The following is a 127031-nucleotide window of genomic DNA, read 5'->3' on the forward strand; positions in this document are numbered from 1 at the left end:
TGTTGTTGTTGTTTGGGGTTTGTTGTTTATTTGTTTGTTTCTTTCGAGACAGGGTTTCTCTGTGTACCCTTGGTTGCCCTGGGCTCACGTGGAACTCAGTGATCAGCCTGCCTCTGCTTGGGTTTTATTTATTTATTTATTGAAACAGGGTTTCTCAGTAGTCTTGGCCGTCCTAGACTAGGACTACCCTGGACTAGCATTGTAGACCAGGCTGGCCTCGAACTCACAGCGATTCACCTGCCCCTGCCTCCCGATCGCTGGGATTAAAGGCGTGTGCCACCACACCTGGCCTCTATGTCGGTTTTTAAAAAATATTTATTTATTATGTATACAATGCTCTTCCTGCACACCAGAAGAGGACACCAGATCTCATTTCAGATGGTTGTGAGCCACCACGTGGTTGCTGGGAATTGACCTCAGGACCTCTGGAAGCGCAGTCAGTGCTCTTAACCTCTGAGCCATCTCTCCAGCTCCCCCCTCTATGTCAATTTAAGGTTACAGTTCATTGACATTTAGAATATTCACTTGGCACAGCCCTTTCCATTCATTCTCCAACAGAAACAGATTCCCAGTCCCCCCCACCCCCATCCCCGCCACATTTCTTAAAACTTGTGGCTTTTGAATGGCTCAGAGTTCAGACGATGTGAGAGTACATGACACAAAATGCCCACCCGAGCCACCAGTTCTGTTGCTAGAAATGTGGATAGTACCAATTCTGTTAACAGCCTTTTTGCTGACAATGGAAGGGAATTGCTTAGTCTCCATCCTGCTTTTCTACTTACGTGTTTCATGAATAATTTCCAACTCTACACCAAAACAACTTCCTTGTTTGTCTAGACAGTCTGTAATTTATTCAAGCTGTCTCCCTTTGAAGCCATGCACAGTGCTTTCCTTGCATTTTGTATAAGAGTGCTTCTGTATAGAGATTCCTGGAAGTGGATGGCCCAGCCAAGCAGCTATGTGCCTGGGGCAGTGTTGATAGCTGCTGGAACGCTGCCATCTTGAAAGTTGGATCGATGGATCAGCTCTCTCCACCAGAGTGTGAGAGTGTGACTAAGCCTTCAGTGGCACAGTATGGCTGACAGCTAACCAACGAGTCTCACAAATCCTTATTGCATGTAAGACGGACCTTACTTTCAATTTTTTTGTGCAATAACTTTCCTGCTTCACAAAAAGTCCCTAAAATATCTTTTCCAGCTGGGCTGTGGTGGTGCACACCTTAAATCTCAGCACTTGAAAGGCAAAGACAGCAAGATCTCTTTGAGTTCAAGGCCAGCTTGGTCTACAGAGTGAGTCCAGGACAGCCAGGCAGGACTACACAGAGAAACCTTGTCTCAAAAAAAAAAAAAAAAAAAAAAAAGGAAGAAGAAGAAGCCAGATGTGGTGATGCACGCCTGTAATCCCAGCACTCAGGAGGTAGAGGCAGGCAGATCTCTGTGAGTTCAGGCCAGCCTGGTCTACAGAGTGAGTCCAGGACAGCCAAGGCTACATAGAGAAACCCTGTCTCGAAAAACCAAAACCAAAAACAACAACAACAACACAACAAACCCAAAGCAAAACCAAAAACCAAATCAAAACAGAAGAAAAGAAAAGAAAAAGAAGGGGTGTGGAGAAACATAAACAGACTTTTCTTTTCCAAAGGCGCTGTCAGGTTGCTCCAGGACAGAAGCCGCAGTGCCTTCACTGAGCGACCTGGAAACAGGGATGGAGAGGTTGCCCTCTCCTCGTCTCAGTAGTCGGCACCTGTCCTGCTTGTGATGAGGAAGTGAAGGGCTTCTACAGAGCTTCTGTGCTAGACACGGAGCTGGTGTAAATGTGGGCTCCTGGGTCCCACACCTCTTCTGCTGTCTATAATCATACATGATGTAAAGCCAGTGGACACAGCCCGGCCATGTGGTAGAAACGGAGAACTGACTCCTGAATGTTGGCTCTGACCTCCACATGTATCCTTTAGCATGTGCATGCCCATACAAATACGCAAATCTAAGGAGGAGGAAGAGAGAGAAAGAAAGGGAGCTGAAGAAATCCATCTGCTGGAACTGGAGTACAGATGTGTGTGAGGCACCTTGTGGGTGCTGGGAGTCAAGGCCAGGTCCTCTGCAAGGATAGCAAGTCCCCTTTAATTACTGAGCTGTCTCCAGCCCACGATGCTCACTTTTAATCCCAGCAGTTAGGAGACAGAAGCAGGTGGAGCTTTGTGACTTCAGGACCAGCTCAGTCTACAATGCAAGGCCAGACGTGGATTTGTAACACAAAAACCTCAGAATAAAAGCAAGAGGCTGTTTTTGTAGGCTAGGCAAGCGCTGTACCAACAGAACTACACCCGCAGCCCTACAGGAGAGTCCCACACCAACCCAAGCTCTTGTGATGACGGCAAACAAACAGCAGACTCAGGAAAAGTGGCAGGCATGGGACACAGATGAAGCCATTTCTGCAGCTCCTGTCTTTGCGTTCTGAGACAAAATCAACTGTCAACTATAACCCAAGCTGACCTTGAACTCACTATATAGCCTGCACCACCATCCCCCGAGAGGAAAGAATTCCTCTGTAGAGCTGGCTCATCAGTTAAGAGCATGCCCTGGCCTTGCAAAAGACCCAAGTTCAGTTCCCAGCACACACATGGGGTGGCTCAAAGTGCCTGTAACTCCAGTAGTCCCAGTACCAGGGAGGCTGAGGCAGGGGCAATCTCTGAATTCAAGGCTAGCCTGTTTACAGATCGAGTTCCAGGACAGCCAGGGCTACACACAGAGAAACCTTGTCTCTACATAAATAAATAAACCCAAAAAAAGAAGATCGTGTCAGGAGTGGTGGCGCACGCCTTTAATCCCAGCACTGGGGAGGCAGAGGCAGGCGGATCGCTGTGAGTTCGAGGCCAGCCTGGTCTACAAAGTGAGCCCAGGACAGCGAAGGCTACACAGAGAAACCCTGTCTCAAAAAAATCAAAATAAATAAATAAACAAATAAAAACAGAGACATTAAGTTAGAGAAGAGAATGAGTAGGCCTGGAAGGGACAGCTGCCCCCACGGGAGCCCTTGTATGTTGTTATCCGGTACAGAGGCCGAGGTCGCCTCACAGGCTGAAGGACCCTAGTGCCGGCGTCTTCCTGAAACCCCGTGTGCCCTGCAGCTAGGCGTCGGTGGGAGGTCACCTCTCTGTTCATCAAACAGTGTCTGTCACATGTGTGAGGTTCATTGTCAGGGCACAGATGGCCATGTATGAGATACAGGAGGGAAGGTCCTCTGGGGAAAAATGAAATGAGAGTCTGCCCAGGGCTGGGCATCCACCTGCTTTGTACCTTGGAGCTTGGCGTGAACAGGCCAGCAGAGGGGACCAGAGTGCAGCTGTGCTTCCCCTGCGAGCCTTTCTGCAGCCCAGGCACTGGGACAGAAAACCTCTGGAAGGGACCTAGAAGGGGAAGATGCCATTTGCGGATTTCTGTGTCCCTTGTCCCTTTGAACTTGGTTCCCTAGGGAGTCCTCAGAGTCAGCATCTTTCCAGAGCAGCTGGCCTGGGCAACTGAAGAGACTCACCCAGCACCTTGCAGGGCCAGCACAGGCAGCCAGTCAAGCAGTGGCTGGAGGCTGGCAGGCATGTTTAGGAGGGGCTAAGAAAGGTGGGGTTCAAGGGAAAGAGGGAAGGAGAAACCACTGGGGCCACCCCAGGCTGGAATTTCCTTATCCCCTCGTGAGAAGCAAATTTCTTTCTCAGTTCAGGCCAAGAGAGTAGTCACCAGTGCCTCCTATGCTCCGTTTTGTGCCTGGGACCAGCCCAAGGGACTCACTGCCCCTGCTTCCCCATTCCCCCTGGCTTGTTCTTTCCTGACAAATCAGGCCCCTGCACTGGTCCACTGCCCAATGTGGCCTTTGGGACAGGTATGAGCTGCACTTTCTGTAAGGGGCCAGTGAGCCAACAGGCTCTATTCAGCTATTGGCTTGTGTTGGATGGGGGTGAGGTGTCACAGAAAATGCCAGCAGCCTCAGAGAAGAAGCAAATAAACAACAAAAGTGGCTTGTTCCCATACACCTGCCTAGATGCATTGGAGTGGGTCACACTTTCCAGGTGTCACCAACAATTCTTTCAATTTGGGTGCTTTTAAAAATCGTGGCCAAATATGTGTACCAGAGTAGGTTAGCAGAGGGCTAGCTGTAGCCCCTAGCATTGCATAAACCAGGTGTGGTGGCACACATCTGTAACCTCAGTACTTAGGAGGTGGAGACAGGTGGATTAAGAATTCAAGTTCATAAGGGTCCCTTTCATCCCGCCCTACTCTTCAGGAGTGACCCTTCCTCCCTAATGTGTGCCAAGAGGGGCCCTCTCCTGTCCTGCTGCTCGGACCCTGTGAGGGCCTTCTGCTGCATCATATGTCCCAGAAGCACCTTGATCCCTTGGGAGGAGAGGGCTGGACTGTGGCTGCGTGGCATGGGTCCTGAGAATGGGTTGTAGAGACCCAGAGTACCCTGCTAGTAGCTGGGAAACTGCTGGTGGCTGGTGGGCAATAAAGACCTTTCAGTATCTCCCAGCAGGGGAAAAGAGAATTCAAGTTCATGGGGGCTGAAGAGATGGCTCAGTGGTTAAGAGCACCACCTGCTCTTCAAGAAGTCCTGAGTTCAATTCCCAGCAACCACATGGTGGCTCACAACCATGTATAATGTGATCTGATGCCCTCTTCTGTAAAGCACTCATATATAATAAATAAAATAAATAAATCTTAAAAAGAATTCAAGGTCATGTGTTTAATCCCAGCACTTGGGAAGCAGAAGCAGATGGATTGCTGTGAGTTTGAGGCCAGCCTGGTCTACACAGAGAAACCCTGTCTCAAAAAAAAAAAGTTCAAGGTTATCCTCAGCCATATAGCAAAATTGGAGGCCAACCTGGGATACTCACAAGTATAATTATAAACCATCAAATTAGCTGTCAGAGCTCTTTCATGTACATACCAAAATGAGGCCAGACATGCTCACACCGTGTGTAAGCATCTCTGGCCTCCTTCTGCGCAGTCCTTCGGTTGTAAAGAACTGTCTTCTGGGGGCTGGAGAGATGGCTCAGAGGTAAAGAGCACTGGCTGCTCTTCCAAAGATCCTGAGTTCAATTCCCAGCAACCGCATGGTGGCTCACAATCATCTATAATGAGATCTGGTGCCCTCTTCTGGCCTGCAAGTGTACATGCAGGCAGAACTCTATGCATAATAAATAAATCTTTAAAAAAACAAAAAGCAAACAAACAAGAAAACTGTCTTCTGAGCCAATCTTCCGTCATCTTCAGGAGTTGGAGTTGGGCTGGACCTCCTCTCTAAGGATCATGGGACCTTCACCTGAACGCCAACCGCTCCTTCCACCAGCTGCATGCCATTCTGCCAAAACTGTATGTAGCTCCACACCTTGGAGAGGTGGGGCTCCATCTACATAGCCACAGCAGGGGCTGGTGTGGGCATCACCTTCTCTGCGGGTGCAGACCTGGCATCACCCATATCCACTGCTCTGTCAGTAAGCCAGATAAACTCCTTAGTTCCCCAGAGTGAACGTTGATGGACTTGTACCTTAGTTTATGAAAGGGACCCTTCAGGAGATGGCAAGGAGTTGTAGCCACACAGCAGGGTCAGCTGGCAGGACACAAGAAAAGCAAGGGTGAATTCGGGAAGAGCAGCGGCAGCCTTGTTGTGTGAGGGTACAGCATCTGCAGAGGGGATTTTGACATAGCTTTCCATCCCCATTGTGGCCAGTGGTCATGTGCCTTTTGAGGATAGTGCAGAGGGTAATGAGGCATGTCAGGTGTAACCACCTAAGTGGCGGGAGGGGAGGCGTGTCCGTGAGGAAAGTCTGGTGATGATGGTTTTTATGTAGGTGGTACCAGTGGCATGGGTGGGGTCTGCCCAGAGATTGTGGAGATACCTTGAGAATGGCTGAAGATCCAGAGACCACAACCTCACAAACCCTGGAGTGATGCATCAGGGGCCGGATGTCAGCCAGCAGGTGCAGAATCAGCCCGGCCACTGCTGGGGCGGGGGGGGGGGGGGGGGGGAAGCCATCTGAGGGCTGGCGAGATGGCTCTGTGGTTAAGAGCACTGCTCTTCCAGAGGTCCTGAGTTCAATTCCCAGCAACCATATGGTGGCTCACAATCATCTGTTATGAGATCTGGTGCCCTCTTCTGGTGTGCAGGCGCACGTGCAGACAGAGCACGGTATGTAATAAATAAATATATTTTAAAAAGCCATCTGAGGCTGTGGTGCAGCCCAGAGAGAGGAAGACTACAGGGTAAAGGGAAGAAGGCACAGGTGGCTGACATGCTCTGTGTTCACCTCTAATCTAGAGAGTAAACTGGATAAAAGAGAGGGGAGATGACAGTGTTAGCCTGCCTCTTCTCAGAGCCTGGAGGCTGAAGAAGGGTAAAGAAAACTTGAATCAGAGCCGGGTGTGGTGGCGCACGCCGTTAATCCCAGCACTCGGGAGGCAGAGGCAGGCGGATCGCTATGAGTTCCAGGCCAGCTTGGTCTACAAAGTGAGTCCAGGACAGCCAAGGCTACACAGAGAAACCCTGTCTCAGCTCAGAAAACAAACAAGCAAACAAAAACCCCTTCTGGGACCTCAAAACCATGGGAGGTGTCTGGTAGTGAAGATGAAGAGTGTGAAATAGAGACAGAACACACACACCAAGCGCTACCTTTGAGAGAGAAGTGGAAATCTCAGATCCAGTTCACAGATGGGGCGGGGGCGGGAGGAGGGCTTATACCAGCCTGGTGTGGGAGATCAGGGCAATCCAAGAGTGCTCAGCATTGGAGTCACTGCATCAGGGAAGAACTTTAACCAGGCAATGGAAGAGTCCCACGGCCTGGCTTGTGAGGCTGTGGGCTACGGGGGCACATGGCATCAGCCTGAGTGATGAAGAGGCAGGGCAGTGGGACCAGCATCCATCCTTGGAACTCACGCTGCACACCTCAGGTGGCCCGTGAGGAATCCGTGCCGATGGGCTGGCTCGTTTGAGGCATTAGAGATACTTTTATGTCAACCTAACACGAGCTGGAGCCGCCTGAAAGGAGGGAACGCCACCTGAGAAAATCCCTCCACAAGCATCAGGCTGAAGGCAAGCCACAGGGCATTTTCTTAACTAGCAATTGATGGAGCGAGGCACCCAAGACCACCGGGTTCTATAAGTAAGCAGGCTGGGATTGGAGAGATGGCCCAGAGGTTAAGAGCACTGTCTGCTCTTCCAAAGGTCCTGAGTTCAATTCCTGACAACCATCTGGTCGTTCACAACCATCTGTAATGCGATTTAATGCCCTCTTCTGGCATGCAGGTGTACATGCAGGCAAACACTGTATACGGGAAGATAAATACATTTTAAAAATAAAAGAAAACAGACTTAGGGGCTGGAGAGATGGCCCAGAGGTTAAGAGCACTGGGTGTTCTTCCGAAGGTCCTGATTCAATTCCTGGCAACCACAGGGTGACTCACAACCATCTATAATGAGATCTGGTGTCCTGTTGGCTCACGTCAGGTCAAATACTGTATAAATAATAAATACATTTTTAAAAAGGAAAGAAAGAAGGCGGGCATGGTGGTGCACACCTTTAATCCCAGCACTTGGGAGACAAGAGGCAGGTGGATTGCTGTGAGTTCGAGGCCAGCCTGGTCTACAAAGCAAGTCCAGGATAGCCAAAGCTACACAGAGAAACCCTGTCTTGGAAAACCCAAAAAACAAAGAAAAGAAAAAGAAGGAAAGGAAGGAATAAAGAAAGAAAGCAGGCTGAGCAAGCTGGTAAGCAGCACTCCTCCATGCATCTGCATTGTCTCCTGCCTCCAAGTTCCTGCCTGCTTTGAGTTCCTGCATTGCCTTCTCAAGCCAAATAAACCCTTTCCTCCCCAGGTTGCTTTTGGTAATAGTGTTTCATCACAGTGATGGAAACACTACCTAAGTCATCAGCGTGGCTATCAGCATGGAGGTCCTCTTGGATCTCAGGAGCTGGAGGCCAGAGAGCAGAGGCCAGAGCTAGGTGCTGCTCGGGGAACAGAGTATGAGGGAAGTGATGTTTGGTAAGAATTTGGGGGAAGGAACTCCATCTACAAATCCACAGTGGGGACATCACGGGGGACGCACTTTAGTTATTGGCATTACAGGCGAAGTGAGGTAAATGATGCTTTTGTCTCCCTAAGGAAAGGAATTGTGGCAACAGAAGATAAGGAAGAAGGTGTGTGTGGGGGCTCTGTAAGATGGGAGGGTGTGGGGGGCTCTGTGAGATGGGAGGGTGTGGGGGGCTCTGTGAGATGGGAGGGTGTGGGGGGCTCTGTGAGATGGGAGGGTGTGGGGGGCTCTGTGAGATGGGAGGGTGTGGGGGCTCTGTGAGATGGGAGGGCTCTGTGAGATGGGAGGGTGGGGGCTCTGTGAGATGGGAGGGTGGGGGCTCTGTGAGATGGGAGGGTGGGGGGCTCTGTGAGGTGGGAGGGTGTGGGGGGGCTCTGTGAGATGGGAGGGTGGGGGGCTGTGTGAGATGGGAGGGTGGGGGGGGCTCTGTGAGATGGGAGGGTGTGGGGGGCTCTGTGAGATGGGAGGGTGGGGGGCTCTGTGAGATGGGAGGGTGTGGGGGGCTCTGTGAGATGGGAGGGTGGGGGGGGCTCTGTGAGATGGGAGGGTGTGGGGGCTCTGTGAGATGGGAGGGTGTGGGGGCTCTGTGAGGTGGGAGGGTGTGGGGCTCTGTGAGAGGGGAGGGTGTGGGGGCTCTGTGAGGTGGGAGGGTGTGGGGGGCTCTGTGAGATGGGAGGGTGTGGGGGGCTGTGTGAGATGGGAGGGTGTGGGGGCTGTGTGAGATGGGAGGGTGTGGGGGCTCTGTGAGATGGGAGGGTGTGGGGGGCTCTGTGAGATGGAAGGGTGTGGGGGGCTGTGTGAGATGGGAGGGTGTGGGGGCTCTGTGAGATGGGAGGGTGTGGGGGCTCTGTGAGATGGGAGGGTGGGGGCTCTGTGAGATGGGAGGGTATGGGGGCTCTGTGAGGTGGGAGGGTGTTGGGGCTCTGTGAGATGGGAGGGTGTGGGGGCTCTGTGAGATGGGAGGGAGTGAGGCCAGAGAGATGGACCATGAGTGAATCACCAGCAATGTCATTGGCAATCCCCAATACAAAAGAAGGGCTGGGGTTTTATAAGTTTTGGGGAATTGGTGGGGTGCTTCTCTTCACATGATTTAGTTCAACATAACATACAAGAGAAAAAATATATAGTAGGCAGGTGTCTTGAATTAAGAGCTGTCACAATCGCCCAGTGCTGTTAAGCGCATGTTTTTAATTCCAGTACTCGGGAGGCAGAGGCAGGAGGATCTCTGTGAGTTCGAGGCCAGCCTGGTCTACAAAGTGAGTCCAGGACAGTCAAGGCTACACAGAGAAACCCTGTCTCAAAAAAAAAAAAAACAAAAAACAAAAAACAAAACAACAACAACAAAAAAAACCTCACAATGGGAGGAAAGATGGACACTTGTTGTAGGCTAGAAAGATGGCTCAGAGGTTAAGAGTTCTGGCTGCTCTTCCAAGGGTCCTGAGTTCAATTCACAGCAACAACATAGTGGCTCACAACCATCTATAGTGATCATAATTATCTGTAACTCCAGTTCCAGGGGATCTGATGCCCTCTTCTGACCTCCACAGGAACCCTGCACACATGTGCAGCACAGACATCTATGCAGGCAAAACATTCATTAACAATAATAATAATAATAATAATAATAATAATAATAAGAAGAAGAAGAAGAAGAAGAAGAAGAAGAAGAAGAAGAAGAAGAAGGAAGAGGAAGAGGGAGAAGAGGAGGAGGAGGAAAGGGAAGGGGAAAAAGAAAGAACAACAGTCAAAACAGACTTTTTTTTCGAGACAGGGTTTCTCTGTGTAGCCTTGGCTGTCTTGGACTCGCTGTGTAGACCAGGCTGGGCTTGAGCTCACAGCAATCTACCTGCCTCTGCCTCTCGAGTGCTGGGATTAAAGGTGTGTGCCACCTTGCTCAGCAAACATTTGTTTGTTTGTTTTTAAGATTTATTTATTATGTATACAGTGCTCTGCCTGCATGTACACCTGCAGGCCAGAAGAGGGCATCATATCACATCCTAGATGGTTGTGAGCCACCATGTGGTTGTTGGGAAAGAACTTATGACCTCTGTAAGAACAGTCAGTGCTCTTAACCTCTGAGGCATCTCTCCAGCCCCAGACTTCTTAACTCTATCCAGACATCTGGAGGGAAGTGTGGCCTGATTTATTCAGGGTACGGGGTCTGTCTGGCCTTCTAAAGTGACCGCTCTATTTACGGGGGCAGGGCTGCGTGCTAAGGTCTAAGGTACAGTCATAGTGTGTCTTAAACGCCTTAAGGATCCATTTGTCCTCTCTCCCTTCCTTCCCTTTCTTTTTTTTTCCGGGGTGTTCAGCCATGTTAGGCCTGTCTTCTACCACTAAACTATATCCCCAGCTCAGAGATCTACAGAGAAAGATATAGAATTCAGAGCCAAGGATAGAACCCAGGTCTTACATGTTATCTTTAATTCTGTTATTGGATCTTGTGTGGTTTTAAGAATTTTTTTTTTAAATGTATTTGTCTCTATGCGCCACATGTGTGTGGGTGTCCAGGGAGGCCAGGAGGGGGGACGGCTGGATCCCTGAGGCTAGAGTTCTGGGTACTTGTGAGTTGCCTGACACGACTGTCTTATCCTCTGAGCCGCCAGTCCCAGCAGTATGATTAACTCAGCTGATGCTAGATGTTCCGGGCTGGGCTGGAGGGGTGTGGCCGCTTGCCTTAGCTGCCATGTACTCTCCCTGGATAGGCCGCTCCGCAGTTGCAGAAGCCTGGAAACTTATGTTCCGTCAAGCTCCACTGTGAACTATACTTAGCCATGTGGGCGCGGTCAGAAGTGGATGCTCTGAATATAGATAGTAACAAGTGGGCTATTTCGAGCATCTGGAGAACCCCCTGGAATATTCCAGGCCAAAATGCTATTCATAGAATCCACTGGGCTTCTGGAAGCAGAAGCCATAACCTTCGTGTCTCTTTGGCTTTCAACAGGCTGTGGGACGAGGGACTGGGTCACCCAAAGGCCTGCTGTCCCTGGAAACACCTGTTTCCAGAAAGCCAGAGATGTTCTTTGCTTTCAACCCTGACTGAAAGAGCAGCGGAGGCCCTCAGCCCCCAGAAGTTCTCTCTGCAGGTACCTGTCCAGTAACCACCCTCCCAGAAGAGCAGCCAGCACTGAGAGACCACAGCTTCCACGTGTGATGGGTTACATATTTATCTCGTCCGGAGTATCACTGAGCCTGTAGGCCTCTGCTTTCTATAGACACGTCTGGGCTGTGACTAAACCACCTGCTTCCCTACTCTACTGGGCCCCTTGTCCCTCCCTCTTCACTCCCTGCTCCATTTTGGGTTTTTTGTTTTTGTTTGTTTGTTTTTCTTTTCTTTTTTTTTGGTTTTTCAATACAGGGTTTCTCTGTGTAGCCTTGGCTGTCCTGGACTCACTTTGTAGACCAGGCTGGCCTCGAACTCACAGCGATCCACCTGCCTCTGCCTCCCGAGTGCTGGGATTAAAAGTGTGTGCTACCATGCCCAGCTCCCCTGCTCCCCATTTAAAAGAGAGGTTCTAACAAAATGCCTAGAGGTTTTCTAGATCTTCCTTACAGGCAAAGTGGGACTTCTGAGAATACTTTCTCTAGACGGGCACCAGCAGGGAAGGCAAACAGCCGCAGAGAACAGGCCCGCCAAGCACACTGGGGCGCACCACCCCCACACCCCACTCCACTTCCTGACCTTCGCACCACCCTCACACCCCACTCCACTTCCTGACCTTCCTTCTGCATGTCAGGGTCAAGTGAGAAGCAAACCCCCCTCCTCACCCCACCCTGCCCACCCAGCTCCTTTGCTGTGCTGCGAGAAATGAGGGACAGCGAATGAGGGAGCCATGGAGTGCCAGGCTGGCAGGGCAGGTGCAGGTGTCTGCACATGGGGCTGCTCAGCTAGGGCAGTCTGATCTCGGCCTGGCCTGCTGAGTGGAAAGTGTCCTCCATTCATTCGGTATCAGTTGCCTGGCAGGTACCTTCCTCCTGCTTCTCGGCCAATCCCCACCCTCCGCTACCTCAGCCCTCTACCAGCCCAGATATAAATATAAGAGCATTTTCCATGGGCTGGAACCAAAGGAGGGAAAACATTCCACTTTATTTTGGGCTGTGAGATTCCCTGTTTCATACCCAACAGGTGCGGCAGCCCCATTTAGACACGAGGTACCAGGAATAGAACACAATCTACAATGTAGCTTCCTTTGGGCATCTGGATGCCATTTTAAAAGAACATTCCTGCAAGAAACCCAGGCTCATGGCAGTTGAGGTTCTAAGGGCCCCTCTGCCTGGGGAATCTCGACCTGCTTGCAGAAGGACCAGACATTTAGAGACAAGACTCCTTCCTTTCCTTTGACAGAGAAATGAGGAGGAGGTGGGGGAGGGGAGGGGCTTCTTACCCACGCAGCCTTTGACGCTATTTCAGATACTAGACTATCCATCTGTGTGGATCCCAAGACAGGATTATGGGCCCCCTGGCCTTGCTCTCAGAGTGAGGACCAGGGATGGTGACTTGCATGTTTGGATTGAACAGGCGTGCCTTACCCCAAACACATTGTAAAATCCTAAACTGTAGAAGAACCTCAGAGCACAACCTCAGAAGTGGGTCTTTGCAGCTGCTAAGACGCGGTCACTCTGGAAAGACCACAGGACAGTGTGGTGGCTGAGGCAGAAACAGAGGAACACCTGCAAAGCAAGGGCAACATCCACCTCTTGCCTTGAGGGTCACCTTGAGCTGGGACTTTTGGCCTCCAGCACTTTTTTGTGGGTGCCATTTCCATTCAGAGGGTACCCTCAAGCCCACTTCCTACCTCCCGTGCAAGGGGGCAGTGGTCTTGTTCTGGGAACATGTGTGTATCTTTCTCAAAAGTGTGTCCCTCCACCAGCTGGCATAGGTCTGGTTTGGTCTGTCTGCAGCCGTGCCTCTCGTAGGAGTCGGGGTGCAGTGTTTATGCCTTCGCAGCCACTCCTGCTCTAGAAGCCCAGCCTCAAGGTTGTTTCTAAGCCAGGTGTTGTGCCCATGCCTGTAACTCAGCCCTGAAGAGGCTGAGGCAGAAGACTGCTGTGAGCTCAAGGTTAGTGGGGGATATATACCTAGACTAGACAGTCTCCAAAGCTTCCTCTAGGAGGTCCCTAAGGCCTCTTAGAGGACTAATGTCATAGCAGCAAACCACAGCCAGATACCTACTACCAAGTCTGTCCCAAAGCAGCTGCAAAACCGGAGGCTAAGGTACCCACACAACCCCATGGGCTTTCCTGGATATCTCCCACATGGAGGTTTAGCCGGCTCCCGCAAGTTCAGGAGAAGCTGGGAGCTTTTGATACTGGGTCTGGACAAAGGTGACTGACTCATGTGGGGTGGCCAATAGGCTCTTACCTCAAAGTGTGTCAAGAATTCTCTCTGGTGGACTCTGTGGGTCTCCTTTCTCTGTCCAAAGGCTAGAGTCAGCTAGAACCAAGTCCTGCTCTCTCCTAGGCTTGGGACGCTACTCAGCTGCCACAGCCACCCTACCAGCTCTCAGCCTCGCTCCTGTCCAAGCATCCTTCACAGGCCCTTATTCCTGGTACTAGCTGTCCCCTCATCATTGCTCCGAGCCAAGCCACCCCATGCAGCTTCTCTCAGGGTTCATGTCTTCCAGCGAAGGCCCCAGGCTCACCTGCTCACAGGGCTCTAAAATGCTCTCAGTCTCCTGCCTGCCCTGTGCCCAGAAGGGTCCGGGTTATCTGGAATCCCAATGCCCTTGGAGAACTCTGCATCCTCCACAGATCCAGCAGCTTGGTAAAGACTCGCGATCTCAAGGCGGGAGGCCTGAGTGTGGAGGCTCTTTATTACCCAGAAGTGCTCTCCTGAGATGTTTACCGGCCACTGAGACCAGCTCCGAGCTGGACCACAGTGCTGAGGATAGACAAGGTGGGACCTGGCTTCAGCCAATCGTCCCTGGCCCTGCTCCATCTAGAGGGAGGAGCCAGGGCACATGTGTGCTCACATGTATGTGTTCATACGGGGCAGGGGAAAATGGGACTCCAACTCTAAGGTAAAGGCAAGAGAGAAGCTGGCTGAGAGGTAGCTGTGCAGTCCAATGTTATACACACGCTGTGCTCTCCTCAAGTGAAAACGGTCATTTTAAGTTGTACACAAAGGGACCCAGGTGACAGGTTCACTGGTGCCATGGTTTGTCCAACATTAGCCACTTCCCAATAGTCTCTCCTTTTCAGAATAGGTCCTGCAGACAGACCAGGCTGAAAATGGAACTGTTGGTTCTTATTTTGGTGAGCCTTGTCGTAATAAGTCTCTGAGTATAGGCCTTAAAGAAAGATGCCCAAAGGCTCCACTAAGCTTGGTTCTGGCAGGACACAGGCAACAGTGGGCTCGGGCCCTGCCTCCTCTGATCGTCCTGGATGACACAGGACCACTGAGAATATTGTCAGGAGTGACCCCTCTACCCTGCCTGTGCCTCTAGGGGCCAGGGCAGCAGCCAGCTTCCTCATGCCGCGCCAAGAGAGACATTCGGGAAAAGGCCTTGAAGCAGACAGTGCACTGGTACTTCTTGGTCCCAGCGTGAGTCTGCAGATGGGCCCTCAGGTTGGAGCGGTCAGCGAAGGCCCTGCTACAGTGAGGACAAGTATAGGGCTTCTCACCTGTAGGAGGAAGAAGGGAGGTCAGGTAAATGACCATAGCCAAGGCAGGCTCCACAGACTGTAGCCAAAGATGAAGTAACCCTGTCTGTCAATAATTGACTTGCCCCTGCCCTCCAACTGCTCACCACAGCCCTAGAAGCCGAGGTCAGAGCCCTCTGGACAGTTGCACTGTCACCCTGGGCAGGGCCAGGGCTTCAGAGGCTCTTGTGAGGCAGTGAGATCCCAGAGTGCTCAGTGTAGACCGTGAGAAGCAACAGGAGGGCCTGGAAGTCCTTCCTGGCCTCCGGGCAGCATGATGTTGAGGTATAGAGATGTCAGAGCTGGCTGGAGCAAGCTACAACACCTGGACACAGGCACCATCTCCAGTCAGGATTGGACATACTCTTTCTGCTAAGACCCTGGCTTCCAGGCTGACCTTCCCAAGTGGCAGGGAAAGAGTCATTGAGAACTGTTTGTCTGGTTCTGCAGCCCACAAGGGGCTCTTGTCTCCTAACTGGTTACAGCTCTCCAAACCCAGTCTGGCATTTCCACAGTGGCCAGGCTTCCTCACTGCCACACACTTCCCTGGCCCTGTAGTGACAAAATCTGGGTAGATAGGCTGCACCTGAGCCCTGACGTCCTCAGTCTCAGCTTTCAAGACACTCCTGCTTCCTGGCTGCTGCCCTCCAACCCTCCTCAGAACAGGGCCTTTGCAAAGATAACCGAGTTAAGCCGAGGCCATCTGAATGAGTCCTCACTTCATGACTGACTTGGCAGAGGTCTCCCTCCCCTCACAGCACAGAGATAGATACACACAAGGGAGATGGCATTAGGAAGGCAGGGGCAGAGACACAGATGTGGCCAATTTGCCAATAAGTAGGGAGCTGCCAGGAGACAAGAGATGCAAGAAGTTATCATTTTCGGGGCTGGAAAGATGGCTCAGTGATTAACAGCACTGTCTGCTCTTCCAAAGGACTCCGGTTCAATTCCCAGCACCCACATGGCAGTTCACATCTGTCTAATTCCAGTTCCAAGGGATCTGACACCCTTGCCCCCACGTCAATGCACATAAAATAAAATTAAATAATTTTTTTTTTTTAAGTTTTCATTTTCACAGACTTCAGGGAGAAGGTGGGCTGGCCATGTCTGGATTTTGCGTTTCTGGCCTTGGGACCTTGAGAGGACATGTCTGTGGTGCTCCTCATCTGTTGGGATGCGTGTCATTGGTTGCAGGAGGTGCAAGGACCCTGCCAGAGACAAGACCAGCCTCTCTTTTCTGCTGTCCAGCCCCTCCCCCAACCCGGATCCTTTTCTGGGGTCACAGCCTCACCCATCCTACCTGTATGGGTGCGGATGTGGCCCTGGAGCAGCCAGGGCCTGGAGAAGGCCTTGCCGCACACTTTGCAGATGCAAGGCAGCGTGTGGGTGCGGATGTGCATCTTGAGGGCACCCAGGCTGGCATACTCCTTGTCACAGTACCTACAGGTGAAGGTGCGCCCAGTCGGCAGGTGGCAGTGCAGCTGCTGGTGCCTGGCCAGGCCAGCTAATGTGTAATAGGGCCTGTGGCAGTGGGTACACTCAAAACTACCTGGGACTCGCGATGGTCCCACAGCCCTCAGATGTTCACCTAGAGCCCCGTCTGGGCCCAGGATTGGCGGCCACCGTGTTGGCAGCACCAACAGTGGAGGCAGATTGAAGCTGTCTTTGAGGGGCACACTGGGGGCCTGGCCAGTCCGAGGGCCCACCCAGCTGGTTTCCTGGGCTTCTGGCCCAGAGGTTCCCAGAGCTTCCCCACGATGCAGCTGAAGAGGTAGAGAGATGCAGGCAATGGCAGAGGTGCTGTCCCCGGGCTGTAGCGGGTCACTGGGCATGGAAAGGGCCTCCTTGGCTGGTAGGTGGCGGGACCCCACCAGCTCTTTGCAGGCAGAGCAGGAGCCATTAGCTTCTAGAAGGGCAGAGAGGAAAGAGAGCACACAGTGAGGAACGGGGCCTGGGCTTTCAAACTTCTCACTTGTTTCACTGCAGTTTGGCCTGTCTTAGAGGTCAGCAGCCACCAGCAGGAAGTGACGCCTACAGATGCCTCCCATGAACCCACCATGCCTACAGCAGCCAGGTTTTCTCACCTTTATTTCCTATTCTGGTGCACAGAGGTGGTGAGGATGGGGGAAAGAGCTGAGGAACGCAGGAACTAGACAAGTCTACACACCAGACAGTCAACTGAACGTCTATGTTTATTTTTTATTTTCTGTGTTTTTTGTTTTTTGGGTTTTTTTTTTTTTTTTGGTTTTTCGAGACAGGGTTTCTCTGTGTAGCCTTGGCCATCCTGGACTCACTTTGTAGACCAGGCTGGCCTCGAACTCACAGCGATCCGCCTGCCTCTGCCTCCCGAGTGCTGGGATTAAAGGCGTGCGCTACCACGCCCAGCTTGAACTTCTTTTTTTAAAACGAAGAAAGGGAAATATCTTTGAGGACCACCGGTGCCCAGGAACATAAACAGTGCACCGCCAAGCATGAGGGTAGACACCTGCAAACCTAGCACTCAGGAGACCAAGTCAAGGAGGATTTCAAATCTAAGCCAGCCTGGGTTACACAAAGAGACCCCAAGAATCAACTCCTCACAGGAGTCCTTGCTCTAAGGCCTGAGCCTGGGCAGCTTGTCTATGGAGCCCCAGTCCCACCTCTGGACAGTAGGCAGCAGCTGGGGTTCATACCCTTGGGCTCCCACACAGAAGTATACGTGTACACTCAGAACAAAAAGAACCTGGTAAAACCAGCCACCCACCCCCACAGCAATCAGCCTCCACTCACCACAGGGTCACCCTTGTGGCGTCTCCTTGAGTGTGTCATGATGTGCTGTGCTCAGGCACATCCCTGGCCACTGGACAGCACATACTTGCTACCCTGTCCACATGCATGGACGCGCCCAGCCAGGCAGGTGGCTGTAGCTGGTGGTTGCTGCCTAACTAGATAGCATCAGATCTAGGCCTGGCTTTGTGTGTCCTTTGGTTGTGGCTCTAGTATCTGTGGCCAGAATTTCATGTGTGTAATCAAATAATGCCAGTATCCCTCCCCCCACACACAAGAGACCAGGCTGCAAATAAGAGGCACATTTTGGATTCCCCAAAGGCAGAGGCACTAGTCGGTCCTCCATGTACTGCCTCTCCCACATGTGCTGAGTCAGACCCCTAGGCTTGATTCTACTCTGCTGCCAAGGCTTTGGGTAGGAATAGCAGCCCACAGGTCGGAGGGAATACTCCCAAATGAAAGGTCTGATTAGAAACTAGCATATGTACAAATAAAGCTAACAGCCCTGCAATGAAAGGTCTAATAGCACAATTTAAAAATAGGCACCATGGGCTGGAGAGATGGCTCAGCAGTTAAGAGCACTTACTGTCCTTCTAGAAGACCTGGGTTCAATTCCCAGCACTTGCATGGCAGCTCACAACTGTCTGTAACTCCAACTGATACCCCGCCACAGACACACATGCAGACAAAACACCAATGCACACAAAATAAAGATAAATAAATTAGAAAAAATAAAATAAAAATAAAAATAGGCACCAAAGGGCGGAAGTGCAGCTCAGCTGGGACACTCCTGGGTGTAACCTTGCACATTTGTAATCCTAATGAGGGAGGTGGAGGCGAGACGCTCAGAAGTTGGAAGTCCTCCTCAGGTACAAAGAGTTCAAGGTTAGCCTGGGATACATGGGACACTGTCCCACCTCAAAAATGGGGGAGGCAGGATATAGGAGAATCTATTTCTTCGAAGACATTTCACAAGCAAGCTTGGCAAGACGGCTGAGCAGGAGACCATGCTTGCTGCCAAGGCTGCCAACCTGAGTTTGCCCCCCAACCCATCTGATGTTATCTTTGACATATCCACATGCATCCCGTGATACATACGAGGGTGTCAGAAAACATCCAACATCATTAGACACCAGGAAAAAAAACGCAAATTAAAGCCACATCTTTACACCACATTAAAGACACCACTTCACAGCCGGGTGTGGTGGCGCACGCTTTTAATCCCAGCACTCGGGAGGCAGAGGCAGGCTGGATCGCTGTGAGTTCGAGGCCAGCCTGGCCTACAAAGTGAGCTCAGGACAGCCAAGGCTAACACAGAGAAACCCTGTCTCGAAAAACAAAACAAACAAACAAAAAGGCACCACTTCATACTACAAGGGTGGCCAGAACTTAAGAAAAAAAAGACACTAACAAGTGTTGGTGAGGATGTGGAGAAGCAGAAAGTTAAATCCCCTTACTCTCCGCCCCAACCTGAGTTCTTGCACACATTTTAGCCAGCATGTCATACTCTGGACTGGGGGAGGAGAGAGCAGAATGGCTCAAAGACTCTGTTAGCAGAGTTCTCGACAATAGAATGCGGCCACCAGGTTGGGAAGTTTCACTGATTCAGGGAAGTCGCTACTGCTGCCAGCTGGGCACTGCCAGCTTCAGATGCTGGCTGTGTTCTGTGCCTATTCCACAGGCAGAGAGAGGGGACCCCGTGCCAGGTGAGAGTGGCTATGGCTTCTGCAAGTGCCTTTTCCGACATTCTCTTTCACTTTGGTGCTTTCTGCGGCTTTGGCCCCTGGGAGACGAGGGTCTCAATGCCCTCTGCCTCAAGGAATCCTCGAGGCCCCTGAAAAAGGCAGGGTGGGGTGGGGGAGATGGGACCCCAGACCTCAGCACCTCTGGTATACTCCAGGGTGACACCCTCATAGGAAGAGAGTCACTGAGGCCATGGGGTCCTGGCAAAGCCAAGAGAGAGTGCAAAAGAGCATCAAGACTGTCCTGGGCAAACCCCTGCCCACGATGGGGCCCTGCAGGGCACCTGATTGGCTCATTAAAGTGGTAAGATGGGGTACGCTGTAGGAGTGTACCCGGTGATTTTCAACTTTCAAAACTATGGCCTGGGGCCAGAGGAACGGCTCAGTGGTAGACTAGGCTATGTGAGGCACTGATTCCATCCTCGGTACAAGAAGAAAAGAAAAAAACAAAAAACAAAAAAACAATCTACATTCACTGTAAATACAACTTTTCCACTCCTCTGTAAGGATACTCATCATCACCCAACTAAAAGAAAAATCTCATTGCCCTGAAGTAGATTCTGTTACAGAATTGCTGGTGGTGAATTCATTAAGTTGCATTCAAAGGCTGGGGCAGGGTGGCTAGGGCCTTTAATCCCAGTGCTTGGGAGGCAGAGGCAGGTGGATCTTCATGAGTTCGAGGCCAGCCTGGTCTACAAAGTGACTCCAGGACAGCCAGAGCTCCATTGAGAAACCCTGTCCTGAAAATCCAAAAATAAATAAATAAATAAATAATTTAATTAAATAAACAAATAAAAACAAATTTGCATTCAAAATGCTCCCTGAAGAGCAGGGCCCTAGATAGCACCCCTGGTGGCAGCGTGGGTGGTGGGGCTTGATCCAAGGAACTCCCACCAACTGGGGCTCTGGGTAGGACTCAACATATGTGAGGGGTGCTGGGCCCTGACATCCGAGGTACCCCAGGCACTGGGTAATTCCCCAGTGGGTCTTTCTCCAAGAAGCTCCCCACCTGAGTGGGGATCGCTCTGAGGATTAAGGGTTCACTTCCCAGGTGCTCTAGACCTAAAGCCCCTGAGCCGAGCAGAAATGGTGGACACCTGTGGAGGGTGGCTCTCCCTTGGACACTGCACCACAAGAGAGCAAGGGGGCTTCTGAGAGGAGGGAAGATCACTAGAGGTTCTGTTTACTCCATCAGTGAGCTTGCCACCCTCAGGCAGGATGCTTTGGGGGAGTTCCGCCTTTGCTCACCCACCACTATGCAGGCAGGCCAAATTTCCTGGCTTTGTGGTCAACGAGGCCTTCTCTGGGTGGGTGTAAACAGCGCCTGGGGCATATTTTAACTTTGGACCTTTCCGGGCCTACAGAGAGAGGATTTCAGGGTCTCCTTAGCTGGAGGGGGCTGGTAGTCCACAGGGAGAGCTCCAGGGAGACCCGCGGCTCAGGAAACTTTTCCAGGTGGGGAGTCCAAGGCTTGCCCGAGTCTTCCTAAGCAGAGAAGTTGCCCAGGGCACATCCCCCTTGGAGCCCCAGTCGTAGGCCAGAAGGGAACCTCGTCCCCTGTTGTGATGGAAAACTCTATCCCCTTCCGGGTCTCACCTGGGACAGGTGTGACCCAGCCCCCAAAGACTTCCCAGCTGCCTCCTGCCCCGAACCCCTGAGTGCTGGGGGCGGAGATCCGGCCAACCCCTACCTCTCTGTGTCTCCAGTTTCCCGTAGTTGGGGACCCTGTGACTGGAGTGCGTTTTCACCAGGAAGGAGCGTGGCATGGTCTCCTCCCGAGAAGCGGCGGGCAGGGTCTAGAGCCTGCAGCGGGATACCGACTGTAGCGTCCGCACCGGGCCCGCGGGCAGCACGGCCGGCAGGTGCGAGAAGGGTCAGGCTCATTAGCATAGCGCACCACCTCGGCCAACCAGCGCCGAGCACAGCGGGGCGGGGCCGCGGCGCCACGCCCAGGACAGGTGCGCGGGCGGGGAACCCGCCGCGTGGTCAGCGGTGTCTGCCCCACGGGACTCGGCTGGCCTGCGCCTGGGTCACGCACCGACCCCGCGGGGGCTGGCCATCGACCTGCGGTGGATGAAAGAGCAAAGTTCAGGGTTGGGTGACAAGGGCCAGCCAACTAGGACAAGCCAAGTCCCTATCCTCTACAACATCCTTTGTAATCCATGCCCCGGAGAACTGGGAACCAGCCCTGTCTGGTTGTCTAGGTTTCCGTGTGGATGTTTACGACTTTGGGGGTCCGGTGGGACAGTCTCTTGGGTAGATGGACACAGCAACACCTGGGTGTGTCTGTGGCTGAGTAGCAGGGCTGTCTGGGCAGAATTGAGCTTTGCCCTATAACACGGCTTCTGTGGGCTGAGGTGGGAAGGGAAGATGAATCTGCCTAGTGGGAGACAAGTCGCGGAGGAGGGGGCTGAGTCATCCTGGAGTTCACAGTCACGGCTGCAGGGCACAGTAACTGGTGCTCCTACTTTGCATAGGAGGAAACCGAGGTTCTGAGAGGTCTGTGGACAACAGAACCCAGACTAGCCCACACTTCTAGCTGGTTAGATGTGGCTGCCCGTCGTCCTTTGTTACTGTGTAAGAGTGTAGGAAAAGGGCATCTGTAGGAAGGCTTTCTGAGGACACATGTCTGCTGGCTGCCCGTTCACCTGTTCCTTGGACTTGTAAAATTTCTATTTGTAGCCTTTTATACTTTTCCCCTCTCAGGCATAGATAAAGCCTATGGCTCGGAACCAGCTCCCACCTGCGGCACCCTTCCTGCCCGCCCACCCATTGTGTGGTTTTTGGCCAATTCTCCAAGCTCATCTCCTAACCCCCTTAATGAGGGATGATCTGGCACACCTGAGGTGACCTGCCAGCCTCAGGAAGGGTTCTGGGCACACCTTTGAGGAGCAGCCAATGGGTTTCGGACATTCACGAGCCATCATGAAGAGGTTTAAACTTCTAAGACCCCCGCCAGTGGGAAGCCTCCCCAGTGGGAGAGAGGCTTCCCTCAGCCTCTTCGGAGCTTTTCCTAAAGATGCTGAGACACACTGTTTGGATACCTGGGCCTTGCCTGCTACTACACGCTGTGCTGGTCACTCATGTCCTTTAGCAGAAATACAGGTTTGGGAACTAACTCACAGGTTTCGGTAGCAGTGTGCAGGCCCCACAGAGCTCTCAGCAACCCCAAGATGCACACAGAGCAGGATACAGGAAAGCCAGCAGCCCTGACAACAGCGAGGCAAACACTCACCCTTTTATCACAGTGACAAGTAACTCCACAGGCTACCTCATTGGGGGGGCGGGGGCTCCCACCAACATGCCCACAGAGAAGTCGCAGGTTGTCCGTGCTTTGGTTGAACTGACATATATTATTAACTGAGCTAAGGGAGGGTGCTATGAGATGGACTGGCTAGTCAAGGGCTACCACTGTGTGATTGAATTCAAATGCTAAGTCTTTGCAGATGTCGCTGGTTCAAGAGGAGGCCATTAGGATGGTCTCTGACCCCGTGAGTAAGGTCCTAACAAAGAGGGCAAAGGGACTTAGGTGTGCACAGGGCAGGCAGGGGGCAGCCTGTGTCAGGACAGGGCTTGTGTAGGGGCGGCTGGACAGCCAGGAATAGCCGTCCAAGGCCTGAGTGGTCGGCAACTAGGGAGCCCTTGTTACCTTCATGCTGGGCTTCTCGCCTCTGAACACGTTTCCGGTGGGCTGGGTCTGCCCTGAAGATTTGTGGAAGAGCACATCACGGCCTTCACCTACAGTGCATTGCTCAGAGCTTGTGGCCAACACAGGGCTCCCGGCTCCCTGCGCTCAGTGTCTCAGCCTCCCAGCGTTTCTCAAATTCAGAACTGTGGATTGATGGCTGCAGACTCAGCCCTACCAATCCAACTTCTCCCTGATCATCTTCAGGTAAAGGGTCAGAATGAGGATGGAAGACTGAGGAAGAATCCGACTTCCTTGGCCTGACACGGAGTGGGAGGCCGTTTCAGAGGATCTGTGGTCTACAGAAAGCGTTGCACTCACTATCAAGAGATCCCAGTTGGAGGCACTCTTTGGCTTTTGTAGAGAGGTCTTGAACTGCACTGGGCTTTGATGCCTCTCATGTGTGGGTGGAGCCTTTTTCTCCAGTGTTTTGAGTGTTCAGAAAGAGGGCAGAGAGGGCTGACATCCGGCAAAGCAGGGCCCAACAGGAGGGTAACTCAGGAACAGACTGTGCTACTGTCACCCAGGCCTGGCCCACCCAGGTATTTCACATCCAGGGAGGCTGGCTGAGTCTCCTCCTGACATCAGACCTTTTGCAGATGCCTTGGTTGCCAGAGGGTTCCACCCTGTCCACCCCCAGAGAAGCTAAGGGCCGGGTCACCAAAAACCCGTCATCCGATGGGCACAAGGCTTCATGAGTTCAAACTGGGGCATTTCCTGCACTAAGTAGGTGAGCACCAAGCACATCCTACAGGTGTGCTTGAAGGGTTATGGGAGGCACGCTGCCTGCACCCGGGCAGGCTGGTGGATGGGTGAAGTGCAGCCGGGCACGGGCTGTTTGGTTCAGAAGTGAGGTTCTGAAGCATAGAGTGTTAAAGCCACTGTCTGTTCTGGTGTTGCAAGGAGCACACGGTCTCCAGAGACCACTGACAGTTCCTCAGAGGCCCCAGCAGAGGAGCCCCATGCTCGCTCTGATTTTTGCATCTAGCTGGCCACCTGACCCTCTCTCTCCTAAGGAGAAAGTCCAGGGACCTGTGACAAGGGTGCTTTCTAGGAAGCAGGGTGCCAGCTTCTGGTGCTGTCGCATAATATGTGAAACTGCAGGCATGTTGCCACCAGCCCAGGCTTCGCACACCCTAGATGCCGCAAGACACGACAGCATGAGCTGGGGGAGGATCGTGGGGAGGGGCTGTGACAGGGGAGGCCCAGGTGGCTTCCTGCTGTTCTTAGAATAGTCCAAAGTGTGTGTGTGTGTGTGGGGGGGGGGGCTTAGCTTGCTGAACTTCCAGCCTCCTAGACTGGGTGAGGCACATGTAAGGACGGGTATGGTGCTGATTTGCTCTCAGCCTAGAGACTGTCCCTCCCCCTGGCAAACTTCACAAGTGAGCACGTGGTAATAGGTTTGTGTACGACAAGTGTCAAGAAGGGCCGTGGTCCCTGTTCCCAGAGGCATTCTATTAGTATTGCAGATTCTAGCTACTTGTCTCCAAAGATTTTTTTTTTTTTTTTTACCCAGACAATACAAGGGACCGGTTGGCTGCTTTCTGACCCAGGAACGCCTCACCTGGATGTGAGTCTGTTGACATCTGCCTTGTTCTGGGGGTTTCCTATCCTCCAGAGACTCCTAGATATGGAGTCACCTGAAGGTATCAAGGCCAATGGGGGAACAAAACTGAGGTAGGAGCTGGGCGTGGTGGCGCACGCCTTTAATCCCAGCACTCGGGAGGCAGAGGCAGGCGGATCTCTGTGAGTTCTAGGCCAGCCTGGTCTACAAAGTGAGTCCAAGACAGCCAAGGCTACACAGAGAAACCCTGTCTCGAAAAACCAAAAATAAAAATAAAAAAAGAAAAGGACAGTGGCTGGCCATGTTGGGCACAGGAAAGGGATCCCTTCCTCTGCTCCCATCAGCAGAGGGGCATTTGAGTGCGACTCTTCCCCTCCTCCTCCCCCCAGGCCTCTTGAAGGATAAGACCAGATACCAGTGTAGGAGGGGCCAAAGAGCCCACACTTCATCCGTAGAGCTCCAAGATCTACTTCTGCCTGCAGAGCCCCCAGGCTGCCCCCTATCTCTTGCCAAGGTGAGCCATATGACCATGGCGGACTAATGGCTTCCCAGCTGCTATTCCTCCTTCTCGCTGCCCACCCCCCACAGGTGTGCAGGCCCTGGTTTTGAGGAGCCTCCTGGGCTGGGCTTACTCTGGCGCTCCCTCAGGCACAGCACAAACTCAGGAAGCCATCTCAAATGGAAGGTTGCTGCCGAGGTCAGGGCCTGCTGTGACTGGCCTTAAGCTGCCTCCAGCGTTTTTTTCTGGGCACCCAGAGATCACGCCCTCTGAGGGTTCGCTTTGTCACTGTGGTCAGTCATAGCACAGGCCTGGGCCTGTGAGAGCATCACTTCAGCTCCTGTGGGACGGTGCACACCTGCCCGAGACGTGGTAGGCTTGGCTGGCAGCCAGGGGATGAACAGAGCAGCCCCGCCGTTAGGGCTCAGACATGGCTGAAAGCTCAGTGAGGACCCTTCTGGAAACCAATGGGAGGACAGCCTTGCTGCAGCACTGCTGATCCCAAAACCCCACCCTGCCTGCAAGAGGCCCAGGCATGGGAAGCACCCAGAAGGAAGTCTGAAGGTCACACTGCTTCTTACGGGGAATATGTTTGTCCAGCAACCAGCCCCTCTCAAGTTACAGCTTGTGGGTGGGGGCTTTGCCGTGCCTGCCATGTCCCACGTGCTACAACAGAGACCTGCCACTGGGTGCCTGCCACCTGAGAACAGAGGGGGACAGTAAAGGTAAGGCAGACAGCATTTCCACCCCAGATGATAAGGCTGGCTGTCAAGTGACTCCTTAGCGTTTTATTACTGTTTTGAGACGGGGGTTTTATTTGTAGTCCTTACTGACCTCCTGAGCTTGCAGGTAGCACAGGCTGGCCTTGAACTTAAAGCAATCCTGCCCCAGGCTCTGGAGTGCTGGGTAGTCTCTGCCCACCATGCCCGGCTCTCCTCAGCTGTTAGAAATCCTTGGAGAGCTGGAGGCCTTCAGCCTACCTCACAAGATCCACGCTATCATCTCAGGGTAGTGAAAAATGAGCCAGACTGTAAGAGAAGCAACGAGTACTCTGTCTCCACCACTCGGCAGCCCACCAGAGGCCAGGGGAAAGGTCACCAAGGGCACATGGTGGGTCAACCACTGGGGAGAGGACCTCTTGAGGTGAGGCAGAGGCAGCTGACACTGACAGTGGAGCAGTAAGAGCCAGGACCAGGGCTCCCGCGGGTGCTTGGGAAACACTTTATTTAAACTCTTGAAATGACAGCAATTTATGCTGTGAACACAAGATGCTGACAAGTGTTTTCTGGCCTGACCTGCCACCAAGCAGGCCTCTGAGGGCTCTACCACCTAAGGGCAGTCCCTGCCTGAGGAGGGATGTGGTTGGCAGGGGACCCATTCTGCCTGGGACATGGACAGTTCCTGGGGCAGAAGGGCCCCATTCTGCCTGGCTGTCCTACATCTGCAGGGAGCAGCCACAGCAAGCGGCCAGGGGTGCTAGGATTTCTTCTGGGTCATCAACTTAAAGAGTGAGTATCTTGGGGACACCACCTCTGTCTCACACACAGATGAAGCCCTGGCTATGCCCACTCTTTTTCCCACTTTGCACTGATCCCATCAGTATTTATTTTTGATTGTTTTTTTAAAAAATATAATTTTGTAAATGCTCCATAAAAATACTGTTCTTCCTAGTCAAACACAGGTATTGCAATAGAAGAGTAACTGCTTTGTCTTTGCTCTATAAAACGTGAAAAGATTATCACACAGGATAAGATAGAAAAACGCAGGGCTCCTAAGTATCACAAAAGCCAGTACCAAATGCTCACGGTGGAAGCGAAGCTAGGGACCGGGTGGGCTGGCAGCCTTGGCTGGGCGCCTCCTCCCCTGGTCCTGCTGGGGGCACAGCTTAGGGCACCTCATCCCTCTCCACATGAGGACATCTTGGCTGGAAAGGCAGCCAACTGCTCTAACCCAATGGGCAGCACCTGCCCCTCAAAGCACCGATGACCCAGTGCCGCTGGCCAGGACCCAGTGGCCCTGTTTGATGTCAAGGGGCCAGCTAGCCAGGATCCCAGCCTTGGGGGTTCTGAGACCAGCTCTCCTTGTGTGGAATTCTGCTCGGCGCAGTGAGACGCGATCCTGTGCAGGTGCCAGGGCAGGAGGGCAACAGCCCTATCCCTTGAGGCGGAGTGTGTCATCCGCCCCAGACTTGAGTTGAGGCAGGTGGCCAGGCTGTGCCTCAGTTTTCAGAGAGGGACAGAGCCAGGGCAGCCTGGAAGGCAGCTTCTTCGTCGATGCTGTAGTCCTGGAAACAAGCAGAGATGCGTCAGGAGGAGCAGGATGGCTCCCACCCGCAGACCACACCCCATGCTGGTCCACCAAACAGACCCGCTGTCAGCTATCATTCTGGGGTCCCAAGCCCTCTTCACAAAATGTGCTCTGCAGGTGGTGACCACGAGGGCTGATTCCATGAATGAGTTGATCCTAAGAATCTTTCTTTTTACGGCTTAGTTTTCTCGTGTGTATATATGTAGACATGTGCGCCACAGTGTGGGTAGGACTTTCTCATCACCAGGGATTGAACTCAAGTTGTCAGCCTTGGTGGCGGCAGCCTTTACCCACTGACCCACTTTCCTGGCTAAGAACTGGGTTTTCTGAGATGAAAGTTCAGTCAGGACAAGATCTTCAGCCTTGGGGACCAGGGAGAAAGAAACCCTAATTGACTAGAGGCTGCAGATGACAGGGTAGCTGGGGGTGCCTGGAAGGAAGAGCCTGGGCGAGGGGCCTGCAAGTGTGTTGTACCCTTCTGACCCAGGCGACGGCAGGCTCCGGAAAGCCCTTCCAGCTTCTCTTCAGAATCACCTGCAAGTAACACCTTATGAGGGGCTCAGCCTCTGAAGCTGCTACTGAATCAGAGTGGGCATCAAGGGACCCAGAGCAGCTAGCCTCATGCAGGCCCAAGCCCTTGACAAATCTGAGTGCCTGCTGCCCTCTAGTGGCCTTTGAATCTTGGCACTGCCGTGGCGGCGCAGAAGGTACCTACCACGAAGGTATCATAGGAGAACTTGTGCCGGTGCAGCAGGTGCTGCAAGAAGTTGGCGCTTTTGTAGCTGGGGTCCCCCCAGGGCATTGCTGAGCAAATGGGGCACACCTAGAACAAAGAGGTTGGAGGTAGCAGGGAGGGGACTTCCCGGCCTGCCTGCCCACCCACTCACCCCCAGTACAACATGAAGAGCGCCCTCCACCTAAAGTGCACAACTGGTGTCCTGTTCCCCAGGCCAGGCCTGTCCCCATGCTCCCTCAGGCAGAAGGCCTGCACGGCTCACCACACGGTTGGGGTCACTTCGGTGACTCTCCACGCAGTGTTTTACCAGCTCCTGCTGATCCAGATTGCGGGCTCCGCAGTAGGGGCAAGCGAAGGTAGACCGGTTAGGGACATTGCTGTAGGTGGAAGGACAGTGAGCAAGCCTGGGGCTGAGAGTACCCACCATGACTTCTCCCCTCTGTGGGCAGCCTAGCCTTGACCCATCCCCAGTAGCCTAAGGAACACCCTGTGTCTTGTAAGGAAATTCCTAGTGCTCTCCTTTACCCTACACACTGGACTAATGGGCTGTGGCATGCCAGAGGGGGGTGACTATATGGTCCTTGGCCTAGGAGATACCCTCGCTCTGCCCATCTTGGGTCCCCATCCTGAAGGATGCCTACCTGGGGATGGGCTGGGATGTGGGCACCACAGGGACGAACTTGGGGCAATTAGCCATCTGTTCCTGGACCTTCAGGCAGGAGGAAATGTGCACTCTCATCTTTGCCAGCGTCACCTATAAGATGAGAGAGAAGCAGAACTGGGCTGGTCATGACCTCGGGCAGGAGGGAGAGAATGGCCAGCAAACCGGTAGACCCGTCTCTTCTGCTCCTAAGGCATGCAAAGGCTCTGAGCAGCAACCTACAACTAGGGCTTCTGGAAGGGCCCCTGTGAGAAGAGGGAACACATAAAGATACCCGGGTCTCCACAAGGCATAGACACTGCCCTTAGGGTAGCTATCCAGAGCAGATGCAGGCCAGGAGCTCCTCAGTTCAGGACTAGCAGGCCCCATGGCTGAATCCCTAGAGAGACCTGCAGATGGGAAGCTGCTCCAATGAGTGCACAGGACCAGTACTTATTAGGGAAAAAGGTTCACACCCCCAGGGGGAACCAATCAAAGATCGCTCTTCCGACAAAGTCCTGTTTGTGGTGAAGATCACAATGTGGTGTGATAACTACCATCCATCTGGTCCCATCTAGTCAGCACAACCATGCCAGAGTAAGCTAGCCAAGGGCAGCAGCCCAGCCTGAGGGATGCACCCCTTGCCTTAGAGGCTCAACCCAGCATGGACACAATGAGTAACACAGGAGAGAGAAAGAAGCAACGGCCAGCCCTCCTGAGGGTGGACACAAGTCCTGACCCCTGGTACACACCAAGGCAGGGGCTAGACACTCCACACACCGAGGGAGGAGGAGATGTTAATATCCCACCCTTGGCAGGTGGGCACATCACATGCCCTCAGCACCCAGAGTTTGTACCCAAGACCAGCAGGGGCCCAAGAAGGTTCTCCTGAAGTCACTTGTCACAGCAGGGACATTTGCTCCAGAAGACAAAATTAGAAAATTGAGGTGTTGAGGTAAGGAGAGGAGCCACTTCACGCTCCCCTGACAGGAGTCTGCCCTCGAGGCTCCCTAGGAAAGTCTAACCAGGGCACCCAAGCACCACAGCAGCTGACTCAGCCACACTATTCCAGGCCCAGGGTCATTCCAGTTATCTGCCTGGTGGCCTTTAGGACATTGTGACAAGTTAACAAAAACACAATTTATTAGAGACACGGGGATGTCTGCAGCATAATTGCAGTGTACTCCGCTAGGAACAAAGGAAGGAGGTGGGAGCAAGGCAGGGTCTGGGGACAGGATGGAAAGAGGCCTGTGAGCCCTGTTACAAGTGGCAGAGCCTTATGTGAGGACTTGGTGAACAGTGCTCAAGCCATTTTGCTCAGGAAGGCACTGACATCAGGTGCAAGGAACTCATATTCAAAAGGCCCTGCACCTCCCACCTCAGAGCCACCAGAACCTTCTTGGCTTCCCCAGATTTGTCTGTCACAGTCTGAGTGCTCTGTCTGCATCTGCAGAACCCGCACCAACTACCATGTGCAGTCAGCTGAGCCGAGGTCAGGCAGCTTTGACAGCACTGCTCCCTTAGAGCTCTGAGGCAGATGGCCTCAGACTGGAGCAGATGTGGTTCCACAGGAAGGGGTTATGAGGTCATGCACCCAGTTCCTCTAAGGGAGAGAGGAACCCACAGGCGGAAGCTGCTCCCCCAGCCCCCCCAGCCTGAGGAAACCCGAGCAGGGTGGGTACCTTCTTGTTGCAACCCCGGCAGGGTGCCTTGTAAGATGAGAGCTGCTTCTCTACATGGGTGGCCTTGTCCACTTTCTTGGGGTCGAAGGGCAGACGGCAGAGCGGGCACAGAGGGGATGGCACCTGCAGACATGGCTGGAGGCACTCCCCGCAGAACCTGCAGGTGACAGGGACCTAGGCTACTTCCTCCATGCAGGCGCACAGAGTGGCTCCCGCTTGCTGTTTAGTTTTAGAGACAATCTTGTGCTCACACACCAACTGCCCCCTCCCTGCCCCAGCTGGACACGGCTAAGAGGTCAGCTATCCACCCCGCAGCAGGACAGCCCTCTTATAGCCAGCATATGCCCTGCAGCCTGTACCCCAGAAAGAACATCTTTGGGGCAGGATGCGGGCTCTTTTCTGAAAGTCTCCTGATCATATGGTGGTTGACAGAAACTTAGGGGTCAGGGTATCCATCCAGGGCCAGGAAGGAAAATCACTAACAACTGTGGGAGAGGCAATGCCAGGCCTGGAGTCCTGATTCATCAGATGGCCAGAGCTGCTCAGGGACAGGGTCCTAGGCCAACAGGGGTTCTTGTATCCTGTGAGTCAAAGCTTGGTCTGGCTGAGGTGCTGGACACACACTTGGAGAACTGATGACTGGCTGGGGCCTAGTCTCTTGCTCGCATACTCCCAGATGCCAGCAGCAAGAGTTCTGTCCTTGCCTGCCCACACGCAAGCATGTCTGTGGTATCTTCCAGTCGAAGACACATACAAACCAGAGGGGGACAGAAAGGAAAGGCGCACAGCTGCACAAATGATGGCTCTTCTTAGTTGTCAACTTGACTACATCTGGAGTTAATGAAAACTCAAGTGGCTGGGCATACCTGTGAGGGCATTTTCCTAGTTGAATCACTTGAAGAGGAAGACCCACTTCTTTTTTTCTAGTTTTTTGAGACGGGGTTTCTCTGTGTAGCCTTGGCTGTCCTGGACTCACTTTGTAGACCAGGCTGGCCTTGAACTCACAGAGATCCACCTGCCTCTGCCTCCCGAGTGCTGGGATTAAAGGTGCGTGCCACCACCACCCGGCTGGAAGACCCACTTTTAATCCAGATGTTTTGAGGTGGAAGATGCGCCTTTTAATCTAGGCCACACCTTCTGCTGGCAGCCTACACAAAGGATACGGAAGAAGGAAGCTTGCTCTCGCCCTCACTGGTGTGACAGTCTACTTTTTTTGGAATCTTGGTGGATAATGAAGACCAGTTGAGACATCAGCCTTGTGGCCTGAACAACTAACTACTGGATCCTTGGGCCTTCCATTGGTGGACAGCCACTGTTGGACTAGCTGGACCACAGCCTGTAGGCCAATCTAATAAATCAATTCTCTCTCTCTCTGTGTGTGTGTGTGTGTGTGTGTGTGTGTGTGTGTGTGTGTGTGTGTAAGTTCTGTTTTTCTAGAGAACACTGACTCATACAGATTTTGGTGTCAGAATTGGCTCTAAAGCAAGAGAAACATAAGGATGAATTTTTAAGTGTCTGGACTGGGTTCCCCACTTTGTTGAGACCTGCAGTTACTGAAGCCTCTCCTGTGCGCCCGGAGAGTCTTGAAAGCCCAGGATTGTATAAACTTAAGGCGATGGATTTGATTATTCACAGTCACTAACTGTGAGAGGCAATGGGGTTGGTGACTCTGTAAGTAAAACTTTTGACAATTTGTGGGAAAATTAGGAAAATGGTGATCCTGGTTGGTTGCTCCTAGCATCCTTAGGTAAACTGAAAAGAAAAAAGAATGAGCTGTGTGATAAAATTACCAACTTCCAGCATCTCAGAACATGCTGAGGGACCACAATGAAGTCAGTGATAAAACTGACCAGCTCAGCCGGCCGTGGTGGCGCACGCCTTTAATCCCAGCACTCTGGGAGGCAGAGGCAGGCAGATCGCTTTGAGTTTGAGGCCAGCCTGGTCTACAAAGCGAGTCCAGGACAGTCAAAGCTACACAGAGAAACCCTGCCTCGAAACCCCCCCTAAAAAAAAACAAAAACAAAAAAAAAAAAAACCTGACCAGCTCCACCAACCGTCTAAAGGTTTCTAAGGGTATCCTGGAAGAGAACCTTCTCTCCAGCACCCACAGAGCTCAAGCTGAAAAAAAATCAAACCTCATTATAAGGCTGGCTGAATTACAACAAAAATTCTAGTCCCAACCTCGGAGGGCGTCTGCATAAATTGGTAAAGAATGGGACCCTGTAATGTGGGGTGCGAGTGCATGGGGGGTGCTGAAGCTGAGAACTTCAAACCCTCAGATTCTCCAGGGTCTATCTCCCTGAGCAAGCCGTCTCACCACCCTCAGCAAAGGTGTACTTATACCCCACCCCCTGAAGTACTACTGCCTTTTCCACCTTTGACTGTGGAAACTGAGTCTTCACTGTTTGATAAACCAGCAGTGACTTTCTCTGGAGGAGGTGCCGGGTAAGACAATGCTGATGTCCCTCGGGCCTTCCAACAGTCGCCTCTAGACCTATAACCAGGCTCCTAGAGGGGAGGAAGAAAGTGTGGTCCATGAGGAGGCGGGCTGCACTACTACAGAACCTGGAGTGTGCTAACTCACCCATGCAGAAGGCTGCGGAGTGTGTGGGGGTGGACCTTAAGGTTGTGGAAGGAACTTGAAACTGGATCAGGCTGAGTTTGCTGATGTGGGACCACTGAGTGCAGACTCTGGGGTTAATATGGAAGCTCACAATTTTGAAAGGTGACCTTTGCACAAAATCACAAGTGCTAATGGCACCAGGTGGGAGGAGGGGAAGTGACTCAGGCCCCAGGAAGATGGCACCTTCAGGCACCACGAAGAGGCTGCGAGCAGCCAGCATGCAGCTTTATTTTTCTTCGCAACTTTTCAGCAGGCCGTGGGGTGGGCTGAGGAGCTGGCCAATGTTAGAATATTCCTGGATTTGCAGATGACTCAGCCAATATCCTTTTTGCAATTATGAGGTCTCAAGAAAAGGTCCTTTTTGCAGTAAGGATGATGGGCCCACAGCTCAGTGTCAAAGGTTCCTGCACCCTTGATGTTGACGGAGCCACCACCTGGCAAGCCATGTTTAACCAAGCTGAGAGACACAAGGTCAGCCCGAGACCTGACACCAGCAGACGTGAAAGAGTTCTCAGAAGTACTTTCCTGCAGTCAAGAGTGGCTCTCTGTCACCTATGTCACCCCACAGAGCAGAGGGAGATGGCACCAGCAGCCCAACACCCAGCCCTTGAAACTGCAGCAAGTAGTTCAGGATGGTGTGTCACTGGCCCTAAGATCTGGTTAGCTGGTCAGCCAGGAGGTCCCTACAGATGCTGGTGAGATGGCACACACGAGGGGGCCCATGAACACCTCCATGCCAGTGTGCACAGCGGAACCCTAGAAGCCATGCAGGAATGTTATTCAGCCATGAAGAGGAGTGGAGCACTGACACTTTTACTGGAGGCAGAGCTTGCAATGGGATCCCGAGGGAGAAAAGCCCAACACAATGGCAGTGTGTACTGTACAATACCATTTATATGAAATGTGCAGCATGGACCAATCTGGGGTTGGGGGCGGGGCGAGGAACAGCGCGGTGAGTAGCTGCCGAGGCTGTTGGGAGTTGGTGAATGTTCTACATGGTGCTGGAGGTTGTGTAACTCCGAGCACAACAGAAACCAATGGGTTCTACAGTTTTTTAATGCTTTGAGACGCGGGGCTGGAGAGATGGCTCAGTGACTCACTGGCTGACAACACTGACTGTTCTTTCAGAGGATGTTGGTTTGACCCCAGCACCTACACGGTGGCTATCAACTGCCTGTAACTACAGTCCCAAGGGCATCCATCACCGTTTCTGGCCTCCAAGGACAGTGCATGCACAATGCAGAGACACACATGTAAGCAGCGTGCCCATAGACAAAAAATTAAAACCCTAAAACCTTTAACATAAAGTTTCCCTCTGTGGCTTATACTGGGCCTTGAACTCATTCCTGTCCTACCTCAGTCTTCCAAATACTAGGAATGCTACCAACATCCAGGCAGGAGCCACCACGCCTGGCTTGGTGTCCACACCACACTACGAATGAGCAAACTGTGAACACTGAATTCCACCTCAAAGAGACCCACAGGGAAAGCAAAGCCACACTGGGGAAAAGGAAAAGTGTCCCAGGAAGAGCTGGGAAGAGCAGGTCTTCAAATAGAAAGGAGATGTAGACAGAGGAAGGGGCCGCTCTCCTCTTAGAGGCAGGCAAGTCTCAACGACACTGCCCCTAAGAGGAAGAAGTAGAAGGAAACATTGGTGCAGCCCGGGCCTAGTTTCCAGGGCACACTTCTCCCACACAGAGTTCCTGTCTGCATCTACAGAGTCTGCGGCTAGACAGCTTCTCCACCAAATTAAGCAACTGAAGCAATGAGTGTGGGAAAGACTAAGCTTTGTCACAGGTGGGAGCAGTCTTGGCGGGCTTTACCCTTGGGGCACCCCATGAATACCTTGTGACAGACCGAGTGGAGTGATCCTGGGCCTGGAATTCAGGAAAACAGACCTGGGAACCCCACCAGGGCTATTGTTTTTTTTAATGGACCCTCAACGGGAGAAGGAGACCGCCCTTCCCACGTGGCTCAGGCAGGTGGGGAGGAGAGAACAACAGGTTCAGCCTGGGCTTGAGTGCGTGTGGAGCAGCGAACAGGCTGGACCAGCACGCAGGCCAGAGAGACACCTAAGGACCCGTGCTGTGGAACGGATACCGGAAGGTTCACTCTTGTCCCTTTAACCTTTTCTCCTTCTTGTGTAAGCTAGTTGGGTTGTATAATAAAGTTTAATTGTTAAGAAACAGAGCCAACAAATGAGTGTGAGGTAAAGCCCCACCACTGTGTCTCCCCTTCCTGTGTTCTTGGACAGGCAAACATTCAGACACCCTCGAGGTAGCCAGTCCCCTCAGGCAAAGTTGCCTTGTGAAGCCTTGAGATTGCTCTCACCCCAGGCACAACTCCTTTGAGGTCTTGAGATAGTTCCTTGAACTACAATGCCCCCACTGGCAGACCTCTAGCCTGTACTTGCAGCCTGAAACGCCCTCCCCACACCCTCTCCCTCTCTTGTCCAGGAACCAGGGCAGCAATGCAGTGGGGTTCTACTCACAAGAAAACCGGCAGGAAGGAAACTAACTAGTCAGGTGGCTCAAAGACAGGAAGAATCAGTCAAGTTTTTCTGTTTGTTTGTTTCTGTTTTTCGAGACAGGGTTTCTCTGTGTAGCCTTGGCTGTCCTGGACTCACTTTGTAGACCAGGCTGGCCTTGAACTCACAGAGATCCGCCTGCCTCTGCCTACTGAGTGCTGGGATTAAAGGCGTGCGCCACCACACCCAGCTCAATCAGTGAATTTTTAAAAGGTGATGCACCTAGGCTACACCCAACCGACACTGCAAATTAAAGGTAGGTGAGGACATCCGGGGGAAATGGAACAAGCAAATAAAGGAGGGTCACCTTTCTAAGGTGAGGGCTGTCTAGACAACAGCTTGTACTGGCAGCAATGGGGACAATTTTACAGGAAAGATGCTTTTCAATCCTGTTCTACCTAGCCAGGAGGAAAACATATTAAGACTAGGGGAGGAGAGATGGGGGGTGGATAATGACTGGCGAATACTAGAAAACTGGAAACACAGTGACCTGAAGGAAAGGGTTTCAAAACGGACTAGTCTTACACAACACACGGTATGGCGCCTACTCATGCATGCATTAAAAAAAAGTGTGTTGGGGGGGGGGTTCCTGATCAAAGGCTTCCTGCTAGAATGTCATTGGACCGAGTAGGAGCTGTGCCTTAACAAGACTCTCCAGTGGAACTGAAGTCTCCTGTTCAGCCTGACACCGGGGGCAGGAAAAGTGATGGCAGCTCTGGATGGAGCCAGGGTCCCTGCCACCTCCCTGTATGACTAGCAGGCCCACGCCCACCCAAGCAGTTCCAGTTCCCTCTCTGCATTAGAGCCTCCAAAGTCAGCTGCCTCTGTTTACAAAATGCCTCCCTCCAATCCGGGTGCACCTTGTCCAGCCCCAAGCGGCAGAGTGCCCCACCTCCTCAGCACCGTGGCCCTCTGCTGAGAAATCCTCCTGCCCTTTCTCCAACTGCTAAGCTCAAGAGCTGCACTGTGAGGAGGTCACGGAGCAGACGCTCTATTTTTTGGCTTCCTCCCAGCCAGGCTGGAGTTGTGTCACATCCTCAAGTTTCTGTTCCTGAAACACGGAGGAGGAGGAGGAGCCAGAATGGGGGTTAGTGTTGGCTCAGCTGGGCACCTGAAGAAGCTTGGTGTCTGGATCCCTTTAAGGCCCTGCTGCCTGGAAGCTTCACGTTCAGAATAGGCCAAGTCCTTCAAAACAAAAACACTGGGCTCCAAACGAACCCCTCTCCTAACTTTAGGGAACTCATTTCCTTGACAGTCAAAGCCAGCAGACATGGGGTGGACAGAGCGGACTGCAAAAGACACAAGCCATTTATTTGCAACGGCCCGCGCCCGATCTCTACAAGCCCGAACCCCCGCGCTTGGCGCAGCGACCGCATCCGCCGCCCTCGAAGCAGCCGGCGGCCGTAGACGACCGGGGCTGGGGCGCGTGCCGGGCGGCCCTCGGCCCGGATGTGGGGCGCGCGCCAGGCCGGCGGATAGGGGCAGGGCACGCTTGTCTATGTCCCCGTTCGGCCGCCGGCCACGACCCCTGCCCGGATCCCCCTCCCCGCGAGCTCTAGGCGTGCGCGCGCTCACGTGTGGCCGCAGCTGCCGATGGCCACCGGCCGGTGGTACACCTCTAGGCAGATAGGACAGCTGAACTGTGCCTCCAGGCCGCTGTCACCGCCCGCAGGCCCAGCCGGCGGCTGCCGCTGCTGCGCCGAGGCCACCAGGCTGCGGAACATCGCCATCCCCGGCCAGGCCACCGCCGCCGCCCCCTATTCCAAGCCGGGAGGCCGGCGTCACCGCCGCGACGGCGCCGCGCTGGCGTCACCGCTCGGCCCCCCCGTGTCATGACAGCGGGCGCGGTGCGGATGACGTCATCTCGGCGCGCTGACTCTCCGCCACTGCGGTCCAGACCAGCCCCTCCATGTGTCAGGCGGGTGAAGACTACGCGGAGCCGGCGCCCCGGGAGCCTCCGCCCGTGCCGCGGCCGGGGTAAGAGCCTTCTACACCAGGCCGGGAACATCCCCGTTCGGCCCTCGTAGCCACCGACCGGACTTCCAGGGACTTTTTGAGTCGGCAGCTAGATCGAAGCGTAGGCCCTGGTGGGGGAGGCCGGCGCTTGCTCCTCCAGCTCAGGCTGGGAAGAGAAACGCTGTCTTCCCCCAAATCCGCCGCGGTGGGAGAATCTGCCATGTATGTTCTTACTCTCTCCAAAGCCGGGAGCAGAAATGTGTGAAATGCGCAGAAGGTCGGCCGGTGGTGGTGATACGAGCGGGAGATGCCTTCTGCAGGTGAGATCTTGGCACACACGCACCTTTTCTGTGCTTGCGTTTTCTTTGTTACTTTTAATGTGTTTGTCACGTTGGCCCGTTACCGTAAGTAGTGGTGGGAACCATGGGCAACGACCCATGTCATCTAAACTAGGCTCACGCCTGTAATTTCAACACTACGGATTCCGTGACCGGAGACTTCCCTCATTCAGATTCGAGACCAGCTTGGGCTACAGAGATCCTCTCAAACAGAATTCCACAAATTTCCTTGATGAACCTTCTGGTAGGAAGATCTCTAGGGAAGCTTATGGAGTGTCCAGACTCGGGGTGGAGGTGGGGCAGGGGAAAGGTACTTTGAAAGACAGACATTTTGGGCAGTTGGAATCCGTCCAGGGCAGGTCAGAACAGAACATCTGGGGAGCCTGGGCAGGTAGTCTGAGTGGAAGTTATTTCTTCTTTCACGGGCCGCACAGGCTTGGAGGGAGAGCTCCAGTCGTCCTCCAGGCCTTTGGAGAGGAATAAGGCATTATTCCCATGGGGACCACAGCAGGAGGACTCAAATTTTACCTGTAACTTCAACTCTTTTTTTTTTCCCCCAGACAGGGAGACAGGGTTTCTCTGTGTAGCCTTGGCTGTCCTGGACTCGCATTGTAGACCAGGCTGGCCTCAAACTCACAGGGATCCACCTGCCTCTGCCTCCCAAGTGCTGGGATTAAAAGCATGCACCATCATGGCTGGCTTTAACTCTTTTAGAATATAATTGTTGTTGTTTTGTGGTTTTTCCAGACAGGGTCTCTCTGTGTTAGCCTTGGCTGTCCTGGACTAGCTTTGTAGACCAGGCTGGCCTTGAACTCACAGCGATCCGCCTGCCTCTGCCTCCCAAGTGCTGGGATTAAAGGTGTGCGCCACCACGCCTGGCAGAATACAATTGTTTTAATGTTTGAGTGTTTTAACAAAACCTATAGCTCTCCAGAAAGGAACAAATATCTCCAGTGTTATTGCTCTAATGCCTAGCGTGCTGGGTACCACTCTGTACAGTGTATGCTTGTTGAGTGGATGATGCTCTCACGCTTCTGAGTCCCTCTGAAGCTCTGGGTCTGTTTTCTAAGATGTTCTACAAAAGCTTCTGGTGGAGGGGGTGGGAACTGACTTCCAGAGTCTTTCTTGTCACCCACCATGTTTTGGGAGCCTCCATTTGAAAGAAAAGGTAGTGTTACCAGGAATTACAGCCTGGGCAACGTAGGCACTTGTTTTAGGGCTTCCAGTGCTGTGAAGAGACACCATGACCCAAGGCAACTTTTTTTTTTTTTTTAGAGTTAATTTATTATGCATACAGTGCTCTGTCTGCATGTACACCTGCACGCCAGAAGAGGGCATCAGATCACATTATAGATGGTTGTGAGCCACCATGCGGTTACTGGGAATTGAACTCAGGACCTCTGGAAGAACATTCAGTGAGCCATCTCTCCAGCCCCCAGGGCCACTCTTATAAAGGACAACATTTAGTTGGGGCTGGCTTACAGTTTCAGAGATTTAGTCCGTTATTGTGATGGACAGGAAGCATGGCAGCCTGCAGGCAGACGTGGTGCTAGAGGTGCCAAGAGTTCTATATCTTGAGCTGAAGGTAGCCAGGAGGAGACTGACACACTGGGCATAGCTTGAGTGTGTGTGTGTGTGTGTGTGTGTGTGTGTGTGTAGGAATGAAGCCTGAAAGCCAGCCTCCATGACACACTTACTGCAACAAAGCCATGCCTCCTAACCTCCTAATAATCTCACTCTCCATGGCCTAAGCATTCACACACATAAGTCATGGGGGCCAAACCTATTCAAACCACCATAGTTCTGATTTAACAACTTAAGAGTATCTGAAAATGATGACATCTCTAGTCAAACGGCCCTGTGTTCTCTCTGTTTCCCCCTTGCACCCCAGAGATGTAGCACTTCTGCCTTGGGATCCTTGAAATAGATCCGTAACATGTTTCTTGACCACACCCTGCTCTAACCTCAGTTCAGTCTTCTTGTTGCACATGTGGGGCACACTGCAGCTCATGCTGCATGGGGTCCAGGCACAGCTCTGGGGGTCACCACCAGGAAGGCTTCTCCATCCAACAACCTCACCAGGCTCTGACAGTTTGTGTGAAGATGCTGCCTCTAAGGGTGGGCACTCTGAAAGAGGGACACTATCATCCAGAGGGTCTTGGGCTGGTGGGCAGGTGCAGCCAGCCTCACTTTGCACCTGTGTTACAGGGATTGTTTCAAGGCATTCTATGTGCACAAGTTCAGAGCCATGCTTGGGAAGAACCGACTCATCTTTCCTGGTGAGAAGGTATGTGTGGGGCCTGCGTGTTGGCTGTCAAACCCTGCTGCCTTCCTATCTGTACATTTTTCAACTGGCCTACCGTCTCTGGGCTTTGAGGGTAGACTTGGTGTCTGGGGATATCCAAGAAATTGAGCAGATATCCTCATGTTGAAGATTCATGTCCTTGCTGATACTCTCTCCCTACCCCCAGGTGCTCTTGGCATGGTCTGGGGGGCCTTCGTCCAGCTCCATGGTCTGGCAAGTTCTTGAGGTACATCTACACTATCCTCTGGGCCCAGACTTCTGGGTTGAAGTAGCAGGGACGCCCATCCTCATCCTGCACTACAAAGCTTTTGGTTGACACTAGACAGCAACCCCACTCCAGCTGGGACACCTAAAGGGACTCCTGTGTATATTCAGTGTGTGTGCAGTTCACAAGTCCTAGGCGCGGTCCTCAGGTATCCAGGTTTGGCCACTTGTGGCTTGTGGGCAGAGAGAAGTATTTCCTGAAAACAAAGGGAGAGGTGGCCTGTGTAGAAGGGAACGAAGCAGATGATGAGGACTCCAGGTTACCTCACCCTACTGAAGCATGCAGGGCTTCCTTGCGGGGCCCTGGCACGTGCTCTTTCACTGTGGGGCCAACTAGCAGGGCCAGTGTGGAGGCTGTAGTTGGCAGGCTAGGTGCCAGCAGTCTAAACTGAACTTGGTAAGTGACAGTGCTGCTCCAGTGTGAATACCCTGCGTGGCACGTCTGTGGCTTTTGTCTTAGCTGCTGATCCACCATTTGTCTGATACTGCTCCCGCCTTCCATAGGCTGTCACCTTTGTTCTACATACCAAAACACTTGAGAGTTCTGGGGTGCCCAGGAGAAGGTTAAGAGTCCCCACTGCCCAGTGTCCAGCTGCTGTCCCAGGCTGCTTAGGAGACAGGCTGGAGAGGGTGGGTTTTGAAGTTTCTGGTATAGACAGGGCATGCCCTTACACACAGGAGGAAGATTTGGACTCACATACTCTGCTGTGGGAGGGAAGACGCCCCTGGCCCCATGAGGAGGAAAGGGAGGCAGTACTGTCTCCGGTCTGGAGCGTCTGAAGTCCAGACAACTGCTTTTGGCCCAGTCTGAGTCCTGACACTTCTCTTCTAGGGCCTCAGTCAGGACTCTGCAAAACGGCTACGCTTTGTGCCAGGAGTCATCTATGTTGATGGTATGTCTGGTCCCTGGCAATAAGTGAACCCCACAGGCTCTCCAGGGACAGAGTGAGGACTGGGGTGCCTTTCCAATTGTTGAAAGGCCCCGGGTTGAAGGAGGCGAGATTGAGCTGGTCTTTGAGGATGAAGGACTGGGCAGTTTCTTTCACTGTGAGGGGAGCCTGTCTGAAAATATCCCAAAAGAAAAAAAAAAAAAAAAAAAAAAAAAGGCCAGGCCTGCCTTCACAAAAACTAAGGAACGTGTGTGTGGCACTGTCCCCCTCAGCCTGTCCCGGCAGGGTCTTCCTCTGTGAATCCTGCATGTTTCCCACCTGGGTTTCACAGAGGGAGCAGCCTGTGGCCAGAGCCTACAAGACAGAGCGAAGACCTTGGCTGAGGTGAAGCTGATCCTGCAGAAAACTGGCTTCCCATGGCATGTGGTTGCCTTGGAGGAGGTAGGCGGGTCTGCCCTGGTCAAGGGCCGTGGAGGGATAGCCAGCAGGGCCGCACCTTGCTTATCAGAGTCATCCTGTGGGCCTCTTGCCCTGGGCCTTGGACTCAGTGTCTCTTCTTACACCCTGGAAGGTGTTTGGCTTGCCACCATCGGTGCTGTGCTGTGCTTCCCAGGAGCCAGCAGGGACGGAGGAGGCCTACAAGGCTGCCGTGGACAGCTTCCTGCAACAGCAGCATGCACTAGGGGTGGAGGGCTGTGCAAGCCCAGCTCAGGGAAAGGATCAGCTCCACCCATCCCACAGCCAGGAGCCTCTAGGCCCAGCTGAACCCCCTGTATCTGCTCAGACTGAAGCCTTGTCTAGGTTGTTCAACTCCATAAGGACACTGACGGCCAAAGAGGAGCTTTTGCAGACCCTGAGGTAAGCACTCTGCCCCTAGCCCTGCCTGTTTTGTGGGTTCCAGCTCCACCTTCTGTAATTCATCTCATTACAGGACCCATCTGATCGTGCATGTAGCACGGACCCATGGCTACTGCAAGGTGATGACTGGAGAGAGCTGCACCCGTCTGGCCATCAAGCTTATGACCAACTTGGCCCTGGGGAGAGGAGCCTTCCTTGCCTGGGACACGGTATGCAGCCTAGCGGCCGGGTGTCCCTTGACTCTTTGACCCCGCTTTGTTTGAAAGCACCATTGGATTATCCTGGGGTCTTCCAAATGGAGAGGCCTGGGGCCCAGCCACAGATGCCGGTGGCAGGAGGAGGAGCCACTGCTAGGATTTGAACCAGTGTCTGCTCCCCAGGGCTTCTCAGATGAGCGACATGGGGATGTGGTGGTGGTGAGACCCATGCGGGACCACACACTGAAGGAAGTGGCCTTCTACAACCACCTGTTTGGTGTCCCCTCGGTCTTCACAGCAGCTATTGATACCAAGGTGGGCCTGTGAAGGGGAACTGCATGGGCTGGTTGGGGCAGCCCCTCCACATAGGGTCAGAAACCCCTGTGCACCATCAGGGACTTGAATCCTTGCCAGCCAGCTTCAGCCCTTCCTCTCGTAGGGCTGGCCTTGAGGTCCAGCTGGTTCTGTGACCTTAGCACCTGCCATCTGCTTCTGAAAAGGCCAGTAGTGGTGTCCATGTTCTCAAGGCCCCTCCTAGCATGTCCTCCTGTATCTTAGAAGAGCAGGCTGGTACTCCTGAGGAGGTAGCTTAAGAGGGAGAGAGTTGTCCCTGAGGTGAAAGGTGGCAAGATGACCGGTCATCTGTCCCGTGTGAGTCCTCTGCTGGTCTCAGTCCTGGCAAGGCTGGGCCTCAGGCATGTGAAGTGTAGGGTACTTGCTTTAGGTGGCCGGGTCCTTCTGAAGTCTCCCGTCTGGTTGTCCCTAGGCTCCAGAAAAGGCTAGCATCCATCGGCTGATGGAGGCCTTCATCCTGAGGTTGCAGACTCTGTTCCCCTCTACAGTCAGCACTGTGTACAGGTGTGTGTGCGCGCGCGTGCCTCTGGGGGCGCTATTGAGCCTGCTGCCCATGCCTGAGGGGAGCAGAGGCCACGGCTGGGGCATACTTATATTAATCCCTGTTTGCCTATGCACCTGCTCACAGGACAAGTGAGAAATTGGTCAAGGCTCCCCGGGAGGGTTGTGCCACTGGCCCCTCAGGCCCCAGCTGCCTCCTCTGCATGTGTACACTGGACATTGACACTGCTGGTGCGTGCAGGGCCTTCTTGGAGTGCTGTGTGGGTGGTTATTTGGCTATCCCAGGGTCCCCTCAGCCCCTCTCTGTTGCAGACAGTGCCACGGCCTTTGGGGCTCAGTCCTCCTCACATCTCTCCCAGATGCTGCCTGCAGAGGCTGGGATGCCTACTCCACCCTGCTGTGGTGCAGGGGAGGGTCAGGCCCAGAGCTGCCAGAGGGCAGTCGGCGGGAGGTGAGGTCCTCCCTGTGTCGGGTGGAGGGGGCAGGAAGCCTGGCTTTAAACAGAGTTCAGAGTGAGACCAGGCACACAAGGCCAGTTCTGCTTCTACAGGGGGGACGCACAGGCCTGCATCACAGAGCAGCTGTGTTATGGCTGCCGGGTGAACATGAAGGACCTGGTGAGTGGCTGTCCATCTGTCCCTATGAGCTGTCCCCATGGTCCCATGGCTTCTTACACTACCATCTCTTGCAGCCCTCCCTGGACCCATTGCCACCTTATGTCCTGGCTGAGGCTCAGCTCCGCAGCCAGAGGTAATGCCTGCTCTTTGGGGAGACCTCTGGGGAAATCCCAGGACTGGTTCTCACTGCAGCCTCCCCTAGGGCCTGTGTCTCTCAGGAAATCCGGGAGTATCTGATTACAGACGATGATGAAGAGGCAGAGGAAGGGAGAGCAGAGCCTGGGCAGGCCCAGCCATGCAAAGCCGTGAAGCAGGAAGGCGAGGACACGGGGATTGGTCTGTGACTGTCCACTTGCATAAATAAAAATGTTTTTACTTATAAAACTCTACAGTACTTGTGGGAAGGGAGAGAGCCAGGCCCCCAGACCCAGTGTGGCTAGCCCTGGGCTACACTGGGCCCCCAGCCCAACAGGCGGGGACACAGTGTCCCTTTGACAGCAGCAGCATCAGGGCTTACGTGGGCCAGGGGGCGTGTCACAGCTCGTGGCCTCAGGCAGCTACACTCCGATCCAAGGAGCTCCGCCAGCCTTGGTGGCCGTGCTGCCCTGGGGCAGCTCCTTCATTCCCGGTGCCCAGGAGCTGGCTCCTACTCCTTCTCACGCGTCCACTTGATCATGGTCTCTGGTGAGCGGTACAGGAAGATGAGCTTGGCATACAGCTCCTCCTCCAGCTCCAGCTCCCGGGTCTCCCGCACCAAGAAGATGTCCTGGCACAGCTTGAGGATGCGGTCCACACACGGCAGCTCCTCAAACATGATGGAGTGTGAGATCTCACTGAAGAAGCCCCGCATAAACTTGCCAATGACCAGCACGATGGACACGTATAGCCCCACGATCCTGTGGGGAGAGGTGTGTCAACAGGGACCACTCAAAGCTCCCCTGGGGCCTATAGGAGTCCCCCTGCAGTACTCACCCATAGCCAGCCAGGAAGCCGAGGCTGGGTGGGCTGACCTTGTCACTGAAGATGACCATGGGCAGCAGGTTGCAGTCAGCCTGGCAGTCCTGCAGCTCGATCACCCACCACTCAAGGAAGTCGGAGGCCTTGGTGTCTGCTCGCTCCCCAGGGCCCCCTCTGCCCACTTGCTCCCTCCGCAGCTGGATGCGCACACCAAGATAGTCGTCCTCCTCATCTGAGTTGAGGGGGGAGTTAGTCTTGGGCTACTGCTGGTCCCTGACCCGGCTGCACCCCAGCACCCCGTCCTACACCCACCTGGCTGTAACTGCTTCACAGGGTTGGCTTCAGGCCCGTTGGGAGCACGGATGTACTTGGGGAAGAGGTGGGGAATGATCCTGTGGAGGAGTCAGCGAGTCAGGGCCATCTCAGTCCCCCTTCCCACCTGCCCCGAAGTGGCCTCCACTCACACTGACTGGTCGGGTCTGCCCTCGAGCAGTTGGGCCAGCTGCCTTCGCTCTGTACTGTTGGGGGCCAGCTCCAGGGTGTGCTTCTCATTGGTATACTCCACAGTGCCACCCTTGGCCAGGTCCCTGGGGGGCAGGCAGCGTTAGGCAGTGCGGGGCACCCCCAGGCCCCCGCCCCCCAGTCAGCACAGGGCACACCTTTGGAAGTTCCAGGTGAAGCGCAGGGTAATGTCCGCTGTGCCATTGTACAGCTCCTGCTTCATCTGGGCGCGGCTCGGCGGGCTGATGCGCCACAGCGCCCCAGAGCTGCCCTCGATCTGCGCGGTGACGATGTCCTCGGGGCTGTACTGGCTAATGAACTGCATGGCCAGCTGTGCGGAGCATCCCTCAGTTAGGAGTGGCAGGCCACCAAGTCCCTGCCAGCCCACTTCACACCAAGTGGATACAGTGTGCAGGTCACTTACTGGGTAGGGGTCAAACTGCTGGGACAGCTCCTCGTAGGCCTGCGGCGTGAAAGGCACTATGGATGGCTGCTGGGCGCTCATGGTGAACAGCGGCTAGGGAAAAGGTGTAAGGTCAGCGTGGGGCCCCTCCCCCCAAGTCCAAAGGGAGTGGGTGTAGGCCCTCTAGTGGCTGGCCACTCACCTCGTAGCCACCTAACTTGAGGGTAACGGTGACATCAATGGGCTGGTTGACGACCCCGACCACAGAGCGTATCAGTGACATGAAGAGCAGTGGGAACCAGATGATGGCGATGAGGAAGAGGATGATGAGGCCACCCATGCCGTACTTGACAATTTTCTTCTTCTTCTGTCCCTTGGGCTGTGGGTATTTCTGGAAGGAAGACACTGGTCACCCTCCCAGCCCCACTGGCCACAGGCTCTAAGCCTGGTGTCACTGAATAGGCCTGAGGTCCAGAAATAACCCTCAGCAGGGTCAGCTGCTTCAGTGAGTGGGGCTGGGACCTAAGCTACACGCACACACACTACCAGAAGGGAGCCTGCTTCCTACACAGCTGCGAGCGGGGAGCTTGGTGTGAGTTTAAATGACCCGGAAGCCAGGCATCTCTTCAATCTCAGACATGGCCAGGGGCTCTTGGGGGAAACACCCAGAAGTGAAGCACAAAAGGGAAAACAGTGCTGTGGCAACTAACTTTGTGTTTCAAACCTGACTATGAGAGTGCGCTGCTCTTGCAGAGGACCAGAGTTCAGTTTCCAGAACTCATGTTGGGCGGCTCACAACTGCCTGTAACCCCAGCTCCAGGGGATCTGATGCTCTTCCGGCCTCCGTGGGCACCTCCACTTGCGCACATACCCACATATGTATGCATAGTGAAAAATGACAGAAATCTTTTTAAAAGGACAGCCAGAGGAAGCCTACAAATCTAACAGATGACCTGAGTACTTCTAGGACGTGACCTGAATAGATGTTTCTCTAAAGAAGATAATCAGGCAGTGGCAGCGCATGAAGTGTCTGTCAGGCATGGGGACCTTGGAAGTGCAGCGTGTAGGCTGACACGCAGTGACAACAGCAGCAGCTCGGCCATGGAAAGGTGGACAGACATGTTAGGGTTTCCGCACGCATGGAATCTATTACATGGCTCTCGCGGAAGTCCTGACCCGCCATGAGAAGACTCTTGGGAGCACTGCTGAGTGGAGAAAGCCTGGTACAAAATGGGTGTGTTATTAAAACGACAAACTCACAGACAGGAAGTAGACTACAGACCATCAAGGGTGGAGAGCAGGGAAGAGGAGCAACCAGTAAAGGGGACAAGGTTTCTTTGTGGGGTGGTGGGGTGATAAAGCTGGCTGCAGTGGTCGGCGCATGTACTTTGTGAGCATACTAAACCATGAAATGGTCCTGGCAACACATGGCTAGTATCTGCCTGACCCCACCACCCAAACCCAAGGGCCCGCAGTCCACTGTCCCCTGTTGTCCCCTGGACCCACTGCAGCTGTCCACAAGAGTTCCAGAAAGATCCTTTCTCTGGGCTGCTATGAGTGCAGTTGTGAATTTCCAAGAGGTACCCATCCATCCTCTTTGCCCTGGCACCTTCTCTGTCTCTCGGCTGCACTTGATGATGAAGATGTTGGCATAGATGTCTTCCACACACATCCAGTTGGACAGGGACAGTGTGGTGTCAGTCCACACCCAGTCCATGACTGCCCGCAGCTCCACCAGGAACGGCACTAGACGGAACCTGTCAGGGTCAGGGTCCCATCAGCAGGGACAGCCTGCAATGGCTTACTCCCTGCTCTGTCGTGATCCCTAGGCAGACCACACTCACCCCTGGAAAAGGAAGAGGTTCAGATGATTGTACTTCTTGGTGAGGAAGTTACCCAGGATACGTGTGGGGTAGCCACAGCGGATCTGGTAGGCGGACAGGGCAAAGTAAATGCACTTCACGAAGTACCACAGCTGTGCCACCGCATTCTGGCTGAACATCCTGGTAGGACAGGACAGGATGCCAGGAAAGGCGAACATGACAGAATCAGTCCTGGAGGCCAATCCACAGCCAGGGGGTGTAGTGCAGCAGGGCAGGCTGAGGCACCAGGGGGCAGCGGCTCACGTCACCTACCTCTCGGTGACAGCCGGCAAGATGAAGAACATCCACAGGTGAATGGCCACCACCAGGACCACCTGAAAGGCCAGCTTGCCCAGGACAGTCTTGCGCAGGTAGAGGGCACGGTCGATGACCATGGTGCTGAACTGGACCAGCAGCATGAACAGGAAGGCCTCAGGCACCTGGTCATCTGACAGTGAGGACGCAATGTCCGTGGCTGCGGAGTGCTTCTGTAGCGAAGGACACAGGTAGGGGAGGTGGAGCTGCGGTGCACCTGAGAGTTCCAAGCCCATGCACTCCAAAGGCTAGAAGCCAGCCATCTACTCTGGCGTCCCAGGTCAACTTACCCCAAAAGCCCAAAACCCAAAGATGATAATGATGAAGTCGACAATGTCGGCCAGGAACATGAGAGCGTAGACATCGGTGGCTGCCCGGTACTTGGTGTGTAGAATGTCGTGGAAGAAACGCCGCAGAGGCTGATACATGCTCTGGGCCCTGTGCACGGAGAGCCACAGAGAGCATCCAGCTGGGGACTGCCTGCCTGCCCCCAGTGCCCCCCTTCCCTCCATCCCCAGCCAGGCCACTCACAGTGACAGGCAGAGGCTCTGCAGCCGGCGCCCAGCTGCCTTCATTCTCTCCTGAACCTTCGATTTTTCTCGACTGTGATGTGGGCTCTTTCTCCCTGCAGCTCCTTTTTCTTCCTCCGCCTCCTCGTGCTCGGCTTCTGTGAGCGTGTATGTCCAGGGAAGCACCAGTGAGCCCACTCCAACAGGCTGACATCACCCCACTCTACCGACAGCACAGGAACCTCCCCATGGTCACCAGTGAGGGGCAACTGTGGCTGTGTCCTTTCTCGGGTTAGCCTTGAGTTAGCCTTGGGTTAGCCTTAGGACTTCAGCCCAGGCCCATAGACATCTTGTCCTGGGTACAGGGACTACTCCAAGGACAGATACTGGGAGGGCACTGAGCAATTGTGTGCTGCCCAATGGGTTGTCCCTGTGTTGGCCTGGCCACCTCCAAATGAGAGGTCACCCGTGTCTCCTACCCTCCCAGGAACCTGGCAGGGGTCTAGCCTGGGCTCTCACTCATAGCTGCTGCTCCTTTGGGTCCTGGCATCTCCTTCCTCCTCCTGAAGCGTATGCTGTTCTTCATATGCTGGGGCTTAAGGTCCTCTTGGGGCTCTTGGATTCCATCCTTGGATCTAACACTCCCTTTCCCTTGGGTGTGGTCTCCTGGGGTACCAGCCACCACCAGTTCCAAGGGATGCCCAGTGTCTGTCTCAGGCTGCGATTCCAACATAGCTTCTGACTCTTCCTTGGCCTCCTGGTCCTTCTCACCATTCCTGCAATGGTCCTTGGACAATCGATCCTCCTCATGGTCCCAGAGGCCATAGCACTATGGAGAACACAGAGGAGCAGTCAAAAGGCTGGCCCAGGGCTTGGCCGCTGGGCTTGGCCACTGGGCCCCTGCCACCCCTGCCCTGCCTCGTGGGCTCACCAGCAGCTGAGAGCGGTGGAAGAAGAGAGCCATAAGCTGCACCAGGTCATACTTGATGTAGCTGTCGGTTTTCTCGAGGCCCAGGATGCGCGGAGGGAAGTAGGGCTTGTTCTCGTAACGCCGCAGCACCACGTGGCTGTTCCAGGGGAAGAAGCCAAACTGGAACAGGTACTTGGTGACCACCATGACCTGTAGGACAGGGCACCTCAGCTTGGGCCGCGTGACCCGGCCCCGAGCCCTACAAGCTGCCACCCACCTCAGTGAAGACGATAGCCGTCATCCAGAAGCGCTTGCTCGGCCTTGGGATGGTCAGCATGGCCCACAGGAAAACAAGCACAGGCAGCACCAGGGAGGCAGCCGAGGCCGTGACCATGTGGTTGAGGATGATGATGAAGTAACAAAGCAGCTCCGAGTGCGCGGCCACACACTGGTACACGGCTCTTAGCAGCCGCAGCGTCCGGCCCTGCTGTGCTTCAAACTGCTCAGCTTCCTCCAGCTCAGGGATGTGCAGGCGCCTGCCGTAGGACCACAGGAATTTGGGGGCAAGAGCCAAGAGCAACTCTGGGGTACAGAGCCCAGCCCGCAGCCATGGCAACAGACAGACTCAGATCCCAGGCCTGGGCCTAGCCAGCTCCTCCCTCCCTCACCCAGGTCCTTTCCCTGGGCTTCCTGCTCAGGAGAATTCCCTTGAAAGCCTGCACACAGCCTAGCCCTGTCCCACCTGTCCAGGAGCAGCTCACTGGCCGTCCGCATCCTCGTACGAGCGTTGGCTAGAAGCTCCTGGGAACCATGCAGGGAGGTCCGAGCCTGGAGGTCCCCAGTGTCAGTGATAATCTCCTCGCTGCCACTGCGAGTGTTATAGCCTGTGCTCAGGGGGCTGCTGGTGTCATCTGTCATGCTGCTCAGAGGCTCTTCGGCTCCCAGCCCACTGTAGGAGAAAAGGTCAGAGAGGGCAAATATTTAGGTCCTGGGGAAGGGCGGAGGGATGGGGCTTGGAGAACAACAGAGGGAAGTTAACCCTGAACAGTGCTTTATCCCGATGGAGTCCTCAACAGCTCAGGGATCAGAGGACAAGCAGGGATGGGAACCCTGGCCCATCCCAGACCTCATGGGCCCTACACTGACCTTGAGGCTGTGCTGGGTCCATCACGGGTCTCCATGGGACCTGACAGCGTAGTCTCGGCTTCACTCACGTAAAGCTGGTCGAGCACGCCTCGGTGTATCTCCCCACCCTGCAGAGTATGGAGAAGCCCTCAGGCCACTGGGATTGGCCCAGCTCCGTTCCACACGTGCTTAGCAGGCAGCAGGTAGGGGTGTGTGGCCTTGCTGAGTTATAGGAGGGGGCTTGGCCCAAGTGGCACTTACCCGTAGAAGCTCCTGGGTGAGCAGGTAACGCTCAGCGCGCAGCACGTCACTCATGGTGCGGTGGTGCTTCGTGAATGCACGCAGCCAGCGTGTCAGCCCGTCTACCGTGGCCTGGCCCAGCACCCACAGGAACTGCATGGTGCTCAGCACACGCTGCATCACATGGCTGTGGCCTAGAGAGAGCAGGACGATGCTAGAGGGTTGGCTAGCCACAAGAGCCCTTGGCCCTCTGCCTCCTTCCCAGCAAGTCCACACACCTGCCATATCTTCCTCTGGGGCCTCTGCTGGCTCTACCTCTTGGCTCAGGTCACCTCCTGGGCACAGAGATAGTCAGACAGCTGCATAGCCTCCAGCTCCCCTCCTGGAGCCCCCAAACACAACTCACCAGAAGCCTGCTGTTCTGTCCGCTCCTGCCGTGCCCGTTCCCGACGCTGCCTCAGCACTGTCTGGGCGTTGGTTACCCATGCCTGGTACGCCATCTGCCAGCCAGACTTCTTAGTTAGAACCCTGGACTCTGTAACCTGAGGCCTCTGGCCTGGCATCACGGTCCCCTCCCAAGGTGGAGGTTGGAGGACCAGCCATGGACCAGATCCTAGGTCGGCTCTGTTATCAAGCTGTGGGTCTTCAACCCCCACAAGCCCTCTTTGGAAACAGACTCCAGAGACTCTGGCAGGAAGACAGACATGCAGCTGCCCAGGGTGACAAGTGCCAGGGCCTCTCCTGGTCCCATGACACCAGTATCAATAGACACATGTAGACTTTCTCTCAGACCAGGTGGTGGTCATAGAACCCATGAGGTGAGGAGGAGGAAGCCAGAGCCAGGACTTTCAGGAAATGCGGCAGGTGAGTAGTTGGCTACCTGTGACCCTCACTCACATCGCAGCCTGTTTTCCTAGCTGCCTGGACAGGTCGGAAGGGCTAGGTGGACTCCAAGGCCCTCTGATGTCTGTCCACGCCCAATGCCCCACTCAGGAACTCCACAGACAAAACAGGAAGGCATGGCTCCACCTCACCTGGAAGGCACTCTGTGCTGCAGGCCTGGGGTCCTCAGGTGTGGCCTCCTCTTCCTCCTCACTATCCGACTCAAACAGGAAGTAGTCCCCAGAGTGGATGACTGTAGTCAGCAGGGGAGAGAATGTATGTGTACGTGAGAGCCAATCTCCACGGCAGGACCCTGAGAAGTCCTGGAGTCCCTACCTTCAGTTTTGAGTTGGGTGGTAGCAGACCCGTGGCTAAGCTGTTCCCCTCAGCATCTTCCACCCACTTGGCTTTGCTTGAGCGCCACCCTTCCCACTAGGAGCATCCTAGCCAGGGTTCAGCAGGATGGGGAAGGTGGTCCGTGAACAGAACAGAGAACCATGCACAGGCCAGAGGGCCTGACGCAAGCAGACGGGACAAGGAGAAGCTAGTAGGCAGTAGGGTCAATAGCAGGAGTGCAGAGGGGTCGAGGCAGGGTACCTGTGGCGTGGTCCAGCCAGGGTCGCCACCACTGTCTTCGTGGCGGGGAGGAGCCCCCTGGGCTGTCAGGCCCTGTGGAGCGGCGAGGCAAGCGTGAACAAGCAGGGGAGCCTGTAAGGGCAGCCTATCTTGGGCACAAGGGCACGTGGCAGAGACAGAAACAGACACAGAACTCCTGCAGTGACAAGGTTCCATGTGGTGCCACACATCTCAGAGCCTTGGAGGGATGGAGAGGGGCCACAAGTGCAAAGGTAGACAGTCCCAGGTGGCCATATGGCCTGCAGGGACAGAGGAAAACACATCACATGGCATAGGACTGGGGCAGGGTCCCGTGGCACACCACTTACACACAGCACAGGACAAGGGTGCAGGGCCCTGTGGCACACCACTTAGCACAGGTGCGGGAAGCCTTCAGCAGCACAAACATGCCTGATACAGGTGCATGTGTGTCGGGGGTGGGGTGGGGTGGGGTGTTTGTGGCACATTACTTGGCACAGGTGCAGGGAGCCTTCAGCAGCACAAACACATCTGGATGCAGTGCGTGTGTGTCGGGGGTTGGGTCGGGTGTGTGGAGGAGCCCTCTGAGGTGCTGGGCATCGTCCATGCTTACCTGGCTCCTGGCTGGGATCCTGGGGGTCTGTGGACTGGAGTTGGCCACGACTTGCCTGGCTCTGCCTGTACTTCTCCTGTTTGGCACGGATGCGCGTCATCCTGCAAGTAGGAAGGAGCTCTGAGTGCCAGGCTGGCCAGAAGGGTCAAGGGTCCCTAGCCCAGATAACACCTACTGTCTTTTCAGCTGGGCCAGGGACTTCTCCTCAGCCTGGCGGTGGAAGTTGATGCTCTTAAGGTTGGCGGCGTTGTAGAGGGCAAAGCCCCTGCAGGGAAGAGATGAGACCTCAGCGCTTATCTCTACCTCCAGGATTGGCTGGGTTCAAGTCCCTTTCCCTTAGAGAACCTGCCTGGTCCTCCTACTCTTACTGAGGCATGTGGCGGGAGACACCTGTCACCTGCAGCCATAGAGAGAGGAAATGCCTTCTGCCACCTATTTACCTAAGGCAGGACACCATCATAGGAAGGAACATTGGGTGGCAACCCTGGGCTAGGTAGATGAAGCTGCTAACCCTAAGTTTAGCTCCAGGGACAGAAAGGGACACTCAGGCTACTGGGAGACACACTGCCTTCTGGAACCCAGCCACGGGCCGTAAGAATGTCAAAGCACCAGGGATTCATTGCTGAGAATGGGGGAAACTTCCCCCACCCAGGAGGAGCAGCTGGCCGACCTGGAGGCCTGCAGGGCAGTGGCCTTCAGGTCGGCACTGACATGCAGGAAGTAGTGACTGAGAAAGACGCGCCGCTGCAGAAGCAGGAAGAAGAAACAGACACTGTCCCAGATGATACCGGCCTCCTCCACAGGCAGCAGGCAGTCCCGGTCCCTTGTCATCATCTCTTTGGCTGTGAGGCAGAGGCCAGCATGGCTAGGGGTCGGCACCAGAAGCCGTGGGGAGCCTTGAGCCTGCCCCTCACCCACATTTCTTGCCCACTCACGATTGTAGTAGCCTTTGACTGTGCATACGAGGCTGAAGAGCTGGATGACCCAGCAGAAGTTGCTCTGCATTTGCTCCACAAAGACACAGGACAGGAGCTGGGGGCAGGAGTGGGGGCAAGTTAGTTCAGGGCTCCTGGGGTGGGCTGGGGCAGGGGGCAGGATTTAGGCAGGTTAGCCCAGGGCTCCTGGGGTGGGCTGGGGCAGGGCTGTGTGGGCAGTCCACTCACCGACAGCATATTCTTGGAGATGATGACTGTGACATTGTAGAGGATGAGGCAGTCCCACAGCACAAGCTGGGCTCGTGTGTCCTTCTGCAGCAGGGTGGTGCCAAAGAGCAGCAAGTAGAAGCAGGCCAGCAGGTACCCTAGGCCAAAAATGCTGATGCGGGTGGCCCCTGTGACAAACACCACCACAAGCACCAGCCAGAACAGGTACCGGAAGACGGCCACCTTCAGCATATCCAGATAGGACCTGGCAAGTGAAGATGTCACTGAGGTCGCTGGGTCAGCCCAGACAGGCCCTCAGCAGGTGCTTCAGAGTGGGCAGTGTGGGACCTACCTGCAGTGGATGAAGTTGGGCACAGGGTTGGGCTCCCCACGCAGGGGCTCCAGGTGGTCAGTGTTGATGCCAGCCACGCGCTGCCACTCCTCCGTACGCTCAGCCGAGAACACCTGCCACTGCTGGGAGGCGGAGAGCAGCAGGAGAAAGTCACCTGCAGGACAGGAGAGCGGTTGTAGGGCACGCAGCTTGCCCATGGAGGAGGAAGACTGCAGTGCCGGGGACTGTTCCCACCTGACAACTGAGATAGTGTCTATACATGAAGGCTGGAACCAGGAAGGAGCCATAATGAGGACACACCAGTCTATGTGTGTGCTGTACACGTGCATACGTGTCAGGGAACCCGGCCTGCGTGGATCTCCTGGCACACTGTGAGGCCCTCCGTGTGTGTGTGTGTGTGTGTGTGCGTGCTTACCACTGTGTGCGCACACACTCTCTGGCATGGCTTGTGTGTGTGCGTGAGGCTGTGGGGTAGCATGGCTCTTCTGTGGAGTGAGGCACCACTCAGTTTCAACCTAGACAGCCTGACCCCTTGCAAGTTCCCGGTGAAGTTCCCTTGTGCCTATGGAGACCTTACATTCTCCTGGGGATGGGCAGGCAACCGGGATGAGTGGCGGAGTTGCACTTACTAATAAGGTTGGTGGAGTTGGGTGCTCTGAAGAAGTCGGGCAGGTACAGCCACTTGACAAGAGCAGAATTCATGGGGATGGCTTTGCTCCAGCGCCATGGGTAGTCTGTACATAGGGGACACACCAGAAAGGGCAAAAGCTGTCCTATCTCCCCTCTGCCCCCTACCAGGAGCCTCAGAAGCTGGTTCCTGTGTCACACATTCCAGTGTGGTTAGGACTTGTTCTCAGCACCACCCACACAGTCTCAAGGACATTGGCCCACAGAGTGAGAGATTCTAACAGGACATGATTTCCACGCTGAAACTACACCAGGTTTGAAGGGGCTGGGCGTGGCAGTGGAACCCACGGATGGGTCAGAGGGCAAGACCGTGGTGAGCCTCACCTGAGACAGGACAGGTACATCCCAAGAACATATCAGTATTTGGAATGAATTATATGGTTCATGCAGTTTAAAGAAAACATATGAAACAATAACCCAAAGCTACAAACAACCCAGAAATCCTTCAGCTACTACACACCCTGGCTATTGCGGCTGAGGAGAGAACACCTGAAGAATTCTCCCTAAGTGAGACTGGACACCGGGAGGACCCTGCCGTAACCCGCCGACAGAAAGCAAACACCTGAGGAACTTCGCCTACACTCGCTAAGAGACAGAAACCAATACAACAGAGGCGCAGTGTGCCATTCTACCCTGTGACATTCCAGAACTGGACAGAAGGTAGGATGGTGCCCGACAGAGGGCATGGCTGACTGCACAGATCTGCATGAAGAGCCGTACAGGGTAGTAGGCATGCTTCCTAAGAACCAGGGCCCTCTAAGAAATGTGTGAAACTGTCCCAGGTACATAACCCAGGGCAGGGGACATCCCAAGCAATCTCACAGGGAGGAGAGGTTGTCCATTCATCAAGGACACAGAGGACAAGGGAAACCCCAGGAACCGCCCAGCTGCCACAGTGGGATGAGCCGGGATGCCTACTGGGTCCTCACAACCTGAGACAGGGGGACAATCTGGGGACTTGAAACTCTTGCCACTCTCTCCAAAACAAAGAACAGGGGCCGGGGTGCAGCTCACCGGCTCAGCAATGGCCTGACATGTGTGAAGCCATGGGCTCCAGCCCCACCCGAAGGATGATAAAGAAAACTTTGAACAGGTAGTTGAAAAGGCAAGCTCTCCCCCACAGAGAAACCAGTGGAAGACAGAAGACCCACCCATAAGAAAAGAAAGAAAGGCCGTCCCTGGAGCAGGGACAATGTGGGCAGGCAAGGCTGCTTCAGAACAGGCCAAATGGGAAAGCCTGGCTACGGCCATGGGCCACCCCAGCTCCCTGGCACCATTGTAAAGCCCATGTGATCAGAGTTCTTCATGCTTAGCCAGGCACATCCAACTCTCGGGGTATGTGGCAAAGCCACCAAGCTGGCTGTCCAGAGATGTCACAGGGATGAGAGAAGTTGGATGAAAGAGGCGGAGGACGCAGGGGAAAGGCCAAACTGCAAACAGCTAAGAGAAAGAACTGGTGCCATTTTACTACAGACTACACACCTGACAATGGCACGGCTGCAATGGGCTGTCAAGAGGCACCACAGCCCTGCAGGCATAGGGTCACCTTGCCCTCAGGAAGCCAACCTCGAGCCGGCACTAAGTGACAATGCTCCAGCTATGGCTCAAGTGGCCTAGAGAGAATAATGCGCAGGCCATAGAGGGTACATGCACAAAGCCCAGCAGGGTGGACAGGAAAACAGCCCGTGAGTTTCCATGCAACCATGTACGCCAAGCCCCTCATCCTGTGGCTTACCAATGCACAGTGCGGGTGGCATGCCCAGGCACAGGAGATACTGGTACAGCAGGAACAATGTGAGGAACAGACAGTAATTGGGCCAGAGGCGGGCGATGGCCTCGCGGCGGCGGCGTGTGAGGATGGCCACCAGCCAGCAGCCATGTATGATCACCATGAAGTTCATGCGCTGCCCGATCACGTTCACGGCCATCAGGAAGCAGATCTACAGGGATACAGGCACGGACTTAATGCTTCAAGCCCACAAGCCCAGGGCACCCCTGCCCTGAGGGCACAGAGTGGCACAGCTTTACTGGGGTGGGGGGCGCCAGTTGCCCAGACCAACCATCCTAGGAAGGCGGCAGAAGCTAGACACATCTCCCCCGTACTTGGAGGGAGCCAAGGCAGAGGGATGAGGAGCTCCGTGGCTGGGAGACTTTTAACTCCAGACACTGGCCAGCCTTGGCCTACTCCTGCCATGGAGGATGCAGTCCAACCTCCCTGACTTTCCTGGACACTGTGGCAAGCCTCTGAGCTAGCCTCGGGGTAGGCTGCATTTAGAGTACTTGGGCATCATTAGAGATACTTGGTGGAGCCGCTTGTCATCAGTCCTGCCAAAAGGGGTGATGTGTGGACGCCCAGCCTCACCTCCAGCCCAAATTTGTAGAAGAAGAAGTTGATGAAATATTTGAGGCAGCTAAGCAGGTCCTGGTCCAGCCTCTGGCGGGTGCCATGTGCACACACGGCCTGGGCAGGCAGCGGGGCCTGCTGGTGCTGCCGGCGATAGTGCTCTTGGCGCCGGTACACCACAGCCTCAAACACTAGGAGCAGAAGGATCTGCAGGTGGTTCTGTGAAGGTGGGGGGTCAGGGGTCAGTGGGGAACCCCTCAGGGGTCATCAAGGACCATCGGCCCTGGCTACCAGTCCCCACTCACCTGGATATAGCCCAGGTTGGGGAAGCCCTTTCGCACCCCGAACCAGTTGGCAGGGTCGACAGGGCCACGGTACAGCAAAGACTGGTTGATCTCCATGGGCTGCAGGTTGGTACTGTTGGGGAAAGGCTGCAAAGAGGCGTGAGCATGAAGCCCCAGGCCCCAGGTCAGGATGAAGTGGGGACTATGGGTGCTAATCTTAAGCCCATTCCACGGCTGAAGCTCCTGGTCGGGTCCTACCAGAGGTTTCATAGGGCTGCCAGTCTTGGGGCCCCCTTGATTAGGAAGGGGGACAGATCAAGGCCAGAGGTGTAAATAGATGCCCAGATGGGAATGGTGGAGCCAGGTGAATCTCTAGGCACAGCTGTCCTGAGGGCTTCCCTACCCTCACTGCAGGAGTCACCGACCCAGTGTCTCTACGTGCCATGAGGAATCAGTGCTGTTGGGACCTCCCCTCCAGAAGGCCCGGGGCCCTAGGGATCCCCCGTGCCCGCACCTCAGTGCAGTTGCTGGAGTACTCGTGTGGGTTGACAATCTTGAGCTGATAGAGCATTTTGCACACAATGATGATGCAGGTCCACACGGTGGACAGGCAGGAGGCCATGGGCCGGAAGCGCGGATAGGGCAGGGCAAAGGTCCACAGCACCACCAGCAGCAGATTCATCACAGACACCTGTGGGGAACAGACAAGCAGCGGGCAAACTCGTGCTAGGCTCCAGGGCAACCGGCCGTACGTAGCCTGTCAGGCCCGGCTCTGGAGCGCCCGGCAAAGCCAGGCCAGGAGGGACCCTGCTTCACACAAAGGAACACTGCGCCCAGAACGCTGCACTCACTTCTTTCAGGGCCACCCAGACAGTGTAGAGGGCTACTAGCTTGAAGACGTGCAGTTCTAGCAGGCGCCGAACAAACACCTGGATGCGGGTGACGACATCCGAGAAGCTGGCCGCGAGGTCCAGCAGCCGGTCGGCCACCAGGCCCCACTTGCTGGCTGCACCTGTGGAGGCGGGGCACAGTGCAGAGGCATAGGCCTTGGTGAAGGCATAGGCAGAAGTGATAGAGGTAAGGCTTAGTCCAGTGGGATTTGGTTAGAGGGTGGAGTGTAAAAGTGGGGGGGGGAGGTACTTGATGATGATGGTGGGGTGGAAAGAGTGGGGTTCAGTAAGGCGGGGCAAGGCTCAGAGAGAGGGATATGGCCTGGAGAGTGGGCAGGGCTTGGTGAGGAGGGTGAGGCTCAGCGGGGGTGCGGTCCGCAGTGTGGAAGGGGTAGAGCTTGGCGGGGAGGGGACTGGGCTCAAGGAGAAAGAGGCAGGGCCAGAAAGGAGGGTAGGAGTCTTTGGGGCTCATGTGTCCTCAAAGCCACATCCAGGAGGTGGTAGAGCTCAACACAGATACACTTCTTGGCACCTTGTGTGCCTCCTAGGGCTGTGTCCAGACTCACCCTCAGGGACTTGTGTGGTCTGGTGGGGCCCATCCGCGCCCAGCCCATCATCCCGGAAGACTTCCTCCTCCTCCTCCTGATGCTGTAGCAGAGGGGCCTCGCTCACTGCGTCCTGCCTGGGAAAGCCCAAGAGTCACTTCCTGCCTGTGTTCCTGCCTCTTTCTTGCCCACCGCTGAAAGCAGCATCATGGCCGCTGCTCAAGCTGAGATCCGTCAGCTAAGCCACCCTCGCCCCCCGCCCGGCACCATCCCCGGTCCCACAAACCAAAACCACTCGTTGCCACAGCCCTCGAAGGCAGTAAACCTGTGAGCCCATCGGGGGCGGCGGGTGCCTGGCGGGGGCACGTGCTCCAGGTCGGTGAGTTGCATGAAGGGCCGATGGAAGTAGTGCAACTGCAGGATGCAGGCCAGCAGGAAGAAGCCAGGGATGAGGATGCTGGAAAAGAGCTCGGACACGCTGAACTGCTCCAGGCCCAGGTCCCCCAGCCTGGCAGAAGAGAGGCCATCAGCACTTCACTCTGCCCTGCCCCAGCACCCACTGTGGACAGGAGCAGGGCCTAGGCGAGGGGTGGGCACAGGGGAACGTGCCACTACTGCCCTGAAGGGAGCGGCTCAGCTGTGCCCTACTCACTGCTCATCCGTAAAGCCCGTGAGGTTGCGCCAGTAGGTGGGAAAGTCCTGGAACTGGAAGGTGTATACTGCAATGAGCACCATCATAGTATAGGCAACCACGAGCCACCAGAAGACACGGAGCAGCTTCCTCCACAGGCTATAGTAGACCTGCAGGCGGTGACTGGTGAGCAGGGCAGGCGAGGGACAGGGCCCCACGCGCTAGCCCTACCTGCCCACCACTGTGGGCACCTGGAACAGTGTGAGGCACAGCAGGAAGAGGAACATGTAGACGATTTTGTAGACCACCAGGCGGCCAGCAAAGCTGACTACGATGAACATGCCAGCGCACACGTAGATCCAGTACTTGGCGTAGATGCCTGTGACCAGCTCCCCCAGGCTCCGCAGTAGTGTCTGCGTCTGGGTGGGCTCTGTAGAGCAGGGCGCAGGGCAGAGAGTACAGCTGGGAGGGGGTGACAGGGGGAGGAGGGGTGGAGGCCCCTCCAACCCCGCATGCTACTTACCTGCGTCTGCCACCGTGACCTCCAGCAGCGCAGCAGGCACCTTTGCCTTCTTCAGCAGCTTCTCCTTCACGAATTGACGAAGCAGGAGCCAGAACGTGAGCAGATAGAGCAGCTGTGGGGAGCAGGCGTGTCAGCGAGGGCCCAGGCCGTGACACAGGGCCATGGAATGCCCCCAGCCCCTTCCATGACCACAAACCCAACCTCACTCACATGTGTAGGCTTACACGGCCACAGATCCACAGATGTACAGGAAAGACTCACAGATGACAGCTCACAACCTTACATACTTCGGCCAAACTCACAAGTTTACACTCACACACGTACATATGCACACAGATGTTCACACTGGTATATACACATATGGACTCACAGTCCTGCTTGAGCTACATTATAAGCCATCAGCCCACAAACAAAGAACAGGCATCAAGATAGTTATATACCTGCCTTGTGCGGGGACACCCGGTGACCTAAGAGCCAAACTGACCAGACATGAGTCATGGACACCCAAGGCCACATAGTGGAGCGCTGTCAGGCAGGAAGAATACACAGGGACACCCACAGCCTCAAGGGCATGGAGACAGCACTTGCAATAGCACCTAGCTAACAGGCTTTGAACAACTTCTGCATCCTAGGGTGGACCCACGGGAACTCAGTGCTGACTTCAGACAGTCTCTACCCGGCTGGACAAGCGGCCAATCAACAGAACATTAATAATATCTTCCTGAGAGCCTGGGGAGAAAGCCCACCACCACCCACATGTGGCCGATGACACTCACCATGGCACCAAGGTCCAGGCAGGGGTAGCGCGTGTGCTCCAATCCCAGCTGGTGCAGACTGACAGGGCCCAAGGTAGTGGGCAGCTCGGGGAGCTCCATGGCCCACACATAGCGCAGGCAGCAGAGCGTCAGCCCGTACAGCAGGATGAAGGGCGAGCAGAGCATGGCGAACTGGTGGCGGCTACGCACAGTCCAGATGAGGCAGGCCCAGAGCAGCAGCACGAAGGTCAACCAACTGTGGTACGTGATGCTCCACACCTGGACAGCCAGGGACAATGGGCAGGGCCAGCTCTTCAGCCCCCAGCGGTAAGCGCCCCTCCATGAGGTAGCCCGCACACAGCATGTGCACGCACACACTGCACAGCTATGAACTGTCAGTGACTCCCGGGGGCAGTTCCAGCACCATTTCTGGTGACTGGGGCCTCAGTTTCTAAAATAAACTGCATCCCCTCCCTGCAGTGGCCCTGGGGGCTGTTCCTTACCATCATGGCGATCAGGGCACACACATAGCTCTGGTCCATGATGAGGTGGCCCAGGCCATGGAGGGGCGACATCTCTTTCAGCTCGGCCAATCTGGGGCGTGCTGGGGGTAGGGATGAGATTAGCTGCCACATAGGAACCCTGTGGAGTCTCTTCCCCCATTCTCAATGTGGCCCTAAAGGACAGAGCAGGCCACCTGCACTGGCACGGCCTTACAGGTGAGAGGGGGCCAGGCTCACCAGGCAGCCACAGTGGATGCTGGCCATTGGCTGGCCAAAAACAACAGAAGCATCTGACCCTTCTAGAATGTCATGTGACCCTGGCCAGACCCTACTGGCCTCATTTTTTAAGACTCTGATGCAGGAGGAGTGGCCCTTTAAGATCCGTGACTCGCACACATCACACAAGGGCGAGTTGCAAAAGCGGAGGTCAGGAGATGTAGCCCGGTAGCGCAGTGTAAGCCTGGCATGCAAGGTCTTGTAGCCTATCCTGAGTATCAGAAAATAATTCCAACACCAAAGTTCAAAGCAGAGCTTTGCAAGATGGCTCAGAGGTTAAGGTGCCTGCCACCAAGCCAGAGTACCTAAGTAGAGAGAGACCCAACTCCTCCGAGTTGTCCTCCAACTTCCACATGTATACAATAGCTTGATACCAACACACACACACACACACACACAAATAAATAAATAAAGTAATTAATTAATTTTAAAAGTTCAAGATAAAGAAATAAGGACCCAGAAAAAGACCTAGTTGTCTCCACAGTAATGTAAACCAGTGACAGCCAGGATGACAGAGGCTCCTGGGACCTAGAGCCATGGGTAGCCAGTTCCCACCTGAGAACAGAGTGGAAGACCTGAAGGACCAGCCCAAATATCTTGGGGCTCAGCTATTTAGCCATAGGAGTGGCCTTGGGAGGTTCAGGCACAAGGCAAGGAGTGCGTATAAGACCTTTGGCCACCAGGGGGCAGCCCTAGACCAACCTGCCCACAGAGAGATCAGCATGCATGGGCCCTGCTAATAAGTGTTGCCAGGAGGGCATCCCCATGGCCACAGAGCTTGTAACTCACTGGGGCGCTGGCGCACGGGGCTCTGGCTGCTCAGGACATGCACGGTGCAGTTGTCGATGTCAGGCTCTGTGGACGTGGGCATCACGGACTGCAGAGGATATATGGGTGAGGCGACTGCTGCAGGCGGCTCCCCGTGGCTTTCCCATACCCTTGGACCACCTGCTCACCTGGGTGGCGTCCCCAGCCTGGGGCTCTGGCTCCAGCTGGTCCAGTTCCAGCTCGTGTTCCTCATCCTCCCTAGGTGCCTCCTTCCTCTGCAGAGACCACAACACTGAGTACAGTCCTGCCTCGGGACACCTGCCTCACCAGCGTGCCAGATGCCAGCAGAGATGACGGCGGGCACTCACCAGGTCTGGGGGACGGCTCTTACGGAGCTTCAGGAGAGAGGTGGCTGTGTAGTACAGCAGCAGCAGGATGCCGGGGCTCACGTAGATGGGCCAGGCATGCTTAGTGTTGAGCACCAGCACGTTGGGGCTGGAGCAGTTCGGGAGGTCTATGAAGCTCTTGAGACCGAACACCCTGTTTAGTGAGGGCCATGTCACTGGCTGCCAGCTCTGAGGGCAGCAGAGCTACGGCTGGGTGGGAGGCTCTATGTGGAAGCCTTACCTGGCCCAGATGCTGCCAGGCGGTAGCATTTCCTGGACAAATGGTGTCTGATAGCAGTAGAGGCAAATGAGATGGCCGGCGCCAAAGCAGCTCACCATAACACAGAGTGTGTTAAAGCCCAGTGGGCTGAGAGGAAAGTGGCAGGCCCACCACGTGCAGATGGCCAGGAAGACCAGTAGGTAGACACTGGAGAAAGCCGATGGGTGGGCTATGCCTACAGTAGGGAGGGGAGGGCACAGGCACTATGGGTCACTCCATCAGGGAGCTCTGAGTCTCTCTCTCTCTCTCTCACACACACACACACCTTTCCAGTCAGAGCCAAGACGATTCCCTGCCCCAAAGTACCTGCCAGAGCCAGCAGCACAATGGTCAGTATCCGTCCGGAGGCCAGCAGCAGCCAGTGGGCAGTGACCCGGAAACGGGAGGCCAGCCACAGCCTGCGTTTGGTTGCCAGGGCAGGGGCTCCCTGTAGCCCCACTGCTGGGGCGGCATCCATGTCGTCATCATCCTGCTGAAGTCATGGGGAAGTGACGTCAGGACCAGCACCCAAAGGCTGCGGCAGCCTCCTCTGCCTAGCTGAGGTAGAAGATAAGGCCCATCCCACAGCTGCCCCTCTGGTGTTGCCCACAGCCTAAGACAAGCCTTTCTCCTTTCTCAATGGAGCTCTGCCACACAATGGGCACCCTTGCAGCCCCATCCTACTCTGAGACAGGCAACCCTGCCAGGCCAGCTATGCTGGAACACTCCAAGCATCTCTTTTTTTTTCTTTTTGCCCCATCTTGGCCATGATGCCCCAGAGGATAGGACAGCCTTCCAAGTCCCAGATCTGTTCCTGAAGACCCTGTGTTGGTTTTGTTTGGCTTCTAGGAAGAGATTTTTGTTCTAGGAAGATGGCAAGGAACAGATACACACACACACACACACACACACACATACACACACACACACCATGTGCCCTGCACTACAGCTCTGAAAGCATCTTCAGACCCATAATCCTTGGTCAAGAGGTGACAGATGACTGCCACAATCCAACAGGTCAGGGAGAGCAGGGCACATTTGCACCTTGTGAGGTACCACATCCTGGAGTGCCACTGTACTCTCTGACCCTCCAGGATGACAGAAGCGAGCAGTTATCTGGGAAGAAGCGGGACAGTCCCTGCCTCGGGCAGGAGACTGAGGCCCGGGAGGACCTGTTCTCCCTGGCACTGACAGAACATTTCCCAGAAAAGAGCCGGGTCCCAGGCTTCAGGGAAGGCCAGAATATGGCGGAAAAGAACACAGATTGTCGTCAGCGGCCCTAGCTCAAGCCAGCTTCTGGCAGCCCATGTCCCCAGCTGTGCCTGTGGGAACAGTTGAGGGGTTACGAGTACTCAGGCTGAGTGCACTGGCTCTGGAGCTAGATGGCACGAGTGCCAACGGTCTCCATTCTGTATAGCCTTAGGACAGTTGCTTAACCTCTCTGAGTGGGCTTCCCATCTGCAAAGCAAGGTGTGGAACCTGGGCATGAAAGAAGAGCCTGCAGGTCCTGCCCTCACACGCTATCCGGGCTGAGGCAGCTATCAAGGTCTCTGTTGATCAGAGACCAGAAGCATGAAGGTTGGAGGCCAGGCCAGGAGACAGAGAGGCTGACCTCTGAGCTCGCCCCTTCTACAAGCCTGCAGAAGCCGGAAGTAAGGCCACTGAGGACCTGGGGGAGGAGGAGCTGGGGGGGAGGGCCTGGGGGAGGAGGGCCTGGAGGAGGAGGAGCTGGGGAAAGGAGGGCCTGGGGGAGGAGGAGCTGGGAAAGGAGGGCCTGGGGGAGGAGGAGCTGGGGGAGGAGGAGCTGAGGAGGCAGGCACAACTATGCTATGCTAGACAAGGAGAGACCAGCCCTGAAGTGAGCATGATGACCAGACCTAGACCCTGGGGATCACTCAAGTCTCGGCATAGGAAGAAAAGGAGAAAGCTACACAGAGAAAACCTGTCTCGAAAGACCAAAAAAAAAAAAAATTAAAAAATAAAAAATAAAAAATAAAGAAAGAGAAAAAAGAGAGCTGATGACAGAAAGACAGATGCCCCCAAGCTGCCTGATCCTCACAGCCCCTCCCAGGCCCCAACCTCCCGAGCCTTTTGGAGTTCCTTCCCCTCTCTGGTTTCCTCTAAAGCCCAGCAAGTGTCAGGTGTTGATAAATGGGGCTGGGGTCTGGTGTGCGAGAGGAGGGTGTGTCTGCACCCAGACACCTGGGTGGCCATAAATCCTAGCTCAGCTCAGGGCGTGAGGGATGGGGGAGGGGATAGGCTAAGCTTGGCATGATGTGGGAAAGACGGACCACAGCCCTCAAGCAGGGCTCGAGGGTGGTGAGTGCCCAGCTGTGGACCCTGGGAACAGTGGCGGCAGGACCCTGTCTCACTCTGGAAATGAGCTTGGAGAGAGACCCAGGTCAGCACCGCAACCCGTCAGGCTCTTACTCAGCTTGGTATATTTCAGCTTGGCCGATGCTTGCAAGTGACAGTCCCCGTAGCGCAGACCCAAGGACAAAGCCATGTGACTGAGTCCGGGAGAATGCGCCGCAAGACATGTTTCCCTCTCCTGTATGCCTTTTCACATGCTACATGTACATATCCTCCAAACTTAACTCTGAAAGTCTAAGTTCGTTAAAATCAAAACTGTCAAGAGTCGGGGAGACTTCAGCACCGACACCCTTGGCACCACCTTGGCCGCTCAGTCCCTTACCAGCTCCTGGGCGCGCTGGCTCTGCCGGGCTTGCCTTGTGAGCCGTCCACAGAGGCCAAGGCAAAGGGAGGATGTCACCAGGACTCCTAGGTCAGGAGCCACCAGCCTGGCGGTGTTAAAGATGTCCTTCAGGTCCAGCCTGTGAAGGACAGGGAGAGCAGAGTTGGGTAAGGGGTGGGGACACACCCAGGCCACCCTTAGGATCGAGGAACCCCAAGAAAGGCTCACAGGGAATGAGGGTCTTACCTCGTAACCCCTATGTGTTGAGATACCTTCTCCCAAAGGCTGCCTGTAGAGAAAGGACTTGAGGAGAGAGGTTCTGGGCCAGGCAGGGTGCCCAGGGTCCTCTGTGGCCATGGCCACTAGGGGGTCTCACTTAGGACAGAGTGTTAGTGGTCAGGAACACTGAATACCTCACTCTGTTTGTTTGTTTGTTTGTTTGTTTGTTGAGACAGGGCCTCTCTATTGTAATACTGGCTAGAAGTTGCTATGTAGACCAAGTTGGCCTCAAACAGTGATTCTCCTGCCTCTGATCCCCAAGTGCTAAGACTAAAAGTACGTGCCAGCCAGGCAGTGGTGGCACACACCTTTAATCCCAGCACCTGGGAGGCAGAGGCAGGAGGGTCTCGGAGTGCGAGCCCAGCCTGGTCTATAGAGTGAGTTCCAGGACAGCCAGGGCTACACTGAAAAACCGTGTCACGAAAAACCAAAAGATTTTTTTAAAAAGATTTATTTATTTATTACATATACAATGTTCTGCCTGCATCTGTGCCTGCCCGCCAGAAGAGGGCACCAGATCTCATTATAGATGGTTATGAGCCACCATGTGGTTGCTGGGAGTTGAACTCAAGACCTCTGGAAAGGGACTGGAGAGATGGCTCAGAGGTTAAGCTCACTGATTGTTCTTCCAGAGGTCCTGAGTTCAATTCCCAGCAACCACATGGTGGCTCACTACCATGTATAATGTGATCTGATGCCCTCTTCTGGCCTGCAGATGTACATGCAGACAGAGCACTGTATACATAATAATAAATAAATCTTTAAAAAAAAAAAAAAGACCTCTGGAAAAGCAAGCCATCTCTACAGCCCCCAAACCAAAAGATTTTTTTTGTTTTGTTTTGTTTTGTTTTTTGAGACAGGGTTTCTCTGTGTAGCCTTGACTGTCCTAGACTTTCTTAAAAGATGTTTTTAAAGATTAAAAAAATAAAAATAAAAGCATGTGCTGCTACACCCAACTGAAAATGCCACCTTTACAAACAGGGAACCTGAAGCCAGCCAGCTAGACTCATACTGACTGGGTTGGTCCATTGCCCATGAGTGGCAGGACAGGATGTCTCCGGTAGAGATTTGAAGGCCACCCAGGACTTGTACATGTAAAGCTGGGATGCCAGCATCGGTCCCTGCCTGACTAGAAGACACAGGTACAAGGGCAGGAGGACATAGGATGGACGTGGACACTGAGGACCCGTGTAGTCACACAGCCACACAACTAAGCTACAAGCGGGCATAGGAGGAAGCTGTTGACAGGTGGAGACACCAGAGAGCCTGAGGCTGTCCCACCTGATGCCATTCTGGAACTGGCCTGGCCCCCACTGACCACATCACAGCCAGGAGCATGGAGGCTAGGCCATTTGGGTCAGACAGAAATCATAGTCAGGCATCTGGGGGCAGCTCATATTGGCCAAAGCCTGGGTAAGGCAGGGTGGCCCAATGAGGCTGGAGGCCTGAGGTTCCAAGCTGGCACCGTCATCCCCTCTACCCCAGGACTGCTGTTCTCAAGTGTCCCCACTCCCCCCAACCCCCCAACCTGACCAAGCGTTCCTCCATCACTTACAGTTTTGTCCCAGAAGCTGGTTCAGGTGAGGCATAGTGTGCAGGCATATCTGGAAGGCAAGGTGGGCCACCAAGAAGAGAAGGCTGAGACAGAGTAGTGAACGAAGTAGGCGACCTGTGTGACCTGTGGCAGAGAGGGCAGAGCGAGGATCAGTAGGGATACTGCCTATGCTAGTAGCCACCAGGTAGGCCGTGCCCTGTCCATGTGCCTAAGCCATAGGCCCAGCATGGACACAGGGTCTGGACAAAGGGACCGGCTGCAAGAAACCAGGACTCAGCACCTTCCAGGAGGCAGCAGAAGCCTCCAGTGATTAGAGTAACCCACAGGGGGTGCCTGTTCCCTCCAGGGGCCACCCCAAACCCTCCTGGAGCTATCCCAAACCCTCCTGGGGCCACCCCAAACCCTCCTGGGGCCTGGTTGGCAGACACTGTTGTAATTAGTTGATAAATGAGAATGTTGGTCCAGAATGGGAAAGCGACTGGCAGAGACTCTTCACGAGTGTCTGGGAAGCAACTCTGGCCAGATGCTACACTGGCCTTGCTCCCTACTGTCCTGTTACATGCAGTGGCAGCCTGCCCCTCAAAGACCAACACTGTCCAGGGCCCCTGAACAGGAGAGACACACTGAATTTTCTTATTTAATTACCACATAGGGATGTCACCACTAGGCCTTAGAAACAAGTGGGAAGAAACAAACAGAGAAAGGAGAGGCCTTCATCTACTGCAGCCATGCCCACCTGCCTCCTGCCTCCTTCATGAGGCTGGAAATGAGGCCATGAGGGGGGGTGGTATCCCAAAGAAGGGGCCTGGGTGGTGGGGGCCAAATGTCCCCAGGGAAGTGGGTTGCCAGCTGTCTCCATGTGGGCTGTGGCAGAGCAGAAGCTTCCAACACCCACGGTCGTAAAAAGCCATGACCAACAGGACAGACGCCCCAGCCTCAGGCCCCACTGAGGGCCAGCCCTCAGAGAGCTTGTCTCACTGACCACTTCATGGGGAAGACACAAGCCAGGAGTCAGCCTCAGACCATGGGCCCCTGACACATGGAGACTTGCTGTGCTTGGCAGGCTATATACACTCATGCTAAGAATGTTCTGCAGCCATGCTCTGCTTCCAGCCACCTCGGCAGGGAGGCCCTTGGCTGCAGACCAGACCAGGCCCAGCCTGGTCAGGAATGGCACAGGGCCCTGCTCCTTGCCTCTGTCCTCTGAGAGTGGGTGGGCAACTCACTCCTGGACAGAGACGGGAGTCAGCCTCTATCTAGCTCTTTACCTGTTGGTCACCAGCATGGAAAGCCTCAGAGCCGCAGGCCTCTCCTAGAAGAGCAGCCCGATGGCTTCACACCTGCCCTCCCTCTTCCCCGGGGCTACCACTGAGAGTGTGTCTGCTCTGTGCAGTTTCTCGGACATAGTTCAAGTGTGTGGAATAGACTCAGAATTGACCCTGGTCCCTGCTGGGCTAGCCTCAGGAGTGATGCCCACTCTTGTTTTCTCCCTGTAGGTTCTGGCATTCAGCCACTCTGTGCATCTGGCCAGGTTCCCCTGTCTCATTGGCTGCCTGAGCTAAGCCTTGAGCACCAGAGGGCAGGGTGATGCTCCAGCTGTGGCCTGAGTGCTCTCCAGAGCCCAACCTCTGGGAGGGCATCAGGGGATAGCGGAGAGACAAGCCTGACCATAGGACAAGATCGGTACCAAGAGCAACCCTCTAACATCAGGGACAGGAGGATCAGGCCCACATAGGTCTTCAGTGACATCGAGGGATGAACATGCAGGTGGTTCCTGCAAGAAGAACCAGAAAGGAGGGTCCTGACAGAGTGCCGGGAAGGACAGGGGCCACGAGCAGAGACGGAAGCTCAAAGCTGACTGTCCAGCCAGGAATAGCGCACTGCGGAAGACCTACTCTACAGGACGCGGTCCTTCTTGGAAACTGTTACCCTGTGAGAACCACCATGGGGCCGCAGGGAGGGCATGTCAGGACAGATCCGAGTGAGCATCAGGAGAGGTGGCCCCACTGAAGAATAACCCTGACTCCTGGGGATGGCAGGATGGACGACCCTGGAGCTCCCCACTGCTGCCACTCAGCTGGGCAGGAGCTCCTGTTGAGCCCTGGGAGCCTCCACTTGCACCTGAGAGTCAGCCCTTGCTAGATCCTTGCCGCGAGCTGTCAGGCAGCAGGAACCCTATCCATCTGACAGGAGCGAGTGGAGGCTCCAAGAGACACATGCGCTCCCAGGCTCACCTACTCCTTCTGCACTGTCAGCGCCTACTCCACACGCGGCCCTGCACAGGTGCGCGAGGTGCCTCCATGGGCCCAGAATCTTCAAAGCCCCGAGTTTCCTACCACACCACATCTGGCTCCTGTCCAGGCAAGGCCTCTCTACCAGCCTGACTGCTCCCAGCCACTCCCCTGTCCTGTCCTGGGGGAAGTGAGTACATTAGGTTTAGCCAAACTCACCCAAGGCCCTGGATGAGAGCCACCTTTCCCTCCTACCACTGTCTGGACCCTGACCCTTTGGCTTGATGGAAGGAGCAAACCCTCAAGGGAGGGGCTTAGCACAGCAACAAATATCCACCAGTAAATGGATGGACTATTAAAAGGTGGTCCCTAGGAAAACCAGGAAGTGAGCTGGAGCGCGTGGGGCTGGGGTGGGGATGACGACGACGACATCTAACAGCAGAGTAGCACACCTGGCACGGAATGGAACGGAACTCCTAAAACCACCGTCAGTCAGCGCAGGCCCAGGGGTGCCCCTCACTGTCTTCTGTTCCCCCACATTCTTGCCTCCTTCCCACCTTCAGTAGCCTTTCATACCCCGCCCCCAGTGACTGCAGCCCTCCCTAAGCCTCACCCAGGGTGGACTCCTGAGCTCTTCCAAGCCCCTAGGCAGAGGCACCAGTCCACGGTAGCTCAAGGACAATTGACAAACACCTCCCTTGTGATGCGCGCTGGGCCAGGGTGTGCTGCCTAGGGTCCTAGAAGGAGAAGGAATGTCTTTTGTACGTCTGACCCTGCACACTGAAATGGATGGAGAGAGGATAGGGTGGGGATCACACCAAAAGTCTGAACTGAGGTTCACCCAGCAAGGAGAAGCCACTGGGGAAGGCCTCTCCCACCTACTCTGGAGTAAAACATGGATAAACTCAGAACAGAAAGCCCCTGAGCCCCACTCTCAGGGTGCAGGTATCTTTCCCGGGGAGCGGGAGCAAGGCAGTCTGCTCACAGGCCAAGGACCCCAGTGCCACTTGGCTACCTTCCAATCAACTGTTTATCACCCATTACCCCTTTCCTGGTCCCACAGTACCCAACAGGTAGGAGCTGCAGAAGTACCTGCAGAGCAGGGTATGGCAGAGTGAGAAGATTTTATAGCTTCTCAGGGCCAAAGCAAGGGCCATACAGAGTCAGCAAGTGTGTGTGTGTGTGTGTGTGTGTGTGTGTGTGTGTGTGTGTGTGTGTGTGTGTGTGTGTGTGGTGTGTTGGGGGAGCGTAGGGAGGGGGAAGGTACCAAGGGACAGGTGAGGCTAAGACTGGAGCAGACCTCCTGGGGGAGAGTAAGGACTGAGTGGCAGTGTGTGTGTGAGAGAGAGAGACAGAGACAGAGAGAAACAGAGAGAGAGAGAGAGAGAGATCAGGGGCAACTTGGGAGGTGAATTCTGAGGGTGCAGGTAGTGTGCTCCCCTACTCTAAATTACCAGCAGGTGGCTGGAGGCAGATTCCACACACCATGGGTTCTGGTGCATTCCAGCTCTATCCCGTCCTGCTTGGGACACCCTAAGCAGGTTCATCATCTCCTCCCTGTGCAGCCCAGCTTAGGCTCAGCCTCTGAGAATCAAGCAGCCGCCTACGTGGGGAACAGGGCCCAGCAGTGTCAGACCTTCCAGGAGCCAGTGCCAGGGCAGCAGCTGCACAAATCATAAACGTACACAGGGCGCTCCATTCTGCACCGTCGGGCCTCACATTTTCCTCTCACGCCCGGAAAAACCGGGCAGCATCATGTCCCTGAAGGGCCTCTGAGGCTGGACAGATAGACAGATGGAGGGTCGAGCAGGAAAGACTTCCCACCCTGCTTTCCAAGTCATGATCCCTCCTGCCTGGCTGGGAGTCTGTGCCTCCCATGGTTGATCAGGAGCATTTCCAGATGGTCACAGGGCATGGAACAGTCTCTCTCTCTCTCTCTCTCTCTCTCTCTCTCTCTCTCTCTCTCTCTCTCTCTCTCTCTCCCCCTCTCTCTCTCTCTCATTTTGAGACAGAGTTTCTCTATGTAGCCCTGGCTGTCCTAGAACTCCCTTTCACAGACCAGATCTTTGAACTTCACAAAGATCTGCCTGCCTATCCCTCCAGAGTGCTGGGAATAAAGGCGTGCGCCACCACTGCCCAGCATAAAACACTCCTGATACAGGTGGTTTCCAAAGAGGACCTGGGGACAGAGGGGCTGGGCTCGAAGTCAGTCCTTTGCCTGAGGCTCAGCACAGGAGAAAGGACCCAGTGCCTAGGCTGTGTGCCGTGGAGGGATCTGGCCCAGGGCCCCAGTGGCTGCCAACACACTGCTCAGGCTCAACTCCTTAAATATCTGTCCTGCATCCTCAAATCCCTCCCATCCCCTAAGGTCCCTCTGGTGGCGGAGCACACTGAGCTGGGCAACCTCCCTGTTATGGTTTAGCGTCCCTGCCCAATCTCTGCCCCATGTACATGTGACTCACATGGCAAGAGAGAGTGAGGCAGAGAGGTGGCACTGATGTCACAGCTAACTCAACAAGGGGAGACTGTCTTGGACCATCAGTGGCTGTCACCACAGTGCCTGAGAAGGGAAGAGGGCTGCAGGGCCATGGGCTGTGGAAAGGATTTGGTTGGCCACCCTGTCATGAGCCAAAGTGCCCCAAAAGAAGAGAAGGCAGGAAGCTGATCCCTGGAGCCCTCTGAAAAAGCTGTGCTGGCATCCTGACTGCAGCCCCATAAGCCAGTGGGTGTGGCTCTTGGCACTGGGGCCCACACAGCTAGGCGTGCTGAATCCAGCACCTCTGAGGACAGTGCCAAGGATGCAAGTGCTTTCCCTGGGCCCCAGGCAGTCATGTCACACCCGGCTCTGACCCTTGCTGACGCTCAGACATTGGCTGCTACACTCGCCCTGCCTCCTGGGGCAGGGTCTCTCACTCTGATGCTAGTGCACCCCTGGTTCACTGTGGTGTGGACCTGACCCTCTCCCCCCACAAGCCCAGAAGACAACAGAGGTCCTTCACTACTTCAGGGATGCACGTACACTTGGGTGTGGGTCAAAGGGCACTTACTGAACCCCACAGAACAGACTGTAGGCACCTACAGCATAGGTGGCCAGAGCCCAACAATGAAGGGTTTCAGGAAGTCCCGCCCCCTTCCTGCCCTCTGAGGCCAATGCCTCATCTGCCTGGGCTATGAGGACATAGTGGTCCTACCCTTCCCACCTCATCCTATGTGGGAACCTGAGGCACAGTAGCAGCCTTTCCATACTTTTCTGTGGTGCCACTGTCCAGTCCCACCTATGGACACAACTCTGGGGCTGGCCTGCATACCATCTACTGTTTGGAAGGCACAAAGCAATGGAGCATATCCTTGCCCAGCTCAGACTCTGATGGAGCCACCACACTCCAAGTCCTTACATGGCAAGGTGGTCCAAGGTAAGGCTTAGCTTTACAGGGTGATGGAGACAAGCTGGCCAGAACCTCCCTAGGCAGAAGCAGCAACATGCTCAGTTCTGGGAGCTTAGCTGGAAGGTGGACTGCACCACAGTGCAGATCCTTAACCTCCTACCTGGATGGGACAAACAGGACCTGCGCACTCCCTCTGCCTTCTGAGGGATGGTCAGTGGCAGATGGGGGTCTGCATACAACCCTTTCTCTGTCACCTTCCTGAGACAAGAGAGCTTCCTGGAACAAGCAATCATCAGGATGGGAAAAAAATCTGAACTAGCTACAGGTCTGCAATGAAGAAGTAACGCTTAGACCCCTCAGTAATTACCCAGGCTGCTAAAACTGAGCCAAGTCTGAGGCTATAGAGTGGTCTATCCAAACGCCCAGCCCCCTGCCCTGTGGTCAGAGCGCCCTGAGGAGCTGGGCTCCATCCCACTACCACCCCTACCCCCTGCCCCTGTCCCTTACCTGGTATGCTGTGTCTTGAGGGGCCTGGAAGCCAGGGCAGCAGCAGCAGAAACAGCAAATAGACCAGCGAGAGAGCATTGAAGCGTGACAGGAAGGCTAGAGAGGAGACAAAATGGTCAGTACAGCAGCAACAGGGGCAGCCCTCACCCTGAGGCAGGTGGGAAGTGCTACCCCAGTGCCCACTCCCACACCCTTGTGAGCCTGTGTGCAGAAGGCTTGTGCATCAAACAGGAAATCCATGTTCCTGTCACTAGACACACAGGTTCCATGATACCACGCCATTCTCCCAAAGCAACGCATGTAGTCATACGTGTATACACACAAGGTTCTGGCCACTTGACATAACCCTACCCACACAGGGCTCTGGTGCCCACTCCTCCTTAACTTGCTCTTCCTTCGTTTTGAAGTTCTACCTGTTGATGGGCAGGCAGCTCAACTGACGTCTAGTTCCACCAACTGACGGTTCTGGCACCCCTCCCGAGTCACTGATGGGACTGTGCGGGACTGAGCCTGGCTTCCTACTTTCCTGCCCACACCTGTGGCCCTCTCTGCCTGTGCCGGCAGACAGCACGGCTTCCCTCATGCCAGGGAGGCCAAAGGACCTGAAGCAGAAAGCAGACGACGTGGCTGGCCCCTTACCAAATGAGCAAGTGTCTTCCCAGAAACATGGGGTTTTCCAGGAGACAAGGTTCTGGGCCCCTATGCGATTCTTAGCCCCAGTCATTTCTGCCTGTCCTAGTGGGTACAAAAGGAGGCAAACCAAAGAGGTTCTACATGCTGCCTGAGGGATCCCAGCCACACTCAGTCCCAGTCACTCCAAGCCATCCCCCTGCCCTCGGCACCTCAGGCAGTTGCTTCTTTTTTTTAATATATTTTTTGGTTTTTCGAGACAGGGTCTCTCTGTGTAGCCTTGGCTGTCCTGGACTCGCTTTGTAGACCAGGCTGGCCTTGAACTCACAGCCATCAGCCTGCCTCTGCCTCCCAAGTGCTGGGATTAAAGGTGTGTGTCCCCATGCCATAAGCCCAGCAACAGCCCTAACCAGCCAAGGCAGACCTCAACTTGGGGACAGAAACTGGCCACAGAAACAGGCTCTACTGGAAGGAAGCGGCAGAGACCCGGAGCACAGAACATTAAAAATAAGCTGAGCCAGGTCCCCTCCTCAGGTGACACTTAGGGAAGGTGCCCACTTCGGGTAGGCGACTCCAAGAAGCACACCGCTCTGTGAATGCATCTGAATTCAGCTTGCACCCTTTCCAAAGCCCCCAACACTGTCTTTCTCCAGGGCCACAGTGGACATGGGATGCGTCCAAACTCCCCAGGGCACCAGCTGCTTCAAGGAGGCTGGGGGCTCTCTTGGCTCCCAGTGGCCTCCCTGGAGTCAGGGTGCTGCCCTCCCCGTGACATACACTGGATACATGCACGGCTCAGCCCTCTTAAATCAAATCTGAAGTTTTCAACAAAAATACACTTTTTAAAAAATCGATCTTCTCTGGCCCAAGAGGCAGAGGGAAGTGCGTTTATGGAAAAGCTTTCCGAAATCCCTCGGCGTTCGCTCTTCGGCACCCCCCTCCCGAGAGCAGTCCAGCCCATTTCAAGGAGGCAGCACTCTCCCCTCATACCAGCCAGTGACCACTTCTCCAGTGAGGCGGATGTCTACCCGGCTGTCCATTCATCTGCCCATCCTCTGTCCACCTGTCAATCCAGCCGCCCACCCCACCCCCATCCATTCATCCATAGGCCCCTGAGAAATGTCTCCCAACACTGACGTCGCAGGTCTGAGGACACTGGTTTGATCTGATATGCCAGGAATGCCAGCACCAAGCCAGTCCAAGCACATGAGGGGCAGTGATCAAAAACCCGTGACAGGGAGCTGAGAGGAACTCAGTCAGCAAGCGCCTGCCACACAAGCATGCAGACCTAAGTCCAGACCACCAGAGCCCACATAAACAGGTAAGAGTCCAGGCTGGGGACGTGTCTCAGTGGCTTGCCACAGAAGCCTGAACTTGGGTCCCCAGAAGCTGTGCAAAAGCTGGACCCAGAACTACACATACCTGTAAACCCCAGAGCACCTGTGCCAGGAGACAGGCAGCAGAGAAGCCAGAAGCACCAGAAGCCGTCAGGCCAGCTAGTCTGACAAAAGCGGCAGCAGGTGACCGAGAAACTTTGTCTCAAACAAGGTAGAAGGCGAGGACCAACACCCAAGGCTGCCCTTGACTTCCCTGTGCATGCTGTGACATGCACAAACCCGTGTTCACACACACACAAACTTGCAGAGACACGGAAACACTTAGATGACATAAGATAGATTGATACAGGCATAAAAAGCTGTTGTGTGGGGGTCAGTAGCTACAACCTCAGCGAGGAGAGGCTGTGGGAAACAGTGATAGGTGGGTCTCCAGAGCTTGCTGGCCCACTAAGACAACTGATAAATTCCAAATATAAGGTGGAACACGGCTAAGGAAGACACCTGACTTTGGCTCTGGCTTCCATAAGCATAGCCCACGAAGGGCAGCCAGCACGGTGTGAGCACTCTGGAGGCAGGGACAGGTGCTTTACCCTACAGCCTGCCTGGCAAGCTTAAAATATGGACCCTGAGGCTGTGTGTGTGTGTGTGTGTGTGTGTGTGTGTGTGTGTGTGTGTGTGTGTGTGTGTGTGTGTGTGTGTGTAGGGCTGTGGGGAAGCTATCAAGTTCCAGTCAGGAAGACGAGATGCTCCTGAGGTGGCCATTAGTGACATGTGAGGATGTGCCTAATGCCACGGCACTATCAAAAATAGGTTATGATGGCAAACTTCCTGGGCATATGTTTTACCAGAATAAACAAATGGTGTCCAAAATCTGTGAAGGGTTCCAGAAGACAGAGGCCCGCCAGAGACGGCAAGGGATAGGAACAGGGCCATACCTGGTCTATTGGCAACACGGAAATGTGATATGAGCCACTGAGCTTGAGGCCTGACCTCCCCACTACCCTCAACCCCAGATGGGGCCATGATAACCCTAAATAGCTATATGTGCCAAAGGCAGGAAATGAGAGGCGAGGCACCAGGCCAAGGGTAACGCCCTGCCCTGCCTCAGCCACACAGCTCGGTAGAGGCTCAGGCCCCAGGTCCTTCCCTTCCTTCTCTTCAGTGCAGAGAAGGCCCTGTCACCGCACAGACAAATAAAGGCCATGTCCGGAGACTCACATTTTGCCCTGACATACAAGGAAACAGGCTCAGAAGGGTAGAGGGCGCAGGGTCTCATTCCCAGCCATTGTTCCTCCCAGATTACCATGCCTCAAAGATCTGTACAGGGCAAGAAGCCAGGCAGCAGTGTGGCCCGGGCCCAGCGTTGAGCTCTGGCAGAGCGGTGCACTCAGGGGTAGCGCTGGCTTCTGGGAAAGAAGGGGAAGGCACCATCGCCAGGCTGCGTCAGTCCGGGAGCCAGGGCTCCCAGGTGCTCCCCTGGTCCTGGTGGGACTATTGGTTGAAGTGCACTGACTCAACTGTCCTAACCATTGAGCGTTAACTGCCAAGGCCAGAGGCAAGGCAGCGCTGCAGGCAGCCTGCAGGGGACAGCCTTGCTTTTGTCCCGGAAGTCTAGCTGCAGCTGAATTTCTAGATGGGTCATGGGGGACAGACATTCCTAAAAGGGGGTAGAGCCTCAGCCAGCCCTGGTGGAGCTGCTGGGCAAAGCCTGTGATTTCACAGGAAACAGGCCTTTCCTGAGCCAGCAACAATAGGACAGGCGAGCAGGAAGGGCCCCCTTGCGGGGCCAGCGCATGCTTAACCCTTTACAGACCCTCACCCCACAGCAGAAAGCTGAAGGCCCTTGCTTGGCATCCACTCTGGGGTCCTCAACCCATGGCTATGGGCACTGAAGCCCACAGGATGCTTCCCCTGGCCTCTGAGTGACCCAGAGCAGAGCTGACCTTTGCTCTTAGTGGGAACCGGGTCAGGAAGGGAGGGTTAGGGGGGTAACAGGACCACACACAACTCCTATAGGACTCCACATAGAAGGCTCACTACCACCCTCCTCCTACTGTACACATGAAGACAGGCCTGCAGGGCTGTGAGTGGGCTCGGCCACTCAAGAGCCTGTGAGGATATGGTTCCTAGGACCCACACCCCAGCCTGGCCCAAGCGGTAGATAGGCCATGAGAACCCACTGGACCAGCTGGATTCACCACTCCACGAAGGCTCTTTGAGCAAGGTACTCCCCACTCGGCCTCCTCCACAAACGGGACAGCACAGAGAACCATCGCACGTGGGCACCCATATATCTCTGCTCAGAGAGGCCTCACGGTGATCCCAAGCAAATGCCAAGACTCATTCGCAAATGGCTCTGGAAATGGAAGGTGGCCTGAAGCATGAGGCTGATTGGCCGGGAGCTGCCCCTGCCACAGCCGTGTCGGACAGACAGCAGGAAAGGACCAGAGAGGCATCAGCCGGTGTGGTTGAGATGAAGGGAACCCTTAGGGGGCTGGGCTGTAGCAGTGGCGGGGATGGGGGGGGGGGAGTGGAGGGACGATGACAACAGAATACAGTGAAGGTTCACACAAGATGTCCTAGTTCTCACCCACATAGGAAGCTGACTGGCCCAGACGGAGACGAATTCCATGTGTGGAGACAGCATGGACTCCCCAAGGGAAGGCTTGGTGGGGAGCAGACATACTTCAGCCCATAAGGCCCAGCACAGACACAAGGCTGAGTGTCTCATATAACCCCCCACCCCACTATTGTCACTGTCCCTCCTACCTGAAGAACAGAGGGAATGGGGCATAGATGGCCTACCCTCCCAGCCTCTGAGAACATAGCAGAAGGTACCATGGGAGGAGAGTACCTGCAGGCCAAAAGAAAGTCCCTCATGGGCAGGGGGAGCTGGGCAGAGGCCCTGGCACGAGGGACCAGACTAACCCAAAGGACTGCAACCCATTTCTAGGGCAGGGCAGGGCAAAGCAGGGCCTGGAGTCCTTAAAGGCGGCAGCCTGGCTATGCAACAGCCTTGTCTGGGGTGGAGTAGAGCCTCTACTAGGCAAGGCTGGGTCCCACAGATGAGCGTGCTGTCTAGAGTGGCCACAGCTGCCAGGCTGGGAGAGGCTCTGCAAGGTGTGTTTGGGGCCCAGGAGTAGCCTACGCCCTCAGAATCCTGCTTGTCAGAGGGGCAGCATGCGCCCCATCCCACAGCAGTGCACAGAGGCCTGAACAATGCCACACTCCTGGGACGGCCTTCACTCTCCTTTGTGTCCCGAAAGCTGGGCTTTTCAAGGATCAGAGGAAGCAGTCTCAGTGCCCCAGAGTCCATCTGACCAGGGTCCAGAACACATCAATGGCCAGCACTGACCACTATTGGAGCTGAGCAGCTGATAGATCCTGCCCTCAAGAACTGGGCACTTGCCCACACAAGGCCCCACAAAGAGCCTTGTCACCAGTGCTGCGGTAAGTGCCCTGGGGCAAGTCCCTGTCCCTAGTGCTGGACTTTCAACCTGGTGCTGCATCCAACCCTGGACACTGGGAGCCTGAGACGGAGAAGAAGCAGGGGACTTTGGGGGAGTCTAGGACAGTAAGTGACTTTTGTCCACCCAGCCCTACTCCAGCAGATGGTCTGGGAGGCAGGAAAGTCTCAAGCCGGTCCACAAGAGTGTTGCAGACTCCAGCCAAGCCCTGAAGGTGCATTCAGCTAGCTAGCCCAGCCATCTCCGGTCCCCTAACCAGCTATGTGGGATAGGGAGGGGAGGGGTTGGAAAATGTCCCCTCCACCCTTGGCCTCATGCCCATCACCCAGGCCGCATCCCCACACAGGAACTGCTCTTGCTTTTCCTCTTATTGTCAACCAGGAGAGACAGTGCTCACAGCCCCACCACAGGGTCCCACCACAGGCGCAGGCCTGATTTCTTGCACAGCATTCGAGATCCTTAGTGTGGGCCATCATGTGACCACCCACCCCGGTGTTTCTTCTACAGGCCAATGCCCTGTCTGTGGCCTAACCTTGGCGGGGGCCTCTCCTTTCCCTTCCGGCTGTTTACCACTCAGCTTGCTGAGGCTGCTGTCCACACACATAGGTCTACAGATGCTCGCTCATGACTGTTGTTCCTCCAGCCTTCGCCAGAGACAGCAATCTGAAAACAAGCAGCCCACTGTCACTACTCTAGGTGTCTTGGAGGAACACAGCGGTGGCCTTGCAGGAGGTGACAAGCCTGCCAACCAGAATAACAAACTCAGCAACCGCCTTCATGACCTCCAGCACATGAGACCATAGGGGACCGCCCCACACACACAGATACTGGGACACGCCCTGCAGAACTGATGCCACAGGGCACCTGGATTCCTCCTGACTGTTTGACCACTACAGACAAGCACAGCCAGTGTCACACTGCTCAGAAGTCCCAACTGTCCCCTCCTGTGGCACTCCTGCCGGCACACTGTGTTAGATATGGCACCTGGGAGGTGACACACACTTCTGAACAGAAGATATAGACACTGTGAGCCAAGCGCACCCATTGATTCCTTCCCGTAAGAACTAAAAGTAAACCAGAGGGCTGGAGAGCTGGCTGAACGGCTAAGAGCACCGGCTGCTTTTCCAGAGGACCCAGGTTCAGTTCTCAGCAACCATGTGGGCACCTCACAACCATCTGTAACTGCAGTTTCAGGGGAAGCCGATGCCCTCTTCTGGCCGCCACAGGCACCAGGAATGTATATGCAGGCAACACATCCACACTTTAAATGATATAAACTTTAATTGAAAATAAATAAAAGTAAGGGGCTGGAGAGATGGCTCAGCGGTTAAGAGCACTGACTGCTCTTCCAGAGGTCCTGAGTTCAATTCCCGGCAACCACATGGTGGCTCACAACCATCTATAATGTGATCTGATGCCCTTTTCTGGTCTACAGGGGTACATGCAGGCAGAGCATTGTATACATAATAAATAAATAAATAAATCTTTAAAAATAAATAAATAAATAAAAGTAAGCAAGAAACAGCCCATGTATCTGATTTTTATAAATAGACAGGAAGGCTCCAGAGTCCCCATGACCTCTGCAGAACAGGGTCCAGGGCCATCTCACTAATATCTCTCCTTGAGGCTCATAAAATGACCCAGTGGGTAAAGACCAAGCCTGACGACCCAAGTTTGATCCCCAGGTCGCATAGGATGAGAGAACTAACGCCCAGGATCAGTCCTTGGACCTCCACAACTGTGCTATGACACACCCATACCACACACCTATGTATACACGCATGATAAAGTAAGAATAAATATTTTTTTTAAAGTTTAAATTTGAAATCTCCTTTTTTCATAAGAAGACTGTTGCCACACATTACTAGAGTGGGCAGTACCAGAACTGACTGGAAAAACAGTCAAGTGTGGTCAGGCTGGGGCATCTGGCGCTGTCTGTCCTTCACAGACATGGATAAGGCAGGGAAGGCCACAACCTATCCCTCTCCCAGAGCACAAGAGGCTACCAGGTGGGCCTGGTGGCTCAGGCTTGGGATCCCAGCTACACAGGATGCTGAGGCAGGAGGCAGGAGGATCACAAGTTTTAATCTTGCCTGGGATACTCAGTAAGACCTTCTGTCAAAATAAAAATAAGTCAGGTGTTGTGGTACACACCTTTAATCCCAGCACTAGGGGAGGCAGAGATAGCCTGGTCAGGTGCGGCTAAGCATGCCTATAGTCTAAGCACTTGGGAGGTCAAGGCAGGAGGATCAGGTGACGTCATCCCCAGTTACCTAGGTAATTCAAGGCTGGCTTGGGTTATACACGACCCGACTGGAGATGTGGCCTGGAGCACTTGCCTACCATGTGTGAAGTTCTGGGACCCACTACCCAGTACCACAAAATACATGCATGAATAAATGAACCCCACTAGAACCCAGATCTCCTGATCTAGGGGAGTAGCCTTCTGCTGCGTCTTCCTTGTAGTTAGTGCTGCTGAGCAGACAGCTGCAGGACTAGGGGTCCTGATCCACATCCTGGTTGCTCCCTGCAACCCCACTGAGATCCCCAGTTGCGTGTCTGCCTTATTTGGCCTGGGCTGCAACCATAAACACTTCTGTGTGAGGCTTCTGCCAGTGGGTGGGGCCAAGCAGAGAGGAAGAGGAAGGAGGAGGACGTGGCAGAGGACTCTGAGGGCAGCTAGGTCAGCCCTGCTCCAGTGGCCACCCCCAGGGAGGCACAGAACAAAAACTTAATCCAAACCAGGCCCAGAGGGCACTGGTCAATCCCCCTTCCTGGAAGAGGAGGGTTGGTACAGTCAGCTGAGGGAACATGAGGAAGCCAGATGCCCGGACATGTCCCTAAGGCTTGGGGCTCATAAACTGGGTTAGTCTGGGCAGTGTGGCTGGATATCTTAGCATCTGGAGATCAGGCCTAGGTGGAGCTGGCAGGAAAGAGGGTCAGGCCTAATTTGCAGCTTCCTTTGCTTATTCCTTGGTCCTCACTTGTCACCTCTACAGTCCCAAGTTAGACATGGAGCCTGGCAACCATGTGAGCTACCCATGAGAAAGCCATGGGGACCTAAGCCCCACTTTCTGCACCCAAAGCCCATCCATCCTACCCACACCAGCAGGGATCTCAGGCCCTTGTTAATTTCAGAGCTGGCCACAAACTGTTCACAGATATCTCTGATCTGGCTGGCCCATCCTTGGGGCCATCCCCTGATCTGTCATGGAGATGACCGGGGACTGGGAAGACAAGGGGTTGAAAATGCGTAGCTGACTTGACACCTCCTCAGGGTACAAAGCAGACGCAGTGGAGCACAGGAATAGCTTCAAAGCGCATTGTGGTTGCAGAGCTCTGAACATATCAGGTCGTTCATTCTGCTAGAGAGAGCTGAGGCAGCAGGACTGCAGCATCCGGAGGGTACGTGGACCAGTCCTGGTTGGGCGGGCAGAGGGGTCAAAGTGGGAGCTGCCCCAGCCTGGGCATCAGGGTGGAGAGAGACACAGAAACATGATGTTACCTACTTGGAGCCCAGCCAAACAGCCTGGGGCGCCAGGAGCCCTTGGAGCATTTAATTAGCACAGTGTCGAGGGTTAATTAGTGTGGTGTCTGGGAAACGTGGTTTCGTGGCTCATCCTGCCTCATCTGACCTGCATGGGGCGGGTCGAGCCCTCCTGGTTCTCTCTGCACCTCGGTTAAACGGCCAACACTGAGGGTGGCCTGGCAGCAACAGTACACAAGTAAAGGGACCCCCCCCCCCAAAGAGGAGCAGGGGATCCACAGTCACATACTCCAGTCTGGACAGATAGCCACCTTTCTCTATTTCCCTCGGCCCACAGTGACCTTGTGATACTTTGAGGAAGTTGCAGGGCACGAGGGGGCTGGCTGCAGACAAGGTGGCTGTGCAGGTGACAAACAGTAGGAGGAGGTGGGAGGGACGGCCACTGCCCAGGGATGTGCCTCACAAGGTGCTATGGTTACTAGCTTCGGGGCTTCTCACTAACTTGGGCAAGCCCACAGCATCAACTCATAGGAGAGCACATCAGAGCTGCTGAAGCCTCAGGTGGTTCCCCAGGGAACCAGCAGGAAATGGCTTGGTACTGAGCTCTAGCTCTCAACCAGGGCTTGCTCAGGCAAAGAGGGCAAGGATGACACAACGAGCTACTGCTGGCAACCTAGCAGCAGAGACAAGTTGGTGCAGGGCTGTTGGCCTCCCATGCCAAACTTCTAGGACAGCCAGAGACGGAGAAGACATGGGCAGAGGACTCATGGGACCACGGTTGGCTCCCTTCCCAGCCAAAGCCAGGCTGCTCCCAGTCAGCCAGCTGTGCCCTGCCCAGGGACCCCACTCATAGCCTCCCCGAAAACAACCCCCACTGCCCATCCTACAGAGGGACAATCCGTACCCCACGCTTGTCCCTTGGAGGTTGGGGACTAGAGCCACCCCATGCTGACCTACCCACGGGAGACAACTATCAACAGGGGAGGAGGGAGCTCAAGATACTGGGTGGGCCGCATTCCATATCAGTCATCCAACCCTTGCCACCTACCTGTGGGTCTTTCCTAGCCACCCTCCAGGGAGGGAGGGAGCTGGGCATATCTGAGCATCTCTACCGCTGTCACAGGTAAACAGGCAGGGTACAGCTTGGGCAGGCCCCAGAAGTACACGGGTTCAAGATAGTCCTTATCCCACTTGGGAGGGAACTGAGCCTGTGAAACTGTCCCTGCTGAAGGTGACACCCTCCCCTGAGACCACCTGGAGCTCAGGGGTCTTTGGCCTCAGCAGGAAGCCTGGCTAGGGAGGGGGCCACTTCTGGCCCCGTACACAGTGTGCCACTGACAAATTCAGCCTCAGACCTAGTGTTCTTCCCTTAGTATACGGTGAGATCTCCACTGTGAGCGGCTCACAGAGCCTCCACAAGGGTCAGCTCTGTCCACCGCCCTCACTTGACCACAAGTCACCCCTTCCCCCGTCTTGCTACTCAAGATTCCTAGGGACAAAAGCTTGAAGGAAAAGTGAGCCCTGAAGGGCACAGGGCTGACTTGCAAAGGTACCATATGGTTTACACAGGGCAGAGAAGCAAGGACCCAAGAAGCCACAGAAGACTTTTCTGAGTAGAGTCTCCTCTTCTCTACCCAACATGCCATCTGTCAGCTGGGGGAAACTGAGGCACAATGGCCATGGCCCCTCCACAGCTTCAGTGGCTCTCCCAGATACTGAACTCAGACTAGGTCTGTCAGAGAAATAAAACAAAACAAAACACCCAGCCAGGGCCAGGGCATTATCAGTCCCTTGATGCACTGGCAACAGGCACACATGTGTCTTGGGCTCTTTCTTAGGAACACACAGACCCTGGGCCCCACTGTACACACTCCACCTGGACATTCACATAGCCCCAGGTTAGCTCAGTCAGTGGTCAAATCCAGCTCCATAATTCTCCCAGCAGAGCCATGTGAGAGCATCACGGAAGATGCAAACTGAAACAGGCTGACCATAGACACTGCCCCAGGACCTGAGTTTGGGTGTGGGGCCTGATGTCACCCGGAGTTCCAGGTTATGATTCAAAGCTGTCCAGTGCCCAGCTGGCAAAGTTGCAGCCAACAGAATGAAGCCAACACAGTAGTTCTTGCATGCTCAGAGATAACATCACTTGTGTCCCAGGGCCCCCAGGGGCTTTAGTGACTGCCTGCCCGAGCATATAAAGGGCTTCTTGGTGAGCAGAGAGGCTGCAAACTGACGGGTAAGGCCCTGAGTCTCTACAAATGCTGGAAAGGCAGCTCTGGCCCACCTCTTCTCTCTAACAAGACACGTGTGTGTGTGTGTGTGTGTGTGTGTGTGTGTGTGTGTGTGTGTGTGTGTGTGTGTGTGTTGAGGGGAGGGTCTCCTGGACAAAGCACTGAGCACCTCCATTCACCTCCTAGGCAGGGAATGGATCACCACAGGCAATTTCCCCACAGAGTGGACAGCACATTCCAGAAGTCTCTTGAACCACACTGATTGGCATGGGAGGACTGGCCTTGCGTTCTGGGTAAACACCACAGCTCCTGATCTGGAGGCGCTGCCCCCGGAATTCCAAGCTGCCAGAGGAGGCGGGATTCCTCACTGCCAGCTCTAAGCAGGGCACCTGAGGAGGGTGGAGAGGCTTAGGAAGCCTGGACCACACATTGCAGTGCCCACCCCAGCCCCCTTGGACCTCTCTGAGCCAGACTGGTCCCTCTGCCACCACACCTCCACATTCATACTGTGAGGCTGGAGTACACGCCTGGGCCCCACAGTTCTCACAGCAGAACCTACCTGAGACGGACATCACACAGGGACCTGAGAACGGTGCTAGTGGAACTGCTCTGGCCCCAGACAAGAGCAGCTACCCTCTTTCCTCCCAGAGAGGGCACATGCCCACCTGCAATGCCCAGGCCAGGCTGTGGAAGTCACAAAAGGAAGGCTACAGCTCCAACCCCAGATACCTGCAGCCCAGAGGGAGCTTGCTCACTATGGCAGAAGAACATGAGTCAGTGTGGGATCCAGATCTGCCACAAATACTCGTTAGGGTGTGGTGGTGCACAACTGTCGCTTTGTAACTAGGGAAGTTGAGGCAGGAGGATTGTTGTGAGCTTAAAGGGAGCCTAGTCTACATGGAAAGTGCTGAGCAAGCTTGGGATACAAAATGAGACCCTGCCCTAAAACAAAGAAAAACAATATGGGTAACCTCAACACTCAGGACAGACTGGGTTCGGCACCCTTGACTGCACGGTGCACGGCGTTCATGGCCCTTCGGTAAAATGGCTTGCAGGGGACGGGCAGCCATCCTCCCTTCTCCGGCACTCAAAGTCACCCCTATACATCTTACGATACTTAGCACGACATAAACGCAACACAAACAGTTGTTAGAACTGAGCTGTTCAGGAAATGACAGCAACTGAAACAGTCAGTGCAGTAGTAGAACGGCAATTGCCGTAACCTCACAGCAGAGGAATGAGACTCGAAGCTCACAGATGCAGAACTGGCAGGTGTGAGGGAGTCGCCCCATGGGCCACGTGGCTACAGATGTAATAAGGAACAAGGAGAGACAGGTGTGGTGGCACACACCTTTAACCCCCCAGCACTCGGGAGGCAGAGGCAGGCAGATCTGAGTTTGAGGCCAGCCTGGTCTACACGGCGAGTTCCGGGCCAGCCAGGGCTACACTGAGAAACCCTACCTTGGAAAAGAAAAACAGGAACAAGGAGGGCTAAGACCCACCTTTGGAAGCCCATGGCTGCCCGGGGCCATGGTGGAAAATAAACCAGTGCATATAGGCACATCAGACAAGATGGGTACTCTGGGGGCACTGGAGCCTGGTGGCAGGATGGGTCTGGACTGTGGGAGCTTCAAGTGCAAAGGTGATAGGGCACTGGGCGCCAATCACAGAACAGAATCCCTCACCAGACCACAGGCCCCAATGGCTGTTTTGTTATGCCCAGGTGGGGTTTTCAGCCATGCCCTCAGCCTCACACGAGCACCCACGGAAATGTGGACTCTCACTGCCTCTTCTTGATTGCTCTACAGCTGTGAGGAGACACTGCAACCAAGGCAACTTATAGAAGAGTCCGTTCCTGCTTACTTCCCGAGGACTAGAGTCCATGCCCTTCATAGCAGGGAGTGTGGCAACAGGCAGAGAGGTAGGCATGGCACTGGAGCGGCAGCTGAGAGCTAACATCTGACCTGCAAGCGTGAGACAGAGAGCTGGCTGGGAATAGCCTTTTGAAACCTCAAAGCCCACCCCCACTGACACATCTCCTCCAATGAGGCCACACTTCCTGATCCTAACACTTCCACCAACTAGGGACCAAGTATTCAAGTACAGGAGCCTATGAGGGCCATTTTCATTCAAACCATCATAATCAGTCTTGCCTAGACAGCCCAGTTCTGGGGTGCCCTCTCTGTAACAGTGGATTTCAGGGCTCCTTTGAAGAAGAGAGACAAGGCACAGGCCACACCCAGGCAGCTAGCTCTGCCTGCTACAACCCATACAAAGGCACACTATTAGCGGCACATCCTACAGCAAGCTGCCCTGAACCACAGCTGCTGGAACGACACAGACTGTGGCCTGTTCTCATCAACTCCACTAGCAATAACCTGTAGCAGTCTGTCCCAGAAAGGTAGTAGACTCCACAGGAGCTCTGGTACCTGGAAGTCCTCTGGCCACCATTCATCGGGGTTGCCACTCTCTACAGATGTGCACACCTGGCCTAAACAGCTACAGCCACCCCACATTTCCATGTCGCTTTGGCCAAGACTCCACCGCCCTGTGATTCATCATAGCACCTCTTAGCGCATTTGCTGTACCTTGTGTGAGCTGTCCAGGGCCTGGTCACAGGCCATCCAGCTCTCCAGGGCCTCCCCCGGCACCTTGGAGGAATGCTACCTGACTGTCTCTTGCTGCTAGCACAACAGGAAATAGTCACCAGCAGCGCAGGAAGCAGCTAGGTCGGGGAAGTTCCCTAACCAGACACCCCGTCCTGTCCCAGCCCTGACATCTACATTTTCAGCAGAAAAGTGGCTTCTGGTCCCCTCGTCTCCCAATCACACCTTGGTAACCGGCAGCACAGGACAGATGGGCAGACGACATAAATATAAAGAGAGATGACAGGTAGTAGATGTGGAGATGATAAAATGGGTAAGTGACAGATATGAGAACAGATAACTTATTTAGATGGATGGATGAATGGACAGACAGACAGACTGACAGACTATAAGCAGATAGATAATAAAGACAGATACAGACAGGTGGAACAGTCTGGAACTCTGCAACAGTAGACCCCCTCCCTAGCCCCAGCACCCCCAACAAGACCTCAAGGGGAGCAGCATGAGATGCGCCCCTGTACAGCCAGCCAGCAGGAGGCCTGGACCCAAAATCTGTTCTCAATAGCCATGGCCACAGGCAGGATGACAAAGTGGTGGAAGGTAAGTGACGAAGGGAAAATTCAACAATATCAGCTCTAAGAACCCGGTGGCCATGCCTGGCTCCACCCCAACAGGTAAGTGCAAAGAGGGTAACCATAGAGGGCTGAAAACCTGGGCCTAGCAAGCCTCAGTTTCCCCTTTCATGAAAGACCCCTGACCAACTCTCAGAATACATTGCGGTCTTAATTCTCAAGGTTTTAAAATACAGAGGGGAAGAGAGTGGGGACACACTTCCTGCTAGCATTCCTTCCCCACCAGAACCAACTGAAGCTGGGCTCGTTCCCTGGATCCCAGGGACTCCCCTAGAGTCCTCTTGCCTCCCCCAGAACCCTCCTAGGGTACTGCTTGAGCACTAAGCTTTACCCTGGGTCACGTCCAAGGGCATTCCAGGCCTGTGGCTGCAGGGTGTTTGGGACTGGATTCCTGGCCTTAGGAGGGACCCTGCGGAGCCTGGCAGGAGAGCTGTGTTGCTCAACCCATGGCAGCCATTCCAAGACCAGAGCCCCAGACCTGCAGGGGAGGAGATGGTGAGAGGCCTCCCTCCACAGTTGCAGAGAGCCTCTTCCTGGCTCTGACCATAGCCTCCTTGAGGATGCTGAGGGCTGAGTGGTTGCCTACATGGTAGGTGGGAGTGGGGGGGGGGGGAGAGTGGAGAGGGCTGGCCCCGCCCCTTCCCTCCAATCTCAGCTCCACAGCAGCATTTGCAACTCTTGGCCAAGGAGCAGGTCCTGCAGTCACAAAACAAACCCGGGACACCTAGGAAGGGAGCCACCACTGCTGTTCCTACCCATGGAGGATGAACCCCACCAGGAAGGGCAGAGCCATCTTGAAATGTACCACTAAGGCAGCTTCAACTCTGGGAACCCTGTCCCCCCCCCACCTTACAGGAGTCAGAAGTGGAGTGAGGAGGCCTGGAACTCAGCTTCCACCGGCTTCTTTTGTGGGACCTGCCACCCACAGAATGGAACGCTCATGCCTAACACACTCCACGCCTCCCATCGGATTGCTGGACTGTCCTAATGTGGCTGGGAACCTGTACACGTCACGCTCTGTTACTCTCTCCAGGTTCAGGCCGCGGCCTGGAGACTTCCTGAGCATCGCCTCCCCCAACCCCGACCCCCAGCTGCTTGCAGTAAGCACTGCTCCTCTAAGTCCGCGCCCTCTAGAGCAGAGGATCGCAGAGAGCCTCCCACCACCACCACCACCGAACCCTAATTCCGTGCCTCTGGTGTGTCCTGGGGAGGGGACTAAAGTGTCAGGGACACAAGGAGGTCAGTCACGCCCAGTGACCCGAACCCCTCCCCCGCGTTACACTGTGTCTGGCCCTCGAACGCTGCCAGACTATCCCCACAGAGGCTCGCTGGCTCCAGGAGCAGCAGTGAGCTCCCCTGGCCCACAAGAGAAGCCTATTAAGAAGCCACTTAAGAGCGGAGTGCGGGCTGCTCGCTGCACAGGCAGGCAGGGTGGGGACAGGGACAGCGCCGGCCAAGGGCTATATGTTCAGTTCCTGGAAAAAGAGGAGTGAGAAAAATGACGGGCGGGCAGTCCTCCTGCCACCACATCCTGTTTTTATGGAAAACTAATCTAATTCCTGGTGGCCAAGCCAGCAACAGACATCCCCTGGGGGTCTCCAGGGGCCTCAATGTCAACCCCATGGGGTGAGGTCCCTCTGCCCACTGTCCAGAGTGCCTACCCTCCCTGCCAGCCCCACCCTGGAAGGTGGAGCTCCTTTTCCAGCCACATTCTCGCCTCCCAGGGAGAAGCTGCATCAATGGCCCTTCTGACCAGTGGCATGCAGGCTGATTTTCAGTCCAAGCTTGGGCCATTTGTCCCACATGGCCTCAGCGGGGACAACTGTCACTTGGGGATGACAGTACTGGGACATCGTACTGGGTCATAGGCTGTGCCCGGCAGCCTCATGGCTAGAGTCCTGGCTCAGTTTCCTCATCTGTAAAGTGGGTTGACGATTCTCCCTGCTTCAAAGGCTACCAAACGAGAGTCGCTGTACACACTGTGGCGTGCTGACAGCTCGCTGTTCGCTCTACGACTGCAAACCTCCTTCTTCACCTCCTGGAAACCATTTACTGGGTAGACATGTGGGGCTGCTGAGCCCCTGGGTGGCCTTGGAAACACGGGGCCATGAAATTCTGAGATTGACTCCTGACTCATGTGGCTTTTGACCTCAAAGAGCCTTTCTTGGCTTCCTGTGGGCCTCTCAGGGTCACTCTGAAGGGTCAGGCTGAGCTCGGCCCATTCACAGGAAGGAAGAGGCCTAAAGACAACAGAGCCAGCCCTACACCCCTGGACCAGGCTACAGGGGCAGTACAGGAAGAATGGGTTAGCTTCCTAAGAGACTACCCATTGCAAGAACACTGCAGGGGGCGAGGGGCTGCGACAGACCTCAGGTCTCTCTACTCCCTGGATAGATAGAAAGGGGGTGACGTTAAAGGGATTGTCACTTGCTGCTTCCACTGAGGCCAGAGTGGGCAGAGGGTGATGAACAGGTCACCGGGGTTCTGGGCCTGTTCACCTTTCCCAATAGCTGATATTCAGTGGCTTCTAGGACCTGTTCCAACATCAATTCACAGACAGGCCTCAGCAAAGGGAGCCTGACACCTCTCTGGGCCGGAGATGACACCCACATACGCTAACCCTGATGGCTGCCCATCTACCCACCACTTTCCCTTTCAACAATGCATGATTTGGTCCTCACAGTCTAGCAGATAGAGCCCGCTAAGCCCAAGGAAACGGGTGGTGTCTCAGCTCACACTGTGTGTCCCAGGGCATCTGCAGCTAATACCCACCTCCCCTGCGGCTGGCCACATCCTACAGACAGCAGCTATCACATGAAGAGGCTATGGCGGGGTAAGGATAGTGAGGCACAGATGGGGTTTAAAGCAGATCCTGCACACAGATGTTCAGCCGGAAGGTCTCAGAGCAGGTGGAGCCATATAGGGCACTGTGGCCTCGCTCCTTTTATCAGTGAGTTCTGAGTTCTGGCCAGGTCCCTGAGCTGCGGGCTGCCTTGGGCAAGGAAGTCATCAGACTTGGCAGCTGATACCCTTAGGCACTGAGGCACCTCACTGGTCCAAGCCCATTTTTAAAGGAGAAGCGTTCAAGTGTAGAGAAGCAGTGTAACTTGCCCATAAGGCACCCAGCAGCAGACATCCAATACCACCCCTGGCCTCATCTGGCCAGCCATCAGAGTGTCCCCAGGCACACACTGGCAACAGGCAACGGTGCGAGCAGGTGGCTAACCTTTGCCGTTCTCAAGATGGGCAGCTCACTACAGCTGCAACCTGGCCTGCAGAGTGAGAGATCTGATCTGGCCTTCCTTCACACCAGCCCTGTCTCTTCTCAAGTTGGATTTTTGTTGTTGTGTTTTTGAAACACGGTTTCTCTGTGTAATAACCTGGCTGTCCTGGACTCACTGTGTAGACCAGGCTGGCCTCGAGCTCACAGAGATCCTCCTGCCTCTGCCTCCCGAGTGTGGGATTAAAGGCGTGTGCCACCACCGCCACGCTTCGAGTTGGATTTTTTAAGGCATTTCCACCCATGTAACCTGGACAGTGGGGCTGTCCCAGAGAGGCGTGGGGCCAAACAGTACAGCCAATAATCTTACAACTGAAGACTTAAAAAAAAAAGACTGGCTGAAGCCAGGCATGGTAGCACACACCTTTAATCCCAGCACTCAAGAGGCAGAGGCAGGTGGATCTCTGTGAGTTCAAGGCCAGCCTGGTCTACAAAGCAAGTCCAGGACAGCCAAAGCTACACAGAGAAACCCTGTCTCGGAAAAAAAAAAAAAAAAAAAAAGACTGACTCCTACAAGTTATCCTCTGACCTCCACATGCCCACCATATATACATGCATAATCACATATAAAATAAATATAATTTAAAACATTTAAATAAGGGAGTGAGAAGAATTTACTAAAACATATTTTGGCTGGGTGTGGCAGCAGACACCTTCAATCCCAGCACTCAGGAGACAGAGGCAGGTAGATCTCTGAGATTGAGGCCAGCCTGAACTAGACAGAGAAACTCTGTCTCAAAAAAGAAAAAACAGATGGGCATGGTGGTGCATGCCTTTAATCCCAGCACTCAGGAGGCAGAGGCAGGAGAATAACTGTGAGTTCGAGGCCAGGCTGGTCTACAAAGCAAGTCCAGGACATCCAAGGCTATACAGAGAGACCCTGTCTCAATAAATAAATAAATAAAAATTAAAAAAAGAAAAAACAAAAATGTCCACACATCCCTGCCTCAAAAACAAAACACAACAAACAAACAAACAATATAGTTTGTTTAAAAATGGAATGAGCCAGGTGTGGTGGTGCATGCCTTTAATTCCAGCACTGGGGAGGCAGAGGCAGGTGTTTAGCTGTGAATTTGAGGCCAGCCTGGTCTACAAAGCCCAAGACAACATAGAGAAACCAAAAAAAAAAAAAAAAGAAAAAAGAAAGAAAAAAAAGCAATAATGATATCTAATACTTTATGTGCTAATTTAAATACTTTATCTTTATTTTAAATTCTGTGTATATGTGTGCATCTATGTATGGGTTTGTGCACATGAGTGGAGCCCAGAAGAAGGTATTGGATCCTCTGGAGCTAGAGTCCCAGACGGTTGTGAGCCGCTTGATATGAGTGCTGGAAACTGAACTCAGGTCATTTACGAGGGCAGAAAGGGGTCCTATCCACTGAGCCACACTCTAGGCCTGCATATGAACTTAATTTTTTTTTTAAATGGAGGGTTCAAAACTCAGAGAAGATATGTAAGCTGCCCAAAGGCAGCCAGCAGCACAGCTGGAGTCAGAAGGGATTCAACAAGACAGCAAGCCTGGAGGCTGGCCGCATACCGCCCTGCGGAACCCTGCACCTGGCACTGACAATCACAATTCTAACATGTCACTCGGAATCACCCAGGGTTCTGGATGGCCGAGGGGGCTCTTGTGGCTATCGCACACCCATACCCACTCCCTCCAAAACACAGGTCAGTGAAGAAGGGAGCAAGTGACCTGGGATAATAGGGACAATGGAGGACAGTCTTTGCTATATTCACATCAACAGGTCCTGAGCAGGACGCAGGCAGGTGGGCTGTGTGATCCAGGGTATCACGGGATGATATCTGAGCCTGAGTCTGGCAAAGGGTGAAGGCTCCGGCTTCAGCCCGTAAGATGGTCGGAGACACCTACCTTGTCACCATCTCCTGAGGCCCCCACCTAGGTCTATACTCTCCTCCCAAAGGCAAAACTACAAGCTGGTGAGGCCCTTCAGCAGGGCCAGGCTTCCTCCAGTGTGTGAGGAGACAGATAACTGTGTCTCAACCCTCCCTGCCACACTTGGGGCCGTGAACACCCCCACTTCCTCTCTGGCCCCTGGAAAGGCCTGTCATCTCTGGAATGTAACTGGGCCTGCTGGTCCAGAAGCTCCTGGGAGCTCAGAGCTCCTAGTCCTTGAGAGCAATGATTTTAGCTCCTCCCACAGCCCCAAAACCAAGGTGTCTCAGGTTACCTGGGCCTCTGGTTCAGAGAGATAGAGCTGTTTGGCTTCAAACCCTGTGCTTTATACAGTGGGGAGGGAGCTGGAGGATGTCGAGGGCATGCTGAGGAGCTTCAATGGAGGTGGTAGGCCAGGGTAGCCACCCACTACGAGACAAGGGTAGAGGAGGGAGGGAGAAGAGCAGGGGCTTGCCTTGAAAGGCAGGGAGGAAGGTCTTCACAGTGAAAACTCCCTGCCGTGTGGTCCTGTGGAAGGCCAGCCTTACCCATGACTGTACAATGAAGATAGAGGCTGGTGCTTCCCGGTCTGAGGGATAGAGTCCCAGAAGGTAAGGGATGAGCCCTGGCTGTCAGCGGAACAGCAAGCAGCAAAGGAGACACCCATACCTGCTGTCTACCAGGCTGCCAAGAAGAGGGTCTAGAGTAGTCCCAGGACATGCCAGCCATAGCACCCCTGACCACCACACACAGCTGCCGCCACCCCAGACTTTACTTATCTACTCTCTGGGCTTGTTTCCATGGGGAGAACCGAAAACTGAAGCAGGAGGCCCTTTACAGAGGTCACAGAGCAAACTGCTCAGAGACGGCTCAAGGAAGGCTGCCTGTCAAAGGGTTCAGGTTCTAGCAAGCTCCCCCTGGCCCCGGGCCCCCACCCCCCATCCCCGCAGCACCACCCTTGGAACATCAACAGCTTTCTTAGGTCCCTGTTCCCACAGCACTGCATGCCTCTACCCGACACTTCTGATCTCTGGAGATAAGGGCCTGCCCGCTGTCCTCCCCCAAGCTGAGAAGGTCTGCGCCCACTGATAAGGTCTTAGTGATGGCTAGTTTTAACTGTCAGCCTGACAAAGGGCAGAATCAGTCACCTGGGAGGAAAGTCTTGACTGAGAAGTTGTTTAAACCAGGTTACCCGGTGGGTAAGTCTGTGGGGGGGGAAGTTGTCTTGGTTATTATTTGGTGTGGGAAAGACCCAGCCCACTGTGGGCGCCACCATTCCCTAGGCAGAGGGTCCCAGACTGTGAAAGAGTAGAGCAACCAAGCTGAGCCCAAGCAAGTGGCTGCAAAGGCATTTGTTTTCTCTGCTCTTGACTGTGGAGGTGATGTGATTGGCTGCCTGGAGCTCCTGCTGCTGTGACGTCCCTACAGTGATGACCTGTCCTATAACCTGGAATCTTGGATCCAAAAATAAATCCCTGTTGCCGGGTGTGGTGGGGCACGCCTTTAATCCCAGCACTCGGGCGGCAGAGGCAAGCAGATCTCTGTGTGTTCAAGGCCAGCTTGGTCTACAAGGTGAGTCCAGGACAGCCAAGGCTATACAAAGAAACTCTGTCTCGAAAAACAAACAAAAACCCATGTCTTCCCTAAATTGCCTTTTTGTCTGGCTACTTTTTCACAGCAACAGAAACGAAATCAGGACAGCTTGGAATGTGGTCACCATGAGACCATGTCACCAGGCAGGACTAGACAGGTATGACCTCTGAGACCTGGAGCAACATCCACCTTGTCACCTACCCTTCCCTTCCCACCTACAGGATGGCAACTCCCAACCTTCCTTGACCCCACTTAGCCAATACAGACAGGAAAGCAGGTAGAGCACCGGGCATAGGCAGGAGTGCATTATGGGGTTTTTTTGCAGCCATGCAAGGCCCAGCCACTGTCCCCTGGTCCAAGCTTCAAGCAATAGGTCCAAACACCTCCACATAGCAGAGCAGGAACAGGACAGGCCCGAAGGGACAGCCAACTGAGACAGAAAAGGAGGCAAGAGGTCTCACAAGGCATGCTGTCCCAGATAAGGCCAAGGCCTTAGGACAGAGGGACAACTCAGATGGTTAGCACACAGCCTCTATGACTGGAGGCCACAGACTGCTTGGGCTCCCCAGAGATTCCACAAGACAAGGGTGGTCGGAGTACCCAGACCTACCCCTTTTGAGCCCTTGGTGCAGCATCTGCGCGGCACAGAAACTACCGTAACCTTCAGACAGATGCTGAGGGTCTTCATGGGCACAGTGCAAAGCGGGAAAAGTAGACAGGGTACAGAGAGAGCCACGACAGTCCCTGGGAACAAGGACAAGAGGAGTCAGGACACGGGGCCCCAGGTCCAGTAGACCAAGGAGGTCACGTTGCAAGGCCACATCACAAAGGCCCTGGTCAGGCCTTATCCTAGAACAGGAGTGCAAAGAGGGAAGGAACGGCCACTCAGATGCAGGATGAGGCCCGCGGGGTGTGAAGACTGACACAAGCACTGAAGGCAGAGCAGGTGGGTGGGGGTGGGGCGGAACAGGACATTCCATAAGGCGGCCAGGCGGGTGGTAGGCAGGACAAGGTCCAGCCACACAGCAAGGCAGGGAAAGCCACACTGGCTGAGGAGCGAAAACATTCTTGTGGAAAAGTGACCATCCAGACAGAGCAAACAGCAGTCACACAGGACACAGGCTAAGTGGATACCGTTTGGATTAAAAAGGTCTGCCCCTAAAATGACACCATGGAGACTGGAGTAGCACCAACCACGAAAACACTCGTGGCGCACAGTGACTGGAGGGCCGAAATGTCAAATTCATAACAAACTCCAAGGATCAAAAATAAAGGAGGCCACACAAGGCAGTGGTGGCATACACCTTTAATCCCAGCACTCGGGAAGCAGAGGCAGGCGGATCGCTGTGAGTTCAAGACCAGCCTGGTCTACAAAGTGAGTCTAGGACAGCCAAGGCTACACGGAAAAACCCTGTCTCGGAGGAAAAAAAAAACAGAACAATAAATAAATAAATGAAGCTGGGTGGGATGCAGACACCTGTAATGCCAGCCCTTGGGAGGGGTATCAAGAGTTTGAGGTTAAGCCGGGCGTGGTGGCGCATGCCTTTAATCCCAGCACTTGGGAGGCAGAGGCAGGCAGATCGCTGTGAGTTCGAGGCCAGCCTGGTCTACAAAGTGAGTCCAGGACAGCCAAGGCTACATAGAGAAACCTTGTCTCAAAAAAAAAAAAAAAAAAAAAAAAAAAAAAAGAAGAGTTTGAGGTTAGCCTGGGCTATTTAGTGAGATCCTGACTCACAAACAGGGCTGAGTATGCATTTGGTTGGTTTTCTGCTTACCTAACATGCATGTAGCCCTGGGCTCAATGCCTAGTAAAGTATAAACCAGGCACAGTGGCACACACATGTAATTCCAGTACTCAAGAGGAAGGTCGAGGCTACCCTTGGCTACCCTGGAAATTTGAGGCCAGCCTGAGTTGCACAAGACCCTGCCTTAAAACTTAAAAACAGCCTGGCATGGTGGCACATGCCTGCAATCCCAGCACTTGGCAGACAGAGGCAGGTGGATAATTTGAAGCTATCCTAATCTATACAACCAGGTCCAGGCCAGCCAGGGCTATATATAGTGAGACCCTGCCTAAAAAAGTAAATAAAACAATTTAAAGCTGGACATAGTAGCGCACACCAGAGCTAGGGGACAGTGACAAGTGGCTTCTTGGGCCCCAGTCTAACAGGACAGTTTTAGCTACTGAGAAATCTTCTCTTAGAAAATAAGGTGGCCAGCTCCTGAGGACAAACACTTGAGGTTGGCCTCTGGTCTCCTTGTGTACCTGTGTTCACACATGAACACACATACACACACACACACACACACACACACACACACACCCCAAAATAGAGAATGAAAGAGAAACCAAAACAAAGATTTTTCGATTCAATTTTTAAAAAATACTTGGAAAACATAAAGAGACTCTTCGCAATAAAGTCAGAAAGGGTCGCCCAGCAGGCCCAAGCCCCAGCTCAGCAGGTACCCACAGAAAACAAACCAAAGCCACAGGAGACCCATCTTTAGCAACCTGCACACAGACTGTGGGGGCACCGGGGCTTCTCACACACACAGTGTGAGAAGGATCCAGAGGCTGGAGGCTGTCTCCGACTTTACACACATACACCTGAGCACCTCAGAAAGCTGAAGTCATCGCCACACAGCACTTTATGACACAAACAGCAGTAATCTTCCATCTGCGGAGAGTGAGGCAGGAGGGTTTGGAGTTCCAGGGCAGCCTGGGCTACAAAGTCAGAAAACTGAACAAGGGAGCAGCAGCGCACAGAAGCCGGGATGAACCTCACACATCTGAGCTAAGATGGGGGGGGGGGGTGGAGGCTTCCATTGGGTGCTGGCAACACTTCAGGTGGAAAACACTCGGGGCCCTGTGCAGGTGTACCGGAAACTGAGAGGAGTCAGGGGAGCCCAAAGCCTAAGACAGCCTGGGCCAGAACAGGTCTTACAGACAGATGAGTTTGCAAGTGAACGCCAAGGGCAGTGACCAGATGCCTAGAGGAGAGGACAGGTGAGTGGATATTGGGGCAGGAGGGGGGCACAAGGGGGGCCAGAGTGACTAAGCCCTGGATGAGAGTAAGATGTCTAGAAGGACATCCTTGGGGACCCACCCGGGAAGGCAGAGCAGGGAAACTGCTGACAGAGACACTGAGGGGGCTAGGGCTGGAGGGCAGGGTTGTTGGAGCAGAGCTCTGACTCTGTGGGAGAACTCTGCACCCCTACTATGCTACATGCCTCTGCCATGTTCTCTTTAGAAACCAGGCTAATCCAGTAGTGGTAGCACACGCCTTTAATCCCAGCACTCGGGAGGCAGAGGTGGGCGGACCTCTGTGAATTTGAGGCCAGCCTGGTCTATAAAGTGAGTCCAGGGCAGCCAAGGCTACACAGAGAAACCCTGGCTCAAAAAACAAAAGACAAAACAAACCCTAAACAAAAACACAAGGCTATAACCAGGCGTGGTGACGCATGCCTTTAATCTCAGCACTCGGGAGGCAGAGGCAGGTGGATCGCTGTGAGTTGGAGTCCAGGACAGCCAGGGCTCTGTTACACAAGGAAACCCTGCCTCAAAAAAAAAAAAAAAAAACAAAACCAACCAACCAACCAACCACCAGGCTACGTGGGCTGGGGAGACTTGGTGAAAGTCTGACAGCCTGAGTGATATCCCTGGAACCCATGTAAACTGTGACTTGTGTCTGTGACCCCAACACTCCTATGGTCAGATGAGAGGCAGAGACAGGAGAATCCTCCAGAAGCCCACGAGGCAGCTAGCTTGGAAGACACAGCACAACGGCAAACAAGGTAGAAGGCAAGGACCAGTATCTGAGCTTATCCTCTGACCTCCACATATGCACCATAGCACACGCACACGCTCACACATGAACGTGTACACACATGCACATCCAAACACAAAAATGAAATCTTTTACGGGCTAGAGAGATGGCTCAGCAGTTAAGAGCACTGTCTGCTCCTCCAGAGGTCCTGAGTTCAATTCCCAGCAACCACATGGTGGCTCACAACCATCTATAATGAGATCTGATGCCCTCTTCTGGCCTGCAGGTGTACATGCAGCCAGAGCACTGTATATGTAATAATAATAAATCAATCTTTTTTTTTTTTTTTTTTTTTAAGGTTTTTAGCCTGGCATGGTAGCACACACCTTTAATCCCAGCACTCAGGAGGCAGAGGCAGGGGGATCGCTGTGAGCTCGAGGCCAGCCTAGTTTACAAAGCGAGTCCAGGACAGCCAAGGCTATACAGAGAAACCCTGTCTCAAAAAACAAAACAAAAATTTAAAAAGGAGGGGGTGTTGAAATTTATTACGTATGCCGTGCCCCACCATGTATGCTTGCAGGCCAGAAGAAAGCATCAGGTCACATTATAGATGGTTATGAACCACCCTGTGGTTGCTGAGAATTGAACTCAGGACCTCTGGAAGAGCAGTCAATGCTCTTAACCTCTGAGCCATCTCTCCAGCCCCCAAAAAAGGATTTTAAAGAAATAGGGACTTGCCAACTCAGAAGCTACTCTCCCACTTGATGGCACAGGGAGGTAGGTGTGACAGGAAAGTCAAAGGTCCAAGGCTCTCACAGTGGGTGATGCAGCTCTTGGGGTTACTTGGAGACAAGGACACTGGCATGTGCCTGGGAAGGCAGGGACAGCTGTGGGTGCCACTGGCCTCAGCAGCACAGGCAGGAGAGAGCGAGCAACTAGATCCCCACGGAGCTGGAAGAAACCATGCACAGAAGAGACTGGCCACTCGAGGTAGCTAGACTACAAGAGAGGGAGGAAAACGGTCCTGGCCCCACTCGCAGGCAGAGGCCAGGGCCGGGCAATGGGCCACAGCCTGGATGGCCTCTGTAAGGTTGCATGTGACCATCTCACCATAGGTGATATGGGTAACAGGACGCGAATCAGGACTGGGTGTATTCAGCTGCCCACAGAGTGACCTCACCTGTCCAGAGGCATCTTGGGCAACTGGGACAAACTGCCAATCCACTCCTTCACAAACAGGACACCAAAAACCCTGCCCAGGACAGATACAGTAGCTCAAAGTTCAGCACAGAACATACAGGAGCCCTGGGGTCACTACTGTCACCAGCCCTCAGACATGCTAAAAGGAAAAGGAAAAACAGCCATCAGGCTAGTGGATGGCCTCATCTTCCCTTTTGAAGATTTTCTTTTTTTTTTTTTTTTTTTTTTTTTTTTGGTTTTTCGTGACAAGGTCTCTCTGTGTATCCTTGGCTGTCCTGGACTTACTTTGTAGGCCAGGCTGACCTCGAACTCACAGTGATATGCCTGGCTCTGGCCCCCTGCCCGTTTCCCTCCCTCCCCTCCTCCCACACACACCCCCCACAAGTGCTGGGATTAAAGGCATGTGCCACCATGCCCAGCGTTTTTGGTTTTTTGTTTTTGTTTTTTCGAGACAGGGTTTCTCTGTGTAGCCTTGAGCGTCCTGGACTCGCTTTGTAGACCAGGCTGGCCTCAAACTCAAGTCAATCCACCTGCCTCTGCTTCCCAAGTGCTGGGATTAAAGGCGTGCGCCACCACGCCCAGCTTTATTTTCTTTTAATCTATGTGTATATGTGCAAGGCCAAGAGGTGGTGCCACATGCCTTTTATCCCAGTACTCGGGAAGCAGAGGCAAGCAGATCTCTGTGAGTTCAAGGCCAGCCTGGTCTACAGAGTCTACAGAGTGTGGGGGATGGGAGAAGGTACACATGAGTGCAGGTGCCCCTAGAGTCCCAGTGTGGGTGCTGGGAGCTGACCATCAGTCTCCTGCAAGAGCAGTACACACTCTTAGCTGCTGAGCCATCTCTCCAGCTCCCCTCACTTCCCTATTAAAACTCCTCATAATGTCAGGATAATGCTGTTGAACACTGTTTTAACCATACATAGAAATCAAATACATGAGAGAGAGAAAAGGGCAGGCGGGCCCGGAGCATGCTGGAGCCACAGCACAGGGGCAGACACACCTGCTGGGAGCTGGAGTGCGAGGTGTCAGCACAGAGACCCCAGGTTTTTGGGGTTCCAGGAGATGAATACAAACCCCTATGCTGGTAGTCTCCAAGGTTCACTTCAGACCATTTGTGGGGGACCCACACCTCATCCTCCCCAAGAAGAACAGGCTTTCAGTGCAGAGCCTGGGGATTTACTTCCTTGGCAGTTCAAGCCATCTTTGGGAGGATGGCCAAGGCTTGGAGAATGGAGATGGCTCCTAGACACAGGAGGAGAACCAAGCAGCAGGGAGGAGGGCTAACACACATCCTCTAAAGGCCTTTACCAGGCTGAGCAGGTATCCCGCCTGGCACGGTTCGGGGCATGGATGGAAAGGGTGATGGTTTGAATGAGACTGGCCCCCAGAGGCTCGTGTATTTGAAGGTTTGGCTCCCAGCTGGTGGACTTTTTAGGAAGGATTAGGAGGCATGGCCTTGCTGGAAGAGGTGTGTTGCTTAGGGTGGGCTGAGGTTTCAAAAGCCCACACAGCAGGCCCAGTCTCATGTTCTCGGCTCCATCTTGGTGGGTCAGAAGTAAAGCTTTCAGCTACTGCTTGAGCGCCCAGCCCTGCCTGATGCCGTGCTCCCCACCACGACAGTCACCCAACTCTCTGAAACTGTAAGCAGGCCCCCAATTAAATGTTTTCTTTTCTAAGCTGCCTTGGTCATGGCGCTGCATCACAGCAATAGAACAGTAACTAAGACAGGAGGCCAGCCCAGCTTCATGCTCCTCAGAGCCCAGCAGCTGTTCCTTTGGGCCCATTTTAAGCTCCCATTCAATGGCAAAGGAAACCACAGGAGGCCAAAGTGGCCACCGTCCCTCAGCAGCCCGAACCCAGGGAAGAAATGGCCCCAGCTATATATACTTACAGAGAAAAATAGCGTGCACATTGCAGCCTGGTAAACAGTCGTGGCTGACCCTGTCAGCCCGTTAGAGAGAACCAAAAATACCCCCTATAATTATGCTATTAAAACATACCAGAAAAATGGACTCACCCCAGTCAGAAAGGGTTCCTGGGAGGGCTACAGGGAGTCAGGAGGCCGTACATATTGGCTAAGGCATGTGACATCATCCACGAGGCTGATCTGGCTGGACAGCTGTCCTTGTCCCCTCTAAGACAATGCTAGCTCCCCATGGTGGCCAGTTCCTCAAGGGGCCAGTGTGAGTGGCTACCTGGACACCATCTGTGTTCTTTATGCACAAATGAAACAGGGCCCATCGGGTATCCAGCCCCAAGAAACACATGAAAGGACAGAGGTGTCCTTGACACTGGAAATCTAGGAGCAACTGAAGGAAAGGACATAGGCCTCCTCCCCACTGCCTGGTTCTCCTCCTGTGTCTGGGAGCCCCAAAACAACCATGGGTGTTCCAACTAGGAAAGAGACAATGAGGTGACAAGACTATAGCGGAAGACCACATGCAACAGATGCCACTAAAGCTGAGACAAGGAAGAGCTAAGGCAGCATCAAGGCCTCCTGGGAACAGGGGTGGGGGTGTTAGAAATCCAAAGGGTTAAATCAGAATTTGTGCTTAGCTGACCTTAGCTTTCAACCTTCCTACATCCACCCACAGTCCAAAAATATGAAATAAAGAACTCCGGAAGTATGCATTTGTACATTTTAATTTTTTTTTTTTTTACTTATGTATTAGTGAATACACGGAGGTGGTGTGCTTGTACTGCAGCAACTTTTGGGAGCCTTTACCTAGTTAGCCATCTTGCAAACCCTTAAATACCTTTTTTATTTAAAGACAGTGTTTCATTATATAGTACTGGCTGGCCGGAAACCCTGAAACCTAGAAGCAGACTGGCACAGAACCCACAGAGATCTGTCTGTCTCTGCCTCCCTAGTGCTGGGAATAAATGCTGTGCCACGATGCTGGGCTTAAATAGCCTTTAATGCCATATATGATGGTAATTACTAGATCTTATTATTAGCTACTATGGTTAACCTCTGAGCCTAATATGTAAACTAAATCTGGTCACAGGTGTGTATATAGAGTGACAATCGACATAGTTTGTTTGGTACAATGTCAGGTTTCCAACATCTACCATAAGTATTTGTTTGTTTTAGGAAAAGTGATTTATTGACTATACCACAAGAGGTTCACCAGGGTTTTTTGTTTGTTTGTTTGTTTGCTTTGCTTTTCCTGGTACTGGGGACTGAACCCAGGATATCACATATCCCAGGCCATCTTTCTATCACTGGGCTACGTCACTAGCCCCCCCTTTCCGCTTTTTACTTTGAAACAGCACCTGGTTCGTGATCTATATAGGCCTTGAATTTGTGACCTTCCTGTCTCAGCCTCCAGTGTAGTCCGGAGTTCAGGCTTTGGTCACCAAAACAAGCTCCAGCCGGGAGTCTTGGAGCATGTACCATACAGATAAGGGAGCAACTATAATTGAAAACTTGGCCGGGTGTGGTGGCGCACGCCTTTAATCCCAGCACCCGGGAGGCAGAGGCAGGCGGCTCGCCGGGAGTTCGGGGCCAGCCTGGTCTACAGAGGGAGTCCAGGACAGGCAAGTCTCCACAGAGAAACCCTGTCTCGAAAAACCAAAAAAAAAAAAAAAAAAAAAAAAAAAAAAGGGGCTGGAGAGATGGCTCAGAGGTTAAGAGCACTGCCTACTCTTCCAAAGGTTCTGAGTTCAATTCCCAGAAACCACATGATGGCTCAAGATCTGGTGCCCTCTTCTGGTGGGCAGGGCCACATGCAGGCAGGGCACTGTATACATAATAAATAAATAAATCTTTAAAAAAAAAAAAGGAAAAGAAAACTTGGCTATGAGGAGAGCCTTAGGCTCTGCTCAGCCTCCCTCCCACACCCCGACTCCCAACCCCTGTGGCCCCCCAGTTCTAGCAGCACACTACCCACCAAGCACGAGCTGGTCTCCTAAGGAGGCAGAGGGCCCTGGAACGTGCAGTGACCTTCTACCTATTCCCTCCATCCACGCTAACTCCCTCCATCCTACAGCCACCTCTTCCTGCAGCTCTTAGCCCCACCCTGGGTTTCCTTGGCCACCTAAGCCAGCTTGGCCTTCAGAGCCCACTCAGCACCAGGCAGCTGGTTCATGTGCCTTGTCCACTGACACTGCTCTGTCCAGATAGAGAAGGAAACAGACTTCGGAAGGTGCTCCTGGGATACCTCACTTGAAGGATTGTTGGAGAGACCTGTTTGGAAGGTCATTCCTAGAGAGTCCTTTGGGATGGCACTATTTGGCTGCCCTGTCTAGGATGCCGTTCCTGGGGAATACCATTTTGGATGGCATCACAGGGCCCCTGTGAGGGGGAGCTAATGGGAGCCTGTTTGTGGGTGTAACGGCAGCCTTTGCTCCTCTCTCCACCTATGAACACCTGCAGGGCTCACAGTGCCCTCAGGCCTGGTCAGGAAGAGTGACTGCTCTTACATGACCACCACTAGTCCCGTCTCCCACGCCCACCCCATGCCCAGGCGCCACTGGCCTGGAACGAGAACATGGCTCCCGGCTGCTTCCCGGTACTTTGTCCCATTGACCTAGATGAGAGGGCGCATGAATGACCAGGAGGGTTCAGGTTCAGGGAGCTGCACTCTGAGTGTGCAGCGTGGTGTGCCATGCAGGGTACGGGACTGTAGACCCTCTTGGAGACAGGTCCCGTGCATGGGAAGTGAGGGCACCAGTCCCTACCTCTCTTTGTTTTTGTTTTTGTTTTTGAGACAGGGTTTCTATGTGTAGCCTTGGCCATCCTGGACTCACTTTGTAGACCAGGCAGGGCTTGAACTCACAGCGATCCGCCTGCCTCTGCCTCCCAAGTGCTGGAATTAAAGGTGTGCACCACCATGCCTGGCTTGTCCCTACCTCTCTGAAGAAGAGTCCTTCATGCTGACAGGAACCAGGGCAGGAAGCCTCATCGTACTCCGTTCCCAGAGCCCTGACCTTAGTCGCTGATGGCCAATTCCTGGCCCTGCACAGCACGCATGGGAAAGTACGCAAGGGCACCCAACCACCAAGACCAAGGAGGAAGTGTTGGATGAAGGACTGGCCTTTCTCCAAAGACAGCTGATCCAGTCACCTCCCCAAGCCCAGGTGTTGAGAGTCACAGCCCAGGGACTAGAAATCAGAGTCTGGAAGTGGTCTTAAAGCTTTCTATAGCTCCATTTACAGGGGAGGTGATGAGGCCTAGAAAAGGCCACGCAAGTTCGGAGGAAGATGAAGGGACTGGCTGCCATCTGTTGCCTTTCGCCCACAAGCGCCTCTACCTACAGCCTGTCCCAGCAGACTCCTAGTCCTCCCAGTGACCTTAGTAGGTACCAGCCAGCAAAGAGGACAAAGAAATTTCCTCCCAGGGCTGTCCCTTTCCATCCATATGATCTTGGGCCTGTGAATTAATTCCATGAATAATTCTTTTTTTTTAATTAATTTATTCTTGTTACATCTCAATGGTTATCCCATCCCTTGTATCCTCCCATTCTTCCCTCCCTCCCATTTTCCCATTATTCCCCTCCCCTATGACTGTTCCTGAGGGGGATTACCTCCCTCTGTATATGTTCATAGGGTATCAAGTCTCTTCTTGGTAACCTGCTGTCCTTCCTCTGAGTGCCACCAGGTCTCCCCCTCCAGGGGACATGGCCAAATGTGAGGCACCAGAGTACATGAGAAAGTCATATCCCACTTTCCACTCAACTGTGGAGAATGTTCTGACCATTGGCTAGATCTGGGTAGGGATTTAAAGTTTACTGCCTGTATTGTCCTTGGCTGGTGTGAATAATTCTTCTTTTCTTTTTTTCCCAAGACAGGGTTTCTCTGTGTAGCCTTGGCTATCCAGGACTCACTTTGTAGACCAGGCTGCCCTCGAACTCACAGAGATCCTCCTGCCTCTGCCTCCTGAGTGCTGGGATTAAAGGCATGCGCCACCACACATGAATCCTAACAGCTGCATTCTGACAGGGAGTTCAAAAACCCATAGTGGGATAGAAGGCAGGTGTAAAAGCTGAACTTTAGTAAGGAGAGTGAAATGCAAATGAAGAAATGAGCATCTAATTACATTTCTAAAATAGTAACAGAGCTGAAAGGAGGTCTCAGAAGCACAGGGGGACAGGCTCACACAGGGCCCAGTCCTGGAGTCAAAGGGCTTGCCCTCCCCAACTCTGAAAGTAAGAGAGAGAACTCAGTACTGTCAACACAGGCAGGCAGAGACACCACCCAGGAAACAGCCTGGGGCCAGGATCAGAAGCCAGCATTTCTGCCCACCCCAGCAAGGTCACTTCCTCCTGCAGGACATTCCTCCCTGGCTGCTAGGGACCACCTGCAATAAGAATATGGCATGACACATGATTCTCCCTCAGTTCTCAAGTGGTCTCCAGCTCCTCCCCTAAACACAGTGCCATCTGGTAGCTTCCCTGTCCTGCTTACTCACCGTTCCCCCCACCCCCAGCATAAGGCAGGATCCCACCCCTCTGCCAGGCCTAGTCACTGAAGCTCAGCAGGGAGTCCACACACACACACAGTGCTGCAGGGGGAAGTGGGACCTCACCCATTCTGTGGCTACCAAGACTACAGTACCAGCAGCAGGAAAGGCTTTGCCATCTTACTGCTCTCTCTGGCCCTAAGCTCCAACAACAGATCTGACCACTGAGGGAGGGTTGATTGGTTCCTGTCTGAACTGGGGGCGGTGGGGGGGGGGGGAGCTAGATACCCTTCCCACCTCCAGCCTCACAGGTGGACAGTAAATGGTGACAATGAGAAGAAAGACACATGCCCACTGTTAACAGCGACACTTCTCAGAGGCAGTCTGTCAAGCCCAGGTGCCGCTCTGCCATGGATGTGCCGCCCGTGCTATGTGTTGGGCACCCTGAGAGCAGAGCCCATGTTGCCTTACCACAGGTATTTCTCAGTGAGGGAGCTTTCTTACTACCAGGCTCTCGCTTGGATTTTAAGTTCCTGATTGGCTTCCCCTGCGAGGCCAAGAATCAGGAGACCTGGTCCTTTCTCTCTCTAGCACAAACATCCTTCCTGGGTCCTGACCACTAGGTCTCCAGGACACCAGCTAAGTCGGCCTGGGCTGTTCACTAGTCCCTTGAGACTGAGGCATCACCTTGCCTGGCTTTTCAGGTTGTCATCCTGTTAGGGGAGTGGCAAGGGGGCTGAGCACCCCAGGATGATTCAAACCTCCAAGAAGGCCTGAGCCAGCACCCAGCCTTTAGGATGACTAACCTGTGAAGGCCTTGTTTCCAAAACACAGGGCTCAAACTGTTCAGAGGGTGGAGGTTGAGGGAGCCCTCGCAAGAGGTGAGGTGAATGTTCCACTTCCAGCAAGAGGTCCCTCAGTGATGACTACGCCCCATAGAAATGAACAGGATGCCAGCACCTCCTGTGTCACCACACAGAGCTCTTGGCTGGCTCTGTGCCCCCTGCCCACCTCCCCCAGAATAATGGCCAAGCCCACACCCAGGCTTGGTGTCAGGGTAGGCATGGCCTGTGCCTGAGTATGTTCTCATGAATGAACTTTATTGGGGGGACAGTTTGGGCCTAAGGAAAGACAGGAGCATTACTCATCAATATGCCTTTGAAAGCTCCCCAGGTGACTAACACACAGGCTGGGTGGAAACCCCTGAGCTGGCGAAGCCTCCTTCACATCTATCCAGACTCAGACTGGAAGATTCCCCTGCCACCCACACAGTGCAGCTGAAAAGCCAGGGGACCTCAAATCCCTGACTGATCCTCAGGGTGGGGGTGGGGGGGACCATAAGCTCTGGCTAGCAGCAGGCTGGACCTGAGCTCACCGTCGATTTCAGCACTGCCCACGAGCAAAGAATGGTTTTTGCATTTTTTTTTTTTTTTTAACGGCTGGAAAAAACATCAAGAGAATTTCATGATGTGAAAACATTCGCCATCTGGTCTGTCAGAGAAAAGTCTGCCAGGTTTGTTTAAGTACCGCCCCTGTCTGTGGAAAAGGACCTCTTCCATGAAGAGGGGGAAGCCTTTCTCCCCACACAAAAAGACCACCTCTTCCCTGGCCTGCTCTTCTTGTCCCCAAGCACTGACCTCAGGTGTCCTGAGAAACACCTCCTATTGAGGCTATCTCTGTAAGGGTTCCAGCCTTCCACACTGTCATCCACCCATTCGGCTTATTTTGACAGTTGGCCTGTCTACAGGCCACCAATGTGGGACCTGGCCCTTGGCTCTCCTAAGTGGAGGCTGAGCTGAGGACAGTGTCCCCAGGCTCCTCCCTCCTTTCCAAGCTCAATGGTTTTCATTGATTCCTGCCTTGAAAACTTCCCCCCCTCCCCATGCCTCACCACATTTCGGTTCTACAAATCAAAACTTCGCCTGGCTGGAGGTCGCAGTAGGGTCTGCCCAGGTTGCCTGACAGACACCCCAAGAGCCTGTTCCTAAGAGAGCTATCCCCGAAACAGGATGAGCCAAACATCGTCCCTGGAGGGACTGAGGGACTCATACACAGCCAATCCCCCACCTCTCTGCCCAGCAGATGGATTTCCACAAGGCAGACAAACTTTCACAAGGCAAAACGCCCCATCTCTCTGTGGGCTAACTTAATCGGACAGTGGAGGTCGAGGTCGCCGCCTGTCGAGGGGAGCTCACTGCTTCAGGAGGTGTAAGGGGGTGAGCAGCTGGGCACAGTGCCCTGGGTGAGACTGGGAGAGCCCCAAAGGAGCTCAGCACCTATGACACCAAAGGAGAAAAGCTCTTTGCAAGCAAGGGGCACATGCCACGATTGGAGAACTCCAGATCTGACGCCAGGCAGAGCCTCCTGGGGCGCCCTGTGCCCCAGTCCCTCTGGAAGGTAACCAAGTAGGGCAGGAGAAAGACAGCAGCTTTTTCTAAGGCATGGGACAAACACCCTCAGAACTGGGACTAAGAACGCTGGGGGCTGCGCCTAGGGCCCGTAGGACATTACTGACTTGAAAGTTCCAGGCAGAAGAACGCCGCCTTCTCCCAGATTGGTCAGGAAGTCATGATGCAAGTTTGACTACCCCCCCCCCCCCGTTCTTCTTTCTTAAACACGAAAGAGAAATTCGCGCTCCCCTTATGTCTCAGACACTAAGAGCCCCTCGCCGGGGCCTCTCCTCCCAGCCCGCGCGGAGACGCCCAGCGCTATCTGGGGCTCAGACGACCGCCGCTGCCTTGCCGTGCTTCCACTCGGTGCCCGGCCCGGGCCCACGGAGGCCGCCAGCGCGCTCACGCCTCAGGAATGTGGGCGCCCCGGGCCGCGAGTCCCGCGGAATCTCCTCGCCGAAGCTCGCCCGGGCGCACCCTCGCGGGGCCCGGCAGCGCAGCACAGGGGTCCCCGGACGCAGCCTTCCCGCCTGCGCCCTCCACTCACCCGCCAGGAGCGTGCAGGGCAGCAACAGCCAGTAGAGCCCGGCGCCCAGCACGTGCGGCTCCATGCCCCGTGGCCCGGGGACCGCCCGGGGTCGCGCCGCAGTGGCTAAAGGGAGGTGCGAGGGCCGAGGAAACCGCGCGCCATGGCACTCGGGGCGGGTCTCCGCACGTGCGGCGCGCCGCGGCCACGACCTCCCGCGGGCCTCGTCTTCGGACCGGCCGCGCCCTCTGATACCGACGACCGGAACCCGCGCGCGCTGGGGTGTCAGCCGGCCCCGAGCGGAACTCAGGGTGGCTCGCAGAGGCCGAGCTGGGCGGGATGGCGACTCGGGCGGCTCTCTCCCGGCTCCCGCCTGCGGGCCTTTATAAGCTCGGCCCCCGCCCTCCCGGAGTGCCCGCCTCCGCGCTTCCCCCCGACGGCCTGGCGCGCCCAGGCACCCCTAGCTGCCCAACTCAGTCTCCCTCCCCGCCTGGGTGGTGCGGGTGAGCCCGGGACCCTGATCCGCGCGCCCCCAAGACCCCATGCTGCAGTCACTCGCACAGTATCTATGGGGCGCTTCTCTCTGGGGGCCCCAGGCGCAGGGACCTGGGATTGGGGCAGTACAAAAAGATTCCCAAGGACCTGACTCTCCTGACCACCACCCCCGCCCTGGCAGCACCCACGCGCAACTGCGCCCCTCGTGGCTGGAGCAACTTTCGCTTTGCTCCCCAAGGCGCGAGGGCGCAGCGCCCTCTGGGGGCTGTCAATTGTTCCGAGTTCCTGTAACACCACCATGCCAGGCCTTGGTGATTGGCGTGGAGAGACACTGTAGTGCCCTGCCACTAGACAGCTGAGTCCCACTGTGGTCTGGATTGTGGCTTAAGAGCTGCTTCCAGTCATACATACCCCACTGTGTGGCTTGGCCTTAATCAGTGTGCTTAAGACAATAGCAGATGCTGCCAGAGGATGTGCTGTCCCATTGATGGCCAGACCAGGTCTGAGTCCTGCAGGTGCTGGATACCTCACCCAAGCCGCCTTGGTTTGGCTCAAGAAAGAAGGAAAGGCCGGGCGGTGGTGGCACATGCCTTTAATTCCAGCACTCTGGGAGGCAGAGGCAGGCAGGTCGCTTTGAGTTCGAGGCCAGCCTGGTCTATTAAGCGAGTCCAGGACAGCCAAGGCTACACAGAGAAACCCTGTCTCGGAAAAAACAGAAAAGAAAAAGAAAGAAAAGAAGGAAGGAAAAGGGGCTCAGGACTGTACAGCTGCACCAAGTTCAGCATGGCCAGACTCAGCTGCCCTGGGGAACGAGGAGTGTTAGAGGCAGAGGCAGAGACTGGAGAGATGCTGTAAGCGCTATTGAGCCCCAAGGCACCAGCAGGCTAAAGCCAACCAATCACCACGTCAGAACCTTAATTCTCCAAAACCACGAGAAGTGGGCTTTCTCCGGACATCTAGTGTTTAAACATTGCCTAGCTTTGTCTCCAAGATTGCCCTCTAGTCTGGCTCTGAAGGGGTGCTGCCAAGACGCGGAGAAGGTTCAGAAATCCATTCCAACCGGATTCTGGGGCAGGAGTCCTCAACCTGTGTGTCGTGGCCCCTTTGGGGATTGAACAACCTTTCCACAGGGGTTGCATATTAGATATCCTGCATAACATGTGTACATTAGGATTCATGAAAGTAACAAAATTGGGAGCTAGAGAGATGGCTCAGTGGTTAAGAGCACTGCCTGCTCTTTCAATTCCCAGCACCCACATGGCAGCTCACAACTGTCTGTAACTCCAAGATCTGACACCCTCACACCAACACACATAAATTTAAAAATTAAATAAATAAAAAGTATTTGTTTAAAAAAGTAACAAAATTGCAGTTATGAAATAGCAAGAAAATAATTTTGTGGTTGAGGTCACCACATGAAGAACTGTGTTAAAGGTTGCAATATTAGGAAAGGTGAGAACCACTGTTCTAGAGGAACTGAAACGTTTGTGTCAGGGAACCCTCAGAGAAGCTAAAATGTATCCTTCACTGTTTTTCTCTGTAACAGTTAAAGAACTTGTGCCCCCAGCATTCGGAGGCAGAGGCAGGAGGATCGCTGTGAGTTTGAGGCCAGCCTGGTCTACAAAGTGAGTCCAGGACTGCCAAGGCTGCACAGAGAAACCTTGTCTCGAAAACAAAACAAATATATATATATATATATATATATACACATATATATAAAGACTCCCTGCATTGTAGGAACAGCTTCTAAGATACGATGTTACTGTTGGGGAAATGGTGCTGCCCTCACATACAACAGAGCGAGCATGCAGCCTCCACCTGCATGCAAACCTCCTACCTTTTGGGGTTACAGTCAGTCACAGACGTGTGTTACCTAGGCCAAATAAAGTTCACAAAAATGGGCTAGATCCTTAGTATCAGAACTTTCCTACGTGCTGTTTGCCAAGCAAGGAGTGGCCTCACAGGCAGGGCCAAGAAGAGCCTGCCTGGCTCACAGCCCTGGCACCTTTCTATCACTTTTCTCCCTCTCTTCTTCTCTCTTTTGACAAGGCTTCACACTTGCTATGTAGCCAAGGCTAACCTTGAAGCCCTGGTCTTCCTGCAGTCAACAGGAGGTTTGCAGGATTGCGGGTGTGCACAGCCACACAGAGCTGATGTGGTGCTGGGACTGTCCCCTAGGTGCAGAGGATGGAACGGGGCCAGACTAGAGGGAGGGATTCTGTTCTGCCACTAAGGTTTGTGCGTTTTCAGAGAGATGATGCAGTCATCACTACTTGTCTATACGGGAATGTTCCCAGTATGCAGAAACACCCGATGTCTGTTAGTGGGTGAACGGGAGAACAAACATGACTCTTCATGCACTTGAGTATTCACTGGCCATAGAAGGGAACCAAATTACGCACCACTGCAAATGAAATATCTGGAAAACATTAAGCCAAGTGTTGAGAGTCTGACACAAAGGACAAATAGTGTGTGATTCCAGGTTTTTGTTTGTTTGTGTTTTATTTGGTTGGTTGGTTGGTTAGCTGGTTTTTGAGTTCAAGCAGAAATTGAAATTTGAGTGTTAAAACCAAAACCATCCACAGCAGTAGACAAAAGGTGAAAACAGGCCAAAGTTTATCAGCCAAGGACTAGTAGACAAACTGTATCTATCCAGTGCCAACTAGCCTTTTTTGTTGTTTGTTTGTTTATTTTAGACAGGGTCTTGCTATGTAGCCTTGACTGGCCTGGAACTTGCTGTGTACACCAGGCTGACCTCTAACTCATAGAGATTTGACTGCCTCTGCTGAGTGCTGGGACCATGCCTGACTTCATAAAAGTATCCAGATTAAATCGAGAGATGTCAGAGAGGGAGAATAGAAGACTGGCTGCCAGAGCAGGGTGTGGGGAGGAAGGAGACTGGTAAGTGCCTTAGGAGATTCTAGAGCTAGCCATGGTGACACAAAGCAGTCATTCCAGCTCTCAGGATGCAGGAGGATTACAAGTTTAAGGCTAGGCTGGGCCCCTTTATCTCCAAAATTGAAGAAGAGGAAGCGGAGGATTGTGAAAGTGCTTAAATGTCCCTCAGTTACACACTTAAAAATGATTAAAATGGCCAAGCGTGGTGGCACATACCTTTAGCCTCAGCACTTGGGAGGCAGAGGCAGGCAGATCTCTGAGTTTTGAACCCAGCCTGGTCTACAGAGTGCATTCTGGGACATCCCGGGCTACACAGAGAAACCCTGTCTTGAAAAAATGAAAAATGGTTAAGATGCCAAGTTGATGCTGTGTGGTTTACTTAGCCAATAGGTTTTGTTGCTGTTGTTGTGCCTGGCCTTATCGTACCTTGTTCTGCCCTGTTTGGTCGGTATCTCTGGGAGGCCTGCTCTTCCCTGAAGGGAAACAGACAAGTAGATCTGGGGGCTGGGAGAGGCTGGGAGAAGTGGAGGAAGGAAAACTGTGGTTGGGAAGTATTGTATGGGGCGGGGGGGGGGGGGGGGGCGGGAAAAGAGAGCTCCAAACCTGTTTACACAATTTTCAAGCAGCACATCCTGAGCCCTCCACCAGCCTCCGGAGGCAGCCCGGCAGCCCCTGTGGCTGACTTCTGCAGCACCTTGCTTCCTTGACTCCCGGCCAGCAACTGCAGTAGTTGGGGAGCTGGAAACAGAAAAGTTCATCTGGAAAGCTGGCTTGTACCTGCCTTTGCCTGCAGATCACAGAGACTACTCCAAAGGGGCTGTTTTGGTCTGGGCACAGAAACAGGCTCTGCGGAGATGCCACCCCAACAGATGGGCCTTTCCCATCTCCTCCTTCCATCTAAGGTCAGCAGCTGGTGGCCCCAGAAGGCCTCTTCAGATTGAGAGGACCTGGCAGACTCGTGTTGGGGCACATACCTGGAGCTATCACTTGTTCTCCTGCCTTCGAGGGACACATAAGTTTAAAGCTTTCACACAAGGCAGCTATTACCCATGAAGGTACTATACACCCTCATGGTCCAGAGCTGGTAGTAACCCAGCAGGGTTGACCTTGTCCCACCTGAACACCCAAGTCTGCTCCTGCTCATGATAACACTGGACAAGAGTCCTGAGGACCTCAACTTCATATATATTATACCATTTGGAGTTGTGTCTAGAACCTTCCTGCTTCCTAAATGCCAGGTAGAATTAGAAGGTTGGTCATTGAAGTTGGGACATAATACACATTGTGGGGCCAGCACTCAGGTATCAGAGGCAGGAGGATCACAGCCAATTCAAGGCTAGTCTAGACTACAGAGTGGGACCATGTCTTCCCCCCCACCCCCCGAGACAGAGTTCTCTGTGTGACAGCCCTGGCTGTCTTGGAACTCACTTTATAGACAAGGATGGCCTTGAACTCACAGAGATCCAGCTGTCTGTGCCTCCTGAGTACGGGGACCAAAGGCATACACAATCACTGCCTTGCTAAGACCATGTCTTAAAAAGCTGGACATGGTGGCTTATAGTCACAGCACGTGGATATTGAGGCAGGAGGATCAGGAATTCAAGGCTAGCCTGGGCTACCTAAAACTAAGTCATACTAAATAAATAAATGAATAAATAAATAAATAAACAAACAAATAAATAAATAATTAAGGGCCTAAAGGCCAGAGGCTCAGTTCAGTGGGTAAAAATGCTTGCAGTTGTGTTTGACTTCCTGAATTGGATCCCTGAGAACCCACAGGGGGAAAAGAAAGAATCGGCTCCCAGAAGATGTGCTCAGACTTTAACATTTATGCTGTGGCACAAGAGCACACGCACATACAAACACACACACGCACGCACACACACACACACACACACACACACACACACACACACACACAAATAGATGTTTTTCAAAAAAAGTAAAGAAAAATGAGGTTGGTGGTTGAGACTCCTCTGGGAAGCATGCCAGTAGGGCTTATGGCCAGGAGCCTTTGGCAAATTACTAACAGGAGTGGGGTGGGGGCAGGAGCGAGCATTCGGCCCACACTCCTGTGAGAAATGGGGAGGTGGGGAAGGCAGTCAGATTAGTCACCAGCATTTTCCAAATGAGTTCGGCATTGGAAGGATATCTGTGGTTATACTAGCCCATCTAGGCAGTGAAACCAGATCAGGACTTGGGGGCAGCGGGAGGCTGGGGCACGGGGGTGGGGGGGTGCGTGGAGAGACAAAGCCCAAACCAACCAGAGGTTGCTGGCTCAGAACCAAGGCCAGAGCTGCACTGAACCACACCAATGTCCCATGAGGTTGTTTCTAGACGGGCTACAGAAGATCTGTGACTGACAGCTTTTGTGCAGAGGTCCATTGCACTGTCACTTAGGAGCAGCAGCAGCAAAGTGGCCCTGGGCACAGTTCCCAATCCAGGCCAACGCTGGAACAAAGGGAGCCACAGACAGAAGGATGCGCCTAGCTCCACCACCTGCCTGCTCTCCAGCCTTGGGAGGAGTTCCCTGGCCTCCTCCCTGGGGCTGGCTCCCCAATCCTGGCCCTCAGAGGCAGGGAAGCCAGGGCCCAGTCAGAGCCAGGACTGCAGAGAGACAGGCCCGCGTGCAGACTTGGCTACCCCTGTCCCCTTATCGTTCACAGCTCAAGTGTGGAACTGCTAATGAACTCAGCCCCTTCCTCCTTCCTTGGAAGCTCCAGGACAGAGCCCAGCCCACTCTGGAAGCCTGTCCTGTCCCTTCATGCCTGGCTTTTCTTCAGTCTGAGGGTGCCCAGGTGTATCCCAGCCCCTGAGATAGAAAACACCCTCCTTGGGGCTGGAGAGATGGCTCAGTGGTTAAGAGCACTGTCTGCTCTTCCAGAGGTCATGAGTTCAATTCCCAGCAACCACATGGTGGCTCACAACCATCTATAATGTGATCTGATGTCCTCCTCTGCCTGCAGATGTACATGCAGGCAGAGCTCTCTCTCTATATATATATAAAAAAAGAAAGAAAGGAAGAAATTGAGGCACGCTCACTCTGGCCACAGTGAGGTGAGCCCTCCCCTCATGTCCAAGGGCCCAGGTCAAGAGGGAAGGATTTGGGTATCCAGGGCCTAACTGTTGATCTTATGTCACTGCTTACAGGTGACAATGACCAGTGCTTACAGATCTCAGGGTAACGAGTCCTTACTGTTTAAATACTGTGCCCCTGCATGATAGTACTCAGAGTACCCCCTCTGTCACACAGCCACCTGGATGCCGTCCCCAAACTCCTAGTTCTTCTTATGAGCCCTGTAACTTCCCAGTAGTCACTACCATGTCTGGACAGCTAAGGTGGATGAACCGGGAGCATCTGCCTGTGACAGCCCTCCCTCCTGGGTATAACCATCATGACCACAGGTCCCGGGTTGTCACACGGTCACTTGGGTGTCCCCAGGGCCAACGCAGAGAGTCACCTGGTCCCAGAGAATCCTGAGGTCAGAGGTCAGACACTGCTGCAAAGTGCTGGCTGCCAGCCCCAACCAGCAACCTGCACTCCTTGTATCTACAAACAGCAACCCCAGCCTTAGCCATGGCTCTCCCACTTGCTGTAGCTCCTCGTTGGCATGGAGAGTAAGATGGCTGTGGTGCACCTGTGCCCACTTATGTCCACTTCGAAAGGGGCATAGCTGTCCTTGACAGCTCATTAAACTACCCTGAGTGTGACGGATTGCCCAGCTTCATGAAGGCAATCAGCCAAGAGCAGCCTCTAGGGCCGCCTGTGGCCCCAGATCTGTTTTCTTTTTTTGGTTTTGTTTTGTTTTGCTGTCCTGGACTCGCACTGTAGACCAGGCTGGCCTCGAACTCACAGCAACCCACCTGCCTCTCTCTGCCTCTCGAGTGCTAGGATTAAAGGCGTGCGCCACCACGCCCAACCAGTCCTCGGCTGGGGTGTGGCTCTGTGATTGAGTACTTGCCTGCCATATGTGTAGTGCTGGCTTTTATGGGTGGGTGTGTGCATGCGCGTGCTGTCCTGTCCCTGATAGTCCCAACTATTAGGTCTCAAAGGAACCTGGGACAAGTCTCACTAAGTACCTGTGGCTTCTCCCAGAATTTCTAACCTCCTCTTCCTGGGGCTGGGCTTCTGCTTCCTTTCCCTTGCCTTTGAGACAGGGTTTCTCTGTGTAGCCTTGGCTGTCCTGAGATCACTTTGTAGACCAGGCTGGCCTCAAACTCACAGCAATCTGCCTGCCTCTGCCTCCCGAGTGCTGGGATTAAAGGCGTGCACCACCACTGCCCGCCTCTCTTCCTCTTTGAATCTCCTCCATTGGCCTGGTTCCGTCTGGACTCTTCCTGATGCCTGTGGCTGTGCTTTCTCTCGTGTCTACAGTAAACCTTCTTCTCTTCATCCATACCTAGGAGCAGTCACGTCCTCATTGTTTCAGTTGCCTGCTACAGTACTTAGTTTTAGACAGGTCACTGAGAGATAAGGTCCCCTGCAGGCCTCCGTCTTCATCATCTCCTTGTGTTGTGCAGGGGCGCGTCTGAAGGCTGGACCAAGCCAAGGAGAAAGGTAGACAGATGCCCTCTCAGGAAGCTCTCAGGCACAGCTTGGTGCAGGAATGCTGAAAATGCTCGCCTAGATTCCACACTGGGGATGGACTCCTGGAAGGCCAGAATGTGTTCCCAGGGGCGGGGCCGATGACTGGCACCTGGTGCTGTCTGCCATCTGTCTGTTCAGGGGCCTTCCTCTTTCCCTGAAGTACAGCTTTCTTTCCCTTCCTCCTTACCACAGGCAGGCCTTCACCAAAGGCTGCCAAAGGCTCTATGCTGCTCACTATGTTGGCCTTGTGGTGCCCTCCACCTTTTGGGTGGCTCCCCTGCCCCTGCTCCACACAACAATCCAGCTGTTACCGTCAGTCCCCATAGCAGAGCTTCTCCCTTCACCTCAGCTCAGAAGGAAGGTCAAAATGCCTTTAGGTATTCTGTGTAGGCCATGGTCTAGCCACCACTCCGCTATACTCAGGAGAAACTGTAGGGCCCACAGTGTGGGCCAACTCAGTGCCCACGAATGCCCCTGGCTCATTTCCAAGTTACACAACTTCAAAGCCCAAGTGGCCCAGCCTAGAAATTGTTCTCCTTTGTCCCAGGTCCCAAAACCAGGGTCAGAGCCGCCTCACCTGTCACTGAGGCGCATCACGTTTGCTGCTGTCCCTAACTGCGGGAAGGTTCTCTTCTTTAGCACTGTCTAAGAAGCAGGCCTACACAGGCTCCCAGCTCACCTAGTGAGGCCAGTGGGTGAGCACAGTATTTAAGAGGGGTTGAATCAGCCTGGATTGGTGGTGCACACCTATCATCCCAGTGGGCAGAGGCAGACAGATCCAACCTGGTCTACAAAGCAAGTCCAGGACAGCCAAGGCTACACAGAGAAACCCTGTCTCAAAAAACCAAAAAAGAAAACAACAACAAAAACCAAAGAGGGGTTGAGTCTCACCTGCAGGCCCTATGTACACTGCATCTGACCTCAGCTTTGGTCTTTCTTTCTTTTTTAAAGATTTATTTATTTATTTATTTATACAATGTCTGTCTGCATGTACACCTGCATGCCAGAAGAGAGCACCAGATCTCATTATAGATGGTTGTGAGCCATCATGTGGTTTCTGGGAATTGAACTCAGGACGTCTGGAAGAGCAGGCAGTGCTCTTAACCTCTGAGTCATCTCTCCAGGCCCCTCTTTTTTGATTTTTTGAGACAGGGTTTCTCTCCTGGAACTCACTTTGTAGACTGGCTAGCCTCAAACTCACAAAGATCCACCTGCCTCTCTGTCTCCTGGGTGCTGGGATTAGAGGCATGCACCACCATGCCTGGCTTTTGTTTGCTTGTTTATTTGTTGTTGTTTTTGTTTTTTTGTTTTTCGAGACAGAGTTTCTCTCTGTAGCCTTGACTGTCCTGGACTCCCTTTGTAGACCAGGCTGGCCTCAAACTCGAACTCACAGAGATCCACCTGCCTCTGTCTCCCAAGTGCTGGGATTAAAAGTGTGCACCACCAATGCCCGGCTTGTTGTTGTTTGTTTGTTTGTTTTTTAAAGATTTATTTATTATGTATACACTGCCCTGCCTGTACATACACTTGCAGGCCAGAAGAGGGCATCAGACCACATTATAGATGGTTGTGAGTCACCATGTGGTTGCTAGGAATTGAACTCAGGACCTCTGGAAGAGCAGTCAGGGCTCTTAACCTCTGAGCCATCTCTCCAGCCCCTTGTTGTTGTTTTTTTAAGACAGGGTTTCTCTGTGTAGCCCTGGCTGGCCTCAAACTCAGAGATCCACTTGGCTCTGCCTCCTGAGTGCTGGGTTTAAAGGTATGTGCCACCACACCACGTTCAGCCTTTTTTTTTTTTTTTTTTAGACAATAGTCTCATGCTGTAGCTCAAACCTTAAGGCAATACTCCTGCCTCAGCCTCCTGAGTGCCTTTACCTTAAGTGCCATCCTCCTGGAACACAAGTCTATCGGCTTGTCCAGATAACTACATCAGCTGCTCTCCAGCTCCTGGACCCATGCAGACTCTCTGCCAGAAATAGGCATGTCCAGAGCCAGGGAATCATGGGCACTTCCCATAATAACAAATCTTAAACAGCCAGCCCCCAAGGAGGCTGCAGGTCCATAGGAGTTGGCCACTATGCTTGAAAGGAGCAGCACAGCACTTGCTCAGGCACTGGAAGTGGTACTCCATGGAGGTGCTCTGTGAGGCCGTCTGAGCCTCTGGAAGCTTCTGCTCTTCCTCCAGGGACAATGAGGTGGAGGAGCAGCAAAACAATCGCTGCCCAGAAATGCCTTTTGGGCATGAACGGCTTGTCTCACCATGCTCAGGGCCTGGCTTCCTCCTAGAATAAGCTCTGCAGTTTGGGAGAAATATTGGAGGATGCAGCCAGGGCTCTATTGAGCTATTCAGACAGTTCTAGGCATTTTCTCTTGAGTTCTTATAAATAATTCAAAGACCCTTTTTGGAGAAGGAGGGGCTAAGTATGCGGCCTTTAGAGGGTAGCAGGCAGCAGATAAGAGACAGTGGGTAGCCAAGCATGATGGCACACGCCTTTAATCCCAGCACTCCAGAGGCAGAGGCAGGCAGATCGTTGTGAGTTCGAGGCCAGCCTGGTCTACAAAGCAAATCCAGGACAGTCAAGATAATACAGAGAAACCCTGTCTCAAAAAAACAAAAACAAAAACAAGAGTCAAGAGACCGTGGGTAGCTCAGGCCACCTGACTAGTGGTCCTCAAGCAGGGGACCTGCACCCAGAGCCCTGAGATCCAATTGCTGCACCAAGTGCACTGTGTGACCTTCCACTAAACTGAGCAGGCTGTGCACTCGGCGGCCTGTGCCACGGTTTGGTACTTTTAGCTGACTGTGCAGCTACTGGATTCTGTGTCCATGGAACTTTTGACAGCTCCACCTGTGGCCAGGGTGACACCTACAAGTCATTTCCTGTTGATAGTTTAGGCTAGGCTACTTCCACCAAGCTTTACCTCTCCATCTGAAATAGGCGGTAGAGGTGAGGACCTGAGTGCTGGCTGAGAGGTTCAGCTTTCGATAAATAAAAGGCTATGGGCTCAGTAGAGATGGAGCTATAAACACCACGGAGGTGGTGCTGAGGAGGAGGACCAGGAAGATAATGGTAGTCATGGCAATGACAATCAAGGTGATGGTTGGTAATAAAGAAAAATGTCAAATATCTCATTTAAAAAATTACATTATAGAGCCGGGCATGGTGGCGCACGCCTTTAATCCCAGCACTCGGGAGGCAGAGGCAGGCGGATCCCTGTGAGTTCGAGGCCAGCCTGGTCTATAAAGTGAGTCCAGGATGGCCAAGGCTACACAGAGAAACCCTGTCTCGAAAAACCAAAAAAAAAAAAAATTACATTATAAAAAAATTTCACATTATCCATGCATTGTGGTGAATGCCTTTAATCCCAGCACTTGGAAGGCAGAAGTTGGGCAGATCGGTTGTGAGTTTGAGGCCAGCCTGGAATACATTGTGAGTTCCAGGATAGCAAATGCTACATAGTGAGACCCTATCTCAAAAATAATAAATAAGGGGGCTGGAAGGATGGCTCAGAGGTTAAGAGCACTGTCTGCTCTTCCAAATGTCCTGAGTTCAGTTCCCAGCAACCACATGGTGGCTCACAACTCTATAAAGAAATATGGTGCCCTCTTCTGGTGTGCAGGTGTACATGCAGGCAGAGCACTGTGTACATGATAAATAAATCTTAAAAATAAACAAATAAGAGCTGGGCATGGTGGCGCACGCCTTTAATCCCAGCACTCGGGAGGCAGAGGCAGGCGATTGCTGTGAGTTCGAGGCCAGCCTGGTCTACAAAGTGAGTCCAGGATGGCCAAGGCTACACAGAGAAACCCTGTCTTGAAAAGACAAACAAACAAACAAACAAAAACCAAATAAATAAACTGGGTGTGGTGGCACATACCTTTAATGCAAGCATCAAGAGGCACAGGCAGGTAGATCTCTGTGAGTTCAAGGCCAGCCTTGTCTATATAGTGAGTTCCAGGACAGCCAGGGCTATGAAGAGAGACTGTGTCTCAAACAAACAAAATAATATATAAATAAGTAATTTTACTTTGAGAGCCATTTGGAGGAATAACTGATATAATTTAATGATTGGGATTATTGCAAGCTGGTACTGAAGAGACGGCTCAGTGCTTATGGCTGCTCTTTCAGGGGATTCGGGCTTGATTCCTAGCAACCAAATGGCAGCTCAAGTCATCTGTAATTACTGTCCCAGGGGATCGGATGGGAATTCTGGCCTCCACTGACAATGCATGCATGTGACAGACGTACCTGCAGGCAAAAGAGACATACAAAAAACCACAGTAAACTACTGCCACCTGATTCTTACTTTTTGTAAGGTACTACTAGAACACTTGGGAGCACACAGCTCACACTGCATTTCCACTGCACAGCGCAAAGCTAGATGCCCACACAAGGAGTGCAAACCAAGCGATGGCTACTTGTCAATCAGACAACGCAGAGCCACCTGAGAGGCAGGTCACTAGGCATAAAGAATAATCCTGGGCTGGAGAGATGGCTTAGAGGTTAAGAACACTGTTCTTCCAAAAGTCCTGAGTTCAATTCCCAATAACCCCATGGTGGCTCACAACCATCTACAATGAGATCTGGTGCCCTCTTCTGGCCTGCAGGCAGAATACTGTGTAAATAAAAATACTGTGTAAAAAAGAAAAAAACCCTAGCTGGGAGTGGTGGCACATGCCTTCAATCCCAGCACGTGGGAGGCAGAGGCAGGTGGATCACTGTGAGTTCAAGGCCAGACTAGTCTACAAAGCAAGTCCAGGACAGCCAAGGCTATACAGAGAAACCCTGTCTTGAAACTCCCCCCCCCAAAAGAGAATAATCCTGATTACATTAATTAAAGCTGATTGGAAGGCCCACTCACTATGGGTAGCACCATCCCCTTAGCAGGGGATTCAAGACTGTATAAATGAGAAAGCAAGCTGAGCACTAGCGTATATGAACTCATTGCTCTCTGCACTTGACTCCGAATGTGATGTGACCAGCTCCCTCTCAAGCTCCCTGCTGCCTTTAATCCCAACTTCCTTGTTATGATTGACTGCAATCGGGAGTTGTGAGCCCAATAACCACTCTCTCTCTCTCTCTCTCTCTTCCTGAGACAGGGTTTCCCTGTGTAGCCTTGACTGTCCTGGACTCACTTTGTAGACCAGGCTGGCCTCAAACTCACAGAGATCTGCCTGCCTCTGCCTCTGCCGGGATTAAGGGCGTGTGCTGCCGCTGCGACCACCACCAGATTCACTTCTGTGCTTCTGTCGGGGTATTTTATCACAGCAACAGGAAAGAAGGAGGGGTAAAGGTGAAGTTAGCCTTTCCCCCCCTGACACCATTTGTGAGGAGAATGGGGCCGTTGTCATCACTGAGATAAGAGACTCAGTTCTTCCTCCTACGAGTCTTGCAGCAACTTTGCTGTGAAGCAGGTTCCACAAGACAAAACATCCTGGAGCTGACAAGGAAACTGAGTCCTGGAGGGAGCAGAAGCCGCTGGAGTCACTCAACACGTGGCAGGCAGTGGCATCTTCATCCATCCTGCTCTAGCACGTCCATTATGGATTCCAAGGTTGTCTGGCAGACAGGGAGCCAAGTGCCGGTCAATCCTGGCTGAGACCCAAATGCCTGCATTGAAGGTGAAAGCAGCCGCTCTGTACTTGGCCACAAACCCTGAGTTAAAAGCCAAGACCACAAAAAGCTCCTCTGTGGCTGCAGGTGACTGACTAACAGATCCTCAGCAGGACTCCCCGAGCCTGTGTGTCGGCACCAGTTACTGTTCCCTGTCTGGGAGTGTGTGTGTGGGAGCAGTGGATGGAGAGCTGGCAGTGGGAGTGAAGCCTGTGTGTCAGCACCAGTTACTGTTCCCTGTCTGGGATTGTGAGGGGGAGCAGCGGATGGAGAGCTGGCAGTGGGAGTGAAGGTCCCGCTCCCTGGCTCACCAGCTGATGCCTGGAGTCTCAGCTTCCTCACCTGCACACAGGTGTGACCTAGAGAAGCACGCTGACTGAGACAGAGACACCGTGTTCCACACACAGGACACAGGGCTATAAATGCTCAGCAAACCATTCTTCTTCATCCAAACATCTGAAGGTGGTGAGGTGTGGCAGCCATGGCTTCTTGTCATTGTTTCCTATGGATGGTGCCAGGATGCAGCAGGCGAACGGAGCCTACAAACCATCCATTCTGTCCCGATATTGAGGTTGTAGCCTGACGAAGAGCAGGTCTCGGGGAACCAGGATGGGTTGAAGGGAAGTTAGGTAAGGCCAGACTGTGCTTCTCGTCCATATTGAGGACCTATGGCAACTCTAGCCATCCTCAGGTGATTAGATAATGCTTCTGGTAGCTGGGCATGGTGGCGTACACCTTTAATCCCAGCACTCAGGAGACAGAGGCAGGTGGATCTCTTTGAGTTTGAGGCCAGCCTGGTCTACAAAGGGAATCCAGGACAGCCAAGGCTACATAAGGAAACCCAGCTCCCAACTCCCACCTCCATCCCGAAAAAAAAAAAAAGAAAGAAAAAGAAAAGAAAGCTGGGCTGGAGAGAGATGACTCAGTGGTTAAGAGCACTGGCTGCTCTTCCAGAGGTCCTGAGTTCAATTCCAAGCAACCACATGGTGGCTCACAACCATCTATGATGAGATCCAGTGCCATCTTCTGGTGGGCAGGCACACATGCAGGCAGAGCACTGTAGACATAATAAATAAATAAGTCTTAAAAAAAAAAAAAAAAAGAAAAGAAAGCTGGATGTGGTGGCACACGCTTTTAATCCCATCACTTGGGAGGCAGAGCAGGTGAATCTTTGAGTTTGAGGCCAGCCTGGTCTACAGAGTGAGTTTGGGACAGCCAAGGCTACACAGAGAAACCTGTCTCCAAGAACCAAAGAAAGAAAAGAAAATGCCTCTTGTTCCTGCTGCCATTCTTTTCCTGTCATGATTGCCTGCACCATCGAACTGTGTGCTAAAATCCCTTCCTTCCTCAAGTTGCTTTAATCAAGCCTCATGTGGATGATGATGATTATTTAAAGACAGGGTCTCAGCCAGACACGGTGGTACATGCCTTTAATCCCAGCATGCAGGAGGCAGAGGCAGAGGCAGAGGCAGGTGGATCTCTACAAAGAGAGTTCCAGGACAGCCAGGGCAACACAGAGAAACCCTATCTCAAAATAAATAAATAAAGAAAGAAAGAAAGAAAGAAAGAAAGAAAGAAAGAAAGCAAAGAAAAAGAAAAAGCCAACAACAACAAAAGAGGGTCTCTCTATGTAGCTCTGGATGACAAAGAACTCTATCGTTAGACCAGGCTTGTCTCAAACTCACAAAGATCCTCTTGCCTCTGCCTCCTGGGATCAAAGGTGTGCGCAGCATCATGCCCAGCTTTGATTTATTTTTGTGACCATGCTTTAATTAAGGCAGCATCCACTGGAAGAGGCCTTGAAAAAAACACCTGAAAAAAAGCAACTTAAGGTTTTTTTTTTTTTTCGAGACAGGGTTTCTCTGTGTAGCCTTGGCCATCCTGGACTCACTTTGTAGACCAGGCTGGCCTCGAACTCACAGCGATCCGCCTGCCTCTGCCTCCCGAGTGCTGGGATTAAAGGCGTGAGCCACCACGCCCGGCTCAATTTAAGGTTTTTTTTTGTTTAGTTTGGCTGCAGTTTGAAGGTCCATCATGGTGAGGAGGGTGTGGCAGCAGGCATGTGAAGCAGCTGGTCACATGCCTTCATGTCAGAAAGCAAAGAGTTCTTTTTTTTTTTTTTTCCCTCCAGAGACAGGATTTCTCTGTGTAGCCCTGACTGTCCTGGAACTCACTCTGAGGACCAGGCTGGCCTCGAACTCAGCGATCTGGTTGCCTCTGCCTCCCAAGTGCTGGGATTAAAGATCTGCGCCACCAAATGGCCTAGTTTAATTTTTTAAAAGTTATTTGACAGGGTTTCATGTATCCCCAGCCTGGCATTGAACTCCTCAGTCTTCTGCCTCAGCGTCCAAAGGGTGTGTGTGTGTGTGTGTGTGTGAAAAGGAAGGGGCAGGTAGTGTTGGTGTTTACAAGTGTGAGTTGCCAGGCTGCCACACCTAGTCCTTTCTCTTTAATTTCAGTCAGGAACCCCAGCCCATGGAATGGTGACACCCACACCCAAGTCCAGGAAGCTGACATGAAGATTACCCGATGGGGGACACAGTTCAGCTGGTAGAGTTCTTACTGTCTTGCATGTCTAAGGTCATTCCTCATCATTGCAAAAACAAAACAGAGAAAGGGAATCTACTTCAAACCACTGAGTTGCCGTGTCTCGCTGGCTGTCTCTGGAACTACACTGTTTGCTGTCTTACAACAAGAGGGCACCAGCACAAAGGGTGGTGGTTTCTACTCCAGAGCCTTCTCTGAGCCTATGAAAACATTTGATTGGCTCAGCCATGCATCACTTATCTAATCAGCTGTGACCAGGTGGCAGCTGGCTTTGTCCTGTCATTTAGGCAAACCAAGATTTCTTGAGGGGCTCTGATGCTGTGTCATCCCAGAGTCCTACTTTCCAGGGGAGGCCTTACAAATGAAGAATAGGTGGTGGTGCATGCCTTTTAATCCTAGCACTCAGGAGGCAGAGGCAGGCAGATTGCTGTGAGTTCGAGGCCAACCTGGTCTACAAAGCGAGTCTAGGACAGCCAAGGCTACACAGAGAAACCCTGTCTCGAAAAACCAAAACCCAAAACCTGAAAGCAAATGCAGGATGGTTACTATGGCTGCACCTAAGCCTCTAGAAGGGATGCTGGCTGGCTATGAGGTTCCAGGACTTACCACACTCATGCAAGCATGTCTCCAAACTCACTAAAAAAATCCTGGTTCTTGGCTAGAGAGATGGCTCAGAGGTTAAGAGCATTGGCTGCTCTTCCAAAGGTCCTGAGTTCAATTCCCAGCAACCGCAAGGTGGTTCATAACCATCTACAATGAGATCTGGTGTCCTCTTCTGGCTTTGGCATGCAGGTAGAACACTGTACACACAATAAATAAATAAATCTTTAAATTAAAAAAAAATCCTGGTTCTTCACTCCCCGGCTGCAGATGCAGTCTAGACTGATGCTCTGAGCCGTACAAGCCCTTATTTCCTGAGGAGTCTCATTTGGTGCAGCTTTCTCCAGGAGCGTTGGGAGCATTGGGTGGCTGTGATTGCCAGGTAATGAAGAAAGCGGTCCTGGATTTCCCATTTCTCTAGGCCACTTCCTGCCATGGAGCAACTCCAACCTCTGCACTCCTTAGCCCGGACGTGGCCGGAGAAATGAGACGCTTTTGGAGCCTGTTTGGCTGCATAAGCCATCCTGTGATGAGACTCAGCTCGACCCTGGGACGGAACACTCAGCAGCTGCTTGACTCAGACCTAGCTACTTTGCTGGCCTGAAAGACCAGGCTATTATTTTGCAAGCGTGAGCAACCGGAGCTGAAGCATGTCCCTTCACCCGAAGGCCTCTTTGCCCGGGCAGTAGCCTCCCTTTCCCATGCTGCGCGCTAAGTGGCTTCGAGAACCTTTCGCGCCACAGCCTAGCTGCGCGCGGAAATGACGCGGACTGTGCTTGGGCTCCGCTGCACGTCAGCGCGCCAGTGCTCCGGAGTCGAACCCATTCTCTCCCCCCCCCCCTCCCCCCGCCCCCCCCCCCCCGCCACCGCACGCCCTCCCGCTCCCAGGCGCACTCTCTCAACCCAAAGGTGTGGCAGGGAGGTCGCCAGGCGTAACGCATGCGCGTCTTGGTGCATCCTAGCACGCATGCTCTGGAGTGTGCACGTTTTCCCCCCCAGGAGAGCTGCACCTAATGGTACGGCCTGGGCGGGGCGAAGCTGAAGCCGCGAAACCCGGGCGAAATCCGCGGGAACTAGCTTTTTGGCGCCATGGCGCAAAGTCGTGTTACCGATTTCTATGCTTGCCGTCGCCCGGGCCTTACTGTTCCGCGGGCG

The 127031-nt window shown here is 53.8% G+C and overlaps 4 protein-coding genes across 7 annotated transcripts; 1 reads left to right on the plus strand and 3 right to left on the minus strand.

Moving 5' to 3' along the window:
• Nucleotides 1–14246: 14246 nt before the first annotated feature.
• Nucleotides 14247–21096, minus strand: Snai3 (snail family transcriptional repressor 3). Its single transcript, XM_051169160.1, has 3 exons — nt 20920–21096; nt 16022–16627; nt 14247–14703 (listed from the first exon to the last, which is right to left on the minus strand). The coding sequence occupies exons 1-3, from the start codon at nt 20993–20995 to the stop codon at nt 14522–14524; spliced, it is 864 nt and encodes a 287-aa protein (XP_051025117.1). The 5' UTR covers nt 20996–21096; the 3' UTR covers nt 14247–14521.
• Nucleotides 21097–26534: 5438 nt separating this feature from the next.
• Rnf166 (ring finger protein 166) lies at nt 26535–37278 on the minus strand. Of its 2 annotated transcripts, none has more exons than XM_051168785.1 (6): nt 37068–37278; nt 30343–30499; nt 28662–28774; nt 28283–28397; nt 28000–28107; nt 26535–27261 (listed from the first exon to the last, which is right to left on the minus strand). In XM_051168785.1, exons 1-6 carry the CDS (start codon nt 37220–37222, stop codon nt 27196–27198), a joined length of 714 nt encoding a protein of 237 aa, XP_051024742.1. In that variant the 5' UTR covers nt 37223–37278; the 3' UTR covers nt 26535–27195. The 2 variants fall into 2 exon arrangements, with proteins under 2 accessions (XP_051024742.1, XP_051024743.1); XM_051168786.1 differs by lacking the exon at nt 37068–37278 and adding an exon at nt 36385–36870.
• A 66-nt stretch (nt 37279–37344) lies between these two features.
• Ctu2 (cytosolic thiouridylase subunit 2) lies at nt 37345–44122 on the plus strand. Of its 3 annotated transcripts, XM_051169270.1 has the most exons (15): nt 37345–37469; nt 37694–37768; nt 39995–40073; nt 40258–40317; nt 41188–41248; nt 41577–41686; nt 41817–42103; nt 42177–42312; nt 42484–42615; nt 43067–43158; nt 43283–43386; nt 43468–43606; nt 43706–43772; nt 43847–43905; nt 43975–44122. In XM_051169270.1, the coding sequence occupies exons 1-15, from the start codon at nt 37402–37404 to the stop codon at nt 44114–44116; spliced, it is 1611 nt and encodes a 536-aa protein (XP_051025227.1). In that variant the 5' UTR covers nt 37345–37401; the 3' UTR covers nt 44117–44122. The 3 variants fall into 3 exon arrangements, with proteins under 3 accessions (XP_051025227.1, XP_051025226.1, XP_051025228.1); XM_051169269.1 differs by having other exon boundaries at nt 43283–43606; XM_051169271.1 differs by lacking the exons at nt 37345–37469; nt 37694–37768 and adding an exon at nt 38713–38954 and having other exon boundaries at nt 43283–43606.
• Nucleotides 44123–44414: 292 nt separating this feature from the next.
• Nucleotides 44415–109348, minus strand: Piezo1 (piezo type mechanosensitive ion channel component 1). Its single transcript, XM_051169272.1, is given in 51 exon segments — nt 44415–44668; nt 44745–44961; nt 45042–45121; nt 45194–45316; nt 45389–45561; nt 45655–45747; nt 45836–46024; nt 47243–47390; nt 47478–47636; nt 47769–47983; nt 48101–48248; nt 48342–48477; nt 48839–49148; nt 49251–49439; nt 49507–49765; nt 49972–50178; nt 50376–50482; nt 50616–50788; nt 50873–50929; nt 51001–51094; nt 51629–51729; nt 52074–52145; nt 52684–52784; nt 52859–52948; nt 53354–53525; nt 53619–53715; nt 53847–54090; nt 54178–54331; nt 54807–54911; nt 56600–56804; nt 57227–57427; nt 57514–57639; nt 58007–58183; nt 58344–58504; nt 58949–59064; nt 59253–59435; nt 59580–59728; nt 59810–59988; nt 60082–60193; nt 60858–61115; nt 61340–61440; nt 62405–62492; nt 62572–62658; nt 62752–62923; nt 63011–63224; nt 63356–63521; nt 65703–65862; nt 65970–66012; nt 67558–67680; nt 73682–73777; nt 109155–109348. Coding segments are annotated over 51 exon segments (7644 nt in total). The 5' UTR covers nt 109219–109348; the 3' UTR covers nt 44415–44418.
• Between the last annotated feature and the right edge of the window lie 17683 nt (nt 109349–127031).

This window comes from Acomys russatus, chromosome 26, assembly GCF_903995435.1.
Source record: "Acomys russatus chromosome 26, mAcoRus1.1, whole genome shotgun sequence".
NCBI lineage: Eukaryota > Metazoa > Chordata > Mammalia > Rodentia > Muridae > Acomys > Acomys russatus.

Excerpts from the sequence above, each read along its gene's own strand:
- Rnf166 (XM_051168785.1), bottom strand. The coding sequence starts at position 37,222 with ATGGCGATGTTCCGCAGCCTGGTGGCCTCGGCGCAGCAGCGGCAGCCG. Across the intron at positions 30,500-37,067 it reads ATCGGCAGCTGCGGCCACAC|GTTCTGCGGGGAGTGCCTCC; the intron begins GTGAGCGCGCGC and ends TGTCACCTGCAG. Across the intron at positions 28,775-30,342 it reads GCCGGGGTTGCAACAAGAAG|GTGACGCTGGCAAAGATGAG; the intron begins GTACCCACCCTG and ends CTCATCTTATAG.
- Ctu2 (XM_051169269.1), top strand. The coding sequence starts at position 37,402 with ATGTGTCAGGCGGGTGAAGACTACGCGGAGCCGGCGCCCCGGGAGCCT. Across the intron at positions 41,249-41,576 it reads AGGAGTCATCTATGTTGATG|AGGGAGCAGCCTGTGGCCAG; the intron begins GTATGTCTGGTC and ends TGGGTTTCACAG. Across the intron at positions 43,607-43,705 it reads CAGAGGGCAGTCGGCGGGAG|GGGGGACGCACAGGCCTGCA; the intron begins GTGAGGTCCTCC and ends CTGCTTCTACAG.
- Snai3 (XM_051169160.1), bottom strand. The coding sequence starts at position 20,995 with ATGCCACGCTCCTTCCTGGTGAAAACGCACTCCAGTCACAGGGTCCCC. Across the intron at positions 16,628-20,919 it reads GAAACTGGAGACACAGAGAG|AAGCTAATGGCTCCTGCTCT; the intron begins GTAGGGGTTGGC and ends CTGCCCTTCTAG. Across the intron at positions 14,704-16,021 it reads CCACATCCGCACCCATACAG|GTGAGAAGCCCTATACTTGT; the intron begins GTAGGATGGGTG and ends TTCCTCCTACAG.